The sequence below is a fragment of the Hydractinia symbiolongicarpus genome, chromosome 6, assembly GCF_029227915.1.
Source record: "Hydractinia symbiolongicarpus strain clone_291-10 chromosome 6, HSymV2.1, whole genome shotgun sequence".
NCBI classification, from domain to species: Eukaryota; Metazoa; Cnidaria; class Hydrozoa; order Anthoathecata; family Hydractiniidae; genus Hydractinia; species Hydractinia symbiolongicarpus.
Genome location: NC_079880.1, coordinates 30,980,272 through 31,124,265, shown reverse-complemented (window position 1 = coordinate 31,124,265; position 143,994 = coordinate 30,980,272). Strand labels below are relative to the sequence as shown.

At 36.2% G+C, this 143,994-nt stretch overlaps 9 protein-coding genes and 2 long non-coding RNA genes across 13 annotated transcripts in view; 6 read left to right on the top strand and 5 right to left on the bottom strand.

Moving 5' to 3' along the window:
- Positions 1-17,608: 17,608 nt before the first annotated feature.
- On the bottom strand, positions 17,609-18,175 carry LOC130648268 (uncharacterized). The gene has a single exon (XM_057454309.1). The coding sequence runs from the start codon at positions 18,173-18,175 to the stop codon at positions 17,609-17,611; it is 567 nt and encodes a 188-aa protein (XP_057310292.1).
- Positions 18,176-29,081: 10,906 nt separating this feature from the next.
- Positions 29,082-30,057, top strand: LOC130648267 (uncharacterized). The gene is made up of 2 exons (XM_057454308.1): positions 29,082-29,948; positions 30,019-30,057. Exons 1-2 carry the CDS (start codon positions 29,082-29,084, stop codon positions 30,055-30,057), a joined length of 906 nt encoding a protein of 301 aa, XP_057310291.1.
- A 5-nt stretch (positions 30,058-30,062) lies between these two features.
- On the top strand, positions 30,063-31,706 carry LOC130648266 (uncharacterized). Its single transcript, XM_057454307.1, has one exon. It carries the CDS (start codon positions 30,063-30,065, stop codon positions 31,704-31,706), a length of 1,644 nt encoding a protein of 547 aa, XP_057310290.1.
- A 1,451-nt stretch (positions 31,707-33,157) lies between these two features.
- On the bottom strand, positions 33,158-35,390 carry LOC130647368 (paxillin-like). Of its 2 annotated transcripts, none has more exons than XM_057453203.1 (3): positions 34,971-35,390; positions 34,670-34,765; positions 33,158-33,632 (listed from the first exon to the last, which is right to left on the bottom strand). In XM_057453203.1, the coding sequence occupies exons 1-3, from the start codon at positions 35,346-35,348 to the stop codon at positions 33,360-33,362; spliced, it is 747 nt and encodes a 248-aa protein (XP_057309186.1). In that variant the 5' UTR covers positions 35,349-35,390; the 3' UTR covers positions 33,158-33,359. The 2 variants fall into 2 exon arrangements, with proteins under 2 accessions (XP_057309186.1, XP_057309184.1); XM_057453201.1 differs by having other exon boundaries at positions 33,160-33,632; positions 34,541-34,765.
- Positions 35,391-46,398: 11,008 nt separating this feature from the next.
- Positions 46,399-70,365, top strand: LOC130648300 (anosmin-1-like). The gene is made up of 12 exons (XM_057454338.1): positions 46,399-46,622; positions 60,105-60,191; positions 60,811-60,873; positions 61,759-61,834; positions 63,051-63,212; positions 63,547-63,722; positions 63,929-64,163; positions 64,799-65,032; positions 66,316-66,465; positions 67,827-67,978; positions 68,750-68,807; positions 69,148-70,365. The coding sequence occupies exons 1-12, from the start codon at positions 46,500-46,502 to the stop codon at positions 69,318-69,320; spliced, it is 1,689 nt and encodes a 562-aa protein (XP_057310321.1). The 5' UTR covers positions 46,399-46,499; the 3' UTR covers positions 69,321-70,365.
- An 11,366-nt stretch (positions 70,366-81,731) lies between these two features.
- Positions 81,732-86,786, bottom strand: LOC130648295 (uncharacterized). The gene is made up of 3 exons (XM_057454334.1): positions 85,513-86,786; positions 83,995-84,686; positions 81,732-82,046 (listed from the first exon to the last, which is right to left on the bottom strand). The coding sequence occupies exons 1-3, from the start codon at positions 86,432-86,434 to the stop codon at positions 81,864-81,866; spliced, it is 1,797 nt and encodes a 598-aa protein (XP_057310317.1). The 5' UTR covers positions 86,435-86,786; the 3' UTR covers positions 81,732-81,863.
- A 7,441-nt stretch (positions 86,787-94,227) lies between these two features.
- LOC130648265 (uncharacterized protein K02A2.6-like) lies at positions 94,228-94,590 on the top strand. Its single transcript, XM_057454306.1, has one exon. The coding sequence runs from the start codon at positions 94,228-94,230 to the stop codon at positions 94,588-94,590; it is 363 nt and encodes a 120-aa protein (XP_057310289.1).
- An 18,679-nt stretch (positions 94,591-113,269) lies between these two features.
- LOC130648225 (uncharacterized) lies at positions 113,270-114,317 on the bottom strand. The gene has a single exon (XM_057454262.1). It carries the CDS (start codon positions 113,964-113,966, stop codon positions 113,271-113,273), a length of 696 nt encoding a protein of 231 aa, XP_057310245.1. The 5' UTR covers positions 113,967-114,317; the 3' UTR covers position 113,270.
- A 153-nt stretch (positions 114,318-114,470) lies between these two features.
- Positions 114,471-117,479, top strand: LOC130648219 (uncharacterized). The gene is made up of 2 exons (XR_008982924.1): positions 114,471-114,886; positions 116,527-117,479. It is a non-coding gene; the product is annotated as an uncharacterized LOC130648219 (long non-coding RNA).
- A 10,033-nt stretch (positions 117,480-127,512) lies between these two features.
- LOC130648198 (uncharacterized) lies at positions 127,513-130,314 on the top strand. The gene is made up of 2 exons (XR_008982922.1): positions 127,513-127,968; positions 129,557-130,314. It is a non-coding gene; the product is annotated as an uncharacterized LOC130648198 (long non-coding RNA).
- Positions 130,315-142,142: 11,828 nt separating this feature from the next.
- LOC130648185 (uncharacterized) overlaps positions 142,143-143,994 on the bottom strand; it is an 8,256-nt gene continuing 6,404 nt past the window's right edge. For both annotated transcript variants that reach the window (XM_057454222.1, XM_057454223.1), the window contains 2 exons: positions 143,378-143,994; positions 142,143-143,247 (listed from right to left, as the gene is read on the bottom strand). The exon at positions 143,378-143,994 is cut by the window's right edge and continues 1,342 nt beyond it. In XM_057454222.1, coding sequence (XP_057310205.1) covers positions 143,133-143,247; positions 143,378-143,994 — 732 coding nt within the window. In that variant the 3' untranslated portion in view covers positions 142,143-143,132. The remainder of the gene's footprint in view (positions 143,248-143,377) is intronic.

The following is a 143,994-nucleotide window of genomic DNA, read 5'->3' as shown; positions in this document are numbered from 1 at the left end:
ATGAATGACCACGCTCGTATTTGTTCCTCCTGGGGCAAACACGAGTTAACATGGAAGAGGTTAAGAAATGTTCAAAGTGCGGGCGCTCTTTACCACTGGACAACTTCAGGATCAGCAAATGTAACGGACAACTGACGAAATGGTGCATCAGATGCCTCGATAAAAAGAAGGCGTCACGGGAACGTAGCAAATGCCCGCATAAAAAACATAGAAGCGGATGCCTCATATGCGATCACCCTACTTATCAGTATAACCTCATTCTAAGTAGGATTCGCGATGCTCTAAGGTATGACACGGAGCTTAGCTCTACCGAGTACTAGGATGCGATATTTTCACCTTCATGAAGCACATCCAGGCCCAATTCAGGGATGGGATGAACTGGGGAAACCGGGGGCAGTGGCAGTTTGACCACAAGGTGCCACTTAAGTATAGGGAGAATGGAGAATATCCCAGCGCGGAAGTACAATTAGCAAGACTGCTCTACACAAATATGCAGCCTCTGTGCATTGATGCTAATCAAACTAAGGGCCATCGATTCATCTCGGAATAAGCGCGCGAGGTTCTATCTGCTACCGGCAGACAGAATAAATATGACCCTAGACATTGTCAAAGAGCCCTGCACTAGTATTTTCACCGGACTAACGAGCTGCGGTAAAACCCAGCGTGTACGGGACCTCCTGGAGAACGAATACAGGGGACACTTTCACAACATAGTGATCCTCTGCCCAACGATCCGCTGGAACAAGACTTATCAAGAGAGAGCCTCGCTTTGGCAGGACGACTACGTGTTCATGATTGATCTCAAATATCAGTTGTTTGAGTGGATAGGCAAACTATCGGGGCTTCTAGCCGGCGAGAAAACGTTGTTCATCGTTGACGATATGATAAGCGACGATAGTCTCGACAAAAAGCGTCAATCCTTACTTGAGCTTGCCATCAGTGGTAGGCATAGAAACCACAGTCTCTGGCTGTTAACACAGTCGTACACCGCCCTACCCAAGAACCTAAGAAGGCAGAAGAAGCAGCTGCTTGTCTGGTACCCCCACGAAAGGAGCGACATGAAGCTTATCGACGAAGAAACAAACATAATCAACAAATGGGAGGGGATCAGGACCGATCTGAGCGAGTCTGAACACGCTTGCTTGTACATTAGGTTGAAGCACCCTAAGGCCTGAAAAATGTTGGCTTGAGCGACCAGCCAACACGACCCCCAAAACCCAAAACTGCGAGATAAAATGTCTTGTGTTGAAAAATTACAAAAGGAGCTTGGGGAGCAGCGCAAGTTAATCAAGGAAAAGGACGCTACCATCGCGCTGCAGGAGGGTGAGCTCGAAGATATGACCAATATATTATAGCACAGTCCCGTGAAATTGAGACGCTTCGAGGAGGGTTCGTGCCGCGCGCGCAGGATCCGAGGAAAGACAATGTGAAAGTAATTTATCGCAAGCATACCACACAGGATGATGACGAGTACCATCAACTTCCGTACTATTGCGCACGTGTTCAAAGACGTGATATCCCCAGCATAAGGGGTTGGTTCAAGAATAACTTTCCAAAGTCGAAAGAGATTTTCGTCATTGACAATCCCAACGGTGTACACACCTTCCACAGATTCTAAGAGGAAGGACATGTGGAGCGGTGGAGGTGTCATTTCAAGCTTGTTGACCTTGGACGAGATCATCTCTACGGCCTAGGTGTCCCGGCGCAACAAGACTAAGTCGCAGTTTTTGTAGCTCGATCGAGCCACGTGCTGAGATGCTGCATCAAGGCAGGGTCTACCACCGGTTATTGTTCACAGTGTTTGGAAAACTTTAGATTTAGAAATGGGCCATACCACGATGGGTTTGAATATCCGTATGATGACGAGCTTTTAGACGGAGTAGCTTTGAGTGAAAAGCCGTGGGCAACAATTCCATGTGAGGAGGAAGATGAGGAGCTTGAGAATGATATTGAACACCTGGGTCTGCATATTGTTTCCGCTGAGATGAACAAGTGGGGTATGCTCTGCTACGAGGTTATCAAGGATCCCGAGCTAAAGCTCTCCGATTTGGCCAATATTGCAAAAATTGGCGACATACTCAGCCTTCCGATAGCAGATAGACGTTTGGTTGATATTGAGTTGTAGAATGAGCCCAATGTCATCAAGGGCATCGTCTACGGGTACCGTTCTACACCCTGCATCCTTTAGACTATGTAAGGTATCTGCATCAAGAGGATGCTGCTTAGGCTGAACTAGAGGAGCTCATGAAAGCATTTTACAATTCCTTGCTGGCACCTGAGGGCTTATCAACATAGCACTGGAGGATTAAGTCGCGTAGTTTTTTGTATTAATGTGAGCCTGTGGCTCACATTAATCATCCCCCACAATGGCAATGAGTAGTTCAACCGCTGCGGGAGAACCGGTGAAATGGCTTTTGACTCGAAAAATTTACCATTGTTTGACATGCTCCGGAGGTACTTCAATATCCTCTGGTATTAGCATTAACTTCTCTGACACAAAGCTTTGCTCGGGCCCACTGTCGAGATAGTACAACAACCTACTGCCTGTCACGATACGATCGAGTCTATACGTTTCCTTGCTCCACCAGGCGTCGGTTGCGCGTCTTTTGTGATCTCCATGCTCGTCGCCAGGCCGCAGTAGGTAAAGGTAGAGGCCGTGGTCGGGTAACGGCTTTTCCTCGGGATATTCTTCGCTTTGCGCAAGTGGGACTTCCACGAGTTTTATTGCTTTCGAGGGCTTTATAACGATCATCGCGGTCTTGGTGTTGTCCATTAGTGTGGCATTTTTCATCTACTAAATCTTTGTTAAAAGTTGAAAGAACACAAAAAAGGGCTTTGCGTTTTTTTTTGACGACTCTGATAGTACATACGAGAAACTGCTTTTAAAATCAGGAAGGAATTTCATGAGTGTTTACAGGCTTAAAACGCTATGTACAGAAATTTACAAATCTTTGCATAGCCTTAACCCTTCATACATTCATGACATTTTTGATTTCCAACAAAGTGAAAGATCTGTCAGATCACAAAATGTCAATAAAGGTTCCAAGAAAAAATACCAGAAGTTTCGGAACTAAAAGTTTAACTTCCTTAGGTCCAAATATATGGAATAAATTACCCAATCATATGAAAACAGCAGAATCTTTGAATATTTTTAAGAAAATGATAAAATTTTGGAATGGCCAGCATTGTTCTTGTGATGTCTGTTCACAATAACATAAATATGTTATTTGTTTTTCTTTTGATTTCACTTACTTTATTTTTATAGTATTTATATTTCTGTCTATATGTCGGTTTGAATTAGCACTTTAATCAGAGCTATTGTATTGTTTGTACATATTTTAACCGACAATAAATAAATTAACAACAACAACAACAACAATCATGCTTTTCACGATATTGTACAAGTGTTTTGACCAAGTGGTACTTTGTTCGTCAGAAACCAACTCTTGAGCATCCTGAGGATTGAAGTGTCTTTCCGCGAGCACGTTGTTGTAGCTCTCGACAAAAGCCGTGAAAGTATGGTGGTACTTGGTAGTTGCGCGCTTTATCTCGACACCCTTGCCCTCTAGCAGCTCTCTCACGGCAGACTTGAACTCGGAGCCGTTGTCGCACTGGAAGGTCTTCGGGTAACGGAGAGGTCCGGCTTTGTATATATCCTTCAGCATGTCCGCGACTTCGCTGGATTTTTTCGTTCTCAATAGTCTAGCTACCTTGTACCTCGAGGCTACATCGATGCCCATGAGTATATACTTGTACGTGTTTCCATACAACTTGTCGTGGGGCATATACAGCAAGTCACATTGGTGCATTTCGTTCGGTTTCGTGATTGTGAAAGGAGGGTATTGAATGCGTTTCGGGCCCTTGCTGTGTCGGAGTCAGAGCAGTTGACGAGTCAGCCAGTGGGTTACTTTCTTCTTGGAGAGACCGCTCTGCTCAGAGAGCAATTTGATTGCCTTGCGTCCAGTCCATAGATGTTCCGGGGTGTAGTAAATTTTGCTTAGCTTTTCCGCTTCTCCAACCGTAACGATATGTGCTTTTGACATTTATTAGATGTCAAAAACGTTCCTTACATATACTTGCATACCGCGAAACCAAGGAGGGCCAAGGATCCTACGATGAACGTCAATTCGCCGTCAGCTTGTTGCTTGGAGGGTACGTAGAAGTCGGAGAGTTTCGGAGCCTCTTCGTTCGTGACGGTATAGTACTCCTTCATACCTTCATCAAGCTCTTTCAAGCTTTCCCCAGCTTGGCGCCTAAGCTCTCGCTGCTGATTGTACCAGTCGATCTTCGCTTTCCTGTCTCGAACCCATTGCCCCTGAGCAGCTTGAAGTTTTTCGACCGCTTTATCGTGCGTCTTATGTTCTGCCTCGCCATGCCCACCAAGTTTGCTGAAAAGGAAATTTGAACCGCTGAATGCCAGTGCGTTAATTGCCGCAGCAGCCACGAGTACGCCCATGGTTGACATGTCTATTTCAATACTCCACAGAGTGGAAGCGCCCATCCAAGATGTACAACTGCGCATCCTGGAGCAAGTATACATAACAGCGTATATCCCCAGTTCCGTCGGCTTTCTTGCCTATGTGCAGCGTGATACCGTCTGACAAGCGTTGCAGAGGCCTACCACTACCGTGGAGGCTGTGATCTTGTTCTGAAGTCGATAAACAGGGCGTATCTTTCTGTGAAGAACTACGCAATGGTGACCTCCGAGTCATGGCTACCGAAGAGTTCAACGACTTGCTCTAGATGGTCCTTGGGAAGCATGGCAAGCAAGTAGAGTTCATTAGGCTCACCCTCGACAGTGACCGTGATTTTCTTGATCTTGGGGTTGTAGAACACCTCATTGGCACCAGCATAATCCTTAACCTTTGATGGGTCTACGAACAATAGGAGTATACCCTTCAGGCTCTTCGCTGGGGTATCGATTTGGAGGTTGTAGAAGGTGTCGGCTTTCTTTATGGTAACAACCTTGCTGCGGAGTACACGCTCATAGAGCTGGGCGAGTCTCGAGTATCGTGACATCATAGCGCGACATCATAACCCTCGTTCTTCACTTTGTCAAACTCTAGTGCGATGTTGGTGATCTTGTACGCGGCATCAGCTGGTTTAGCTGCAATAGAGCCTGAGGCTACCGTGCCTCCATCTTTGATCACGTCGCTGTGCTGTGCGAAGTGCAGTACGAACTGTAACCTGTCTTATAGCCCTGCTTGATGGAAAGGCAAGTCTCTGGTGAGTTCGAACAACTTGCCGAGGGGGATAGCAAAAGTATTGCCATACGCTGCCACGATCGCCTTTTCTTGGTCATTTCCTACATGGTCTTGACTTGGAGAGCCCTGATGGTGCCGTCATTGGGATTGATCCCCTCTAGAATTAGGTTGTTCTCGTGATCAAACTTTGGCAGCCACAGGTAGACTGCCAGGGTGTTGTAATCGCTGATGTTTTGTACCTCGTGACCATTTAACGAAATTCGAAGATTCTGTACCCGGGCCTTGCCGATGTTGCTGACGATGGTGCGCTTGGTGTTCGTGCTAGTAAGCTCCAGGTCAAAGAGGAGTTGGAGTGCGCCGGGAAAAATGACATCTTCTTTGCCCAGGTTGGGGATGTCCACATACAAGTCTTTGTTCTGATTAATTGTTGATGGTACGTGGGAGACTTTGACACGCTGTTTCTTGCCTTTCATTGCCAGCATAGTCTTGATCTCCTTGTGCGGATCTAGCTTAGTTCCAAAACTCATGTTTATTTGTAGGGACTTGCGGGTTCAATAAATGCCGATTGATCCAATATACGAAGAAGACTTTACATCAGAGCAAGATATTCAAGACGAGCCTGAGGAGTTCAGTAGCGAGATCGAGATCCTTTGACCCAGGGACATTCAGCCTGATACCAGCCTAACGCCAGGATAACAGCAGGGAGGTGCGCGCAGGCGATTGGATGTTGGGCTAGATGAACAGGATTTAGAGGAAACCGTCGACGATCTTTATGCTAAAGTTAGCGAGCATTTAGAATTCACGCCGAAGGATAAAAAAGTATTATTATTTTAGGGCCGATGAGGGTAAAAAGCTTGTTTTTATGGAGGTATCGCTGAGGGGTAGAACCTATAAGGAAATAGTGCTTACGACTAAGACTGGTGAGTTAAAAGCTATTACAGCTATAGAGACGGACGTGGGACTTACGCGTCTGAAGGCCTTAGGTTTTGTCGACTATGTTACACCCAACAAGGGTAGCAGGGCGGAGGCCCAGAACCTCGCGAATAAGGTTGATATTCTTGTATTGAATAGGGGTGAAGAGAAGGCCCCGGGTATAGAGGAGGGGGTGAGATTATTCAGATTGAAACAATAGAGGGTATTCAAAATTTTGCATATGATGCAGAAGGTTTTGTCGATACTTCGTTTGCTTGCATCGACGACGACGTCGAGGACATTAATATAGGGGGATAAAAATCCGAAATGGAAACCTTACAGAATAATATCAAGGAAGTGAAGGATAATATTATTAAATATGGTGGTGAAATCAATAAAAAGGAGGGCAATCTGAAAGAACTCAAAAAGCAGAAAGCCGGGGTACGAAGGATTCAGGACATCGCCAATCTTGAGAAGGATATTGATAAATTGCAGGATAGGAATGTTGTACTGGATAGGCACGGTCTATTTTTCTTAAAGATGTTTAAGCATCTGGAAAATATCAAGGCCGAGTTGATGAAAATCGCAGGGGATGATATGCCTTTGCTGGAGAAGCTTAAAATCCTCTTCAGGGAACTGGGTCTGACCATAGCAAGTATCGTCTCGGCTATTGGACGTTTGGTTTCCACCATTGTACTATCCGTTACGGGAGGAAGTACAGGTGCCGTAGCAGGAGGCAGTGCTGGAGGAGGCAAGGGTTTTGTACAGAAACAGTTTGAAAGACTCGGGAGATTTTTAAAGTATCTTGCGGCTAAGGCAGGTGCAGCTCTTCCTGGTATCATTGGCAGTGCAGTTTCGTTCTTTTTCTGGGTAGCTGCTAAGGTTGTAGAGTACGCGGCTCAGCATCTGTACCTGGCTGGTGCTGGTGCTGTGGGTATTATTGCGGCTTATATGGGGCACAGGAGCAAGAGGGGTGGTAAGAATCTGGCGACTCTGTGGCTGTGTCCCGCGTTGCTGCAAGGGGGTGTGGCAGACCCTGCGCTATTGGTACTTGATGTTTGGAGCCCTGTGGTCTGGCAGTGTTAATCTGCGGGTTAACACCGATGCTGAAATAGTCCTTGCTGATCAGTATCTTGTTCGTGAAATTTACAACGCTTACATTTACAATGCAGTATGAAGGCTCATGTGACTGGGAATCATAGAGACGCCATGAGCAACGCTGAAATCGACCTTGGACCGCGCGTACTTGAGCACATCTTGGAACTCGCCAATTTCCTTACCCGTGTAGTTAGGTCTGATGATTCAGCTCTTCAAAGATCGTCAGGTACAAGCGTTGAGCGTCGATAGCGCTGCCTTGGTTGCTGAGCATGCCGGACCTCGCGTTTGCGTGACTCTCCAGTATCAAGTAAGCGTAGAAACGCACACTCTGGGAGTGCCGCTCGAGACCTATACGAGTGAGACCCTGGGATTTTTCTAGGATGCTCGTCTTGATAACTAGGGCATGCGCCAGGGTAGTCCGAGCGATGAAGTTGCCAGCTACTGAAGAGAGTCTCGTTCCTCCACTCTTGCTCGCTTTCGCTTACCACAAATTCACGAGCTAGTTGCCGGAACTTTTGCTTCTTGAAGGGGTTGTTGATACGACGAAACCTATCGGAGCCCGGTAGAGAGATGTCAATCTCCGCTAGAATTTTGCGTATCTGGAAGTAGACGTGGAACCGGTAAACAGCACGCACCAGAGGCAAAGAGGCGGTCAAATGCTGCATGTACCTGAGTGGAAAGCGTAGTCGACGAAGATGTCTGCAAATTTCACCATGAACGAGAACCCCTTTGCGTCAATAACGATGTCCTGCGTTGAAAGGTCATCTCCCTTGAACCTCTCCAGATATCTGCCGTGGTTGGGCGCGTACTTTGCCTTCGGGTTGTACGAGTAAATGCTCATGTTTTTTTAAAGAAACATAAGAAAACTCTACGTCACGGAAATAGAGAACCCCACGATATTCAACCCTCGTCTAGAGCAGGGCAGGAGGATCGCTCTGAAGTCGATCAGCATACGACCCACGTGGCTGAACCTCTTCACTGAGAGCGGGATCAACAACTATAAGGCGGGGTCCAAGCCGACGGAAGTCGGGACGTCGGAAGTCACCGTCTCGATCGCGGGGGGGGGGGGTTGTATCGAATCGAGGATCTCGCGGCCATAATCAACAGTCAAGCAGGGGATAGGATCAAGCTCTTTGTACTCAGGAACGGAATCTGTAGGCTTAGGGTTAGCGAGGGGTACGATGTGATAATCGATCAACCACTGCAGGACATTATGAGATGGGCCTTCGATAATAAGGTAAAGTTTATTAAGGGCGACTATGACAGGTTCTACAAGACCGACGTTTACCAGCGTCTGAGACTCGTTTGTAAGCAGCTGGATGAAATTAATTGCCTGCTTAACGGGGAGAAATCCAACATCCTCGCCGTGCTTCCGGTGAAGGAGTTAACTGCTTGGGGAGACTTGCTTACGTGGAGTTTCGACACTCCTGTTTACCTTCCCTTAACGGGTTCAATAGACAGGCTGGATTTCATGCTGACGGACGAGTATCACCACAAAAAGAACGTTTAGTTTGTGGGAATAACGATGCACCTGCTCATAGAATAAATGAGTGATATTACTAAGCTATACCCGAGCTTACCTTCTGCACCTCCAGAGGGTACAGAGGATACTTCACAAGTCTACAGACTCGGCTAAATCGAGGAGGTGGAACAATACTTGCGAGCTGAGATTAAAGAGCGGGACAAGCTCGCTAAAAAGATTAAGATGCATGGTACGTGGGTGAGGTTTTGCGACCACGGCTTATTAAGCATCAGCATCATCACATCTGGTGTTGGAATAGGGGCGTTGGCTTCGGGCCTGGGAGCTTCCCTCTGCATAGCCATGGGTGGGATCACTATCGCCGTAGGGTTAGGCCAAGCGGGTCTACGGAACGCAGGGAAGAGACTGGGTGCAAAATCCAAGAAACCCGAAGGGATAAGACTATTGGCGGAGACCAAGCTCAACTCTATCGTTGACTTGATCTTGAGAGCCGTGTAGAATGGAGTCATTATCGACTACGAGTTCAGCCTAATCATGCAGGAGAAGCAAAAAAACCTGGTGCTGAAGGAGCAAGCCCAACAAAGGACGCACAAAATCGTGGACTGTATTAACGAACGGGAGCAACAGCAGCTTGTCGCGCAAGGTCAAGAGAAGGCTAAGGATGAACTGCTCAAAAAACTTCAATCTGCAAAGTATGTCAGCGGTACTTAGAGTCTCCGCCCGCATATTCATAGGGTCTACTGTGTTGAACAACACACTGGACGATTTCGAGTATTTCTCCAGTATCATAGTCAATGATAACACCACAGTCATGTACGACACGTCGCTGCTTTTTAGCGAGCTGTCTTGAGTATTCTTCGAGATTTTGTCCCAGCTAAGCTTGGTACAAGGTTCGCAATAGGGACTGTCTGTTTGTGTCGAGACGTCCTTGTACTTGGCTTTGCGGATCGCCTCGAAAAGAGGGCCCCTATTCATAGTTGTGTAGCGAAGAACGCGTAGTGCTTTCCCTTTTTTTTATCAGTGCGAGAACGTTCATGTTTGTTTCTATGGCTGAAGACAACCATAGAACCTTGATAAGCCACTTACAATACAGTGAAGCCCTCTTCATCATTAGAGTCACTAAAGTAACAAGTGCCGTATCCCTCAACCTCTTTATACTTGCAATCTTCGACGTAGGTCTGTGCGTAGTAGTTGCGCCCTTGATTTTAGATACTCGCCAGCTTGAGACAACCTTACACTCACAGCTTTTTTGCGGTATCTTTTTCTTGTGAAAGTTTGTTCTGATCTCTCCATCCCACTCCTTCAGTTTGGTGCTAAGGTACCGCCCTTTTTTCACACTGGTGTTGCTGAAACAAAACCCCTCCAACTGACTCACTTTGGTCAGGATCTCCTCGTATTTAGCCAACCACTCGGGATAGCTGGCTAGATCGAACGACATAGTAAGCGCGGAACCCTCGGTATATTGAGAGACACCCTTGGAACGGATCTTTTCAGCGGTCAGTATCAGCCACTCAGCACAAGGTTTTCGACTTGCACTTCTTCGATGTTTAATACTTTCGAGTTGGTGTAAAAGTCTTCGGATTTAACAGTTTTGTCTCCAAATTTTATCAACATCCTCTTTATTGTAGAGATAAAACCTCAACCAGGGTTTTTTTCTCTGTCGTTGCGCAATGACAACTTCCGCAATTGTACGTGATGTACTGCTGGTAAGAGGACCAGCAGAGCATCTTAGCTTTTATGAAGAATCTTCGTCCGCAGGAGCATCTGTCTTACCCATCGGGTACGCGTTCACATTCATCGCAGTGTTCCTTCATCGTTTATTTAGCTACTCCACAACAGCTCGAGGTCTGCCTTTTCATCCTCCGAGAAGCACCAGTCCACGACTCTGTCAGGATGCCAGGTTATCGGGGCTAGCTCCTCCTTAATTCTCGCCTTCTCCGCTTTCCGCTGACGATAGGCTTCGAGTATTCGAGGATCAGTGCTGCTACTATACATGTCCCGGGTCACGAGCCAACCTGGAGCACGTAGGATCATCTTGAACTACTATAGTGCACATTTCCCGGGTCTTGAAATGGTCTGAAACATAATTGAGCATCCAGGGGTCCCCCTTAACTGCCACAGTGCACATTTCTTGCGTCTTAAAATCCTCCGGAACTTTTCAAAGCACCCAGGGTTTCTCTTCAACCACCCTAGTGCACATTTCCTGTGTCATGAAAGCGTCAGGAACACGCTTGAGTACCACAGGTTCCTCTTGAACCGTCCTATTGCACATTTCTCGAGTCTTGAAACGATCTGGAACATCCCTGAGCAGAGAGGGTATCCGTTCAACCCCCCAGTGTACATTTCCTGAGTCTTGCAGTGGTCTGGAACATATTTGAGCATCCGGGGTTCTTCTTGAGCCGCCCTATTGCACATTTTTGAGTCTTGAAAGCGTCTGGAACATCCCCGAGCACTGAGGGCATCCGTTCAACCGCCCCAATGCCCATTTCCTGAGTCTTGCAGTGGTCTAAAACATACTTGAGCATCCAGGGTGTCTCTTGAACCGCCATAGTACACATTTCCTGTGTTATGAAACGGTCTTCTGGCGTTGATACAGTTTTGCATAGTCTGTTTATTGCGTTCTTGAACCAACTCATCCTCTTTATTATAAGTTGAGTTCAACTTCAAAACACTGATCCTGGAGTATGAAAATTTCCCCTACTCGATTGCGCATGCGCTAGACTTATCGGTTTCTGTCGACTGGGTCACGTGTTACTGCGCATGCGCTCGAATTGTCGGATTTCTCGGAATTTCCGAGAGGGGTGATTTCCGGAAATTCGGGATTTGGGGGTTGGGGGAAATTCCCTTTTTGAGGGGGGCGTTGGAGGAGCGTTTTTTAATGGGGTTTGATGATCTAAAGGTGTCAAAGGAGCGAAATCCTACTTTAATTCATTCCCTACTACTATTGTAGCACTGGAGATACGGCCAAGTTGAAGGGGAATTCATTCTATGGAAAGATGATTGAGGATGTAGTAAGGCATGGGAATACAACGTTTACCAGAGACGAAAGGAAGGTCGATCAAGCGATGAGATCTCCCTATTTCGAAGACTTGGAACCGATAGGTGATGCGTACGAGATCAGAGAAGGCAAACACAAGTGCAGCATTAATAGAGCCTATCAATGTGGTATCGCGGTGTACCAATTAGCCAAACTTTGTATGTTGGAATTTTACTACAATTTTTTGGATAAGTACGTGGATCGTCAAAATTTTGAATATATTTACATGGATACAGATAGCGCGTATTTTGCTATCTCTGGTGAAAATCTTCGTGATGTTGTGCATCGTGAGCTGCTCGAGGAGTACGACAAAGATGTGGAAAACTGGTTGGAGAGGAGGTCTGTTTAAGCCTGAGTTTATAGGTTTTAGAATGATCGCATTGACAACCAAGTGCTATTTCGTCAAAGGGAAAGAGGGCACCAAGTTTTCGTCCAAAGGGATGTCAAAGAAGCAGAATGCCATGACTTGGTCTAGGTACATGAGCACCAGGGCATGACCACTTATAAGCAAAGTAAGCTAGGGCTCTCAGCGTTCTCTGGGGATCTCATACACACAGTGCCTTTAGCTTTCCAGCGCGGTTGATCATACAAACTTCCAATAAATAGAAGTTTGTTTATGTATTGCAATAATTCTACCATATATAATAGTACTACTATTTTTTCTAAAATTTTGATATACAATAAACAGAATGACTGAACTTGCAAATATATTTGATGAAGTAGATACCCCCGCAGAAGCGACGACAAATAAGGAAAAACCTCTCGACAAACGCCAAGTTTTGAAAGATGCTATACGTAAAGGCAAGGGCATCTATTACCAAAAAAATGTACGGAAGGCTTCGTAGACAAGGCGCCAAACGATATGATCGAAAAGGTATATGCTTAATATATTCAACGTGCAATTCATGAGAAAGGAGAAAAGACAACCAAGGCACTGTCTTCACATGCAATTAGCACGTACGCCAATTTTGTAGGGAACGTTGTACAGCTTGATAGTGTTGAAAATTTAAAGCAAGATATTGAGGAGGACGCCATTATTAAGGATTAGATGGCCGATTTAGGGATATTCGTGTACTCTGCATTCAGTAAATTTCTAGCACCTCTTCTTGTTGTTGCGCATACCGTGAATCATGTTGAAGTTTTGTAAAAAAAAACAAAAATGAAAACGAACAAAATCGAGAAAAAATATATGAGTGAGAACAAGCAAGTTATTACTAAGAAAAATGAAGGTCGTGTTGCTGCTGGCAAGAGACTTGCCGAATGGAATAGAAAGAACAAGAAGAATTTGCATAAAGGATGAAAGTAGGCAAGTACCTGAGGCAAGTAGTGCATCAAGTAGTTCACCAAGTACATCAAGTTCTACCGCAGATCTAAGAGGAACAGCAGCGGTTATTATTGTGATAAGGGGAGGGTTTGCCGCCTGTTATTTTAAACAACACGGAATACAGCAGCCTGATATATCAGAGCAGCCACCACTTCCTGTTGAAATCGCAGACCGCGCTAAAAAAAAGGCATGATAAAGCAATCGAACAACTGCAAGCTGCTCAGGCCCAATGGGTGCGTGACAGACAAGCGAAAATCGACTGGTATAATAGACAACGGGAGTTGAAAAGACAGGCAGGGGGGATATCAAAGAACTGGATGAAGGTATGAGGGAATACTATATTGCTACTATCGATAAAGCCCCAAAATTGTCTGATTTTTACACACTTTCCAAACAACAACAAGACGACGAGCTTACATTCATTGTTGGATCCTTGGCCTTTCTGGGGGGAGGGGACTGTGTATAAATATTTATAAAAAAAATACACGTTTTTGATATGTAATAAACATGTCAAAAGCAAAACAACAAATTCTACAGAGAAGAAAGCCGAAATATTAAGCAGTATTTACTACAACCCAGAACATCTTTAGGTTGGACAAAAAGCCATTAAATTACTCTCCTCAGAGAGTGGACTACCCAAAAAGAAAGTCGTACACTGGCTGTCTCGGCAACTCTTATGGCTTAGACATGAACGGGGTCCAAAAAAGATAGGATTACCCCCATTTTAACATAACAAACCCGAACGAAATACACCAGTTTATATGCCTCATGACAAGCTGTATGGAAATACTACAAATATATTCTAACAGGGATCGATGTAGCCTCGAGTTATAAGGTGGCGAGACTATTGCGTACGAAAAAGGCCAGCGAGGTTGAAGACATGATTAAGGATATTTATAAAGCAGGACCTTTTCGGTATCCTACGATTTTTCAATGTGATAACGGGTCAGAATTTAAATCGGATGTGACAAAGCTGTTAGAAGGCAAAGGGGTGGAGATTAAGCGTGCAACAACCAAATGTCATCATACCTTTACAGCGTTTGTAGAAGCCTATAACGAAGTACTTGCGGAGAGATTATTCAAGCCTCAGGATGCACAAGAGTTGGTCATTGAGGAGACTAGTAGTACATGGGTTAAACACTTGTACTCCATAGTGAAAAATTTAAATAACACCAAGACTGCCATGATCGGCATGAAGCCCTCGAAGGCTATAAAGTTGGATGATGTACCACTTGCAAAAGCGAAGAATATCCCGATGAAGTCCCTTTGCCTGAGGATGGGTTGTACCTCTATCTGCTACAGCCTGGAGAAGAACATGGAGACCAGAAAAGACGCGCAACTGATGCTTTTTGGAGTAAGAAAGCATATAGACTTGATCGCATTGTAGCAGAACCAAATAGTCGCGTGCTGTATTATTTGAAAGACGGGCCTGATCGAAGTTTCGTCGCGGAGGAATTAATGCAAATCCCAGAGGATGTCGAAGTACTTCCTGAATATGTGATGGAGTGGTAAATTTCTTGCATCAAGGGGTAGTTGACGACTACCATCGATTTTTATGAATTTTTTAGGACTCGTAAGAGTCACATAATTATCGCCCCACATTTGCCCTAGTCTTCCAGTGCCGGAAAACCTAAATTTTACAAGTCATCTCGAGTAAGATCGATCAGTCTGAAGTCACATTGATATCGCTCCACATGCCCATCCTCTTCAAATCTATTGAAGGCGTGCATACCATTAGGATTTTCTATAACAACAATTTCCTCAGATTTTGGAAAGTTGTTACGGAACCATCGTCGTTTTTTGGGGATAGCACCTCCCTGCACAATACGTGCACAATAGTATGGTAGATGATGAAAGTTGTCGTCTTGTGTGGTATGCTTCCGATAAACCATTATCACATTATCTTTTACAGGATCTTGCGCACGTGGCACATGCCGTTCTCGAAGCCTTGCATTTTCTTGGCTCTGAACCGTAAGTTGCCGGTCCTTATCCTCAAGTCTTCGTCCTCCAGCACCATAAGTTGCTTATCTCTGTCGTCTAGATCATCCACGAGGAGCGCCAGAGACGTATCTTTTTCTTCGATTAGCTTGCGCTGCTCCCTGACCTCATCTTGGAATTTTTCAACACCTTTTTTGGCAAGCCACTTTGTCAAAGCTACTGCCTTGGGTTTACTCGAACGTCTTGTGATTTCTATGACACCATCCAGAGTCATAAAGGTATCATGAGGATTTTGCCCGCCTCCGTACATACCAGACCGGGGTAAGGTGGTGCCCTGCCCTGAGATTTTTTGCCTTTTTGTAGTTTCTTCAACCAAATATCGAAAATTGCTCGCTATATCGCAGATGCCCAAAAATTTCCCAAGATCAGCACGCTTGAAATGAGGTTGCGAGTGCTCATCGAATAGCTCCGCTGTACCTGCTGGAGCCATCGAATGGCTCCAGCAGGTACAGCGCTAAACAGGGTAATTTGAGAAGACATCTTTTATCTTGTAATTTTTGAAAACCAAAGATTTTTTCTTGGATAGCCAAGAAAAAAATAATCGCGCATACAATTTTTTGTGAATCGTCAAAGACTCGCAAAATTTCTGTAAAAAGCGGCACAGAGCCCTTCAGCGAAGGCATGGATTTTTTTTCTACATGTCAGACAGGGTAGGACCTCCCGATCTGGTATATAACAAAATGGATGCAAAAATACCAAAACTACCATGGATGAGCACAGACGATCACGCGGGAACTTGTCAACATGTTGAGTTTTCAAACGACTATAATAAAAATTATAAGGACCACCCCCTCATAAAAGATTTTGCAAGTGACAGCATGGTAAGATTTTCATATGGGAGCAACTCGCAAGAGGGTACGCTTCCGAAAAATCAACACGTCGACACGTACATTATGGTGCGGGATTACTTTTAAAAATGTGACATATTCAGTACTGCGGACGAAAAGTGGGACGCTGATGGTAGATTTAGCAATCAGGAAAGAAATAAAATTTTTCGCCACTTCAATGCGAAACAAAGTTTAATGGAGGAGACCGTTTTGACGCTGGATAATGTAAACGCGTTCATTCGATTTTAATTGAGAACTCTATTGACGCTAATAACAAACCCATTGTTAACGGTGAATGTAGAACGACTGCTTGCTATTCTGCAGGTACTTGGATAGCTTATCCTCCACTTCAGTGCATAAAGCGAGGCTTGGAGGCGATTTTGAATGAATTTAACACTCAAGTCTCAACGTGCTCCGCCTGATCTAAGATACACTCAGCGACAAAGCTTTTTTATGATTTTGTCTCGCTCCACCCGTTTCAAGACGGAAATGGAAGAGTCGCGAAAATACTGCTATCTTATAGCTTAGAACGCATGGGTACCCCATTTCCGGTTACCTTGTCGACGGGTCACTCTAAATCGAAAACCCACATCATCAAAGCCATGAGAAAAAAGGATGTTCATCACTACCATGACGGACTTTATGGAATTTTTGCTTCTAGTTTAGCCAAACAGTGGCAGCAGTTTTTTAACTATATTAGGTTTCAGTGAACTCAGCTCGCCGTGGCAGCACCAGCCTTACAAACGTTCCTAGATTCCTATGTCGAAAGCCGTCTCAAACAAGTCTCATCCCAGTGTATTGCGTGAGAGTCGAAATGGTCGTCAGCCCTATAAATGAAGTGCAAAAAGTGCCCTGCCCTGAGATTTCTTGTCACTCCAAAATTTTATAGCTTCTAGGGTGATCCAATCTTACGTATAGACACGAATGTTTTGATTTTTTCAGTTGACCTTGATATCCTCCCAATTACTGATCATATTCGTCTCTTTGTCGATCAATTTCATATCTGACTGTTCATGGGGGTACCAGAGGAAAAGCTGTTTCTTTTGCCTTCTCAATTTTTCGGTAAAGCGGTATAAGACTGTGTAAGGAGCCATAGACTATGCTTCCTGTGCCTACCTGAAATCGCTAAATCAAGCAAAGATTGTCGTTTTTTCGAGAGATTCGTTCGCTATAAAGTCACCGATAAGGAACAAAGCATCTTCGCCAGCCAGTAGTGATGATAATTTTTCAACCCATTCAAAAAGTTGATCCTTGGGATTAATCAGAAAAACGTAATCATCTTTCCAAAGTAAGGATCTCTCAAGGTAAGTGCTGTTCCATTGTAGAGTTGGGCAATGGATAATAATGTTGTGAAAATGTTTCTTGTATTCATTTTTGAGAATGTCCAGAACGCGCTGTGTTTTCCCACAACTTGTCGGCCCTGAGAATATAGCCGTATGGGGCTCTTTCACTATAAGAGCCATTTATTTTGAAACTTCCTGCGCCTTTAAAGTCACGGTTATTCTGTAATATATCCATTGTCTTTGACATATTTTTGCTTCCCCACATAGGCTGAGTATTGGTGTAATGTAATCTCCTGGCGACTTCAGCAAGCAATGGAGCATCGCCATTTTCTCGGTATTTGAGTGTGATCTTATAGTCTATATACCACTCGCCATAATTTTCCCAAGACATACCGTTGGTGAATTGTGTTTCAATATGGGCACGCAGTGTAGCCATATCGCACCCTTAATAATCTTGGGAACTGAGCTCCTTGTTTACCTGTAGGGCCTGGCTAGTTCGAACCCGAAAAATATGAGCGAGATGCTCAGGAGGATAGCATATTAGACATGTACTCTTTCGTTTATTATGCTTACATATGCTTCCACCTCCGCATTCCTTCCAATGAGATCTTTGTTTCTGATGGTCACAGATATTTGAACCTTTGCATTCTTTACACTGTGATTTCTGTTTTTGATGCAGGCATATTTGACTTCCTCCGTATTTCTTGCAATAAGATCTTTGTTTTTGATGCTCACAAATATTTAAACCTTTGCATTTTTTACACTGTGTTTTCTGTTTTTGATGCTTGCAAATACCACCACCTCCGCATTCCTTGCACGTTGATTTCTGTTTTTGATGTGCACAAATACTTACACCTCCGCAATCCTTGCACGCTGATCTCCGTTTTTGATGCGGGCACTTGGTACGTGACGCCTTCGTTATATCGAGACACCTAATGCATTGTTTTGTAAGTTGTCCATTTCCATGACTTTGAAAATTTCTAAAGATAAAGAGTGTCCACAGCGCGTGCATTTCCTATTCTCTTCCATGTTGTTTTGTGTTTGCCTACATGGCATACACAAATTTTGCTGGACACTAATAATCCACGCCGTGGAAACGACCATTTAAAATATTCAACTGCGCATCACTTAGTAAATAGACGTAGCATTTAATGCTTCCTTTTCCATCCATAGGTAGCATCTGCCACTTTGGCTGCAGTAGACGTTGAAGCTGCTGTACCCCCATCTTTGATAACATCTCCATACGGTGCAAAATGGAGAATCAATTGCAATCTGTCGTGTAGGCCAGGCTGATAGAAGGGTAGGTCTCTTACTAGTTCAAACATTTTTCCGAGGGGAATACAAAAGGTATTACCATAAGCTGCGGCGATCGCTTTTTCTTCAATATTACCCGCTGATCAGTAGCTTTTACCTATAGGGCGCGGATCGTACCATCATTTGGATTGATCCCTTCCTAGATCAGGGTGTTTTCACGTTCAAATTTTGTTAGCCAGAGATCGCGATAGACGGCAAGCACTCTATAGTCGTCAATGCTTTGAATTTCATGACCATTGGGTACAATTTTCAGGTTCTGTACCAGACGTTTGCTGATATTGTTTACGATAGTACGTTTTGTATTGGTGCCAGTTAGTTCCAGATCAAATAATAGTCGAAGACTTTCGGGGAATATCACATCATTCATTGTCGATGGAATGTGACTCATCCTCACAGTTTGTTGTTTGCCCTTCATGACAAACATTGTTTTGGTTTCAGCGTATGGATCTAGTGTTTATCCAAATATGTTACTCATAGCTAGATTATTATTAGATGATGATGTGTTCGAATTTTTGTTGAAGAGATTGAACTAAGTGGCTGAGAATCCAATATACGATCTTCTGTAGTGATAATAAGTAAGTTGAGCACAAATCGCTTGCGAGCCATGGGGTTTACCGACTATACTACACCCAACAAAGGCAGCAAGACTCAGAGGCTCCTGAATGATATAAATTCTGGTTTGAATCTTGTCAATAACGCGAATGATATGGAAATGCTGCCATTACTCGAGAATATTGTTGATGAAACGACAAGCCTTCTCGAAACTTCCTTTGGTGATGAAGAAGAATTTTTTACCGAACACGAATAAGGGGGCTCGATCGTTAACTTCGAACCATAAAGGGGAACTTGAAATCATTAACAAATAAAATAATTTGGTATGATAGTGAAATAGAGTGCAATGTGAAGAGTATTGAAGCGAAGAAAGCACTACCTGGGATGTCTGAGGAACAATAAAAAATTTGGAACAAGGATATTGCGAAGGCCAAGAAAGAGATTCAAAGCCTGCAGGATAAAAAAGCAGCCACATTGAAGGCCCATGGTGTACTGTCATCCACGATTCAAAGCCAACTGAAGGCAATTAAAGATACAAAAATGAAAATCGCGGGAGACGGTACATCGCTCGCTGAAAAACTTAAAATCTTATTCAAGGAGCAGGGGATTACTATAGCGAGCATCGCTTCCGACGTAGGCTTGCTCCATTATTGTGTTTGCAGTTACAGGTGGAGGAGAAGCGGGTGCTGCAGTGGCAAGAAGCGCTGGAGGAAAAGGCTTTATACAAAAACAGCTGGAAAGACTTGTAAAATTTTTAGCAGGGAAAGCAGGTGCAGTACTGCCTGGTATCATTGGTACAGTAGTTTCATTCTTTTTCAGAGTGGCGCAAAAGTTGTCGAATATGTAGCCAAGCACCTATACATGGCGATCGCTGCTGCCGTTGCTCTTGTTGTGGCATATGTTGGGAAGAGAGGCAAACGATCGTAAATATATTAGTTTAAATTGTTGTTGAAACACAATAAACCTTTTTTATTTCTTCAACCAAATGTACAGTAAAATAACGCCCACTCCGGTCGTAATGAATGTGGCCTTGGTGTCATCGTGTTGCTCTGCTTCCCTGTGTTTAGGGAACACGTGGCTTACCTGTGGTGGACGATGTATAGGGATCACGTGGCTCGCCTGAGGAGGACGGCGCTTAATATCAACAATGTCAGCCTGCTTTGCGTTAATCTTGGGATTAATACCGATAGAAAATAATCCTTACTAATTAAACCTTTATTTGTAAAATTCACAATATTTCCAATGTGCAAATTCATATCGCTGGGGATCATATAGACGCCATGGGAAACACTAAAATCCAACTTGGACCGCATAATTCAACACATTTTAGAATTGACCAATTTCCTTACCCGTATCGCTATCCTTGACGAATTTCGTTGTTTACATTTTCAGTAGTAAGCTCTTTCGGCTTCAGCATTTGCGTGGCAGGGAAAAGGATTGGAGTGCTAGGTAAAGCAAAGTAACTATCCGTTCATTTCCTCAAACAAAGGCATTCTTATAACTTTTAATGAATTCAAATAAATCAGAAGGCATCAACCTACACTCGATAATAGTTTATAACACCAACGATGTTCCCGTTAGAAGAAATAGACCTTTCTTCACCAAATCCTAGCATCTTTTTTCCTGCTACGCAAAAGCCAGAGCCAAGGAGCTTACAGCTAAAAAGCAAACAAATGACGTCACGCTGGAATTTATCTATAATTTCTTTCACATTACCTGTGCACTTTACAAGGGGGACCACATGCAATATGATAAGTGGAATAAATTTTATAGAATTTAAAGTGTGTGTGTTAAGCTATTTGTTATTGTTTTGTTTATGATTTTGTAATCTAATGGGCGATGACTATATGGACTGAAATGACTGATTTTTCTAGATTTTGATGTGTTTCATAACCTTTTTGTGGAAGATTGATGGGTAATGGCAATATACATGCTTAATGCAATTATTTTTGTTGATTTAGATGTGTTTCTCAAAAACCAATCTGTTTTACATTTTGTGTAAACTTTTTTTTACGAACCGTATGTTTCCATAATAATGATCTTTTTTAATTCAAGTTTATTCTTTGCTTATTGATTTTTTTACATTTTTCGTACGGATCATCATACTTAAAAAGAAAAATATTTTTGTGTTCTTAACTGGTTGATTTTTACATTTTGTGTAAATTTTTGTGGGAGAGAATGGTATGCAACTGAAATGACTAATTTTTGTAGATTTACATTCAATGTTTTCTAAACTATGGCTTTTTCATATTTTTGTATAAGCTTTTAAGGGAAAGACAATATTTAAAATGTGTAAGGAACTTATTTTTGTTGATTTGTGCTAACTCTTGCAGGCCAACTTTTTCACATTTCAGAATAAAATGCTGAGGGTTTTCACCATAATCACTTATAAGATGTACATATTTGAGATGCGTTATTTCTGACATTGTTATTATCCGTGTTGTGACTGTTGGTGTTCTTACTGTCGGTTTTGTGAGTTTAGTGCTGTGAGTGTAATTGTTGTAACTTTTTATCAATTAGATTTTGCACCTTGCAAGCTGTTCTTTTTTTAATTTGTGTAAGATTTGACATTTGACATTTTGTGTAAGGTTTGAAGAACATTTTGTTTTGTATATGCACTGCTGACGTCAGCAAAAAAACTAAAGCAATCTATTTTTTCATTGTTCTTTTTGCCTTAGTGGATTTTTCCACGGGCTTTATCGACTAGTCTATATAATAATACGCCAGTTCTGTCTGTCTGTCACTTTTGTAAAGTGGATAAAAATTCTCTGATAAAGTCTATAAAACATTGCCTATAAATTTGTTCTGTAAATTACCAAACTTTGACGTTAAAGCAATATTGACGTCAAAGGAAAGTAGATTAAGATTAGTGAAGCCATTACATTGAACTTTTAAATTTAAGGCTAACTTGGAAACGGGTGGAAATAACTGACGTCATCTCCTGCGTGGGTAACTAGGGGCTGCGTGGGACCAATTTGGGTAAGTCTTTTAAGTATGGGTCACCAAATCCGTTTCGGAACGGACGGGTTAATGACGTCACCAAAAACCTTTAAACCCTTATATCTCTGCAAACGTTTGTCAAAAGTTTATGATCCTATATATATTCTTGATCAGCATTTGAAGATCTATACGATCAAGGCAACAGGTACATAAATTAAAAAAAAATTGTGTCTTCACGGGCCATTGCTGACGTCAGCAAATTCTTAAACCCTTATAACTCATTAATTAACAGCTCATCAAAAGCACATAATCATATACATTTTCTGGATCAGCATTTTAAGCTCTACACAATAGGACGCAACGGATAAACTGATAAATTTCGTCAATTTCTTTTTGCATATGCACTGCTGTTATCAGCAAAAAGTCTAAAATAACCAATTTTTACGTTGTCCCCCTGCCTCAGTGGACCTTTTTCCACGCGCTCTATCGACTAGTCTATATAATAATACACTAGTTTTGTCTGTCTGTGACTTTTACAAAGTGGATAAAAATTCTTTGATAAAGTCTATTAAACATCGCCTATAAAATTGCTCCGTAATTTACCAAACTTTAACGTTAAAAAAAAAAACGTTAACGTTAAGTTAATTAAGATTAGTGAAGCCATTACAGTGCACCTAAAATTTTGAGGCCAAATAACTTGGAAACGAGGTGGTGATGTCAATGATTTTTCACCGCGTGGGTAACTAGGGACCACCTAGAACCAATTTGGGTAAGTTCTCCAAACCTGGGTCCCCAAATCCGTTTTGGAATGCGCGGGTTTATCACGTCATCAAAAAACCTTTAAACCTCAATATCTCTGCAACCGTTTGTCAAAGGTATATACATTTTCTTGATCAAGATCTATACGATGAAGGCAACAGGTTTACCAATTTCATAAAAAAAATTTTTTTTCATTTTTAAGACATTATATCTTCCTTAACCAATCATTAAAAGTACGTGATTTACATACATTTTCTTGATCAGCGCTTTAAGTTCTACACAATAGAGGCCACGTAAACACAAGATTCCAATTTTTTCGTGGAGGGTTGCTGACGTCTTCAAAACATCTAAAAGCAACCTATTTTACATTGTCCGTCTGACTAAGTGGATTTCTCCACGGGCCTTATCGACTAGTCTCTAATAATGATATGGAGTGTGTGTCTGTGTGTCTGTAACAGGCAAAGTGGATGTGTTCATTTTCCTTTGATGTAGCCGAAAAAGTTATGTCTCATCTGTTAAATTTTCTGACTTTACGGCGCGACGTCAATATCACTACTTTTACGTCAATATCTTAATATAAATTAATGAATGAAGCCATTACAATGCACTTAACTCTTTGAGGCCAAACAACTTGCTGACGTAAGTCATTTTTTACCGCGTGGGTAACTAGGGACCACCTGGGACCAAATAAGAAAAGTTTCATAAACCGAAGTACCCGAATCCGTTTCGGAAGGGACGGGTTGGTGACGTTATCAAAAAAACCTTTAAACCCCGTAATATCCCCGTAATACATTATCCTATACATTTTCCTGATCAGCGTTATAAGATTTTTTGTACTTTGGCAAGTCCTTGCTGACGTCAACAAAACTTTTAAACCTTAATACCTCTTTAACCTTTCGTCGAAAATACATGATTCTATACATTATTTTGATCAATGTTTCAAGCTTTACACATCGGAAGCAACGTGTAAACAATTTTTTTGTGTGTCTATTTGACGGGTTCAGGCAGACGTCATCACTAACACTCGTCTGGATAAGCACCGCTGCCCCTTTGCTTATTTTGGTTGTAATGTGTCACGCTTTTATAAGAATCTGGTTTGTTTGCTGCTTAGGTCAAAAAATAAGACGATTGTTTAGAAAAATAAAGATAAAGGAAAAACAATAGAGAAATAAAATAATGACCAGGCCTGGTTTGTCGACCCATTTAGCTGCTTTGAATGTGCGCAAACTTAGCGACAACATCTAACATCTTAAGTTCTGTTCAAAAATGTTCTTTTAGCAACTTACCAGGGTCATTAAAGAGGCTTCAAAACCTAGAATGGTTTGTGGTCACAGACCAATAGCATAAAAACTTCACATGTAAATTAAACAACAGAAATGGGTGTCTCTATTGTGAATGTATTTTAGTTGCACCTTTTTAATAGCGAGTTTATGCAGATTCTGCAAAGTTAGTAAAATAATTTTAAATCAACGCCTTAAGGCCGAGATACATTTGAAATTTTTATTTCAAAACTGTCTGAAACTTTATTTCAGAAATATTTCGAAATATTTTGAAACATTTCGAAAGTGTTTCGAATTGCTCTGATATTTATTTCGAGACATGCTGCAAAACTTTCACAGGTATTTCAGAGCAAGAAAATTCTGCAAATCGAGTTGTATAATTTTCTACATTTCGAAATACGTTCAAAAGCTGCCGACAACAGGTGCGCATTTTTCTGACGTTTATGAGAAGCTTTTGTGCATTTTCTTTGCGATAAACAGAAGAAAACATAAGAATGAGTGAATACGAAGCAGACACGATGAAGTTTGATCCTGCTTGATCCTTTTTTGATCCTTTCGATTCATGTTTAAAATAATGCTGAAAGACTTTATGTTAATTTCGAAACAATGGAAAACGTATTTTGAAATATTTTTGAAATAAAAATTTCAGACAGTTTCGAAATAAAAATTTCAAATGTATCTCGGCCTTTACAATCTTCATTTTAGCTGTGCTCACAACTCATTGCTAAATGATTTTAAGAAAGTTTGAATACAAAATAAAATGGGATTGCTTAAGGAATTATATTTATCCGTGGGCAAAAAAATAGCATAGATTACAATTCGCATTTTTCATCAACCGAAGACTAAACAAAGTGTGCTATTTTTTGCATACTTTCAAATATTGTGGACTGTTGACTGTTTCAAATTTGGTATTGCAGTATAAAAAGTCAGTAAAAAAACACTTTTAGGTTATACGAATTGATATATTCTATTGTTTACCGTTTGGATTATGCAAGCGGGCAATACGGGATTTCAGACATTCTGATTGGCTTAGCGCTCTTGGCAACAGGCCGATATGGATCGGTATTGCCCGTCTTCAAGAAAAATGGTAGTTTAAAATGCCAAAAAGCGCGACAAAAGAAGTTTCAAGAAGCATTGGAAATAAATTCATATCAAATTCCTACAATACATTAAATATAAAAAAAATATTTCAGAGAATAGAACAACAACAATGTCAAGTTTTACTGTTAATGTATTCAGATTCAGCTACTTAGCTACATTGTCTATATCCAGTTTTATCGAAAATACTAAATACACGACGATGAATTTGTAACACCAATTACGCCTCTCTCCATTTTCCGCTCGGTCCTTCAGTTTTCGGCTAGTCAGTCAATATAATATAGTCAAACCTTATGTCATTCTTAACTTGCTCGTCGAAATGTTTATCTGGGAGCTAATGGGTGTGAAAATCGTTTTACATTACATACTTAGTAAGGAAATAAAAGCCACTTAACAATGATCACAAGAATGCCATATATTATTATTTTTTACTGGAATTCACACATCAATCAATCTGTTAAATTATCAACTCTAAAATATTCTTAAAAACAACCAATCTTTCTTTTATACAAGGGCGCCATGTTTCTTCTCGAAATTAGCACGCGATGACAAACAAAATAATTATTCAGGGCGCGTATATAGTTCTTTCGAGTCTTTTCTGAAATGGACAGAACTTTGAGTAGGGAATTTCCACTACTTAACTTGCGCATGATGCCTTCGTCACACTCTGTCAAATACTATTGAAGGTTTTGCGCATGCGAAGATATTTAGTATTTCCGTACATAGTTTACATGGAGTCGTGCATTTTTACGGGGGGTGGCGGGGGAGAGGAAGGGAAGCGGAGGTTTTACGCCTGAAACCTAAAACCATGTAACGAACCCATCCCTACTTCTACTCTCTTAACGACGAAAGTACACAAAATAAACGGCGAAAGTTTTTAGAAGTCACAGCATTTTTTGAACTTTTTAATGACGAATGCATCAAAAATTGCACCATGTGACTATCTATCGCTTGATAAAACTTGGTATGCTATGCGAAATCTAATGTGCTTCAAGCAGTTCAACTTAAACAGGAATTCGTACGTCGTCCAAACATCAAGTGGTAAGAAGAATGTACTACTACAACCCTGAAACCAATTATGGTCACCACCTTTAATGACAGCAATAAGAAACCAACCGTACACAAGTCGTTCGATTTTACTAAAGGGGGTACTAACATAATTGATCAGCAAATTGGAACGTATTCTTGCAAACCAACATTAAGACGGTGGCCCATCGTTGTCTTTTCATACATCATCAACACAGCTCGAGTCAATGCATCAACTCTATTCGCATTAAACAATAAAAATGTCCACTAAAGCAAGATTCTTTTGTGTTTTGCATGCTTTAGCTTGCTAACTTAAAAACAAAGAAACAAAGTGGCTACTATGATGGGATCATTGCCAGCTTGTATAGATGAACCAGGTGAGTTAAGCCCATCGACAGGTCAAGATGCCATACTTGTGTCTCAAAATTTGTAGCAGAAAAAGACGGTCGGAAAGGTCACATAAAAAATTGTCCACGTTGAAGTCGTTGTGTCAGTTTTGTGGAAAGCATGCATGCAAATCCCATTGTGTTATAAAATGCTTGTCATGTTGTTCTGAGTCGAAATAACATGTCGATGTAGTGTTATATATATTTATTATTCTGCATACTACTTTAAAACAAAAAATCAAAAGATATCTTTTTATTTCGTAAGCAAGAGGCAATCATTAGAAAATAACCGTGCGAAATGAGAATAAGAAGAATAAGAATATCTTTTTCCTCCAACAATGCATCAAGGTCAAAAAATCTAACTCTACATTTGTGTCGTGGCATTTTACAGTAATTGTTTGGAAAAATGCAGATAACAATTCTTTTTGTCAGACACTCAGGTGTTGTGATTTGATTGTAAATGAAACCGTTGAATTTTTAAATAATGTTTGAAATTTTTTAATTTTATTGTGTTTATTTAGACTTACCTTATATTCTCTTTTGTACATGTCTTTACATATCTCTTGCTGATATTTCCCAACATAAAAGACTTTTATTTTTCTGTCAATTTTGTGTCGGCCCCATTTTTTTCTATTTCGCGACACCTACTATACTGAATTCTGTGTTTAGAGCTAACTATTGAATATTTGATTTTTGTTTGCCTCCACATTTTTCAATTTATTTCAAGTACTAGAATGTACTATCCTATCAGCTCCGCTTTCTGTAGCAAATTATACGTATATAACTTTCTTTTGATAGAGGACTCAGCACTATTTTAAACAAATGTCCGATATTGACAAAAATTTATGTCGAGTATCTAACTATCTAGTCAAAGAAGAGGTTGGTTTAATTACATTCCCAGTGTTATTGCATCTTTAGATGTGACAGTAGCAGCTGAGCAGGCGTTTTAGTGGTCCGAAAATGACAGCGCTGTTCTCGTGTGACTGCTCTGTTGAAACTAACTGTTGCATTGCATTTTATCTTTATATTTTTTTTCGCTTTGGTGTACAGGTAAAGATTATTTTGAAATTCTTTCTTCGATCACTCGTTCCAGCCATAATTACAGGGTTGGTCATTTTTTTCTACTTTTTTGATCTCTTGAGTTGGATGCAAACAAGGATATGCAAAGTTAGGAGAGTTGTCTAAATCAATTGTGGATTGCTCACTTGACATTTTTATTGGGTTGGTTGTAGAGTTATCCAGCAATTGCAATTGCGTATGTATGTATGCATCGTAAAAGCTACAATACACCTCAAAAATTATTTACACGGCAGTACTTGTCCAGTCATTCGACGAAATGGACAAAAAGCGTTAAATCGCGAATATTTCGTACTACTTATAATAGAAATATTCTATTGAATTACTTGTGGCGTTGAACTTAAAAAATTCACACCCTTGTCTCACTATATTTTATGGATGGTTGTAGCTAAAATACTTTACTAAAACGTTATATCATATAAGAGTGTGAAAATCAGCTTATGTGTATATATCTTTATCTAGCTATAGCATACAAAGGCTTTTAACTTCGAACAGGCGCGTTATCTTGTTTAATAGACTCTTAAAATCGTCGTTCAGTCTCTTTATTGTAACTTTTATCACGTACCTCAAGTGGATTATTAAATTTTTTGCAGTTCTTGCGGTTTTTGTAAAATTCTCAAAATTAGTCCCCGCCAAAATTTGAAGCAGTCAAAATTAAATCCGTTATTGAGGTGTCATTTATCCGCGAAATTGAATCCATGTGACATTTGTCCGCAAATTTAAAGAATATTGTAAATCAACCCTGGTCGTCATCTTTCTCTGTTTTGATTAGTGAATCGAAAATATGTTGGATACAGCTTGAAATCTGATTCCGAAAAACTAATGACAACAAAATGATCCTAATGACAACCATCGCGACGATGGCGACTCTTTCGAATCCGAATATGAACTAGATGTCGTAGATGACAAAGCGTTTGACAATTTCTTGTATTGAAAACTTTTGTAACCTTTTCTACTACTTCCACGTGTTAGCCAAATTTTATATACATACATACATACATACATACATACATACATACATACATACATACATACATACATACATACATACATACATACATACATACATACATACATACATACATACATACATACATACATACATACATACATACATACATACATACATACATACATACATACATACATACATACATACATACATACATACATACATACATACATACATACATACATACATACATACATACATACATACATACATACATACATACATACATACATACATACATACATACATACATACATACATACATACATACACACATACATACATACATACATACATACATACATACATACTTACATACATACATGTATGTAAGAGAAGATTAACTCCATCAGACGAAAGCTATCGCATGTCCACCTCGTAATACAATGCCAACAAAACGGAACGCTAACAAATCATCAGCGCAAGATAAAAAAAATACTACAAAAGAGATACGGAAATGTCGGCATAAGGAACATGAACTATCAAAAAACTATGCTTCAACAAGAGCTAAAAGCAACGAGCGAACGGTTGAAATATCAAAAACGACTTTCGGAACGAAGAACATTAAACAAACATTTTGCAAAAAACCCTAAGTTAGTGTACAGGCAAATGAAGGGAGATTACAACTCTGCGAAAGACATACCTCCGAAAGAAGATGTCGAATCTTACTGGAAAGAGTTATGGTCAAAGCAAGTCATGCATAACGATAAAGCAGCATGGCTTGAAACATTGAGACAAGACTACTGCACCAATGTCCGGCAAAATCAGTACACCATTGACGGACAGATACTTAGCAAAGTCGTAAGCAAGATGCAAAATGGGAAAGCTCCAGGTAATGATCTAATTGTAGGATACTGGTATAAACACTTAATGTTTTATAGAAAAGCGTTAATCTATTTGTTTGACAATACGTATAATGGACGACAACAATTACCAAGTTGGTTAACCAGAGCACGTACCCAGCTTATTCCCAAGTCAGCAGAAACACATCTTGCTAAGAACTATCGACCAATCGCTTGTCAAAATTTAATGTTTAAAATGTATACAGGCTGTATCAATGTTTTTCTACAAGACCACTGTGAGGTTAATAACATTATAACCACCGAACAAGCTGGAGGGAAGCGTGATGTCTGGGGTTGCGTTGAACAGTTGTTAATCAACAAGACGGTGCTAAGCGAGGTTAAAAACAATCGTCGCAACCTAGTCACTATTTGGCTCGATTATCAAAAAGCCTTTGACTCTGTACCGCATTCATGGATAATTGAGTCTTTGCGTCTTGCTAAGGTTCCCAGGATTATGATTGATGCCATCGATTCACTAACAAAAACATGGACGACAAAGGTATGCATTAATGGCGAAAATGAATCGTACGAATCAGACACTATCGAATACATAAAAGGCATATTTCAAGGGGACAGTTTGTCAGTTCTCTTGTTTATTTTGTCATTAAATCCCATGTCATTCCTTCTAAAGAAACTTAAAGGATATTCCATTGGTAACAACGGGAACCGAAACCAGGACATAACACATTTATTCTTTGTTGACGATTTGAAGTTATTTGCTACAAATATGAACAGTGCAAAAGCTCAACTCGATTTAGTAACAACGTTTTCACGGGATATCGGAATGAAATTCGGAGAGTCTAAATGTGCTTATTTGATTATAGAACGTGGGAAACAAAAATGCACAGACGAAATACTTGAAATGAACAGTACCAAGATACAACCGATAGCAGAAGATATGACGTACAAGTACTTAGGTGTTGATGAGAATGTTTCGTACAAAGGCTCACTCAACAAGAACAGAATTCAAAGTGAGTACTTTAAGAGAGTTCGAAAGATATGGTGTAGTGAACTTAGCGGATATAACAAATACATCGCTCACAACTCATTTGCTTTACCTGTCCTGACACCAACATTCGGCATTTTAAACTGGACTAAAGACGAAATCAAGGCGATTGATATAAAAACTAGAAAAGTATTGAATATGACCGGTAACTTTCATCGTAACTCTGACGTTGATCGATTATATGCACCACGAAAAGAAGGAGGCCGGGGTCTCAAGATGGTCAAGGAGGCATATGAAAGCCGCATAATATCAATTAACCAACACCTACACCAAAGCACACAACGTAATCCCTATCTCAAAAAGGTTGTGGAAGGAGAAAGCGAATGTATCGTACGACAAGCTAGAGAGTTTTTATCAACTGCGAACATCGATGTTGAAGAAAACTGTACGCCACAGAAACTATCACAGAAGTACTTACAGTACTGTAAAAAACAGAGATTACAACGATTTGAAGAAAAAGCTATGCACAGCTATATCTGGAGAAAGATATCATCACAAGAAAGTGTAAATCTCGCCAAAACAACATCTTGGTCGGCGAACAAGTATATGACTTCGCATTTTGAAGGTTATGCACATGCACTGTACGAACAAGAAATCAATACGAAAGACCTTCAATACCGCCGCGATAAAAAAGCCGGTTTGCAGCCTAAACACAACAACCGATGCCGACTCTGCAAAGTGCACGTCGAAGACATCACACACGTCGTCTCGTCATGTCCGAATATGTCAGCTAGATATTATCTCCCATTGCGACATGACCCGATTGCAGCAACGGTCTATACGGCATTACGGAAGAAGGAAGACCCTCATGCGAACGTCAAATGCAGCGAAAACGAGTTTGTGTACAAGGAAGGGTGTAAGGAGTATTGGTGGAACGTACCGGTGAAGACAGCGACAAAGGTTAAACACAACAAACCCGATATCATCCAGTGGGATTTACAAAGTAAAACATGCAAGATTATCGAAATTAGCTGCCCTGCTGATGTAAACGTTACATCGAAGATATGCGAAAAAGAGAACATTTACGGACCTTTAATACGCAATATGCAGTTAATGTACAAAGACTATACCTTCTCGTTTGTGCCTGTTATTGTCGGTGCACTTGGAACTGTTCCTAAACGCTTGGAAAGCAGTTTGAACGATCTCGGTTTTACGCAAAAGGAAAACTCTAGCTTAATACGAACAATACAGATGCGCGCAATTAGCGGCACAATAAAAGTTTGCAAAACGTTTTTGAGATTCTCTGTGTAATTGTTCTTAGTCTCGACTGTCTTGATCCCACATTAAACTGAATATGTCACATCTATTGCGCACACCGCATATGCTTTTCCGTAGGCCGGACGAATGTGTCTGCAGTGTGCACAATAGGCAACTACTAAGTTTTAATTAGGAAGTTTTTTAAAAAAAAGATTTTTTATTGTTAGTATTTTCTGCTTTTCTGGTATTTACTGTATATACATGTATTTTTAACGAACGCCTTGTTACTTTGTTAGTGACCGGCTAATTGTAAATTATGTCATTATAGAAATAAATATTAATCGACCATACATACATACATAGATATGAATCCTGTCTACAAATTCACGTCACAATTTAAGAAAAGATTAGTAGTATCGATAAAAATGCATAAACAACATTATTTTTTACAGAGACGGTTGAAACTATGGAAAATTCGGTGACTAATATGTCCCTACAATATACAAGTTTTTACTGGCCAATCCACCTTTCCTGAATTTTATAAATTATAATAATTATGAAGTCATCCAAAATTCAATAATGGTTTTATACTCCTTAAAAAAGGATATTCAGATAGAATATCACATTATCATGACCAAACTAAAGTTTGTAGAGTAATATAATATTCTGGTGGGATTATATTTTAATTAAAAAAGAATAATTATTTTGAAGATTCTTAGAAAGCTCGTCTAAATAAAGGGTTTGACCGTAAATTTCAGCCCCCAGTTAAGGCACAGAAGTTTTTACGAAATTTGGTAATTTGTTCTACCTTTGGAGAAGGAACTTAGGGATCAGAATCATTTTAGTATGGACCTCTTTAATTAAGTTTGGCGTAATTAGGAAATTCGGGAAAGGTCTATTAGAAGATACGAGAATTTCAGTTTACTTTTTGAGTTAAAAGTCTTATACAAAAATGGAACATTTCTTTGTATTATGGGAGAAAGTCCACTTAGGCTGAAGAACAATGGTTCTCACATTTATATTTTAATAAAGTGAGCAATGGCCCTCCGATAAACAAATTTTTTTTTTGATTTACTTGCTCCCTTTATTGCATAAAGCTTGAAACGCCGATGAAGAAAATGTGTAGGATTGCACGCTTTCGACGAACGGTTACATAGATATTGAGGTTTAAATGAGGTCATCAACCTCTCGGTTCCAAAACGTGTGGATTGACCCAGCTTATGAGATTGTTCCAAATTTTATCCCAGAAGGTCCTTAGTAACCTAGGCAGGAGACGTCGTCCACCTGCTTCCAAGTTATTAGACCTTAAACTAAAAACTGCAATGCAATAGCTTCACTGATCTTATTAAAAGCATTGATGTCAGTGTAGACTTTTTCCGCTACATCAAAGGAAAATAAACGTGTTTACTTTTCTGTAAATAAATACTCTTTAAAAGTTGTTAAGCTAGCAATGAATCGTCTAGTCAACCCGCTTTTTGAGTATCTTGCCAACATGAGTAAAATGTAATTTGTATTAAGCTCTACCGTCGAGAATAAAAATCAAAGGCGAAAAAAATTTACCGAATAACGTATACGAATATTAACCGGACATAAAATGGTGATCGAAATCATTACATATAGCTACACTAAAACTCTGTAAATGACTATCAACCAAATCCATGTTTTAAATGACGGTTTCAGCAGACGATAATCAAACTTGCCATCACGTTAATGACGTCCAAATGTTTTTAAATAACATCTCTTGCAATACGCTTTTCCATTCTTTTCTTTAAACGTACCATGATTTAACTCTTGCTTACAGAACGAACATGTGAAGTGCTCTGGATGGTATTTTTCACCCAATGCTGTCATACATTGATGTAAAATCGGTTGGTTGCATGCTTTGCAAACTGAACTACGTCTTGCACGGTAATGTGTTTCGCAATATTGTTTTCCATCTTTTTCGAAAAAATTGCGGCCTTCCAGTGATATGCCGCATTCCTGGAATATTGAAGAAAAGATTAACAATTGAAAAGAAAGTTTTGAATTTTGCTTAAGCTAACCTTTTGCAAGAAAAAGGGGAGCTCATATGAAAGACCTTTGAAAGTTATCTCTAGGAATCTTCATTGGTTCTCCAAATATTTGTCTTGAAAGTAGCGCTAATTATGCCACATTATGACGTCAAGAAACAGGTCTATAACATGTGTTTACTATTATTGAGCATAATTATAGTAACTAAACACTCTCGCAGAGCTAGTTCATGACGTCACGCATAATTAGTGAAAATTCTTAGTCAAAATCGTTAAGAACCAATCTAGAATTTTGAAAAAAAACAAATTATAGCCAACTTTTCAATGTCTATCATATGAAATTAACTTGATTTTTCACGGAAGGTAAGCTTTAAACTATTTAGCCACCGAAAAGGTTGATTGAAGATCTTATTACCGGCTGGTAGTCTTGTGTAGAGCGTTTACTTCCAGTGCAGGAGGTCTTGGGTTAAAACCCCGTCCGAGTCGTGCCAGAGACTACAAAAGTATGAATCTATTCTTTCTAATTAGCGCTTAGCATGAGAATAGCATTGATATCTTAGGCGGTTGTCCAGTTGAGCGATTGCTGTGCTCGCACAACTTTTGTTCGCACAACTTAACTAGGACCCCAGTAGAAAAATAAAGACGCTATACATACAAAACAAATAATTCAACGAAGCGATGATGTCTTACGAAAGTCCTCAGTTTAAGTTAAACGAAACTAGAATCCCCTTCATCAGTAACTTTGCCTGTGTTAAAAGTTTGGATTTTTTATTTTAAAAATTTCATACCAATTTTCCTTTTAATTTAAAAGATATATTATGTGAGGTTAACGATCGGTATTACGAATAGTTTTTGTACTAAATATACATAACAACCTACCGAGCAGTTAAAACACTCTGGATGCCAGCAACTGTTCGCAACCATGCCCATGACGTAATCGTTACATCCAGGACATTTTGGTGCAAATAGGTTCTTGTAATCCTTCTCACAGTAAAATTGTTTGCCTACCTCATGAAAGCCGCTTTCTTCGTTCAATTGTTTTCCACATTCCACGCAAACAAAATGTTCTGGATGCCACGTTCGGCTGTCAGAGGTCACACACAACTAAAGACAAGGTAAATTTAAGAGAAAAATGAGTTAGGTTTGAACAACGACAAATCTTTGAAAGAGGCAGCTCTTTCTGCTTCTTTTTTAAAAAAGAAAAATAGTGGTCAATTAATAATTCGATATATCTCAGAATTTATCATAAAATTTAAATATTGTACATGGGTAAGGTCTATATAAATAACTGTATAAAACCAAGACTTACAAAAATTACAGGTTCACCACAGGCGAAACATTTAGGAGCGTATTGATTCTGGTAGTCTTTTTCACAATACGCACGTCCTTCGCGCTCATAAAATGTTTTATTGTAGAGTTCCACTTGACAAACCGAACAAACAAAGTGGTCGGGGTGAAAAGATTTCCCTAAAGCGTGACAAACTTTATTGTGTATTGGTTTTTCACAGGAAGCACATATGCCCTTATATGTAGTCGCTACACCATCTTTGTTCAATCTCTCTTCTAATGTTACCAACATAGAATCAAGGTTATTATCTTTGTATTCATTCTCCGATTTGAGTTTATCTTCAAGTGTGTCCAACATTGTGTCCAAATTTTCAACAACAACTAAGAGCTTAGTCGACATTTTAAATTAACTGTTTATTGTTTATCGACAACTTACGGAATCCTAAAAAACGTCACAAGGTTTTAAACAAAAATGCATTTGATATCTCGTTCTACAACATAATTTGTCAAGCCATTCGTTTTTCTCTTTACATGCTCAACATTTTTTTACTCTGACAATTTTTTTGAATATTTGAGGTAATTTGAAAAATAATAAAACGAAAAATAATCTTGTAAGGTGACATCATTACAATATTTTCTCGTTTAAATTTAAATCAAGTATTTAAGATTACTGTGTCCTCTATTTTTATTTCACGAAATGATAAATAAGAAAAAAATGAAAAAAGTTTAATACGAAAAGAGTGTTTTCTACAGTATTTCATTGATTGGTCTTCATTGGTTATATATAATACCCCAATAAACGTTTGTTACATTAAAAAATTAAAGCTACCTCCCGCGAATAAAGTAATTGAGACCTTCGAAAATTAATTAGCAAATATTTCTTGGGTTTAAGGCAATAAATAACAAATTAAATTTGATAAATTTTCTCCCTGATCTTTGTCAGAGCATCTTCAGATCACAACTAAAAACGTCTTTCAACATGCATGTACAAAATGTTAAAAATTCTCTTGATAAAAATAAAATGTATAAAAATCGTTTATTAACAATAAAAGTCGTTAAAAATTATAATATGTTTTCCCAAATTTCAGATAATCGTCTTATTTCATCTTTTTTGTTCAATAAATCCGATTTGTGTTGTTTAATCGCTAATGCCTCTTTAAATTTTCTTTTAATAAAATTGTTTTTCCTATAGAGAATTTCTATTTTCTCAAAGTTCATTTCGTGTTTTGTTTCTTTAATGTGTTTGGAATGAATGAATTTCTTTAATGTGTTTGGAATGTCCAAACACATTAAAGAAACAAAACAATTTGTGGAAAATGTTCTAAAAGCTAAACTCAATGACCACAAAACATTCAACTCTTGGCAAAACTGTTAAACACAACACCTCACTCAAAGCTAGTTCATGACGTCATACATAATTAGTAGAAATTCTAACTCCACGATCTTAATAACCAATCAAGATTTTTTAAAATAATATAAAATTTCTTAGACTTTCCAAGCTCTTTCATATAATATTAAACTTTTTTCGCGAGAGTTAAGCATCAATATAAGCCGTTGCAGAAATTTTTCAGACGATATAAATAAGATGTAAAATGTATAAAATAACCCATAGAAGCAATGTTGGTAACACCACCAATAACAACTGCAACAATAACTTAAGACAGTGAGAACTCTGATTCTCTATTTATGTCTTATTTACAAGTAGTTCTCATATTCTGTCATTGTCACTCACATTATATAATTTTTCTCGCTCTATCACGTCGTGTTTATAAAAGTCAGTTTAAAAAACGGCCGAAGTAGAATAATAATATTTCTGTTAAGGTTTGTATAAATATCATACGCTGTAGGGAGAGAAAAGAAAGTTGAACTGTAAAAGAAATAATGAACTAGAATGTTTATATAGGAACGTGTGGTGCACTCAATGTCAATATTTGCTTTCCCAGTGAGTTTTATTTTCATGGTTTATATGGAAAATATTATTAGTTCGGCTCGTGACGGTATGTGATCAATTGTAATTCTACTTTCTTATTTTTCCTTCTTAAAAAGTCATAATTGATCATATTAAAGTATTATTAAAGCAACTAGTCGTTGCCCGTGGAAAAAATCCAACAAAGTGGATAAAAATATATCGTATTTGATATTCGTGTTTCCGTAACATCATTTTCTAACTCAGCGGGGGGTCCGCAAAGAGACAGACAGACGAAATACGGCTATTATTAAGAGACTAGCCGGGAAACCCGGCGTCGAAACGCCGGGTTAAGCCACATGTAAAGGTGTGATCCGGCATTGAACACTCTGTGGAGCGCTTAATAAGAGCCGTAAACTGTCCCACACGATCAGGTGGAGCGCTTTAGTACAGGTATACAGTATGTCGTTAATCATTTGAAGCGCATACACCATTATAGTGTGCGACTGTAACATATTTTTCAAAAAATAACTTTCCCGCAACGATAACTGATATAAAAACAGAGTTTACAAAGTGTTGTTACTCCATCATAGCAAAAACAATCGTCAATTTTATTTCATTTTGCGGAATAACTTTTTGCGCAAGTTAAAAAATTAATCGTGACACTGAGCTGAACGCTTAGTACAGTTAAACCGTGTTGCGCAGGCGTAAATCAAGTTAAGCGCATACACCATTATAGTGTGCGACTGTAACATATTTTTCAAAAAATAACTTTCCCGCAACGATAACTGATATAAAAACAGAGTTTACAAAGTGTTGTTACTCCATCATAGCAAAAACAATCGTCAATTTTATTTCATTTTGCGGAATAACTTTTTGCGCAAATTAAAAAATTAATCGTGACACTGAGCTGAACTCTTAGTACAGTTAAACCGTGTTGCGCAGGCGTAAATCAAGTTAAGCGCATACACCATTATAGTGTGCGACTGTAACATATTTTTTTTAAATTACTTTCCCGCAACAATAGCTGATATGAAAACAGAGTTTACAAACCGTTGTTACCCTGTCATAGCAAAAACAATCGGTCAATATTATTTTATTTTGTGGGATAAGTCTTTTTAAAAGTTAAAAAATTAATCGTGACACTGGGCTGAGCGCTTAGTACAGTTAAACCGTGTTATACAGCGTATAGGAATAATACCCTTTTGAAAAAAACTTTCTCGCAGACACAGGGCTGAGCGGTTAGTCCAGGCATGATTCCCAAGAAAGTTTAAAAATTAATTGTCACAGTGGTGGGCTGACCTTAGTATATACAGGTAAACGGTGTTGCACATGCCCATAGGCGTAACAGCCTTTTCCAAAAAACAGTCTGTTTTTAACACTAGGCTAACCGCTTAGTACAGTTAAACACAGTTGAACAGGCGCATAAGGCGTATTACCCTTTTCCAAAAATGTTCATTGCAACTTTAAATAAAAACACAGGGAACAGCCTGTCGTTACTCGTCCAGCCAAAACAATCGCTCAGCCATTTCATTTGCAGAAAAAGTTTGCAGAAAAATAATAAAATATGTAGCTATACCTAGCTAGCTAACTGCATTTAGCATAAAAATTATATATTGCTTAAGAATATTGTTGTAGCCAAACTGCATTTTTATACTTTTACTTTTTAAGGAGCTAGCTAAATAGCCACAGCCTCAACATAAAAATAAATGTTGGCTAGGATAAAAAGCTCTTATACCAAACAGAATAGCAATAAGTGAGGCTCTAGCTAGCTAGTAGCTATAGCTAGCTAATCTTCGTTCCTAGCCAAACATCCTAAAACTGGTGCGTTTAAGATCTGTACGTGGCTAAAAAACGTGACAATATATTTATCCTAACATTGAAAACAAACAGAAAACAAATATTACAAATATATGAGGCTTTTAGAAGATAAAAAAGTCAAACAGGCCTACAAACCTCACACACTGACCACAAACACGACCATTATCAAAATGGCCTTCGTTCCGCGAAGATCTTGGATTCTTTCTGGTCGCGAAAATCTTGTTTTTTTTTTAAAGAATCAGGCGTTGTGAATGGTATTCCACGCGCGAGCGGTCAAAACAAAGTCGGTAAAAATATATCGCATTTGGTATCGGCGCGTAATTTACAAAATTTCGTGTTTCCGTTACGGGACGCGGCTTTCGCGGACACACAGACAGACAGACAGAAAGAATACGGCTATTATTAAAGAGATATACCACAAATAATGAACATTTTTTGCTCTCAATGGGGGGGGGTTTCACACTAGAATTTTAAAAGCATGCTATCAATTTAAAGCACGATTTAAAGCGTGCTTAATAATGTGAACGCATTTTTGCTTTATTAAAATGCCTTTCAAATTATGTTTACTTGCTTTAAACAAAGCAAAAATAAAGAGTGCTTCGAGGCACTTTTTATTTTTGCAAATAAGTGCATAAAACAATAGAAAAAAAATTATGTACAAATATTGGAGTATTAAAGTGAGGATTTTCAGCGGGTATTATGAAAGTGAAAGTTTATACGTATGTGAGAATAACGCATTAAATTTTGTTTACAACTCTCCCTTTGATGTTACCTGCAACTTGCTTTAGGCAAAGCATGCTTTATTTTTATACTAAGCATGCTTCATTCTAGTGTGCCCCCCACCCCCCCTATAACTATAAACCATACATCATTTTGTTACGGTAGCAGCAAAGCGGCTAACGTATTAGTTTTGCCGTGGTACGACGACGACTCCTCCGAGAGATCGACAATTTTGTCATAATTCTTCGGCGTCCTAACCCAGCATTGTTTAGTTGAGATAGAAGCATAGAGTTAGGAGTGTTTCCAAGTGTAGTATCATAAATCAAGCAAAAGTCATGAGTCCAAGTTTCCTTCACTTTAATAAAAGGCCTTTTTCCTGATCTTTTCGTATTTTGCTAACTCCCAGGCCTTTTTCCAACTCCTCTACAACTTGGAAATGCTTTCCTATAAAAGAAGGCAGTGAATTTTAGCTTTTCTTACTAAAAGTTACCTAAATAAATTTTTTTGGCTAACAAGACTTTTTATAAAAACATATGAATTTAAAAAATAATTCACAAATGTGTAAATTTCATGCATATTTTTATATATAAAAAACACTTACATAAAATTACATTCAATTTGCAAACCTCGTTGCTGTTGTGGGCTGTTGAACATTGACCAATTGCTGAAAAAAGGTGTTGTGCATATTAAAAACATGTCAAAAAAACACAAAGTAGCTAAATCAAAATTGGTTAAACATGGGTTTAGTGTCCATACCTTGTAGTAGAGCTGCTACCAGGCAAGGTATCATCTAACTTCAGACCAACGGTGCTTGGATGTGTGTTTGCAACAGGATCTTCAGAGTTATGTGTATTTTCAACATTATCGCAGTTTCTATAAGTCAAACAAACCTTATTTTATTGCAGTAAAAAATAAAAATTAAGGTCTGGTTGATGGCAGGTATATACAAAACTTGCATGAATTATTCACTATATATATATATATAGTATGTATAGTATATATATATATATATACACAACACATAATAGCTACTTCTTCATAATCACAAATGTAAAACTAACTTGAAAATAGAATATAATTTTTAGCACTAAACTAAAACAGGTTTAGTTTATTTTACCGCACTTTATTCATGTGACTTGGATTTCTTGTAAGCGCTACACGAATTAAGTAATTTCGTGTTAAAAAAGCATAAAAATTTGTCGCTACGAAGTAAAATACGCCACGAAGTGAAATACGCCACAAAGTGAAATACGCCACGAAGTGAAATACGCCACGAAGTGAAATACGCCACGAAGTGAAATACGCCACGAAGTGAAATACGCCGCGACGAACGCAAATACGACTCGACGAAACGTAAAACCACCCCACAAAGAAAGATACGAGTCGAAGAAAACCACGCCACGAAGAAAGATACGCGGAGCTACCCACATTTTTTATAAACCAAATTAAAAATTCTCAAAAAACCGGCTGTATTTGTCTCGTAGTTTTTGTTAGCTAGGGGTCACACTGGGTCACTCATATATATCGTAGCCTTATTCATACAGTAATCAGATAAATAGGTGGGCAAGTATCCAGATGCTAAAAATAGGATCATAAAAACTCATTTCTAATATCACTCAACTTCAAAAAACATCAAACAGTGCAGTTCGAACACCAATTTAGCTTTAAAAATTGCTACGCCTCAATTTTGCATTGAAATAATTTTAATCTGTAAAGTACAAGTATCGACCGCTGCGAAATATAAATTAAAATAATATACTGTGGTTAAAATAAACAAATTTAATGGAAAATAACCTTTTAAACAAATTTAGTGACTTTAACTGTTTTCGTCAAATATTTTCGCCAGTCAGTCATTATATCATTGAAGTGTGTATTTTATTTTCAATCGATTTCATCTGTGCTCTTCTTTATATAACCAGTTAGCTATATTTTGGAAATAAATCCTTTATTAAATGCTCTTCCACGTTAATCCATGTCAAACTTGCAGATCCATATATAGCTAGCTATAGCTTACTGTAAAAAAACTTCCTTAAGTCTGTCTATAGCTAGCTGTATTTTTTATTTCTTTTTGCCAACTGCACTGATAATGATAGAATAGTGTTCCGTTTTAACCATTACTTTATTTCTCACAACACAAAGTGTATGGTATATGTAGCTAGCTGGCAACAGGAAGCTAACCCCTAAAACCAACATAAACATTATGTCTTCTCTTGCCTCTCTATAAAAGTCAGTAATTTAAGTTTTCTTTGATTCCAACATCTTACCCATGTCAATATACCACAAAGATGGTTAGCAACACCATTTAAATGTGTTATTAAAAAGCAAAACGTCAGTTAAATTAAAAAATTGAAGAAACATCAGGCAGGATTTTGCATTTCTGCCTCTTTTCGCAGCACTAACCAGAATAGTTGTGGAAAACTGTCCATGAAAATTATTTGGGCGATCGAGACAAATGAAAACAAGCCAAAAATTTGTCCCTACAAAGCGCTTCGCTAGCTCCCAGACCTGCGCGGTATGAAACTCCGTAATTGAAGGTTTCCGGTCTGTATATTTATTCAAATTTGGCGCCATCTCATGATAACAAACTTTATCGTTCGAAGTTGGTAGTATGTTGTGGAAAAGGGACTCAAAACATGAAAAAAATATTGTTGTTGGTTATGACAGATATTTCTTGTTCAAAGAAGTTTAAACGAACCTGTTGTTACTACTATAGTACGTAAAATATTCTTGATTATCTCAAGTTAAAGATGTTATTTTTGATGTTTACTAAAAAGTACATTTAAAACCTACTTATTTTCACGCCATACAGCAATGGAATTTCTGTAAAAATGTTGTTAGAAAGATATATAGGTAGTTAGTCGTGAAATATAGTTTTTATTTGGCATTATAGTAGTTATCTTAGCAGATTTTAGGATTTAGAAATCTATATTTATTTTTCTCTCGCTTAAAATTTATTTTCTGGCTGCCACAAAATAGTTTCTTGTTCGCCTCTCCTTTAACGATTTTGTAGGGTTTTTTCGATGAGTGATGCTTCAAGCGTCTTTTTCTAATCTCTATGCTTGTAGAAGCATTGTTGTTTCTTTTTTTTAATAATTTTGGTAACAAACAAAGTAATTTAGAAGTTAAAGAACTTTCCAAACAATCCAGTGGGTTCGGTGGGTTTAGAGACTAAAACTTCTTAACATAGTTTATTAACATAGTTGCTAGGGAGTTGCGCCACTTGACATAAAAGAAAGTAAGATTCAGAAGGATCAGAGAAGTAAACATCTACGCGCAGTTTCTATGTTTGTAACGTGAAATCCATAATTATCAGGAAAAAGTGGGGGAAACGGGGGTTATTTAAACCATAAGTCGGTCATGTCATAAATGGTAACCCCCGTTTATCTTTAGGTACAAAATTGTGTCTCGTAAGCGGTTTATCTGAAAATATCGCCAAAGTTTCGCGTTGCGCGTGAATAAGCTAATTGGAAAACTGCGATATATATTCTATTTAATGAACGGGTCTAAAACTGTTTTAGGTGTCCTTGTTGATATTACTTTTGCGAGGGGAACGGTTGCAAGGAATCGGAACGATGGCGGATGCCGAGGAGTTTATCTTATATGTTGTTGGATATTTGATAGAATTCTGATTTTTGGTTTTGAATTATTTACTCTTTTTACTTTGTATTTTTTTTATTATCACATTAGCCAATTATAGTTGACTGCAAAAAAGGTTTTCAAATATTATTTATTTTTTGCATTTGTTAAATTCAGCTACCTAGCTACATGTTTTACAGTCATATAAACTTGCTCAATAAAGTTTATTGATTCAATGGGAGGCATTCCTCTACATTTTGTAACGACAAACAGTAGTCTGTGTCTTTACTGACGATAAATTCTGACGAAAACTTATTACTCAAAATAACATTGCTAGCTGTGCTAGTTAAAGAGGGTAACGACAGGCTGCAACTTGTGTTTTTATTTCAACTGAAATCATGCGATCAATTTTGCGAATACCATGGAATCCTATTCCGAAAAAAAAATTGCTGGGTGACAGTATTACTTGGACGGGGCACATTGAAGTTGTGAGAAAGTTATTACACCTGAAAGAGCCCTCTCCACTTTTGCTATTTCGTTGTTTTTCGCGCACAAGCAACAAAATATGACTTATTATAATAGGGACTAGCCAGGGGATCCAGAGTCAAAACTCCGGATTAAGCCATAAGTAACTGTGTAAGTCGGCGTTAAATGCCAAGCTGAGCGCTTATAAAAGCCGTATACTGTGCTGCACATTCAGGTGAAGCGCTTAAGTACAAGTATACAGTATGTTCGGGTGTAAAATGTTTTTTTTTCAAAAATAACTTTACCTGAAAGAAAAACACCGTTTTACAACATGTTGTTACCCCATCATAGCAAAATCAAGCGGACAACATTATTTCGCAAAAGTTCAAGAATTAATCCGGAGTAACACGAACATAAGGCATCAGTGTGGAGTGCGTAAGAGTTTGTTACAACTTCAGTTGAAAGAAAAAACACAGTCACACACACGTTATACTGGTAAAATATTTTTTTGAACATGAGTTCTTTTTTCATGTTATTTCGAAAAGTTTCCAATATGAAGTAAAGTGAAATAATGTAAAATACCCTTTTTGGTAAACAATAAGTGCATCTTTGAAGTTTTATTGTTAGGATAGAAGAAAAAAGCTTTAGGTGAAGATAAAAGCAACTAAACTAAATTGTGAGAACACTATCGAAGCAATTAAAGATTAAATTTCGTGGCAGGGAAAATATGATTAAGAAATCAACGCTTTAAAACTGCTTTAAAATTGATCTATTCAACCCCACGCGAAAAAAATGTCGCTTGGGAGTACGTATTTCAAAATGTCACCAAAATGACTTAATCACTAAAAAAATATCTAGTGAGCTAATGATCTTATCTTTTTTATCGAAATTTTTAACATTCAATTTATTGCACAGACACTTAGCGCTTTGGCTTCGAGAATAAATATGTTCTCGTATTTGATAAAATAGTGTGAACTGAATTATCAACCAAATTGATGTTCGGCTCACTTTATTTCATGAAGTCCTCCTTATCACACAGCGTCGAATGCAATATAGCGTATATTTTTCGAGTTTTCGAGTTCTTCAACTATTACAGAAAATTATTTTACGAACCTCCAGGCGAGTAAGATAATTTTCTGCAATAGTTAAAGAACTCGAAAAATATACGACGTTTAAACAAGGTATGCCTGTACTGTGTAAATTTAGTCGAACTAACCAATGCATATTTTATAATATTATTTTTAAAATTACTTAAAGACTGCCTTAAGACAAGTATTGTTATTGCAGCATGCCATTTCGTCATCTTATCATCAATGCAAAATGGCGAGCAATGATTTTTTTGTTTTTGTTCACACAAAATTAATATTTGATATGTCTGGACTTTAATTTTCTCTCTTTTCTCTTTTAATTTTAATCCCATAGGCATCGTAAGTTACAACGGTTAAGTTTGATATGAAATCTTTTATTGCATTGAGTGAGGATATTATTACTTCTGCCGATCATTAAGACAGCTCTCACTCACATGTACTCAACAAAACAAAATGTTGTTCCCGCTGGGTTTTTTCTAGCCATTCAAGCTTTCACAAATGACGTCTTTGTTGCTTCATAGATCATAAACTTTAATGTCTACAAGGTTTTTTTCAACAAACTCCATAAGAATATTAGGCTGTCTGTCAAAAATTGCAGCTAATCATTCAGCTTGTTGATATCTATACCCATTTTTTATTATATTTATAGACTTCAATGGCTTTATCAAAAGTCACTTTTCTTATAAAAAAACGTGTGCAATTAAACATTTCTTTATTATATGAGAGATTCGGACAGCACAAATATATCACACTTCTTTTTCAATTCCATTTTCTTGCTCTCGACACTTAACTTAGTAAAATATTTGACTGAAAAATGTCGTATTTCTGCATTATCACCCCAAAAGCTATTTGAGATAACACTCAAAAGTACTTTGTAGTTCTACTCAAAATATATTTTCGAACGGGAATGTTTTTCCATACCTATCACGCATCGTAGTGGATAGATGTTTTCTATTATCGCGCATCGTAGTAGATAGATGTTTTCTATTATCACGCATCGTAGTAGATGGATGTTTTCTATTATCACGCATCGTAGTAGATGGATGTTTTCTATTATCACGCATCGTAGTAGATGGATGTTTTCTATTATCACGCATCGTAGTAGATAGGTGTTTTCTATTATCACGCATCGTAGTAGATGGATGTTTTCTATTATCACGCATCGTAGTAGATGGATGTTTTCTATTATCACGCATCGTAGTAATTGGATGTTTTCTATTATCACGCATCGTAGTAGATAGATGTTTTCTATTATCACGCATCGTAGTAGATAGGTGTTTTCTATTATCACGCATCGTAGTAGATGGAAGTTTACTATTATCATGCATCGTAGTAATTGGATGTTTTCTATTATCACGCATCGTAGTAGATAGATGTTTTCTATTATCACGCATCGTAGTAGATAGATGTTTTCTATTATCACGCATCGAAAAATACCTAGTAAACGGCTTTTATTTATTTAAATTATTTACAGTATCACATATCGGTTTTCATTTTGTTCCACTTTCATACATACTTTCTACTATCGATGCGCATTAAAACGCCGACTTGCCATAATTCAACAGCGAGACCGAAAAGGTAGCGAGACAAAAATATTTTAATGTCAATTAAAATGGGAAGGTATAACATTTTGATTTATGACGATTCGTCAATACAATATTAATAAACATACAACCGTATTTTTTAGTACAAAAAACAAAACGTAATTTTGAACGTCTTTAAGGTACATTTTTTCTCCTACGGTTTTTTCTGTGCACAACAAGTACTTCAAAAATCAACAACGGAGGAGGCTTAATTCCTTAATCGAATAAAATTAGAAAGCGTATTTCACGGATAATGATTCCATGGTCAGATCTTTTATATTCAGTCTCAGATCTAGGCACAAATTAGTCTAATTTCTCTCGCAGGAAGGATATGAGAAGCAAACATAAAAACTTTGGCACAATCCATAAACTATAGTTCTATATATCTCAGGATGGTTGACTGTTGGTTTGTTTTTATGTTAGCAATTTTGTCGGTACATGCTTCGTTTAGCACACCAACGGTAAACAGTTTCGTATTTGCAAGCGCAAGATGTAAAGCAAGATGCTTGACAAAGGTAAAGCTTAATATATTCGAAGAAAATTTTATCTGCCACGTTTATTTATCTGAAATTTTTACAATACTTAGCCACGTGTTTCCAAGCGCCTAGCGTAACTTTTAATGTTTCTCGTAAGTTGTTTAATTGGGTAAGAACGTGCGAGTGTATGAATGACCATAGGTTTTCATTAAGTTAATTAAAAAGGATTATCCTAGACATCAATATAATATACAGGTTAAAGTGTCCGCTATATAAATCAAATAATTTTTTTTATTTTCTTGCCGCTGACACGTGTTCTGCAAAATACCTTTTTCAACACAGAGCTATTACTTGAGTTTTTTGTAAACAAATCCACGTGTGGTAGCTGTGGGTTTAAATTGTTACCCACAATCGTTTTTTCTTTAGACTTTACAAAAGTTTATTTCTTCTTTTATCTTCATGCGCTATCCACACTGTTGTGAGATTTGTTCAAGTTCAAGTTCCTACAATTTGATAAATTTTTGTCGTCATATAGCTAAGTTTGGTTGTTAAGTTTCAACATAAATCTGGGAGAGAAGCCACACGTTGTTGTTGTTAATATAAACCAGCTCGTTAATGTAATTACGTTATGGTGAAATAATCAGGGAAGATTACAATTCTATTGATTTTATTAGCGATAGTTATAGATATGACAACTTTTATTAAATTCCCTGCGCCGAAAATCACCATGAAGATAAATCTCAATGAAAACACACACATGACATCATGCAGTACTCCGTACATGACAATACTTTTTACACACGCCACTTTCATATTGACGCTTTGTGCATGCAGTATCTTTTGTGGTCACAGAAGGATTTTATCATGTGATTGTGACAAAGGTTTTGGTGTTGCAATTGCACGAGAGAATCCTTAGCACGAAAAAGAAAGCTACAAAATAAATTAATTCAACCAGTCAGTTAACGCAAGAGTGTATTAGTTTTAATCGCTTTTCTCATGTTGTTGTTTTTCCTCGAATGAAATTTTTTGTCCATATATGTTTCCTTCAAGGAAAAGTTATAAATTTTTTTCTCTGTTAACCATTATGTTTTTGGTCCAAAGCACTTTTAGATTTGCTTTTCCTCAATATAAAGTCGTGTCTTTATGCACGCCAAAAGCTGGTTTGATTTAAGCTAGTTTTTAATTAACTGGTTTTCATTAAAAGTCGTGTACCATTCCAACCTAAAGTTCAAAACCCAGCAAACACGAAATTATAACTACGTTTATCAAAACTGGCTTCACTAAAAACATTGCATGTATATGTAAAACAGGGAATTTTTTGCTAAGTAATAATTTTTGCCAATAAGTGTCTCTATAACTGCATAAAAAATAGCTGTCTTGCGTGTTTTAGGGCTCTAAATATGTGTTGATTTCCATCTTGGGGGCTAAAGCGCTCCCTGGAACTCAGCTATTTCGGCAACTCGCTTCGCTTGTTGATTGTCACTAAAATCTCAAAATCTACCACTATAACTAAGCCCCTCCCCCGTCCCTGTAAAACATGGTTTTGTAAAAACCACAGGTGTAAATGGGGTATAAGGCCTTATATAATTCAGATGTCGTATAATTATCGCCTTCGTTTTAGCAATAAATAGTTCAAAGCCGCTATCGCTTACTTGTTGGCTAAACAAGACCGTGGTACAGTCTACCGCTTTTTATAATCAGAATATGAATAATTATTGATTTGTCTCGCTGTTACAGTTTCTACGGCTAGTAAAAGTAGCTTGATCGAATCTCCCTTCTTCACATGTCCAAGACGGTGTATTTTTGTTTTTGATGTTTTTTAACGCGTGATCTTAGAAAGATTTATTATAAACCAGGTTATTATTTATTCATCTGAAACAGTATTTTATAGCGATAAAGTCTTTTAAAAGCATTATTAATGAACAAAATGGGGTAGCGTGTGATTAGATAGAGCTGATTTTGTTGGAATGTGCTGATACAAGACAACCTATAGCTTAATTTACTGTCTAGTTTTTATATTTTACAAGTCGAGTACCTCCTTGGGAAAAAAATGTAAGTCTTAGGCATCTAGCTAGTTATATAGTCAATAAAAAACAAAACTAAAGCTGGCTTAGATAGTTGGAAAGCTGAGTAGAAAATATGTTTCCAATATAATAAGCAACCCAGTTGATAATACAGATTTTTATTTGGGTCAAAATTAGCATATTTCTTAGCAACCTTTAGTCCTTATATCTACACTACGCTGCGATCACTTCATTTCCCTTCCCTCAGCTAGCAACTTTCCCAGTTGGATTTATGTCAAAAGTTTTCTTGGAAGCAATATATCCTGCGTTTAAAAGCAATATAATGCGCTTTAGCATGATAGATTCACTACTGATAAACATGATCCGAAGGGTCGAGGTCTGGTTCTAATTTTCCGAACTGCGTTGGTAAAATAAAAGTGCTAGGTGCTAAAAAATAACCAGCTAAGAAACTTGTGATCAAGAAAGGCTTCTTAGCAATGTAACTGCTTGACCCAAGAGGAGAGACTATTCCACTTTTTATCACTTAAATGTGTTATATATTGTATAGATAGGGACCGTTCAATAATTACGTAACACTCCTTGTCTGCTAGCAAAACTTTGAACTTGTTGTTAAGTAGTCATATCGGTTATTTTAAATACATTAGCTGGTCTGGCTAAAACTACACTTTTGGAAGAGCACCTGTTTATTAAGTGGAATTATAAATAAAAATAAGACTTAATTTTATTTAGTAATGGCTTATTACGCCTGTCTATGTACATACATTAGCAAGATAGATGTCTTATTTTCTCATCCAGCCAAAAATTGCCAAAAGTCATGTTTTTACAAAGCTTTAAAAAGAACCCTAATTTTTATTCAAAATGTCAATGAAAATCTGCCAAAATAAAATCTTTCATAAAAATATTTACTGTTTAGCTCACCGCTTTTTAGTTAATCTTTTTGTGAACATTTCTCATAATCTTTTAATGTTTTTGTAATAAAATCTGCCATCTTTATAGTAATTTCTTTATAGTATTTCGCGCGAATAAATCATCAATGTAATGTGTAAACCAATCGCATTACAGAGCTCACCCGCCTGCACCACGGTTATTTTCGCTCCTGGCCTCAATGTCAAAAAGCAAAAGGCCCTGGGGACGAGGTTGAGTTCGGTACACAGATTGTTTTCTGTTCCAATGAGGATTATGAATATTACATTTATCTCTATATTAATAATAACCGTATTCTGTCTGTGCTCGGGTAATAATGTCGTACCATAAACAGAAAGTGCAAAATATTTTTATCCACTTTGTTTTGAAGAATAAATTCCCGTGGAATTTTAATGGTCCGGCGAACCGGTAGAATTTTTCACATGTTAACGACTAGATAGAAACATGTCTAAATAGCTGCAGCATATTAAAGTAAACCAATAATGAGAGCGTTTAATTCCGTTTCCAGAAAACATACCTACTAAAAGCTATTCTTAATAACGCTGTTCAAATAATTATCTATCCAATCAAATATGTGGTTTCTTCCACGTGTTTTCATCCTCATTGCAAGGAGCATTTGTAACACTTCAAAATTGATGAAGGTTGCTTACTAGCAAAATAGACCAGTGATTCTTTGCATCAGTAAAATTAGACAAGTTAGTTCCTGATTCCTACTGGAAATAGCTAATATTTAAATGCTCAAATGTCAAATTGTAGTACCAGAACTGGCTCGGAATTTTAATAAAATTTCAGCAGCATTTCTTTGTTTTTATGTATTATGACAAGGCGATAATCTACTGACAATTCCAATTACATTATGCGCATTAAATAAAGAGGGTTATTTTTAAGGGTAAAGATAAATGAATAGTTTATAAACAAGAAAAATGGCAATGAGAACCTTGACAAACTGAAACAGGGCCGAATTAAAGTTTTCTACTATTTTCTTAAAAAAACTCATCTTGAATTATTCTAGAACGTGTGTGAGTATGTAAATACTCTCGTGTATTCAATTACTCACCGTTTTATCTTGTAAAGGTTGATTGACTCTGTCAGCTGTCCACTTTTAAAGTAAGTTTTTTTCAGATTTTTTTTTGTGCGAAAAGTTTGGTCGCTTTATATTGTGGTTCATTAGGGGCAAAGGTTTTTGATTTAAACTTTAAACAAAGTCTGAGTGACACATATAGAAACTCAGCGCTTCGATTTCCTTCTTTCGATCAGTTAAGAGTGTAAGCAATTTCAAGTAACGTACTTTCATATTAATATGTTGAGCTTTTTTTAACAACAATAAAAAGCGCATGATGTTGCTTACACAGTTGAACTTCCTAAAAGAAGCTTCCTTACACTTTTTCCACGACAAGTTAAAATAACCATCTAACTCCCATAACAAAATATCCATGTAACAAGAACATTATAGCAGACATCTCTCCATGTAGGACATCATTTTAAGATTCCAATGTACATCAACTGTTAGAATTAACGTTTCCTCATACCATACAAGCTCAACAATCGGTGAAATCAAACAATTAATCTTCAGAAGTTTCCATATTTCGCTTAAGGCAACATTTGTCTTTGCTATGACAAAGAAGAATCGTAATTTTTTTTTTATTTTACTTATTCCGAATGAAAGATGGTATAATCTCTATATTAATAAGCCAGTTCCGTGTGTCTGTAACAGGCAAAGTTGATATCGTCATTTTCCTTTGATGTCGCCGAAAAAAATCTTTGATGTTGCCGAAAAAAATATGTCTTCTTTGTCGAGAAAAGCCGCGAGTTTTGTGTGGTTTGTTAAATGAAGTTCTAGCACAAAGTAACGGAAATTGTGTTTGCAAAAAAGATGGCTGTCCTTTTTAAGCATTTGTCTTCTCTTGCCTTCAAAATAAATCTTTACAAAAGCATTTAAAAAGGGGCATGGTATATAAATGAAGTATAGAAAGGTTTCTGTAAGGTTTGTTTATGTTTTTTAAAGTTTTGATGATATTATTGATGCGAGACATGTTTGTTAGCTAGCATCAACCACACCAACAAATATGTAGCCATGTTCTTTATACCTAGCTAAGTCTCCAGTTTATATTTAAGTGACCAGCTATTAGCTGCTGTAGCTACATAACATGTACATAACATGTAGTAATTCTGGTACCTTAAGTGTAGTGATTTTTGTTGTTCTAGATGTTCTGACTAAAATGTTTTTGTTTATGGCATTTTGTCTCAATTAAGAAAAGTTTCAACTTTTTTGAGGGAGTACAACACCGAAAAAACTTGCGTTTTTTTATATTTTGTATAAATTCTTACCGGGCAGGACTCTGTACAACATACCGAAATGACTGATCCCTCTCTATTTATAAATTTGATGCGTTCCAAATCACAGTTTTTTGAAATTTTGGGTAATATTTAATGAGTACAAGATGCAAATACTGATTTTTGTTGAATCAGAAGTATTTCCTACAACCATTCTTTTTTTACACTTTTGTGGAGAAAAAGTGTATGCAATAACTGATTTTGTTGCAAACTGTTTTTCTTTTTCACATTTGGGATTGAAATATTGTTATAAAGGGCATATATCAATAGACATATATATACCAAAATAATTAAATTCTGCAAACTTTGATTTTGTCGTTCACCTCTCATCTTTTATATTTTGATTAAACTTTTGAGGAAAACCATAGGAATTATTTAGAATTTGTATTTTGTGTTGCAAATTTAGTGCAAAAATTTAACTGTTGTGAGGGAGGACCATATGCAATTATATATACTAAAAATAATAATTTGATATTCTACAAGTTGTATTTTTGTATGCACTTAAATGACTGCTTTTTCTGAGTTGAATTTGATGGGTTTCATATCAATTTTGTGGAAGATTTTATGGCTGAAGACAATATGGAACATGCCAATTGAACTGATTTTTGTTCATATTTTGATTTGCTCCTCATAAACCTTTGTGTTCTACATTTATTGTATATAAACTTTTGTGAGGAAGGACCATATATATATATACAATGTTTTCAAAATAATGATTTTTGTTGATTTGAAATTTACTCCTTGCTCATTGCTTTTTCGACATTTCAGGTTAAAATGTTTGGTAAAGTCAGTACGGATCATGAGACAAAAAATTGTTTTGTTAACCGGTTAATTTTTACATTTTGTGCATATTTTTGCGGGAGAGGATGGTATGCAACCGAATAAATGATTTTTCAAAGTTTAACTTTTTGTTTTTAGGTGTTTTGTGTTTGTTTAAGTTTGGCTTTTTGATATTGTTCAGGTTGTATTGTTGTATAAGCATTTAGGGAAAAGACAATGTTTAAAATGGGTAAAGAACTTATTTCATAGATCTGTGCTTACTGTTGCAAGCCTTTCTTTTCGACACTTCAGATTAAAATATTGAAGGTTTTCAACATAATCACATAATAAGATGTATACATATTTGAGATATGTGTTATTTCTGACATTATTATTATTGTTGTCGTAACTGTCTGGGTTGTGACTGTCAATGTTGTAACTTTCTACTAACTAGATTTTACACCTTGCACGCCGTTGTTTTTCATATTTTGTCTGAAGTTTTGTTGGGAGGATTTCATGCGATTTGACATTTGATATTTTGTGTTAGATTTTAAGAACTTTTTTGTTAAATTATGACTTATATACTTTCTTTTATGCATTTTCAGATTATTTTTTTTAGTAAAAGGCATATTCAATATACTGAAATATTTGCTGATGTCATCAAAATTCAAATGACAGAACTTTTCAATTGTTTTTCTGCCTAAGTGGATTTTTCCACGGGCCTAATCGACTAGTCTCTATAATAATACGCCAGTTCCGTGTCTCTGTGACAGGCAAAATGGATGTTTTCATTTTCCTGTGATGTTGCCGAAAAATGCATGTCTAATATGGTAAATATTCTGTCGTTACGGCGCAACGTCAATAACACTATTTTAACGTCAATATCCTATATTAAATTAATGAAGCCATTACAGTGCACCTAAAACTTTGAGGGCAAATAACTTGGAAACGAGGTGGTGACGTCAATGTTTTTACAACGCGTGGGTAACTAGGGACCACCTAGGACCAATTTGGGTAATTTTCCCAAACCTGGGTCTCCAAATCCGGTTCGGAATGAACGGGTTGATGACGTCATCAAAAAACCTTCAAACCACAATATCTCTGCAACCGTTTGTCAAAAGTTCATGTTCCTATACATTTTATTGATCAGCATTTCAAGATCCATGCGATGAATGCAACAGGTATACAAATTTGTGTTCTGACATGTCTCTGCTGACGTCATCAAAATTTAAATGACGGTTGTTTTTCTCTGTTGTCTTGCCTAAGTGGATTTTTTCACGGGCTTTATCGACTAGTCTCTTATAATATACGCTAAGTGTGTCTGTCTGTCACTTTTGCAAAGTGGATTACATTCTTCAAAATTTTCTTTAACAAATTCTATAAAACATCGCCTATAAAATTGTTCTGTAATTTACCAAACTTTACCGATAAAATAGTATTGACGTCAAAGGAAAGTTAATTAAGATTAGTGAAGCCATTACAATGCACTTAAAACTTTGAGGCCAAATAACTTGGAAACGAGGTGGTGACGTCAATGTTTTTTCACCGCGTGGGTAACTAGGGACCACCTGGGACCAATTTGGGTAAGTTTCCCAAACCTGGGTCCCCGAAATTGTTTCGGAATGGACGGGTTGATGACGTCATCAAAAAACCTTCAAACCCTAATATCTCTGCAACCGTTTGTCAAAAATACACGATCCTATACATTTTCTTGATCAGCGTTTCAAGATCTATACGATGAAGGTAACAGGCATACACATTTCTGAAAAAAAAAGTTTTGTGTTCTGACATGTCTCTGCTGACGTCATCAAAATTTAAATGACGGTTATTTTTCTCTGTTATCCTGCCTAAGTGGATTTTTCCACGGGCCTTATCGACTAGTCTCTTATAATAATACGCTAAGTGTGTCTGTCTGTCACTTTTGCAAACACGATATTTTTTACCACCCGAATGCGCGAGTTTTTTTGTTTTGTTTACATTTGTCTCGCAGCCGTTAGAAACCACGTGATAGAAAATAAGCAGTATGATTCGTTCAAATACGTACTTTCGAACGGGACGGCATTCGAATAAAAAGTTCCGTTAGCGTAAAAACAAACAAACATAAAAATTTCTCCACAAAGTTCTCGACATAAAAGGCGAACTGAAGAAGCGGTTAAAAAATGTCTTATTTTCGACGATCCCTTAGTCACAAAAAAGTGCAGATATTAAAAGCAAGAAAAGTAAAAGTGGAGAAGTAGAAGTACAAAAGTAAAGTTAGAAGCCACGAGAAGTTACTTCGAAAGTGAAGATTGCAGCTAGAAGTAGTAAAGAAAAATTAGAAGTAGAAAATAAAAGCTTGGGTTTAAAGTCGATTTGGATTCACCTATAGTAAGAAGTTTGATATTTTTAGACGTTATGTTTTTATGTCGCTAGAGTTACGTGTCAGGCAGACTCGCATTTGCCAGGAAAAAGTCACTTAAAAGCTTCAAATTCTTTAAGTTTTATGTTTTACCGCGTTTTTTATAAAAAAGCTAGCATTTACTGTTTTTTGCATAATTAATGTATCCCCCGGTGCGTAACTAATGTATTTGTCCTAAAATTCAAAATGCTGCATAAAGCTGTTAGCTGGCTACCAAACAAATGTGCCAGCGAAATAGAAAGTTTTGGTTTGTTGAACTAACTGCAAATGTCATAATTTTTACATTGCTATTGTTTTCCTTTATATATGTTTTACTAAGCATAAACAGCTAGCTATGGACTTAGCTAAGTCTCCCCAGCTTAAGTATATTTAACTGGGTGTCTTAGGTACTGTTTTGTTAGCTGGCTAGCTAATGTTAGCTTCAAGGCTCCATCCCATAGCTAGCTTTAATCTATGAGTTTTGTCGTTATTCCTCTTTTTTTAGGTATTTATAGCTACCTTAGTACTCAAACTTCTCTTCTTTTTTGAACACGAATTATGATGTAACAACAAGCTATAGCTACAAAATCTTTCTTGAACTTTTAGGATACTGTGACACATTTTTATGCCCATAGAGAATAATTTTTTCACATTTCCTGTAAACTTTACAAGGGGACCACAATATGACAAGTGGAACAAATTTTATAGAATTTAAAGTGTGTGTATTAAGTTATTTTTTATTGTTTTGTTTCCTCATCCTGTTAAACTTTTGTCAGCCTACATGTAAAATGCCAGGTTTTTTTACAAGGGTTTTTGACATTTGATTGGAAATTTATATATACGTGGGTTTATGACTTTGGGTTAAAAACATTTTTGAGAGGATGGTATGGTTGTCAGTTTATATTGTTCGTGTTGCAAAATGCTGTTTTTTTGAAATTTTGTGTAAACTTTTGTGGAAATAGACCACATGCAATATATATACTGAAAGAACAAATCTTTGTAGAATCAGACTTCACTGTAAGCTGTTGTAAAGCTGATGTCTTTATCGGTAAAAATAACAGCCATATTTTACTAATTAAGAAAAAATAAAACGAGTTTGAAAGTTAAAAAGTATTTATTTGTTAAGCTTTTCGTACACTAAGTACATCTTCAGACTATATAAACAACTTTGTCTTTATATTTCGTATTATAAATTATTGTTTGGGAGAACTAACTGTATGTGATGTAATTTTTGCTGGAAGAAAATTCCATGGTTTCACGTTTTTGTTTTTCTTGAGAATTTTACAAAATTTTGTAGGGATAAATGTTTGCTGATAATAAAAAATTATATACTTAATGTTCTGACTGAAACTGTTTTTGTTTTTTATATTTTGTAATCTAAACGCGAGGACTGTATGCACTGAAATCACTGATTTTTTTAAATTTTGATGTGTTTCATAACCTTTTTGTAGAAGATTAATGGGTAATGGCAATATACGATGCTGAATGAACTTATTTTTGTTGATTTAGATGTGTTTCTCAAAAACTGATCTGTTTTACATTTTGTGTAAACTTTTGTTTACGAACCATATACAATGTTTCCAAAATAATGATCTTTGTTGATTCAAGTTTATTCTTTGCTCATTGATTTTTTGACATTTAGGTTTAAAATTGTTGGTAAAGGGCAGTACGGAACTAAAAAGGAAAATTTTTGTGTTCTTAACTGGTTGATCTTTACATTTTGTGTAAATTTTTGTGGGAGAGGATGGTATCCAACCGTAATGACTGATTTTTCTAGATTTAAATTTGATGTTTTCGAAACTATGGCTTTTTCATATTTTTGTATAATCTTTTAAGGGAAAGACAATATTTAAAATGTGTAAAATAACTTATATATTTGTTGATTTGCGCTAACTCTTGCAGGCCTCCTTTTTGACATTTCAGAATAAAATACTGAGGGTTTTCAACGTAATCACTTAAGATGTACATATTTGAGATGCGTTATTTCTGAGATTATTATTATCTAACTGTCGGTGTTCTTATTGTCGGTTTTGTGAGTATTGGTGTTGTGAGTGTCGATGTTGTGAGTGTCGTTGTTGTAACTTTTTATCAACTATATTTTACACCTTGCAAACTGTTCTTTTTTACTTTGTGTAAGATTTGTGTGGAGGATTTAATGCGATTTGACATTTGATGTAAGATTTTAAGAACATTTTTTTTTGTATATGCACTACTGACGTCAGCAACACATCTAAAGCAACCTATTTTTCATTGGCCTTTTGCCTAAGTGGATTTTTCCACGGGCCTTATCGACTAGTCTCTATAATAATACGCCAGTTCCGTGTGTCTGTCTGTCACTTTTGCAAAGTGGATTACATTCTTCAAAATTTTCTTTAACAAATTCTATAAAACATCGCCTATAAAATTGTTCTGTAATTTACCAAACTTTACCGATAAAATAGTATTGACGTCAAAGGAAAGTTAATTAAGATTAGTGAAGCCATTACAATGCACTTAAAACTTTAAGGCCAAATAACTTGGAAACGAGGTGGTGACGTCAATGTTTTTTCACCGCGTGGGTAACTAGGGACAACCTGGGACCACTTTGGGTAAGTTTTCCAAACCTGGGTCTCCGAATCCGTTTCGGAATGGACGGGTTAATTACGTCATCAAAAATCTTCAAACCCTAATATCTCTGCAACCGTTTACCAAAAGTACATGATCCTATACATTTTCTTAATCAGTGCTTCAAGATCTATACGATGAAGGCAACAGGTATACGAACTTAAAATTTTGGGTTTTGACGGTTCATTGCTGACGTCAGCAAAATTTTTAAAACCTTATATCTCCTTAGGCGTTTGTCGAATTCGTCAATAGCACATGATAATGAACATTTTTCTCATCAGCGTTTCAGTCTATGCACAGTACAGGCAACGAATAAACTAAACTTCGCCAATTTTTTTTGTACCTGCACTGCTGACGTCAGCAAAAAATCTTAAAAAACCTATTTTCCATTGTCCCTCTGCCTAAGTGGATTACCCCACGGGCCTTATCGACTAGTCTATATAATAATACGCCAGTTCCGTGTGTCTGTCTGTCACTTTTGCAAAGTGGATTACATTCTTCAAAATTTTCTTTAACAAATTCTATAAAACATCGCCTATAAAATTGTTCTGTAATTTACCAAACTTTACCGATAAAATAGTATTGACGTCAAAGGAAAGTTAATTAAGATTAGTGAAGCCATTACAATGCACTTAAACTTTGAGGCCAAATAACTTGGAAACGAGGTGGTGACGTCAATGTTTTTTCACCACGTGGGTAACTAGGGACAACCTGGGACCAATTTGGGTAAGTTTTCCAAACCTGGGTCCCCAAATCCGTTTCGGAATGGACGGTTTAATGACGTCATCAAAAAACCTTTAAACCTTTATCTCTGCAACCGTTTGTCAAAGATACATGATCATATACATTTTCTTGATCAGCATTTCAAGATCTATACGATGAAGGCAACAGGCATACAAATTTCTAAAAAAAAATTTTATTTATGTTCTGACAGGTCTGTGCTGACGTCAGCAAACTTTAAATGACGGTTGTTTTTCTCTGTTATCCTGCCTGAGTGGATTTTTCCACGGGCCTTATCGACTAGTCTCTATAATAATACGCCAGTTCTGTCTGTCTGTCTGTGACTTTTGCAAAGTGGATTATATTCTTCACTATTTTCTTTGATAAATTCTGTAAACATAGCCCATAATATTGTTCTGTAATTTACCAAACTTTAACGTTAAAATAATATTAACGTCAAAGGAAAGTATATTAAATTAATAAAGCCATTACAGTGCGCCTAAAACTTTGAGGCCAAATAACTTGGAAACGAGGTGGTAACATCAATGATTTTTCACCGCGTGGGTAACTAGGGACCACCTAGGACCAATTTGGGTAATTTTCCCAAACCTGGGTCACCAAATCCGTTTCAAAATGGGCGGGTTGATGACGTCATTAAAAAACCTTTAAACCTTAATATCTCTGCAACCGTTTGTGAAAAGTACATGATCCTATACATTTTCTTGGTCAGTGTTTCAAGATCTATACGATGAAGGCAACAGGTATACAAATTTCTAAAAAAAAATTTTGGGTTTTGACGGGTCGTCAGCAAAATTTTTAAACCCTTATATTTCACTAACCGCTCATCAAAACCACACGATCATATACATGTTCTTGATCAGCAGTGTAAGCTCTACACAATGGAGGAAACATGAAAACAAGTTTCTCGATTAAGTTATTTTGAATTTGCTGTGCTGACGTCAGCAAAAAAATCTAAAACTATCTATTTTTATATTGTCCTTCTGCCTAAGTGAATTACTCCACGGGCTTTATCGACTAGTCTATATAATAATACGCCAGTTCTGTCTTTCTGTCACTTTTGCAAAATGGATTATATTCTTTACAATGTTCTTTAACAAATTCTATAAAACACAGCCTATAAAATTGTTCTGTAATGTACCAAACTTTAAAATTGACGTTAAATGAAAGTTAATTAAGATTAGCGAAGCCATTACAGTGCACTTAAAACTTTGAGGCCAAATAACTTATAAACGAGGTGGTGACGTCAATTATTTTTTATCGCGTGGGTAACTAGGGACCACCTGGGACCAATTTGGGTAAGTTTCCCAAACCTAGGTCCCCAAATCCGTTTCGGAATGGACGGGTTGATGACGTCATCCAAAAAACCTTCAAACCCCAATATCTATGCAACCCTTTGTCAAAAGTACATGATCCTATACATTTTCTTGATCAGCGTTTCAAGATCTATACGATGAAGGCAACAGGCATACAAATTCATAAAAAAAATTTTTTTTGTGTTCTGACACGTCTCGGCGGACGTCAGCTAAATTTAAATGACGGTTGTTTTCTGTTATCCTGCCTGAGTGGATTTTTCCACGGGCCTTATCGACTAGTAATATTATACTGTTATTTGGCAAGGCCCTTTATTTGGCAGACATCTCTCTAAAGTTGACAGTTTTTAAAGATCCCGTTGGTGTTTGGTATAGATTGATTTTATTGTATGCATTGAAGCATTAAAGAATGCAAATTCACAGCTGTCGTTTTGATGTTGTAATTTAGTACTTGATCGATAGTTCCAGTCGTGAACGTGGAAAGTGGAAATGGAGGCCATTAAAGTGCACACACAAAGATCATATGTGTAAAGAGGTATGATGAAACATAACCCAGAAATATCGCAGACGCGGTGATAATATCTAATAGAATGATTTATTTGGGTCCGCACGAAAGTCGAAAAATAATTTGCCGCAATTCTGGAAATTAACCAATAAATTTTTAAAAATTATGCCCTGAATAGGATATCTGGTCAGGAAAATACACAAAAACAACGTACTGGTCTACGTCAAAAACGTAAATGGAGAGTTGGAAACCTAAGTAAGTTTTCACTGGTAATGATGTTAAAATGCGAAAACTATATCTGTTTGCAAACACTTGAAATAAAAAGAGATGGAAGTCTCCATGTATGTTGTTTTTCTGCTCATGTATTTTTTTTGCTAAATGTCCTATTTGAGGTAAAAATAACTTTGCAGGTATTTTGTAGAATTGCGTTAAATTGCTTTTGTTGTTTCGTAATTTTGAATTGCGTGAAATATTTTTCAGTTCAGTTTTTCATGGAAAAATACTTTTCAGCAATGATTACGTAACTGTAAGAACAATTATTTATTTACTTAGTATTTTTATTTGTGTATAAGTATTGGGTTACACCTTTTTTCTTATTTCAAAGATTGCATGTTCCGACAAAATAAATTATTGTACTCTCTTTTTTTAGTGTCAAAGAGTTTGTTTTAACCAGTTGATACTTACAGCAAGATTTGACTGTAGCCAGCTCTGTGTAAGTAATTGTCCAGTTAGGGTTTCGTAACGTGTAATAATGCAATTAGATTCCGTAGTAAATGGGAATAATAACATCATTTCTCATCACTTGTGATTGAATACAATATAAGGATTTCTAATGAAGAGATACAAATTGAACAAAAGCGTCCATTCTGTTTTCTGTACCAAATTAGTTTTCTTTCAGGTGCTGCAGCTTTTTTCCACTTCTATAAAAAAATTAATAAAACGACATTACTTTCCTCTCTAACAAGAGGTACAATGAAGTACCAAACAATGCGTTATTTTCTCTACTTTCACCAATAGTTAAAAATAACAACATGCAGCTTGAAAAATTTAAATAAGGCGAAAAATGAGGACATTGACTCTAATTGAATTTAAAATCACGCAAGATTAGATACTTCATAAACTAATTGTGCAAAAGTAAAACGCTTATAAGCATATACGTGCTTAGATAGGGACATTTTTCTAGGCATATTGCTTAATCTTGTAAATCGTTCTAGTGTATTTTCTTTTAAATTTATAAAAATAGAAGTTACTCTAATAAGCATGTCGTAAGCCTATTCATGGTTTGATTTCTTTTGGGAACCCTACAAGAATCGTTACTTAGGCTTGATTAAAGATTTCTACTTGCTCATAAAAACATGTGAAATTAAAGTTTGCGGCAGTTGTCATTAACTTTTGCTGCCAAACTGAAATAAACTTTTTATTCGCATCGATTTCTATCTATCTATATAATAATACCCGTATACGTCTGTCCGGGTGTCACGCAAAATGGAATCTTTTACGGTATAAAAAAGACGGGCGAACCCGTGGATTTTTCCACGGGCTAACGACTAGTTCTTTCAATTTTTCTATGTTTTTATTTCCAATATTTTTTTCTTAGGAATCGCGCCATGTTTACCCATTCATCAGTACATGTCATGATTCATGCGCGTTTCTTAAAAACGTCATTACTGCAGGTAACAGGAAGTTTAAAAATAGATATTAAAAAAAACGTATAATTTTCCTTTCGTTTTTATGTAACTATGCAGAAATCCGTCTTCTTCGGTATGTAGCAAAAACTTTAGACGTACTTTGAGGTGTGGCATACCATAATAAGTTCCAACGCATTATTATTGCCACTTTAAGCAACCCCGTCAACATGATCTTGTTGCATTACATATTTTTTTGGAAGACAACCATAAGATTTAACAAGAAACATGGGCAGTTAGCAGTCTGGCAGCATGCATAGAAACAATGTACATGGAGACATGAAATGCAAGTGCCGGGTGTTTAAATAAGCACAACTAGAAAGCAGTAAAATTAAAAGTATCTTGATTCATGTCACACATAAAATAATTTGATGTAAATGTATATAGTACACAATCTAAATATTTTTCTTTTGCTGTTGAGCAGCGATTGCCTCTCTAGCTGAATTAGGCTGGTGACATTCAGCTCAATCCGTTAATCACACTTTTTCTCTGTTTGTATTTTGCTGAAACTCTGTATGCGTATGCAAGTGGGTTTTCACTTCTTGTGACCATTAAGTAACTTTCGACAACAAGATCGTTAATTAGAAAAAAATCTGAGAAGCATGACGAAAATAGTTTTTGCGTATAATTTAAAAACCGAATGTTCACCTTGCCACGTAAATGTCATTAAAGTCACCTAAATACCAAGGGAACAGGAAGTGCACCATGAAATGAACTCGTTGAGTTGTGTCACCTCTTAAAATTTAAAAAAAAAATGCCAACTGGGTAGCTAAAAAATAACTTGTTACGTTTTTATACATCTCACTGTCCTCCAAAATTAACTTAATTACAATTAATTAAATTAATTGTGCTCCAAAACGACCTTAGTTCAACACAGCTATTTAAAAAGCAGAACTGACAAGCCAGGAGAACTTTCGTTTTCTCGCTGCCAGCGCCAGATAAGTTGAGCAGATAGCATGCGTGACAATTTCGTGCCCATGATTTCTATTGATATGTTTTCAAGGTAAAATAAAAGAGGACAATTACAAAATCCTATGTTAAAACAAGATTTGTTTTTGAATTTGTTGCATTCAAGAACAAAATAGAACACAGTCAGAAAAGGACTAGAAAAGTAACAACATCAGTCCTCGGTTATGTTTAACTAGAAGACGATCCCAAACCCCTAAACTAAAGCTTTGGTGTCTAGTGGTGTTCTTCTTTACAGGAAGGAAGTCTGGAAGTTGTCCAGCAGCTGTTAATGTCCCTAAGTATTTGATGTTCGATCTATGTTTTCACGATTGGGAATGTCCAGTAGATGAGAAGTGTTGCGTAACAGAACACAAAAAAACAGTGTGTGTACCGCCAACATTTAAAGAAAACAGAGATGGTAAGTTTTTTCTGCTACCTACTGGCATGATATTTATAATACAAATGACGAAGGAAATTTCCTTAAAGCTATTGCGCATGTTCACAAAGGTATAGTGCATGTGAACTACATGTAAGCACGAAAAAATTATTGCAATTTCGGCTCATTTTGGTTACCTGTAAGGACTAGCTATATATTGACGAACCTGCGACTTCATAGATAATGATATATACAAACCTGTGCTTCATACTGTGGATAATCATTTATACGAACCCGCGCTTCATTCTATAGATAGGCATACGAACCTGTGCTTCATACTATAGATTGTCATACATGCGGTCTCTTCCTTTTTCAGTACCTGTTGATCTTCGTGTTGATCATGTCGACTCTGAAACATGCATGCTGACTTGGCGTATGATAAAAAGGCGAAGCTCATTTAAACGGTTCGGAATACAGTTTGTAATAGAGAGTAGATACTCTATGAAGTCTTACAAAGAAACTTATTTCTCATTTTGGGAGCCTGCTGGTCAGGTAACATTTGGTTTATGTTATAACTTGGATTAGGTTGAGCAGCTTGGCCTTTTTATACCAAGATGCTTTTCTATTTTTACCGATTGAAACTGATCTCTGCAGTATTGTCAATACTTTTTAAAGAGAGAGCAGCTTACAATTAGCGAAAAACAAGCGTGGGATTAGTAACTTTACCCTATTGACACAGAAGGATCTTCAAATTTTAGACTCCAAAGCTGCATCGCCAGCTGAAAGAATTACATGCTGGTGCGTGGTATCAATTTCGTGTTGCAGCTGTGTCTGAGGATGGTTACACAGGATATAGTGAGCCGAGTCAGGTCATTAAGCTACCGCTGCCATTTGAAAGACCAAGCAGACCGCAGAATCTTCATATAAACATTTCTGAACTCGACAATGGTAAAAGACGAACGCTCTTAACATGGAGTTTGCCCGCTAAAATAGGTAAATGGTTCTTCTTGAGCTAATATTCGTTAAAAGCAAATTTATCGTTTTTGTTTTTGTTTTCTTTTACGAAAGTTTGACATTCTATTTAATTTGCATTTTTTAAGGGTAACACTTGAAAATTACTCACTAACGTCAAAATCACGTCCAGCGGGAAAGTGACGTTTAAAATTCAATCAACATAGAAAATGCATACCAACGTTTTTCAGATGCCGTTTTGACATTAAAAAGAATAATCGGCTATTTGATCTATAAGTTGATAAAGTACTCCTGGGGAGAAGTCAACTAACTCAGTCAACTACCTGATCAGAGAAAAACGTTGTCCAACTAAAGTGATCACATTTAGTAGTTGGCTGGTTTCACTTTTCTTTTTTTCTAAAGAAAAATAATGGTTTCGTATTCTTCTTTTTTTTCATTATGCTTAACATATCATTTTAAATTGGAATTATTCCTCTTTAAGTGATGGTCCATTCCTACTATTTTTTCTAATGAAATCTTGCGTCTAAAAAAAGTTCGTAAGCTGTTCTCCGGTAAACTTGTGTATTTTAAAATCATTCTTTCAAATTGTTTTTCAATTTTGAGAAAGTTAGCGACTTAATTAGCCATAATAAACCTTTTGATTTATTTTTTTTTAGATGGCGTACTCCAAAAATATCGTGTTGTCTACTTCAAGACAATACCTTCCAAATCATTCTCATCAGTGTCACTGAATTATGCAATCAACGTTCCAGCTGATAGAACATTCGCCGTCCTGAATGAGGTGGAGGCGAACACAACGTATCAAATCAAGGTTTTTGCTGTTTCACGTGCCCACAAGTTACTTTTAAGGGGACAAAGAGCGAAGCTTATACTTACAACGAAGCCATTATGTAAGTTATTAATGTTTTCTTCAAGTATACAACTTAACAAATGATTCAATGACGTATTTACTTAACCTGCGTGATTTCTATGACTTTCTAACAATATTTTTACATTAAGGCCATAGTGCATGCAACCGGTAGCTCAATCTTAATTAAAAAATGTGCAGATAGGACAGCAAATTTCGAAGTTCGAACCATAAGTAATTGCATAGGCTATTTTTATATCAGATTCACGCGGCTTGCAAATGTTTCAGAGAGAGGCCAAATTTTTGAATTGTGCTTACTGTTACTGATGCGTCATGGCCATTTTTCACAAATGTGCCGAACTCAACTTGAATTTTTGTTGTCCTATTTAAAAAATGTCGGAAAAATTTCCTTTGTGTATTTTAGCTGCATCCATTATGTCAAATCAGGTAGATGTTCATAGAAAACTTTTTAGAATTCGTGGTGTTGTTTAATCATTCTAAATTTCAAACAGTCCTCCTTCATACCCTGTGCTGCTATAGGCCCTATTGTTCAGATAATATGACGTAATGGATATCCCTGTAAAAAAGGATTTTTAAATACAAAAGCTTTTCTTTATGATTTTTTTATATCTTGCATATCTTGTATAAGAACAACATAGAACGCATGTAGATTTTTTTATTTTATATTTACATGACACTTAGATAAAAAAAAATATAAAAATTGTTTCAATAGAAATCAATATAGAAAGTGTTGCGGAGCGTGGGACTTAGTCCCCTAGGTTCGCAAGCGAAAAATTTTAGACGCCACTTTCGGTTAAATTGTATAATGAATCATATAAAAAACAAAGTTCCCACGTGCTCCATGGCAGTCGATCAAACGATTTCATTTTCGCCTTGATCAAACATTTGCTGGGGTTTCTGCATTGGCAGTACCGCAGTATGTTACGGACGCAATTTTGCATGGGCCAGTGACATATTTTATTTAAAGCGGAACAAGAATGGTGTCCAACGAAAATAATTCTTTATCGGGAAATTATTTCCAGGTTCTTAGAAATTAATCGATCACCTTCATTTTTTGGAAACGATTATATACATGTTTGTTTTTACCTTAGGCTCAGAAAGACCAAATTTTTAGAAATCTTCAACATTAAGAAACTTTTATACATATAGCTAATGTACAATAGAAAATATATATATCAAAACCATAGTCCAAACGCTTGAAGCTCTACTTATCAAATTTTTCTCTGAGTCACGTACTTTTATAATGTAAATTTTATCATGTATTTTTGATTCGTTCTTTAATAATCCAATAACTCTTTGTTCCAGTGTCGAAACTGAATTTACCAGTTGGTCAAAAAAGTGTACACATTGTGAAAAGACTTTCCAATAAGAATACTCGGAACCTCGTGGCACGTCTCCATGATCTGGCATTACACAATCATCAAGCCGCAGTTACCATAAAGTGGAATATACCAGGTGAGGTATAAATATTGTCAACGCAATGTCTCTATATTCCAAGCAAGAAGTCATGGTCTTATTAATTACTGTCAATGCTTAAATCTAAAATCTGATATAACTTTTCAGGATTCAAACCAATTTTTTGAAAGTTACGAAAGTCGCACCCTCCCTATACGACTAATTCGCAATGCATAATGGTAGTTGTATTCCGCAAAAAGATAAACAAACCATTCGCAGTAACAAAGATGGCGGAACAAGTACACTTCATCCTTAATTCTACTCAAAGCCAGAGCCATATACAAAATTATAATCAAGACAACAGTTTTTTTCAAAACTTGGACTCTCCTGCAAGCATTGGCTCAAACTTTTCATCAAGTTCAAGCTTTTTATCGCAAGCTAAAAGTAAAGGTGGAGGGATAACTTGCTGTGTACCTCTCTGTCAAATCAACTCAAAAAAGAATCCAGACTTATGTCATTCCCAAACACTCAGAGCTTTGACAGAAATGGCTTTTTATGATCAGTAGAAAGCATTTTGTACCTTTTACATCGCATAGAGTTTTCTCTGCTCATTTTACTGGTGGAAAAAAGACATATATGATCAATATTCCCACAATAGCCCCAAAAACTATCAAACCAACCAGCCAGCAAACCAAGAACCAAGTTTATTTTTCAGCCTTAACATTACTTTTAACTATCACTTTTTCACGTTGCTTTCTTTGAATAGTTGGTATCCAAGAATTTTATGCTTTGTAGCACCCTTCGGCTTGCTATCACAGCTATTTCCAAGAATTAAATATTGGTGAATTTTCTTCTGGGTGATCGCAGACATAGCTGCAAGATCAGTCGACCATTGACTGATATCTTCGTGTGTTCTTTCCTCCACTTCTTCCCTCTCGACATTTGTTAATTCTTTTAAAACAGGTCCTAGTACCACACAAGAGCTTTGAGAAAAGTTAGGCCCAAGGTCTGAAGAGCTTAAAATTATATCTAAATCTGTATCATTATTTATTACCTCCATTCAACTGCTTTCACTTCTAAAACCTCACTAACTAACAATTTTTAAATGCTTACATCAATAACACGTGTTTCGGATAAGGGAGATAATGATTTTCTTGAGGAGATTTGAAAATTAACACAAACAATAATGGCTTTTGTTATTATCGCCACAATAAAAAGGATGCCGTTATTTATTTACAAACCTTCGCTTCTGGGAGAGAAAACTGTAGAATATAACTACCATAATGCATTGCGAATTACCCGTAAAGTCATTTTGTTTAAAAACATTCTATACGCAATGCGCACTGGATAATTGTCACTCAATTTTATTGCTGTATCAACACCTCGAACCCTTTAAATCTTGAAACGGTGATCATGTTTAGATTTAACCGTGCATGCTATTGGAATCACGTGGTTTAATGTGAATTGCAGTAACGCGAAGAGAACGACATTCGTATGGAGGCGTATTGTGCCAGCAAATTTAAAGAGCTTTCGGTTGAAGTATTTGCACCTTTTTTGTCAATATAAAATAGAGGTGAGCTTATTTAGTCTTTGCAGAGACTTCGGAACTGTCCAGCTCGTGAACAGAGGGCATGTAAGGAATTTTCTAAACAAAAATCGCTTCTCGCCAACCGCTTACGTTCAAACAGGCTTTCAATCAGGCGCGCTGTAACCAGAGGGAGGCTTTTTCCCCTTTAGGTGGTAGCGCAAAAACTGCCCATTATGCACGAAAGAGTTAATACCTATGTTTCTTCCTCCTCTTCTTTACATATTGCAAAACACTTATGGCACACTGTTCTCAAATCTGCAGAAATTAATGTTCTCGTTAGCCGTTTGATGTTCCGCAAAACCCAATGGATAAGCCGAAAGAAAAATTCTGACAACTTGTGCCTGTACTTCAGCAAATCTCTAAGGACTGCAAAATTAAATTTGACCAAAAAGTGCGTTGGGTAACTGTTAAATATTCATTAATTTGTAAATACAGTATCTTGCACGCATTGGTCGGAAAGGAATAAGATGGCGTAAAATGAATTTCCAAAGATTGTTTTCGATGTAATAAGCTAGCACGTGTACCTTTTTCTTCTTCTTTGTCAAATCATCTATAACTTGATTATTTCTGGCTACACTTTAGATGCCCTATTTTACTACAAAATATATCAGCGGTTTAAAGAGGACATTTATACTCCCTCAAAAGAAGCAAAATTTTCAGGGGAAAATGTAATTGGCTTTTAACTATACCGAATATTCTAAACAAGAAAATAAAATAAAATAAACATGACTTATATAACATGTTTTTGCTATTCAGGTTTTGCCATATTTCCATGGAAATGAAGGCGAGAAAGTAGTGCTGCATATTGATACAGGTATTCAATTTGTTACGGAATAAAATCTAGAATGACTTTAGAACAGAATATGTTGTCATTAAATTTTCAAAACTAAAGAAGGAATAGAACGGCGGAAAAAAGAATTTGTTTTTCTTTCCTTTTTGTGCTTTAACTAAGGTTAAGCGTGCACACATTCTTCTGCTATGACGAGTCGGAAGGTGCCTACCATGTACAGATGACAATTATAAAGTTAACGATATTACACAGCTTGTCAAACACGTCCATTCATGTTCATATGTTTATTACATGCCATACCTGCAACACGCTACACACAGGGCTGTACTTACTCGTCATCCCTTTTATTTTATCTTTCCTATAGGTGATTTAGTGCGAAACGAAACCAAACTAAGTACATCCACGCCGGTGGAAGAACGAAAGTTTGTTGTTGTTAAAATCCCTAAGCAACTGCCTAGTTTGTCTACAGCTGTAAGTACGCACACGTGGTCGATGATTTGGTACTGGTTTCCACTGGCGTATTTAATATGTTCATGACACAAAATATTTTTTTATATAACGTATATATATTTATATAACGTATTCTTTGTTTATTTCATTTTTAATATTTTTTGTAATTTTATAAAAAAGAGTTATTTAAAGAGATCTTTAGCAGCTAATTCCACTTTTGTGTGATTTTGAGGTATTTTTATATATATTTTACAAGTATATCTCAAGGCTTTAGTCTTTATCTAACTGAAATTGCAATGTTTTTACATTGTTAATAAGAACTTGTCGCGTTTTTCGCTCAAGAATGTACAAAGTCCAATAATCAACAGGCGTGCTAATCAGCAGCTTCGTCTAAATGATTATTCTGATGGTCCGACAGTATAAATACAATACAACAATATACTAGTTGGTGGAATTTTCCTTTATTTTTCGCATGTCAATCCGTGCGACGTTGTCAATCTGTTTGACGAATTGATGTGCAAATTGGAAAAATTATATCGACAGAATAAAATTTTCATCAATATAAACAATTGATGACGTCTTTCTAATGATAATTTCTTTGCTTTGATTTTTTAAAGTGGAACGATAAAACATAACAGGTCGATCTAGGGAAGGTCGTAGTTGATAATATCTATCTACCATGTAATTAAATTATCTTCGATTTTCTATCTATTTTAACGTTTTAACATTCTGTTTGTAAAACTGTCTAAACTGATGATCGAAGGTTTTTTGTCAAATGATCGACTCATTGTTAAGACCTGTTATTCATGTTTCGTATTAATCATCTCCGACACACTGTTTGTCTTAGACATATCTTAATACGGCTCCGTTTTTTATAGTCCATTTAAGACTCATTTTGTTATCTGTTTCACTTTATTAAAACCACGGCATCTATTAAAAGAAAAGAAAAGAACGAAAAAGTAGCCATTTTGTTTTTTTACATCTGTCGCGTTTTGTTGTTCAAGGTCGAATCTAAGGAACATGTTTTTAAAGTAGTCAAATATATGGTTAACGATTTAGAGTTTATTAATGTGTGTTTGATTTCTGGAGTTTTTTTAGTTTATGTAAAAAAAAAATAGTTAAAAACCGTTCAAAGATTATTCATTCGTACTTGTGATGTATTGAATATCACCAAAGCGACACTGAATAATTTCGATGTCCGATATCACTAAATTGAGTATCTGTTTATGATCTACCTTAAGATAGAACACTTTAACACACTATGTATATAAAAAATTTAACATGAAAATTATAACACAAATTTATAGCTAGAAAACTCTATAAGCATGCGCATTGTTGTGCCTCAAACTGTAATAATTGTCCCAATTTGTAATGCCTGGGCCAATTTGTAATAAACTTTGCCTCAATTTGTAATACCTGCCTCAATTTGTAATAACTCAAAGTTGCTCCAATTTGTAATAACATGAAAAATACTATACCTACTTTTCCGCAGTTTTAGCTAGCCGAATTGACAGGACACACTATCTGCGCGGAATCCACCCCCCTCCTCCTCCGGACCGAATAGGGTTAAGGCTTGCAACGCCAACGCGGCTTGATCAATCTACCTGTTCTACATTTCCGTGGCCAGTTAGGGTCGCTCGACAGAATTTGTTTTAAATGCAGTGAAATACCACTGTATCTACCACCACTGATGATCAAATTTTCCGATTTGACCGTCATTGAAGGTGGTACTTGATTTTAAACCATCTCCAAATAAATTTTTGGAGGCTTTTCGTAATCATCTTCATCAACCAATCTATTTTCATCGGACACCTCTTTGCTAGCATCTCCATCATCAACCAATCCATTTTCATCAAACAGCTTTCCACCGCTATCAACTTCCTCCCCTAATATTTCATTCCATAAGGTGACCCTCGTGGGTTGGGATTCGTTGGGCTAATTACGGCGAATGCGTCTCTGCCTAATGTTGAAGTAACTCTTATATTGACATTTATACATATCTGCACAAGCACGAAGTGTTAGGTGTTAGTTCGTCACCATATACGCCATTTAAAGCCATGTTTTGAATGTATTCGGACCAAGGAACTTCTACGTAAAGTTCTAATGGCCAGCCGTCTACGTCAACGTTGTTAATCCGGAGAAAATAAATGCCATATTCTTGTAGTGCATAGGATATAGCTGAAATCTGACAATTTCCATCACCCGGTGGATTATAAGCAACGTAAAAGCCTTGGTCGGATAGGCTTTGTAATCTATCTTCCTGCGTAAGAGGAATGAGAAAAGTTTTACGAGGCTGGTGCTTAGATGTGCTTTTTTCTTTTTCTTTAACATTTTCATAATGCCATACTTATCAATTCTACTATGCTTTTTCAAAACTTTTTTTTAGAAATAACATGTTGCCGTTTCGGTACCTTGTTATTTTTCTTGCTTCACGTAGGAAAATCTATCGCCAACGTTGTTTTTCTTGTGGACATTTTTTCGAGCACGAGTCCTGAGCATTTGGTTAGTTTTTCTCTTGTTACATTCACGTGCGGTTTCACGAAGATGTTTGATTTTATTATTTCTTCTATTGATATATTTTGCAGATGGTGGATTAGAACGCCCTATTGATATTGTTTGGTCCTTCATGGAAACATCAGCCTTGACAAGTTCGTTAGATTGTCTTCTAAAGTATACTTCAAAGGCACTTCTCCATCCCAATTCCTCACGATTTTCATTATTTAAACACATTTTTTACCCAGTTAATACCATTTCGATTTTGACTCAACAAATCGTACTTAATTTTGCTTCGTAGTACTCGATGAGACCTTTCAACTTTTCCCTGTGATCGTCGGTGGCACGGCCGCGATCTTATCATTGTTATTTTTTTCACGACAACATCTTGCAACTTCTTTCTTAAACTCGCCTCCATTGTCACTCTGAAGACGACTTGGTTCGCCATGGATAGAGTAGATATTTTGGATCTCCCTTTTTACATGTCGTGATAGTTTTCGTTCCAGTGAATCTAGCCAATGAAATCTTGAAAATACGTCCATTAGTGAAAGCATCTAGCGATAGGTTTTCCCGTTATGGTCAATTTTCATTTTGTTCAGATCAACTTAAATCAATCTGGTGTTGTTCGTGTACGTCTTTCACACAACCAGGTCGAGGTCTCAGTTTGTTCGTGAACCGAACACTAAACTGGGTACACTTTTCATCATTTCCAGTTACCTTTAATATTTCCTTGTTGCTCAGTCCAGCATAGCCATCAGCCGCTCGAGTCCACAGTTTTTTGTATCCACCTGATTTACTATTAAAAATAATCAACAGGACTCAAAATTCCATCGCCCACAAACATTGCGTTGTTACTACGTTGATAAATACTTTCTAAGACTATTATAGGAGAATACAGAGCTTGTGAAAGAGATATTACTGATTTTTTATTTATTTACGCGTGTTTTTGCAAAAAGATGATGAGAACCAGGTTACCAGAAAAAAATACTAGACATCATTCATTCATTTTCTTCAAAAAAACACTGTTTTATAAAAACGAATAAAAAACGAAAAAAGTGTGCAACAACAAAAAACACGTCCAAACAACTTTTTTGTACAAATGATGCACGTAAACTAACTGAATATCTTTGACAACAAAAATTGTTCATATTATCATAAGAACAACTTTGGTTTTGAGCTGAAGGTCTTTCAACCTGTTTCGTTTTATTTCTAATGCTATTCGTGTTTTATACAAATTTATTCATAATAAATAATGATTCCATACCTTCCTATTGTCGTATAACAAAATATGTCCACTTTCATCTACCGTGAATATTCCTTCGATCTCCAAAATTTCACAACAGCGCTTTTTCTCAATCCTTGATCTATCTTTTACAGGCGTGTTAAATCTACCACTTGTAAGTTTGACAATCGCCGCTTATTCTTCGTCACCAAGCAGGTGTATGTCTTATTTCGATAATGTTAAAGATATCAAGATAGGAAAGAATAAAAGTAACTTCATCGTTAATGTTGTTGTTTACGCCAATGTCACTATACCCTGTCTGAAATTCATTAAATCACACATTGAACATTGCGACGCAACCTGGTTTTTATGCATTACGATTTTATTTATTTCTATTAATATCAGTCGGTGCAAAAGATGAAAAGAATAAACTAAAGTTTTTTTTTGCGACTGGTCCTGTACCAGGTTTTCTTAACAATAAAAAAGGCAAGTTTTTTCCCTCCCGAAGTTTTACAATGGATTTTCCAAGTAAATATTTTCGAGAAAGGAAATATTACAACTTGGGGCAGTTTTGACTTATTACAAATTGAGGCAAGCGTTATTACAAATTGGAGGAACTCTATTATTACAAATTGGGGCAAAGCGTTATTACAAATTGGAGGAACTCTATTATTACAAATTGGGGCAAAGCGTTATTACAAATTGGAGGAACTCTATTATTACAAATTGGGGCAAAGCGTTATTACAAATTGGGGCAAGGCGTTATTACAAAGTGGAGCAGGAATTACAAATTGGGGCAAAATTTATTACAAAGTGGAGCAGGTATTACAAGTTGGGGCAAAATTTATTACAAAGTGGAGCAGGTATTACAAGTTGGGGCAATTATTACAAATTGGGGCACAACACGCATTAGTAATGTCTAATTTTTGTTTCGAAATTTTTCTTTTTGTTCCAGAGTACATAGAAATATTTCAATTTGTATCCGAAATCGCGAAAAAAGGAAAACACTTTTGCCCATTTAGACGGAGTAGAAAATGCTGAAGAGTAAAAACAAATCTTAGAAGATGGCGTCCGCTCCATATTACGAAATGTCTTGTCAAAAGCTTTGAAAGTAAAATAACTTAAATAAAAATTTATTTAAACAAACCGTAAAATTCAATGTCATTCTTGCCAAAAAGTTTTTTGTTTATTTTATGCCACCGGGAACAAATAATATCAATTTGTTAATTTCACTTAAAGAGCGCGAAGAAAATAGACAACTGTAAAAAATAAACAGATAGATTTTCAGTATCTCTGATTCCATCGTTATTTTTTTCGACAACGACAGATCAGAAAAATTAAATCATCTACCAAAATTTGACTGTCTGTTTTTGTTTTTACTTAGAAATGTCTTGCTTTGATGATATTCGACTCAATATCAGATGCGCTTCTACTTCATCCAATATCTATTTATTATTCCACAACGTGATTAATTTGCGTACATGTGAATGACAAAATCAGATAAAAGCAATATTTCACTTGAAATATCACGTTGCATTGAGTGGATGGATCTTGATATTTAAAGAACGGTCCTCGGAATCAGAATATTTTATTCAGTTAATCGATGGGCGTTTTGAAGCTACCTAGGATATAATAACGCCCTGATTTGACACAAGATTTCAAAACCATACAAAAATAGAGTTTGATATGGACTCTTGTTAATATTTTGTAGAGTTTTTCTGTCTGGTTTTCCTGTCGTATTCTTTAAAAGTCAATAAAATTTTTAAAAAAACATATCCTATTGCGTTTTGTAGATAGAATTTTATTTTCCATGTTTAAAATATTTGTTCTGCTTAAATATATATTTTTGGCCCGATCGAAGTATTTAATTTGTAGACGTTATTTAGAAAATAAGGAAATTGAATGTCGGTTTTAGTCGCGCCCAAACTTATCTTCCATCACGTTATTTGAATTTGCTTCCTTCATCTAATACCTTTCCGCAAACCTTTTATGACAAAGGATAAGATAATATACCCGATAATAAAGAAAAAATTGTAAATGCTGCCATTGAATGGCGTAGTAACTGGGGAGAAGGCACTTGTTTTTCCGGATGCTGATATCGAACTATCCCACATAAACAATGTTCGTTATATCTTTAACAGGGGTACCCAGTTTCTTGTTTCGATGCGTTTTGTTTTGAAACGCTGCTCGCGAGCTTTTTCCCAATCATTTTAGCGTCCAACACACTTGCTATCACTCATGCCGTTGTTACGAAGTTGTCATGGTTATTCTTTTCATTTTTTTGAGTAAGTTTTAGCAATGACGGCGTGCTTGGTGGACGATCTAATGTAATGGTGGCCATTTTGAAAGTTTGTAGGTCGTTTCTTGACCTTTTCTTTTCTAGAATCTTTGCATTGTGCTTTTTATATGTTTTGCATGTTAGGATAAAAAGTTTGTCACGCATTCTAGCCATGTTTAAATCTTAAACAGATTTCAAGATTTTGGCTACAAACGTAGATTTGGAGGGAACATGCTTATATCCAGCTCTAGCTAGCTAGCTATTATTATTCGTTGCTATTATTTTCAAGTTTTTATTCAGTTTGGTATAAGAGCTTTTTATCCTGGACAAAATTATTAATTTTTATGTTTGAGTTTGTGGCTATCTAACTAGCTATTAAACTGCTTATTACATCTTGGCTAAAAAGTAAAAGTAGATAATTTGACTACACCAAAATTCCCAATCATTATTTCTTACGCTAAATGCAGTAAGGTAGCTGCACCTCTTATTACAGTCGTAAAAATTATTCTGCAAAATGAAATTGCAGAGAGATTGTTTAGCTGGGCGGGGTAACAACGCCCTATTTCCTGTGTTTTTCTTTAACTAAAGTTGTAATAAAGTATAATGTGACACATCCATCGGATTTTTGACATTACCGGTATCAAGCGCGTTTACCCGGGAGTAAAATTCACTTTTGTACTTTTGCCGGGAACATATTTCTAAAAAGGGAAAAAGGATGGTCGACTGCCTTCGTTAAGACAGGATAACAACGAGTTGTAAACAGTGTTTTTATTTCAGCTAAAGTAGCAGGAAAGTTATTATTTGAAAAATACCTGAAACACTATAACAGTGTGCGCGCTTCACTTGGTTTACGACATACTGTATACCTGTACTAAAGAGCTTCACCTGGATGTGTGGCACTACAGTTTTATTAAGCGTTCAATACCAGGTCACACAGTTACTTGTGGCTTAAACTGGCGCTTTGAAGACTAGTTTTTTGATTGTTTAATCAGATGAATAGATTGGATAGCTAAATACTAACGCACTGCGACCTAATTTATCAACATCGTAGCTCTCTTAGCTAAATCATTTTGAAACATTGTGTGCTGTTCTGCTGTTTTTTTGTGTGTGTTTGTTTGTGTTGAGGTAATAATTCTTTTTCATGCAATGGTGGAGAATTAAGATGATCTAAAGCATGTTTTTGAGAAGGGTGATTCATTGACAATAGCGATGTTCGATCTAAAGAACTTAAAACTAAATCAAGTTGCTATCTTGACTTTATCAGGGAAGCACAATATGCAGACGATATAGCTATTTTTTAGCAATTCATCCTTTGATTTGCAGTCCCTTTGATAGCTTACAACGAAATGTCAAGAAAAGGATGGGTCTTTCAATTAACATCAGTAAGACTGAAACCATGGGCATTGGAAAAGAGTGTAAATTCTTTATTGATGGTATAGAACTTATTAACATCAAGCGTTTCAAGTACCTTGGCAGTTTTGTATCCAGAAACTGCTTGATGAAAGATGAACTGAGTGTTTGTATTCAGGCGGTCTCATCTGCATATGGTCGTTTGCGAAATGAAGTTTTTGATTCGCATGATCTTACTATCTCTACAAAAATCAATGTTTATTGCCTTTGCTTCTCTATGGCAATGAGACTTAGACACTGTATCGCAAAAACATCAATTAATTGCGTACTGTACAACAGCGTCACCTAAGAAGAATACTGAAAATCAAATGGCATGATTATGTTAGCAATGAGGATGTTCTACTTCGTACATCCTCATACGAAACGGATCTGTCTTAGATGAACGCAGAGTGACTGTCATAATGGTACGATCCAAAGAGATAGTGATGTTGTGCACCATCAAGTCAGTGGACGCATCAAACTGGTGACGAGATGAACATGTATACTCAGAGCAGCGTAGTAAACCGAAATAAACCAAAGCGGTTCCTGACGTGAGCAAAAGACGATCCTTGGGTAAAAACTGCAAAAATTCAATTCTGAAATGGATTAAACACAGGTGATTACAATTAAGAGGTAAGCGACGTGGTCGGGAGAATGAAGCACCTTGCACTCATTTAATACCCCGTAACGTGTAAAACAGTCGACTCATGACCCTAATGTGTTCACTGAAACCATGCATAAGTGAATGGAACTGTAGGTTAGCTAAATAAGCCAAAATAGTGCTGTGAGACGCCGTATGGGCTAAAAGAACATCTTCTGACAGAGGCCACAAAGCTTGCGACCAGTGGTAGCAAAACCGTTCATAGGAACGAAGACCAACACCATATGACGACCTAGTAGCTGGACCCAAGGCTTGTGATTAAAAATGCGTAGCCACTAGGGAAAGATTGTCCGAACCCCTTGATTGATTTGAGTGGGTGGAGGATCTGCCAACGGGAACAGTTGTTTGAAGCGTTGAACCTGTAATCGAGAAAGGAGATCAGCGGCTACATTAATGTGACCAGGAATATATTGCAGCAAGATATTAACATTTTGTTGAGCAGTGAAGAAGAACATATATCTAATCAGGGTCATTATTTCCCTGTCTCTGGAAGTGCCAGTTTTCCACACTTGGACTATAGATGCATTGTCGGTATAGAATATTACTTGTTGGTTACGCCATTCAGAACCCCAGGTCGTGACAGCTGCTACAATGCCAAAAAGTTCCTGAACGTTTATGTGAAAATGACAAAGTGACTTCGTCCAGGATGATGAAAACCTACGGTGCTTATACACTGCTCCAAAACCTATACCTGAGGCATCTGTATATAGGCAGAAAGCGGCTGCTGTAACCGGCTGTTTTTGAATGAGCCTTACCCCATTCCATTCGGGAAGAAACTCCAACCACCATCTAATGTCTGCCTGAGCTTCGGCATTTAGGAAAATGTGGTGGTTCAAGCAAGAGACTGAAGTGGACAAATCAATCAACCGACGCAAAAACATTCTGCCCGGTTTAACAACCCAATTAAAGAGAGGAGCTCGCGTTTGGTGCAATTTTTCTTGTTGTGCCAGCTTAGCATATTATCCTGTAACTCTGTATACTTCTCTGTGGGTAACCGAATAATTTGTTGCAATGTATCAATCTCAATTCCCAAATATGTAAGTGACTTTCCGGGACCCACTGTTTTGTCGTCGGCCAAAGGCACTTCTAGTGTCTCAACCTCTTCTCTTGATTTCCCACAGACTAAAAAATCATCAAGATAGTGAAAGACAAAGGGAATCCCTAAGACCACGATAAATATCCAACATAACAAGTCTGCGACCGTGTTGAAAAAGAAAGGGATGAACGGCTACCAAAAGGAAGACGTGTATCAATAAAATAACATCTCTGCTAACAGTGACCCAATAAACCCCATTGATTCTGTCTAACAGGACAAAGCCTAAACGCATGATTGATGTCTACTTTATTCAGAAAGGCATCAGTGCCCTAGGAGGACACAAACTTGACGGCATCATCAAAACTGGAATACCTTACCGAAAATTCGTCTTTGCAGATTCCTTCGTTTACTGAGACACCTCTAGGGGACGACAGGTCAAGTAGATTCTAAAGCTGCCGTCTGTTTTGCGTACAGCACCAAGTGGAGAACAATGAAATGGGTGTATTGGTGGTACGAGAAATGGACCAGACGTATGACCACGTGTAAGTTCTTTGCTAACTGCCTAGCGGATATGGGTGGCCCTTGGTACCATATATCGAAACCTGAAGAAAGCTTTGAGACCACAAAAGAAACTAACGATTGACATGGATGGGTCCTCAAAAGCGACTCAAAATAAGCAACATTGATGGGGCATTGAGAGACGGCAGTGGATTTGGTTTAATTTTTACGCTGGAACATTGTAAAACTGAATGGGCCTCTCCACACAAATTACGCTGATGGGCAAAACGGCACTGGCGGTTGGTGCAGTGACCAACTGAGTTAAAGTATCTGCAGGTGGCTGTATTGTGTTCAACTGAACCTTGTGAAATCTGTATGAACTCTGGGGGGGGGGGGGGGGGCACGAAAGGGCTGCGAGCCAAATGAATTTGAAATCTGGGGGGGACACGAAAGGGCTGCACACCTGGAGCGATAGCAGAGCACTTGCAGTGGAGCGTTCCGCAAATGGCGGTTGTATAAATCGTCATCGAGCCGATTCCAAGAAAAGTTAGAATTAAAGGCCATCTGATACCTAAACATCCGATCGTATGTGGACCAGCCGGAAAATGTGTGTTGGGAAGCAAAGTCGCACATGAATGCCTGATATTGTTAAAGTTCGGATACCCGGTGAGGAAAAAAGAAACAAAAGGCCTGAATAAAATTATTCCAGGCAACCATCCATTAGGAGAAATCACTAACCTTAGGACGATTGTTTTGTTGTGGCACCAAGGTGACAGAGGGATTAGACCTACCAGAGACCTTCAGGGTAAATTCATCACCAAATGGAACCGTGAAAGGAAGCAATTGGTCAAAATTGACATACTCACCCTTTTCGAATGCGATCGATAACTGCTTGTGGCAAAGCGGGCAGGGACGTCGCGCGTGCTGGAGTTGCCTGTGAAAGACTTTGTCGAAACGCGCGGGAAATACCTCCAGTCCGATCTACATTATCTATAGAAATATTTTCGTTATAAAAATTAGCTGTGGTGTTAAAGTTAGTATTAAAATCACCTGAATCAAAGCTGCAGGGCGAATCGCACTAAGTTCTTGAGGCACAGAATGTGCCGTTGTTTTCACAAGTCCAGATACGTTATTCTCCAGGCGACTTGGTTCAGGAGTTATTACGGCTACTGCTGCCGTGACCACTGTTGGTGGAACAGTTGTGTGACACACCGCCCCCATGTTAGCAGCAGTAAAGGAAATTACTGGCGGTTGTCCGTGGAGTGGAGAAGCTTGTGACGAGGTCACTACTACCGCAGCATTAGAAGAGGTCACATGGTCGAAAGCTGAAGGATGGTAGAAGGCATGTAGTCGTCTGGCCAGTATATTAGGCGAGCCACTCTCCACCAAGTTTAAGGCATGACATACGAGCCTTAGCGTTTGCGCAGGCAATGCATTCCACTCATCCAGTGATCTTGACTCCACGTTTTCGATGGGTGCTGCTGATCGGGAACCTTGACGGCGAACGCCATCCACCCAACAAAATAAAAACAAAAACGGTAACAATGAACTAAACCTGTGCATGCTGAAGTGTTTAACACAACCTTTCTTCATCCAACGTAAGATATTTGAAGATAAAAACTCTCTACAATAAAATTTCCAGCACCACTAGCATCAAAACAAACAAGACGGCATGTAGCGATTTAGGTGTATGACTAAAAGTGCTAAGAAGCAAAAGCGACAAAAGCAACGCGAAATCAAAATGACAACCCAAGCTGAGTTAAGTGGTCTTAACTTGCATTAAACACCTGGAATGTAACTGTATAAATGTATAAAAACTGCATAAATTTTTAATTCCAACTCCAAGTCGCTCCTCCGCGCTTTTATTGTTCCTCGATGTTTCCTTGACCGTACGGTAATAGCTTATCTATGGAACACTTTTCTGCGACACAAGGTACTGCCAACGATAACAGAAAGTAGAATTGTAACGAAGGCTTAGGTAATGCGCATGCTCCGCAGTTTTCAGATTTGGGAAAATTCGTACGGAAAATTCTACCAAAGTTCATTTGACCTTTATACATGGATAGGCCCACCAACGCGTCTAAAAACTCAGAAAGATCATGAGCTTGTAAGTGGTTGAGCTTATTTGCAGAAGAATTGGGTATTTTTTTTAGATCTATAGTGAAGTTGAAATGGGTCGATGTAAGAAATTTACACATACATTTAGCCTATAACTATTACCTCCCTTATCCCCCCCTGTTCCTGTTTTTTTTAAAAACAAATTCTAGTCTAATGACATTAAGCCTTAATTACTAAGTTATTGGGGCGATCATAGGATATAAGAAGCAATAATGTCAATTGTTTAATCATTTTCAACTTACAACTATAGTGAATAAAAACACTAATATAACAATAAATCAGTATGAGATAGTGCCCTTAGAAATGCGTTTTTTCTGCAAATATGTTTACACATTTTTTGCCATCTTTTTATTCTAAGATAATAGTAAGCAGAAGTTTCAGTGGCGTTCGGTTACTCTGTTATTAACAAAATTATTTCAAACACAGTATCTTAGCCCTCCCCTCTGTATTAAAGTTGCATTGTTCTTAGTAATAACAAAATGAGTTGCCATATACAGTTTCTTGACACCTGGTCGATGTTTTTAGATGAATGTTTATTTAATCTAAATGGCACAATGTTCTTTGTTTATTATTCGAACGTTTAACGTTTTAATTTTATATGAAGATGGCGGGGAATAAACACACACACAATTCTGCGTGTGTTAGTAATATCTCTGAAGGGTGATCTGGAGCACTCCGTACTACTTCTGATCATTTAAGGTATATTTATTGAGGCGTTTAGGCACTTAGTTTTAAATCTTTATCCCACAGACACAACAATTTCTTTCTTTCTTACGTTTTCTTCAACATCAAAAAGTGACTCCTAGGTGAGTAAATATATATTATAAACAATTCTCACACCTTGAATACAATTCCTACCACATCTCAATTCTTCTTTTCAAAATAGTTTTTCTAATAAGTTAATTATTATTTTGACATAACTAAAAGACTTCCTTTTACAAACTGTTTAATACGAAAGATTCAAAAGCTGCAGCCGCGCTCTCAAAAACGTGACCGACATAATGGACCCCATCAAGTGTTCCAGGTATATATGATGCAGCCATATAGTACACGTCCAAGATGGGAATGTTAGCATTACACAGTACTTCTCTTGAATAAGCGTTCCACATAATGCTTCTCTAAATGAGCAAACAGAAGAGCTATATTGTTACCTGTTTCAATTACAATCATGCATTAGGGTACTCGCTCAGGGTATCAGTGTTGAGATCTGAAAATGTTATCATAGCGTAACACTCAAACCGCAATGTATTTTTATGAATTTTTATTTGTTCTTTACGCATACGCTGCTCGTTAGAACCTCTTGCTTGTCGTCAAGTTTCAGAGTCTAGTCTGCCCAAAAGAAGGAATTTTGATTAGAGATGCATACTTTTACGGCCAACTTTCTTGCCTGAAGAAATGCGCATACAGTAGAAAATATCAGCCAGTGTACCTATCGTAGGTCTAAGATTGAAACGTTTGCATTCTTTTAAACACTGACAAGTGATAATCTCTTTAATAGTAGCCATCGTATGTCTGCGTGTCCCCGAAAGGCGAGTCCTGTTACGAAACACGAAATTTTAAAATATGCACCAATACCAAATGCGATACATTTTTACCGACTTTGTTTTTACCGCTCGCGCGTAATATACCAAGTATTCCATTCAATCCTGGCCTGTTCGACTTTTTTGTCTTCTGAAAACTTCATATATTTGTATTATTTGTTTTCTGTTAGTTTTCAATGCTAAGATAAATATATTGATACGTTTTTTAGCCATGTACAAATCTCGCACCAGTTTTAGGATTTTTGGCTAGAAACGAAGATTTTAAAGGCTAGCTAGCTAACTACAGCCTTACTTATTTCTATTCTGTATGGTATAAAAGCTTTTTATCCTAACTACCATTTATTTTTTATGTTGAGGCTGTGGCTATTTAGCTAGGTCCTTAGCTATTCTTTGGCTAAAAAGTGAAAGTATAAAAATGCAGTTTGGGTATAACAATATTCTTAAATAATAATTCTTATGCTTAATGCAGTTAGCTAGGTAGTTACGGCTTTTATTATTTTCCTGAAAACTTTTTGTCCAAATAAATGCCTGAGCGATTGTTTTAGCTTGATGGGTAACAACATGCTGTTCCCTGTGTTTTTATTTAAACCAAAGTTGCAAAGAAGTTTTTATGGAAAAAGATAGTACGCCTATACGCCTGTTTAACTTTGTTTAACTACTAAGCGCTTAGTGTTAACAACAGACTGTTTTTTTTTTGGAAAAGGCTGTTACGCCTATACGCATGTGCGACGTGGTTTACCTGTACTAAGTGGTCAGCCAACTGTGACAATTAACTCTTAACTTTTTCGGGAATCACACGTGTACAAATGTGCAGCACTGTTCACCTGGACTAACCGCTCAGTCCTGTCTTAGCAATGGACTGTTTCTTGTATTTTTATTTAAACAAAGTCGATGAGAAAATTGTTTTCAAAAGGGTATTATCCCTATACGTCTATGTAACACGCTTTAACTGCACTAAACGCTTAGTCCAGTGTCACGATTAATTTTTCAACTTTCAGAAAACCTTATTCCGCAAAATAAAATAATATTGCCGATTGTTCTTGCTATAATGGAGTAACAACAGTTTGTAAACTCTGTTTTTATTTCAGCTATTAAAAATATGTTACAGTCGCAACACTTTAATAGTATATGCTCTCCACTTCATTCCCGACATACTGTTACCTGTACTAAAGCGCCCACCGTGTGACACAGTTTACGGCTCTTATTAGGCGCTCCACGGAGTGTTTAACGTTAGGTCACGCCTTTACTTGTGGCTTAACCCGCGTTTCGACGTCAGGTCTCCCGGCTAGTGAGGATATAATAATCAAAAAAGCTTGTAGTTAAACTTAAAATTTCAACTTTAATCCGTGACAAAATAAAGCGGCAAACAGTCTCTTTTTCATTTTTAGCCCCCTCTTCCTTATCATCTTGCCTCTGAAAACATGGATAATAAGGGAAAGATTTTCCCCTTGTCATCAACCATCTCCACCTATTTCTTACACGCTAAAATGTTTTTAAAATGTTTATAAAAATACTAACTCCCTACCTGTTTCGTCAAAAACCTCCTATGATCTTCATTATACTTGTATCTTTCTCTTTCAAAAGGAGCCGTAGTGCTTTTCCAAACAATTCTTGGGAAATTTGCACTATGTTTTGTCTTTAAACTTTGAACGAGTCGGACGAAATCTTCCAACACATCTACCGCTTCATCAAAACTAATATCCATCATTAAATGCAGACCGAAATTTATCAAAACAACGCTGGATTTCTCCAACACATCAGGATGAAGGAGGACTTTCCGAATTGATTCTAAAATTATTGTTTTGTTAAAGTCTTTGTCATCGTAGATGTGTTTCGACGGAGGATTTGGGTATACCCATGTATAAGTCAGATTACAATGATACAGTTCCTTGCAAATTGGTCGACTAAGAAAAAAATCATGCAATCTAAACTGTAACGAGTCACCATGAAAGTATATAGTTGAGCGACTTGGTAATTTCTTATTCTTTGGTATTTCGGGTTTAATTTGCCTCCCGGAGGTGACGAATTCTTGGTCGTTTCTCCAATAACCACAGTGTGAATTGATTGGTTGGCATTGATTGGGACCAGAAATATCCCGTGCATAAATGTCGTCTTGGTTTTTACCTTGAAGTATTGTAAAAAGGAATGACTTTTTTTGTCCAATATATGTGTCCACACCTAATGATCCACGCTTTTGATATTTGCCTTGATCGTCACCTAAATTAGAATACCTGAAATTTTAACACACTAAAAATAAGCATTTGTGCAGAATTATTCGAACTCTCTAACTACTCACACGTTATTCTATGAACAAATTCAGGGAAATATTTTTGAAATTATTTATAGTTGCATTTATAAGGAAATTGTATTGAACGGCTTACAAACTGGCAAGCAAGTTTAACCACTATGTTCTGCTTTAAAACTTTTTTTTTGTCAAATTTTTTGTCTAAAAATTGGGCACGTACTTCGATAAAACGTTTGTGTTGCTATTTGGTCAGAAAAGTATCAACAATCGATTTAAACTAACAGATTGAAATTAGCTTGCTAACGATATGTATCTCTTTAATAATACCCGTATTCCGTCTGCCTGTTTGTGCGCGGAAAAACGTCGTGTTACGGAAACACGAAAAGCTATCTATAAAGGACGAGCGACCACGTGGGTTTTCCACGGGTAACGACTAGTCCCTTTAATAATAGCCGTCGTCTGTCTGTCTGTTTGTCCGCGAAAGCCGTGTCCCGTAACGGAAACACGAAATTTTTAAAATGCGCATCAATACCAAATGCGATGTATTTCTGTCCACTTTGTTGCAACGGGTTAATATAAAGGACGGGCGACTCCGTGGATTTTTCCACGGGCTAACGACTAGTCTATATTATAATACTCTGTCTGTCTGTCTGTCACGCAAAATGGTAACAGCAGTGACGAGACACACAAAATGCGGAAATTAAAGGATGGGCAAACCCGAAGATTTATCCACGGCCCACTGACTAGTATCTTATAAGTAAAATAAATATTTTAGGCTACAGCATACATATACCTTACCACTTTTGAACCACCACGAAGGAGGGTTTCTTAAACCATCACATAAACTCCAGATCAACTCAACCGTGACAGTATAATTACCAGGTTCTACAAAACTAAAATAACTTTCGTACGTTCCATCATTGTTGTCCTTCAAATCAACATGAAATGATGATGGACCAATCACATTCATCCACCAGAAGTCTCCACCAATGAATTTCTTTTTACCGTTACTGTAGTACGTGATGATTTTTATGTAACTTTTAATTTTGGATGGTTTGGCGTTGAGTAGAAATTTACTCTTTTGCACGCTTGTATGTTCGGATTTGTTATCAGATTTTAATTCCCATTTGATGTTATTGTTACATGAAACTATAATGTCCCTCCAATGCAATGTGGAGCATTTAAAAGGTGGCGTATAATCGTGGTAGTTGTTTCTTCTTAAATCAAGATTTTTGAAACCTCGAATTTTCTGTATTTTATTATCTTCTTTATTCAGAGTATCTGTTTTATCTTTTATGTTTTCTAAAATTGTTGTCTTTTCAAGGTCAGTTCCAGATTTTGTGAATTGAATTTTCTCTTTTTCCGTTCCAGTATCTTGTTTCGGCAATTCTTTTTCTATCTTTAAATCTTGTTTTGGTGGTTCGATCTTCTTTTTTTCTGCATTAGTATCATGTTTTGGTAATTCAACTTTTTCCTTCTCATTTTGTAACTGTTTATCAGGCGAAACAATTTTAAACTTGTCGTTAAAAAAATCCCTTGATTCTGCAACTCTCTTTTCGTTTTTAACAATTCTATTTTGTTCCTCTATGTATTTTTTAGCATACTTTAGTAATACCTTCTTATATCCAGTGATATCATTTCCAGTCATAACATGATAGATGGTATAAATCGATATAAGAAGGTAAAAAACAAAAACGCAATACTTAAGAAATGTTTTCATATTCGCCACACAACCCAAATTTCAAATAAAATAAAATTTTATACTAAGGTTCCCGAACTTTCTGCCACTTTGTTTCTGTTAAATTGCAATCATTTTGTTTTGCTAAATGTGTTTGTTTCAACTAAAACCTAAGACACGTGTTTTTTTTTTGTTTAAAGTTATTTTATGTTCAAGTTAACACCATTTTTTAGGACGTTGCATTTCTAACAAACACTAAACTCATTGCTTGGTTACGTATTGTTGCTTAAAATGATATCTTGATGAACCAAAAAATAATAGACCTACCATCCAAATGTCGCTGAATCTGGAGAAACAAAAGTCATTATAACTAAAAATTTGTACACGTTTGCAAAAAGAGGCACAAAATTCTTCGCTATTGTTTTTAAAACTGGCTACAACATCTTTAATAAAATCAAAGGTGTATCTAGCATCATCTAGTGTCGGCTTTTAAAACATCAAAAAACACTTTCTCGTTTCTTCACTATAGCACTCATCTAGGGCTAGCTTGGAAGCACATTCTCCGATGTATTTCTTCAAGTATAGAGGATGTAATTTATTTTCAGGCACTTGGTGATGAGGTTCCGCCACAGAAGTAGGGCCATGCTTGCTATTTTTATTTCTGGTTAAACCTCTTGATGTCTTGAATATTTTTTCGCACTGATAACATTTAAAAACCCTCTTCTATGGAATCAGCAACAACCTAATCAACAATATCTGTTACAGAAACAGATAATTCTTTATCTTCCTCTAAAAGGTTGTCTTCGATAGCTGCAAGAATAGCATCGAAGTCATCACCATAAAAAAAGCGTCTGCTTCAGCCATCTTGTTCAAAATACGTCCCTGGTTGCTCCAGCCACCCCAATAATCTCATCATTGCGCCGTAAAACAAAACAAACGTAAATACACGGACCGGGTACCCAGACTATCTCTTTCTATGACTATGATTTCTACAAGATGGGAGAAATACAAGAAAAGATTTATTAATTTGTGTGTAGCACCTAATATTACAGACGATAAGCAAAAACTTGCTCTGCTACTTAATTATATCGGAGAAGAAGCGTACGACATTTATGACAATTTGCTAGTGCGAGATAGCGACGAGACATTGAATAACGCCATAGATATCTTTGATAAACATTTTAACCCAAAAAGAAAACGTCGAATACGAAGTATATTTATTCAGAAACCTGTAGCTAATTGAAGGAGAAACCATCCACCAATTTTACGTTAGGATGAAACAACAAGCTAACAGATGTGACCTTAACACAAGAATAGAACAAGAAATTAAACAACAATTAATTTCATCGACATGTAATAACAACTACAAAAATACGCCTTAAGAACACAGAGTTAACTTTGCAAGACTTCTTAACGTATGCGAACTCTGTAGAAGATGCTGAACACAGATGACGTTGACAATACAAACAAGCATGAAGAAGAAGTTAATGAATTGAGAAGAAACTTATAATAATCTAGCTTCGGTAAGAGTAAAACGAGTAGAAGAGGAAGTAGTAGCCATACGTATAATAAAACATGTTTTCGGTGGGGTGGTACGTTCCCACATACAAAGCCCTGTCCAGCTGAAGGCAAAACACGTCTTAACTGCAACACAATCGGATGCTTTGCGAGATATTGTAGAAGTTCTGGGGTTAAACGACGACAGGGGAAAGGTTCGGTTAACAATATGGCTACTTCCGAATCTTCCGACTCAAATTCGGAATGTGATAATACACACCATCTTTTTTCACTAACTCGTGAACACGTTTAAGTAATTAAGTAATTCATCGCTTAAAGAGAAATTGTCAACATGTAGTGAAGATGCAAACAGTAGTAAACTCGATTAGTCAGCTTAACATTAAAGTTAACATAAAGGGAGTTACCGTCAGGGCCTTAATAGACACGGGCTCGTCATTTAATTAAGGGGCGGATACAGGTTTAAAAAGTCCTTAGTCAAAATTTTTCGTGAAGCCAAATATTTTTTGTCGCAAATGCCCCAATTATCATTTTTAATGTATAATAAATCAGACACCTATTTCATAAGAATAAATTGAAAGAAAAAACAACAGAAATCTAGCTACTTTTTCATAGCAGCTGGTATTCCAAAATAATGTTTTTCGAAAACTTGAAGGGTTACATTAATAACCCATAAAAATCTTCTTTCTCCCTTCTTGCGCATCACCTAATGTAGAAAACCATGGACAAACTGAATCTAACATGAAATGGGTCAAATTAAGCCAATTGTCAAAACCGGCCAATGGAATAATGAATGAATCTATCAAAACTGACATCTAAACATCAGTATACCGGGTTGACATGATAACAAAGAATTATATAAAAACAAATTTAAAAAAATGAATGTGCAAGAACTATTTCAGTAAAATATATATAAAAAAACAAAGCATATAAAAAACAAGGCTCACAAAGTAAATTTATAAACTGAAATGACTCTTGCTGAAAAGTCAGCATTAAGATATAAATCAGGGGTTGTGCTCAAAGCATCGTAATAAATGTATGTTATAAAATAGGAGTTAGGACTTCAGAAAATCCAAAGATTAGAAACTTTTAGGGTGAACCTAAGATGCTAAGTGTATAATTACCAACTTAAAAGTAAGACTTATCAAAAGATGAGTAAGTAAAAGTAAGTATGGGTAAGTAAGGATAAAGTAAATTGTTTAAATATGTATTAAGTTTTAGCACAGTTTAATAGTAAATTAAAATTAACTGTAATCTTCTAGGATCTCGGTCAAAAATATTAAGTACATCATCTACCTTTGGAATAATTTCTTGATGAATGTACATTAAAGAAAGGCCATTAAGACGATCTTCTGTCATGGTACTACGGCAATAATCTTTTAATCGTCTCAATGATGAAAAACTTCTTTCACATTCACATGAAGTGATAGGGATGGTAGCAAGAATGCGAATAACAACACTGATATTAGTAAAAAGAGACAGGTTTATTGACTTTAAAGTTTGAGCAATTTTTCAGGTCTTGTACCCTGATAATCCAAAGCAAACTTTTCCCACAGCTCTAACTAGACTCTAGAGCAAGAGGATTTGGCATGTCAGATTTGTAAAAATCTACAAACCTTTTGAATTTACTCTTCCAATCTTTGTTGGAGTAAACCATTGAAACTACTTTGGCTGGTACAATGCACAATCCATTATACACTACATAGTTTTCAAAATCAAACGTCGAGTTAAGTTCACTGTTTAAATGGTCCAAGATTGGTATGGTTAAGGCTTTTTTATAATAATCCTTTGGATTGATAGCAGGTTGGTTGTCTCTTAATGTTTGCCTTCTGATTACCCCGTTTCATTTTCTCCTCAACTCCTACACTTTCCGCAACATCTATTACCTCCTTGTAACACGAGTTGTAAAAAAAAACTACATTGTTCCTGCAACTCATAGTTATTAATTTTGTCCTTGTTCAAAAATAGAGTAAAGAAAAGGATGCGTAGAATAAAATTCAGCATGAATAAACAACTCTAAAGAAGTAAGTAACCTTAAATCATGGCACAATGAATTGTCACCTGACAACATTAATGATACCGAGCTGTATAAGCAGTTACCACTTGTTTCAGAGCTAAAATAAGAAAAACAAAGCCAATCTGAGTCTTGTGCCTAGCTAGTAATACATTCACAAACATAACAAGACAACTAAGCTACCATTTATATATTTGGTTAGGACACGTTTTGTAAAATAAAATTATTCTGAGAATAAAACAAAAGAATGTTTAATAAAAACAATTAAGGTCAGGCATATTAAATCTTTGACTTTTGTTTCAGTTTATGACTGAATTATTGCATTGTTATAGCTGAACAAAAACTAAATTGTAAACTTCACAGTCTATTAACAAAAAACAAAGCTTTAGGGATCAGAAAAAAGTTTAAACAAACCTACCTCAAAGCGATGAGTGTTTCCGAGTTGTTTCAAACAAACTTTGTAGGAAAGTCCAAAGGAGCTAACCTATATTTTAATACACTTCCATTCTCCAGCAGCTGCGGAAAATTTATTGTAGGCAATTTTGACAAATCACCAATGCGGGAATTTCTTTCACTACATCGACATTTCTACTTAAAAAAGCACTAGTCACCTTGTCAGACATGGTTTTTGAAGCAATGTTTAACAAGAAAGAACCTTTTTTTCACAAGGGTAATCGTATCCAGCGGACTGCTAAGTCACTAGACTGGTAATTCGAGTTATATCGTTAAGGGCGGCTATCTTTTTTTTCACTCAAATGTCGTGCCGCACATACTATATATGTCACTAGTCTATGTTACAGGTTTGCTCAACTCTGTAGATTTGTATGACTTTTACCGCCGTAAGAAACACTACCGGTTAACGGACCACAGACTATATTCGTCAAAATAATCACGCACCATGCAAATTAAAACAGATACAACGCACAGACGTGGCTCTGCGGCACCCTGAACCGTTGGTCCCCTATTTCATATCAACTCCCGCTCTTCGGCGCACGTTGTTTACATAAATAAAGAACCTTACGCACTACTATGCCCCTCTCGATTGACATCGTCCGTTATACAGGTAGATAATTTACCTTAGTCACTTGACGTCTTTGACGTGGTATGTATCCGCCCCTGTCATTAAATATTCTAAACAAACAAACTTTCGATCAAAAAAAAATATCTCCGGGGGAGCGTTAAAGCTAAAAAATCATGCATCAAAGTTAAAACATATGGCGCAAGTGAGCAATCATTAAAAATTAAGGGCACTGTTAGTCGAAAACAAAAGAAGAATTTTTTTAACAACTGACTTTTACCTTTTACGTAATAGACACCATCCATAGGATACGATGGCCCCTATGGCTCACCTCTCTTCCAAATCAAAATCACTTCTCCTCTATATAACGAAACACTTCTCTTCTGTATTTCGACACTTCTCTTCAGTATTTTGACACTTCTCTTCTGCACTTAACACTTCTGTGCATGTGGCTCTTTACAACTTGAATTCTAAAATCTTGTCCGCAATTTTACATCATTGGTCCGTAGTTTTCATCTTTTGTGAGGTTTATTACACGGGACCAGTCCCCTCGCCATGTGACATATTTTTTCAACAAGAATAAGGTCTGATGATGGTACTGAAAACTGTATTTTGGAAGCTGTTGAGATTGCATTAAGATCTCAGCATAATGACGAATATGCTGGCACTGGCAGTTTTATTGTTGGTACATCAACAGCTAATCAAAGAATCGAATCTTTTTGGTCACAATTTTCAAAAGACAGACCAAGTTGGTGGAGGTTATTTTTTAGAGAACTTGCAGACTTAGGATTTTTAGATGCTGGTGATACACTCATTGCTGAATGTGTACGCTACTGCTTTATGGATTTGATCAGAAAGAACCTTAATGAATTTGCGATTCGTTGGAATCAACATTTGTTAGCACCAAGCAAAGGTGCTACTGCTCCCCGTGGAAGGCCTGATGCATTGTACTTTGTTCCAGAATTATATGGTTGCGAGTCTTTTATAAAAACTTTAGATATTAATGAGCTAGAAGAATTTAGCCAACTATCTGTACCAGATCACGATAATGAGCCTGAATTTATTGAATTCGCGGAAACAGTTCTTTCAATGGAGGGTTTCTCCAAACTTAAGCTAGATACAGCTCATGAAGCTATTGATTATTATATCGCTTTGATTTGTGCAGTCAAAAGATATATGTAATACAACACCTGTAACAATGTAAAATGCTTGGATTTTAGAAATATATATCTTGTTTTTTGAAAACCACGAGTTCTTTCCCGGCAAACATCACAATGTTTATTGCTGCAAAAAAAAATATCTTGGTTTTTGTAAACCACGAGTTCTGTTCCTAACAGACATCACAATCAATGTTTATTCCCGGATAAAGTAGGGTCAATTCTAAGATCTGGATAAATTCATATATTAAGGACCAGATTCAGTCTGGGAAATTTTCGAGCTTATGGAAGAGTAGTGTTTCGCACTTGGAGAGAAGTGTTTCGCACTTGGAAGAGAAGTGTTTCGAACGGAAGAGAACTTTGGATATCAAAGTAGAGAAGTTTTTTATACAGAAGAGAAGTGTTTTTATACAGAAGAGAAGTGTTGTTATACAGAAGAGAAGTGTTTTGACTAAGAAAAGAAATGTTTTTATTGAGAAGAGAAGTGAGCCATAGGGGCCATCGTAATAGAAACTTATTGAATGGCGCAACAGCAATAGCTTTTAACTTAATAACAATGCCCAAAAAGAAAACACCAACAATAGCCACGTGCCTACCAACTTTGAAAGAAAAGGTTGGGAAAATTGGAAAGTTTACCGACTTAAGAATAAAATTACATATTAATGAGAAAATTTCCCCAGTAGCCCAGCCGGAACGACGCATACCGTTCGCTCTCAGAGAGAAAGTACAGAAAGAAATAGAAAGATTAGAGGATTTAGATATAATAGAAGACGTATAAGGTCAACAAACGCCTTGATTAAATCCTCTTGTCGTTCTACCAAAAGGAAAAAATGATTTGCGCATTTGCTTAGATATGCGTAGCGCCAACAAGGCTATAACTAGGACACGGTACCTCACTCCAACCGTCGAAGATCTGTTAGTAAAATTGAAAGGAGCGAAAAAGTTTTCGAAATTAGATCTAAATGCTGCATTCCATCAACTCGAGTTAGACGAATCATGTAGATATATTACAGCGTTCAGAACAGAAAACAATATATACGCTTAATATTCGGGGCTAGAAGTGCGGCAGAAGAGTTGCAACACACATTGGGAACACTGCTTTCCGACATACCATGTGCTCTCAACATTGCTGATGACATCTTGATTTTCGTAAAAAACACGAAGAATAACGATAAAATTCTGACTACCGTGTTTAAACGCCTCGCTGAGAAATGGCTGATATTAAACTTACCAAAATGTATTTTCGATAAGCCTACAAATGAATTCTACGAATACGAATTTTTTAGCGAAGGGATGAAGCAACATCTGAAAATCTGCTTATCCGCTAAATCATGTATTGAGTATTTCGACGAAAAGAAAGAGCTCGTACTTTTTTTCGATGCCAGCCCTGTTTGCATCTCATCGATCTTACTGCAAAAAACGAAAGGGAAAAACGACGTTAGTGTGATAACCTATTCATCAAGAGCGTTGAGCGAAACGGAAATGAGGTACTCACAAATAGAGCGGGAGTGCCTTAGTGCAACATATGCATGTGAACGAAACCGACTATACTTATTTGGACGACCTTTCACAATTATCAATGACAACAAATCATTAGTGACCATCTTAAACAACCCCAAAGCGAACCCACCTGCACGAATTGAACGAATGGTCTTACGACTACAAGAATACACCTTCAACGCCGATTACGTTACTTCACAGGACAATATATCTGACTATTTAAGTAGACACCCGGGACGTATGTCAATCAACGAACGACTTAACAAACTACATCGAAGAACACGTTAACTTTATTCCCACAAACGCTAGCCCAATCGCAATTACATTGGAAGAAATCAAAATCGCCACAAGAGCCAACCCTATCTTACAGAAAGTCATACATCATATCAATGCTCGCTCCTAGTATAAATTAGACCAAATGTTGGATACTGAAGAAGTACGATCGCTGAAACAATACAGAAAAATCAAAGATACACTGACTGTGAACTCAGAGCAGAGCTTAATCCTTAAAGACAATCGCATAGTGTTACCAAGATGTTAACAGAACCTTGCCATTAAACTTTCACATCAAGGTCACCAGGGCTTATCAAAGACCAAAGTCCTACTGCGTAGCAAAATATTTTTCTTTGGCATGGACAGCCCAGTAGCCCAGGAAATAGATTGTTGTATACCTTGTCAAGCAGTCTCCAAGAAAACACGTTATGTGCCTTTACAGTCAACACAGATTCCACCAAAAGTTTGGCAAACCATAAACATGGACTACCTAGGACCATTTCCGGACGGAAAGTATGCACTAGCAATGATCGATCAACGTTCGAGATACCCGCTTGTATCAATCACACCAAGTACATCTGCAAAAAATCTCATCTCAATTCTAAACACAGCCTTTACAAAGTTTGGTTATCCAGAAACAATAATTACTGACAATGGACCACTTTTTTGGTCGAATGAAATCAAACAATACATGAAAATAAATAAAAGGGATCAAACATAGAAGGGTGACCCCGTTATGGCCACAAGCTAACGGTGAAATTGAACGATTTATGCTACCTCAACGAAAATTATATGTACGGCACACGTCCAACATAAACCGTATATAGAAGAGGTTGAAGCGTTTCTCATGGCTTACCGAGTAACTCCTCACGTTGCTACAAACATACCTCCGGCAGACATGATGTTCAACCGAAAAATAGGATATTCAATTCCTGACGCTTTATGGATGAAAAACTTACTTACAACGATCAACAATCAAAAGAACGCTCGAAAATGTATCGAGACAATTGCAATCAAGCGAGACACAGAGAGTTACAAGTGGTAGATCGCGTACTCGTTAAACAAAAGAGGAAAAATAAACTTACACCGCCATATAACCCAATTCTATACCGAATTACACAAGAGGTACGATGATCAGCGCCCAGAATCAAAGGACAAAGTGCCAACTTTCCCGAAATATATCGCATTTTAGGAAAATCCTGGAGGAAGCCAAGGAACGACCGACTGATATTGACTTTGAAGAGGAGGAAGAAGATGAAGGAAGCTATGGCGGCGACCGCACTGACCTTGAAGTCGAACAACCCCAAACGATTCCACCATTACAACAACAAGAACATACGACGACCAAGAAAGTTTCTCGGAAAACGTATCCGCGACGTATCAGGCGACCGCCAAGCAAATGGAGAAAGTAGTAGACTACACATAGAACCAGAGACATGTAAATAGACAGACTAACTCTTACAAAATTTGTTTCTGTTTCTGTTTTTGGTTTTGTTACTGGGAGATATCCCAGTTTTGAAATGAGCGGCGCTAACGCTATAACTCGGGAATATCCTACTCGTTTGCGATCATGCCATGCGTTCGCTTCAATCACGCAGCTTTGAAATCATTTTTAACTACTTTCACACATACCCAGATACCACTTCAAACAAGCGTACTCAATTTTAACATTGGAGGTTCGGCCAAGTAATTTTTAAAGATGCTATCATTTTTTTTGCATATTCGGCAAAATTTGCAGATTTCTTTCGTCGGATATTAGCTTGTCTGTTGGCCATGGGTTGGAATGATATGGTAACTACTTTAAAACCGCATGCTCCATCGTCCAGAACTCCCGGCTGGAAATCAGTTCAAGAAGGCGACAAGTAAACAACCAGGAAACGTATGTTCATATTTATAATTCTGTTGTTCGTACATATTTTCTATTTTGTTTATTTTGCGGAGATTAGAAGAATGGGTGCTAATGCATACCGATCTATCTCTGCCCTCTCAGCAATATCAAACATTACTTAAAATATACTCAACTCGAACTTTCAAAACCTTGAACTTTCGTGAACTTTCAAAATGCAAACACAGGGTAGCTCTCCGGTGAACAGCTCTCACGCTTTCATTCACTCCGTACGTGCTTCTTTTTACCAAGGTCATACTAAATTTGGAATCACTCGAGGAATTCAGTGTTCATGTATATCCCTATTCGCAATTTGTTTTTCCAAGTTCAAGCGTATCAACATCTGGAATTCAAATGACTTGGAATACGTCATTGAACAGGGTGATGCACTTTACAAGTCCATGAATGCTTCATCATTTTCATCAACCCCGGACCTTCCCAGGACTGTCTGCATCCACAATGCTGTAGTAGAACTTGATTTCAACTATGACAGGTTTGGAACACTGACCAGGACTAATGATACATTGAATGACTTGATAACACTTTTATGTTCAGACCAAGATCACGATGGTAAAATATTCATTTGTGAAGGTTACTGTATATCATTATTTAATGCACGTTGTAATCCATTCAGGGCTATTTTAGTTGATTCTCATAGCCGTGATAGTAAAGGACAACCAACTCCTGATGGAACGTCAATCATCTTACATTTTTCTAGTTTGCAAGATCTGGCATCCTACTTAAAGCATGTTTACTTAATATTACCCAACAAGGTTCTAGTTCCATATGAAATTCAGTTTGTCAAAGTTTCATCAGAAGTCACTGAGCCTGTTCGTCTTTTTGTACTGAATCGTCGTAAATCACAGAATCAGCAGCAAAAACGAAAAACACAACAACGGCAGCGGTTTTCTCATTTCAGTGCCAAAAAATTGAAAGTACAAACTACTGTACATAACAAATCATATAACAATCATTCGTCAAGTGATCTTGAGAAAGCTGTTCTCAAATTCAGATCAAAAATATGTGAAGGACCTATTCATATTTGTTGCATATGTAACAGGTGTTTATACAGAAAATCTGTAATAATTTACGATATTCAAAAGTATGAAGCTACTTTTGCTAATTTAATAGATACAAATATTCCCAGTTCTGATGGTAAGAAATATATATGCTACACATGTTCAGCTAAGTTGAAGAAAAGTGAACTGCCATGTCAAGCTGTACACAACTCTCTCCATTTAAATGACATAATCTGAAATGCCTAAACAGGCTTGAAACAGCGCTTATTTCAAAACGTCTTCTGTTTAAAAAAGTTGTCATCATGTCTAAAGGTCAGTTTCCCAAGATGAAAGGAGCAATCTGCAACATTCCAATAGATACTGTTGATATATCCAATGTTTTACCACGTCATTCAAGTGCAAATGGTCTCATTCTTGTCAAATTAAAAAAGAAACTGCAATTTAAGGGTCATGTATATTTTCAAACAGTCTCCCCCGAAAAAGTCCAGTCAGCTCTATTATATCTGAAATTGAATAACCCTTTGTACAACGACATTGATATTGATGTCAGCCAAATTCAACAGGACTTGATTAACTTTGATGAAGATGAAGAAATTTCAATTAAAGTTGAGACTGATCAGGACAATCTAGAGGAAACTGCAGAATGCCCTTATTCAGAGCACAGCCAATCAGCTACTGAAAGTTTCACCCTTCCTTTGCATACCCAAGAAGATGTATTTGAACTTGCACCTGGTGAAGGTAAATCACCGACTAGCATACTCAATGATCAAACTTGCGAAGAGCTTGCATTTCCTCAGCTTTTCAGCGATGGAAAATTTGGGTATACGTATAAAAGAGAAGTCAAATTAAGTCCATCGAAATATTTCAACGAAAGATTGTTGAATTTCAAGCAAATGTTCTCTTCTGTTACAGATTATATATTCTTTGCCCAGTTTTTATTACAGCAGTTGAGCTTGACATCTCAAATCAACATTGCTATGAAAAAAGTAAATGGCAACACAATCACTGTTGGAATGCTTGGCAATTATAAGGAAGCCTTGAAATCTTTCGTATCAACTGACCAAGGGTACACATTCATGAATTATATCAAAGGTACTCCAGCTTATTGGAAACGATTCCAACTTGAAGTGTTAGCTATGATCCGGCAGCTTGGGTGTCCAACTTTCTTTTTGACTTTGTCTTGTGCGGATTTGCATTGGAAAGAATTGATCTCAATAATTTCTGAACTCAATGATTTGAATCTCACGGAAGAATTTATATCTAATTTAAGTTATTTTGAAAGAAGTAAAATTCTAAACAGCAACCCTGTGCTTTTAGCTCGACACTTTCAGTACAGAATTGAAGTATTGTTTGCAGAAATCATAATGATTCCAACTGGTCCACTTGGCAAAGTCTTATACTATGCGCTGAGAGTCGAATTCCAGTTCAGGGGTTCTCCGCACATACATTCTTTTTCATGGATTTTAAATCCACCAAAATTAGATCCAAATAATATTACTGAATATATTGAATTTTTGGATGCTGTGATCCAAGCTTATATCCCTGACGAAGAACATTTTCCAGAATTGAATTGTCTAGTAAGGAAATACCAGATTCATCAGCATTCAAAATCCTGCCGAAAATATAAAAACATTCCGTGTCGTTATTCTTTTGGAAAGTATTTTTCAGAAAAACTATTGTTGCGAAACCGTTGCCAGAGGATATGGAAATGATTCAAAAAACTGAAATACTAAAAAGAAGAAATTCTATCCTTACGAAAGTGAAAAATTTTATAGATGAGTACTTGAATCCGAACAAGTCTGAATTTATAAATAATGCAACTATTTCTGATATACTTGAAAGGATTGGTGTAAATGAGGAGCAATATTATGAAGCTTTGAACATTTCATCAACAGATGACTATGAAATTCACATGAAAAGGCCACCACATTCCTGTTTCGTTAATAACTATAATCCCACCATTCTTAAAGCGTGGCAAGCAAATATGGACTTACAACCTGTGCACAATTACTATAAAGCAGTATCATATATGTGTGCGTATTTCTCTAAAAGTGAATCTGAATCTTCCAGTGCATTGAAACAAGCTTCTCAAGAAATTAAAGATCAGAAGCTTGGTGTCAAGCAAGCAATGTACAGAATTGCATCTGCTTTTTCATGTTCTCGACAAGTATCTGTTCAAGAAGCAGTTTACCTCTGTTTACCTGAGTTATGGCTTCGGAAATGTTTCCCTAAAACAACTTATGTTAATTCAGGTTTGCCTTCAGACCGTATCAGAATATATAAATCAGAGGAAGAAATAAAAGAGCTTAGTTCCGATAGTACTGATGTATTTAAGCGAAGTTTGTGTGATAGATACATTGACAGGCCAAATACCACTTTTTGCAAAGGGAGATATGCACAAGTTGATTCCATGTGTCTTGCATTGTTTGCAGCATACTACTATGTTGATTACAAAATTGATGAAAATGATTCACAACCAGACATCCTTACTGAGGATGCTAGTCAACTTAACCATGACTGTCATGTACAACTTCCACCTAAAATCACACTCATGTCATCAAAAGACACAATAAAATGTCGTAAAATTAGACAAGTTTTGAGATACCATATTCCAAATGAAAAGTTATTCCCTGAAAAGTATGCACATCACCTGCTATATATGTTTTACCCTTTTAGAAGTGAAAATGATTTAATGCTGGATAATAGCTATTGTAGCAAGTTAGCCTCTCCGGGTATTCTCGCTATTTTTGAACAAAGTAGACTGACTTTTGAACCAGATAAAGAAAAAATCGACTCTGCAATGTACAAGGTTATATCAGAAATGAATGACTTGCAAAGTACCCAGATGACATTCCTGACAATTCTACCTGTCAAAATGATGAGGAAGACATGCCGTTGTCTGTGAATCAACTTTTTGATATTAGTTTAATAACCTCTCAAGCTGCCAATGTCAGTGATGAACACTTGTATTTCATGATTCATTCCCTGAACTCATTGCAACACAAGGTTTTCCTGGAAAGTTATTCGTGGGCTAAACAATTTGTGAAAAATAAATTAGCCATGAAAAATGTTAAAATTGAACCAGTTCGATTGTTCATCACAGGTAGAGATGGTACAGGAAAGTCACATTTGGTCCGCACAATTCATCAAGCATGGGAAAAACTCTTTAACATAGTCTCTAATGATATTGAGAAGATCAAAGTTTTACTCATAGCTCCAACAGGTGTTGCAGCAATTAATATCAATGGCACAACAATAAATTCTGCCTTAGGCATTCCCCCATGCCAGTCAATTACATTACCGAAACTATCTGCTCTTAAAAAATCCACCCTACGTAACAAATATTCACAATTATTTGCTGTAATAATTGATGAAATTTCAATGGTGTCCAATATACGACTGCTACAAATTCATCACCGTCTTTGTGAGATATTTGCATGTCCTGTTCATATCCCATTTGCGAACCTTAGTGTAATTGTTGTCGGTGACCTGCTCCAACTGCCACCAATTCGTCAACCTTTTGTTTTTATGCCATTTAAAAATGAGTTCTTGAATTTGTGTCATCCATGGAAACAATTTTCTTGTTGCGAGTTGAATGAATGCATGAGACAGCAAGGTGATACAAAACTTATTGATTTGCTCAACAGTATACGCATTGGTTCAACCGATGATGATCACATTGAGTTACTTAAATCACGGTCAGTAGAAAACCTAGCAATACCGGACGATGCAGTGTATTTATTTGCTGAAAATGCACCGAAAGATGAAGTCAATCAACAAAAGTTGGATCTTCTCCCATCTTTAGAAATAACAATAATAGCACATGACAAACTTCCTAACCATGTTTCTGAAGATAAGATTGACAGAGCACTCAATTGTTCCACAAGCGAAGCTGGTGGGTTGTCAAGGTATTTGAAGGTGAAAAGTCATGCCAGAGTAATGTTAACAACTAACATTGATATAGAAGATCGTCTTATCAACGGTCAAATTGGAATGATTGTTGATTTCAAATACTCTACCGCCAATAACGTTGACATAATATTTGTTAAATTTGATGATCCTTTAGCAGGACTGAAAAAAAGACGCAAAAATGTTTTGCTCTACAGAATGGTTTAGTACCCATTATTAGAACTGAAGCAAAAATTCCAATTAATAAAAACTTTTCAAGTTGTATACTCCGCTCTCAGTCGCGTCCGCAAGCTGGACAATATTTTCCTAACCGGAACAATTTCACAAAATGCAATCAAGACTGATCTCACCACATTAGCAGAATATGAACGTCTTCGCCCGGACGCCAACTTTTTTACAAAATGTGTCTTCACCAATAAATTATATAATATACAAATCTCCGTTCTTAATGTTGGATCATTGCGAAAACATTCTAAAGATATTGCCCAGGATCCCTGTCTTTCATCATCTGATGTCATTTGCTTGACAGAGACACAACTTACTTCTGATGACTCTCTTTGTCCAATCCAACAAACGTTTCCTCAATACTCTCTCACAGTTTGCAATTCTGAACACAAATATTCCAGTCTAGCGATGCTTTTCAAGTCAGATACAATCAAAATGACCTCTGAATTTAAGTTAGATGGTTTTCATTTTACAGAAATTAACAAACCCGCCTTGAATTTGTCACTGACAATACTTTTAGTGTATAAAAAAGTCTCCCAGCCTATCAATGGTTTTCTGAGAGCTATTACTTATTTGATTCAGTCTCGTAAACCAGATATAATCAGTGGAGACTTCAATACTAATATTCTTGAGGATGGAAACAGTTATTTCCTTGAACAGTTGGCCAATCTTGGATATACTCAGCAAATAACAAATCCAACACACATTTGTGGGTCATTGCTTGACCATCTCTATATCAAAAAACAATTTCTTGATGAAAGAATGATTGATTCACATATTTATAGTCTGTACTTTTCTGATCATGATGCTATTGTTTTACAATTTTCATGAAAACTTTTTTTATAGCACACTGAGCAATGGATAATCCAGGACCATCAACGCCAAGTAAGTAAATTTATGCTCAACTTATCCTTATAAATGAGTATGTTCAATTGATGCAAAAGAAAACGTTATCTTTGTCCTTTCGTTATTTTTATACTCAAAATAAATATTGTATTTCACAATGATAGTTGCTTCAAGTCTGTTTCAATGTACACGTGTGCACATAAAAAAGAACATTTTGGATTCTGGAGAACAAATTCTCCACAAACAAAAACATTTTCACCAGCGTATTGCTGGACTAACACTTCTAGGGTGTCCACGTGTCCTTCGAATCAGTGCTTGGAAAGAAATTATTTCTGAAAAATATAAAATTTGTTGTATAATATGTATTTAATTTATATTCCATGTTTTGGTTATTGTAGAGAAGTTTAAACAACATCAACCTAATGAAGGTTAGTTTGTTTGTTTTGTTTGTTTTTTGTGAAAGTAGCAGAATGCACAAAAAAAATTATGGACATGTAATAGCAAACTTCGTCATCAATTTGTACGCTTCATGTAATTTGTCTAAAAAGCTGCAAAATCCATTACATTATATCTGTTGGAATAATTATTTTTTAGACACATCCTTGAATGCATTTATGGTGTCATTATCGCCGTTAAAAGAATAAAAAAAAACATGTCCCATACTTTGACATGGAGCTGCAGTCTGATGCTGGTCTGAGCGTGCTGTGTGTTTTACAAAAGCAAGATATGATTTATTCAAACGTTTAAACAAATCAGATAATGAAGGTGTTTCCCTGAAACGATTCAAAAAGTCGAATAACGATATTCTGATAACAGACTACAGTCAAGTGAAAAAGATCGCAATGAACAGACAAAGACCTGAAGAATCAATACAGATATCTGAAATTGCAACATCATTAGCAGAATGTGCATTATTTCAACGTATTAACATAAAAGGAATAATTACAGCAATTTCTGAAGTTAAAACTAGTCAAAAAGATGATGGCAATGCTATACAATTCAAAACAGCTATCGTATCCGATAGCTCTGGACATGCTAATATTACAATATTCGGAGATTTAGTGAACCAGGTCAAAAATGATAAAGCTGTCTTGCTAACGCATATACAAATTGCCCGGTTCAAGAAGGACAGACTGCTTAAGACGACAGATATAACGAAACTGAAAAAAGTGACAATTGAAGAAAATATCGACACTACAATAACTAATCCATGCCAGTCGTTCCAATGTAAATTTGTTACAATGAATATGTCATCCTTGGATACAAAAACAATCTGTCCGTCCTGTTCCACAGAAATACAATCATATGAAGAAATTGTGTTATGCAACAATTGTTCTAACATGTCCTCTATTGACGAATGTCAAAAAAAGAGTTCTAATGTTTTAACAGTGTTGAAAAATACATCTACTGGCGCAAAATATAATGTTTCGATCCCATTGGATATGCTCAAGATAATAGATGTTCCTGTAAGTAACAAAGTTATGTTTGTTAAGAAGCTTCTGTCTGAAACCTTAACAATAACGTTGAATATGGACAACATGACACCACAGGACTTGGAACTGTTCACCGAAAACTTGGAAGCCAGTGATACAAAAGATGAATAGGTTGACTTCCCATGACAATCTTCATGTATATATTTTTGAATAGTTTATGAACTGTCTGAAGCTATCACTAGTTTTGTTCATTTTGATCATTTAGTTCACAATTTTGTTATTTTTCACGATTAGATAGATATATTTTATCATACGTCCAACATCGTTATACTACTGAAAGTTTCACAAACTTCAAAATCCACGTTGCTTCGTTATTTTCACACAAGCTGGTCCAGAGTTGAAAAGTTATTTCTTATCCTTTCTAGCACGTAGCCAATTTTTGGCAGCTATTGTATATATAATTCCTGTGTTCGTTCAGCTTTTGTAAATAAGACAGCTGGCCTGTCACTCTTCTATTACATTATATGTTTGCATCACAACTGACTTTCTTTCCTCTGAGTCAATTCTTCATTCAAACGATAGCTATTACCCTATTTCCGTTTAAATTTGTTACACAAAAGATCACGGGACAAATCAATTTTGACCGCTAAGCAGCCATTTTTGTTTGAGTGGAAGAATACCAGCTCGTATAACAGTCTTGTGCATGTGTAGTGTTTATTTGCTGACGAAAAACGTCAGCGACTCTGCCGTGTAGCAGTATCGCACCAAGAAATGACGTAATGTGGCTAAATCTACGGCAACGAATCAGCTAAATACACATTCCTTAACCAACTCTCCTTGCAAATTTGAACGTAGCCTATTTCATCGACCCCGAACCTGGTTGTATTCTCTTTCGTCGAATTTTCTGAGATCTCGCAAAGCTTACAGCTGCTTAGCATGCGCTTTAGTAAAGCCTTGGTCTGAATGACCCAGCGTTGGTTGTTGTTCCCTGTGTCAGCCCCGGTCCGCGCTACCCTTTACTACCAAAGTTGATAGACCATGAGACCGCAAAGAAATTGTCTATGTAAAGACTAGGCTAACTACGCTTGAGACTGATGAAAATTGAGGGCTTTGACCAGCGTTTCCCGCTTCGCGTCAGGTTTGAGGCTTCTTCCACTACTCCGCCCCGACCGTTTTGAAAAGTAACTTCGTAATATCTCCCAGTCTGATGCCGAGCGGCTTCTTGTTCTTTTTAGGCAGAGGGGAAGATGTGATGTTGTGGACTCTACGATGGAGAGTTACTTTTAAATAGAATATGTTACGGAACCTATTTTTGTTAGAATATATCTCATAAGAAACAAAACAGACGTGTTTACAGTGACCCAGCTGATAAAGTGATTTCAATTACCACTTGTTAGAGTAGCAGATTTAGGGTAATGAAAATTCTATAACTTATGGGGTGTAATCATCCGTAGTCAGGCGCCAGACTATTAGCTATATAATGTGTTATTTTTTGCCTCATACTTTTTTGTTTCCCCTATCACCCTTTCCTATTATATGAGTGTATAATTTACAGCCGTGTTAATTTGCTTAAAGTTTTGTCACGCTTTTAAAAAAGTGATACATTGTTACAAAAGTTTTTATTAATTCTTTGATTATGATTCACTAGATTCTACTACTATAGCAAGATGAAATATTTTGATATGTTATTTTCTTTATGATTTGGTTCCCTTTTTTGCTCATGGCTGCTGATTCCAGTTGTGGTATATGAAAAAAGAAGAACTTGTGGATATAAAAACTTCAAGTTTAGAAAAAACATTACTTGGCTTTAAGGTTACTAAATTAACCTGACTCATAAATAAAAAATGCTGTTTTCTATGCTTGTTTGTTTGAAAGAGTCCAATATACTGTCCTAATTATTGCTTGTAGAAATTTCGTATGTTTTTTCATAGTCACAAGAAAAAAAGATAGTCTAGTTGCGTGGACCGTCGGCATTGTTTACGCGAACTATCCTCAATCAGCCTGGGACGGCCCGCTCATCCTGCACAGAAGTTCAAAATGGCGGCGCATGCAGGAGGAGACTACCTTGCAGGCGAAGATCTTGATGATTTATTTGAGTTACTTGAAGGCGGTTTTCTTGATGAAGATGTGGATTTTAATGTGGAATTAGATGCTGTGATAACGGAAGTGGAAGCTTACGAAGAAGTTGGGTATCCTTGTCAGGATTGTGATAAAATTTGTAAATCACAACGTGGCCTGACTAGACATCGCAATGTCAAACACACTACTGAAGTTACTCCTGAAATATCGACGAATGCTGGTCCTTCATTACCAAAACTTACTAAAGAAGAACAAATTTTGAAAAAGCTACACCCTTTGAAGTTGAAAGTACTTATCACGAAGAGTGCTGAGGTATGCCTTGGTGATCAATGTTTACCCAAATCAACCAGTGTTTCGTGATTTCAAAGTTTCTAATGATGATGCGGTCAAACTTTGGGAAAAACTGAAGCCAATCATTGGAAAGTATAACGGGGATGCAGAAGATTTTTATGCAAACTTTTATGGTCTATTGAAAGATAACTTGCTTCCATCAAAATTTGAGGACACTACTTTGAGCAATATTATTCTAACAGAACTTGCAAATCATGTTTTAATTCATCTTTCGGGTAATGATAAAGTTGTCGATTCTGTAACTGAAGCTGTAACACCTATCTCGGAGAATGAACAAAAAAGCCTGCAATATGTGGCTGGATTTATCCTTCACAAGCTTTATACAAAATTCCGTTTTTCGAAAAAGTCTCAACAAAGTGAATTCAACAAACAGGCTGTATCAATCCTACAAGCATGCAAAGTTGACTGTGATGATTCACAGACATTGATCAATATACGCGACCGTGGTGGCTTGTGGAGAGTGAACAAACAAATACAAGAACTTTTTCGAGAATGTGAAAAAATGTTTCGGTTGAAAACTTCAAATTTCAGCACAACACTAAATTGTCAAGACCTTGTTAAAAATATGCTCAAAAACTGTTCTGTACTTTCCAATTTCAAAAGTGTCTGTTATACCATTGATCCACAAGTCAGTAAAGAAGTCAGTATGAATCTTCTGGAACACATGCTTACTATGTTTACAAGAGTTCGCAGCTTTTCCTATGCTAGAGACATACGTGAAAAACATAAGGCTGCTAAAAAACTTGCAAAGAAAAGATCATTGAGAACTGAAATTAAAAAAGCCAGTAGCAGCAAAGACATGGATCACTGATTCATCTAGTTCCGGGCATGAACTATAAAATCTGCCACAATGGCTATTTTTATAGCCACACATGTGATAAAAAAACAATACACATGGCTAAAAATCACAATAAAAATTCATTCCTTTTTTTTTTTTTTTTCTGGTTGAACTTCAGACAAAAATCAGGATCCCTCACAGTACGATTTAGAGGTGCCGTGTGAGAAATCCTGTTACTTCATTTACGGTCAATTTAAGATATCAGGATTTCTCTGATTTTCCTGTAAATATATGCGTGAGTAATTCTGACGCGTTTTGAAAAAGTGACAACATTGCAATTTTTCCATAGCTAATAGCTTTCACAAAATAATAGATAGATGGGACATAGAAAAAATAAAGATACATACTCATCCAATAACCATCTCCTAAAGTGATCCAATGATAGAACAAAGCATCTCCAGTCCCACAATATAAAGAGAACTAGATAAAATTGCCAATTAGTAACATTTTTTCAAATGTGTGGCTATAAAAATAGCCGTTTTGTTGTGTGCTTCATTGAAAGTGTAGACTTTTTTCTTTTTGGTAATGGGGTGTCATCTATCATGTTGAATTTGCTACCACATCCTTGTACATTCCCAGCAATTGGTCTTACAGAAAATTGTGCTTTTATGGTATTATCATTATATCCAACGTCTCTCACCGATGGGTTGTCACGTCGCGATCCAATGGCACGCTGCCTACCAAAATAATTTTCCAGATCGTCTTGACAAAACCGTTCAGAAAGAATGTACGGTACACCATGTTGTAAGAGGAATTTCACTACTTTTTTGAGAGAGTTAACTGTAATATTAAACCCTTCATGTGTTTGCCAGGAAATAAACATATTTGATTTGGCATTTTTTGTAAAAAAATCACCACGCTCTTCAATTGGCTCTTTCCATAAGGTGAAATAGGAGAGAAAACCGTCCAACCATGCAAAGCGTTCATCATCAACTGACTGATAAGGTTTTAGAAATGGTTTTCTCTTCAACTCATGTTCGACAGTGTTTTTCACATTCAAGCAGTCAAAAAAACTATCCATCATTAGACAAAATTGTGCAGTACCAGCTGCTTCAGGTGGACCAAACTGATTGAGAACTTTGCCAACAGTTTCACTGAGAACTTGAGCTGCAAGACGAACTTTCATTACTGAAAATGGTGTTAGCTGTATATGATCATTTGTTAATTTATTGACCAACTTCAAACCACTCTCGGGATCATTGTGATAGAGTTGTGTGATATGACTCCAAAGAACATAAAATCCACTATTCCACATATAACGGGTAGCTCGACCAGAACCAGAATTAAACAGACAATTGCGTGATGTTTTGATGAGATGTGGAGCATCAGCAAAAAAATAGATAAATCGACCATCATTAGCATGAATATTCTTAGTACGATAAACTACATCACTGTCATGGACACCATCTAAATGCCTATGCATTCTGAAAAAGCGTCTATTTGGAGAAGCACCATCAGCTGTTGCAGCGATAACTTTCAAATTTATTTTTTCAAGGTAAAGAACAGCTTTCCAAAATATAGGCATGATTTGATAGGAAGTTATTCCAGTTGTAGCAAATGTTGCAAAACTATATGAAAGAGGATTAACAACACTTTTGGCAAGAAACACGAGAACATGAGTAGCAATTTCTTTGACAGATTTGAGTGTGGCAAAATTTGTATGAATATCACCAAGGTCAACAAAACCAATGAGTTCACCAGTATACTTGTCCCAAACTAAATCCTCCTGTATTTTCATCTCATCAAACAGAATTATGGTATATCTCTCAATGTCTGAAAATGCAGCAGTTTTTTTTGCTAGATCATTGATGATTTCATGATTAAATCCTCTTGTTGGTCGTATGTAGTTTCTACAATCACGAAGTGTTCGCAGGCTAGGAAGAACCAACATACCACAGCCAGTTTTAGGGTCATATCTGAGATCTGAATAAGCAGAAGAAGACTTTGCAGCAAGATTAAGACAGAACTTTATGATCATTGGATGATATCTGACACTGGTTGGTGATGAAGATTGGAGATATTTTTGCTGCTCCTCCCAGAACAATTTCATAAAAGGTGGTACATTTTTTTTATCACATCCACTGAATAAGGTTACAAAATCAGAGCTCATTTCAGAAGTAACATTACCACCATGTGCTTGAATAGCAGCTTTCATTTCAGACAGTTGGCTTGCCAGTTGTTTACATTCCAAACGCTGACTCTGAAGGGTTAATTTGACACGGTCCGGTGATGTGAACTTGATTGGTGCTTTCAACTTTGCAGGTTCAAGCATCTTCCTTTCTTTACGGACAGTAGCTGATTTGAATGAAATGTTATGCGATGTACACTTTCCACAAGGATTAGGTTTGGGTGATAGAATTAACATACGACACATATTTGAACGAAAATACTGGTCTTGATGGAGATTTGACTGAAAGGACTTTTGTTGATAGTCTAGATAGTTGAATTTTTTAGGAATGACATGCTTTTGGAAGTTTGTCTCTCTATTATTATTGCAATCTGGAGCGGTGATACCAATACATAATTCATAACTATTGAGTTCTTTTATGAAATTGGAGAGTGTTGTATTAAGAAAGGATTTTTTGTATAAGATATGCAAATCATGGTCATCTGGTAACATCCATCCAAATATTCTTAAAGAAAATGAAAGGGATCGATCAATGAATATTTCAAATTTTGGGATGATGTGGTCTGGTGATAAACAAGTAACAACAACAAGTGAGTCTTGAGTGTCAATATGCCAACATCTACCCAACGAGAGCTTTGAAACACGTTGACTGAAGTCAACAAAATTTCTATATATGGTGGTTGGAGAAGGTGGTGGTGAAAAATCTTGTAAAATTTGGAAATCTTCACGTTTTTGTATCGAAGTGTTCGATCGAGGTGGAGAGGCTAAGGTCGAAATATTGCCAGATTTTTGTGGAAGATTCAGATGTGGTAGTTCTCCTTCTTTCAAACTTTTTCGAGTTGGGTAAACCCATATTTGATCCTCCGAGAAATGACGTTCACAAATAAACAATTTGAACGTGGAAATGCGACGTCTCAGCTCGTCATCTACCTCCCTATATTTCGTGATGATATTGATGAGCTCCTTTCCCCATTTTTTGTTTACTTCATTATTTGGCAACGGAACTTTGAAAATACTGTTGTCTTTATTTCTCCTCGATACAGAGCATCCATATATAGCACAATTTTCACCAGGCATAGTAAAATCTTGTACGAAAAACACCCAAAGTCGAAATAAAAACACCAAACTAAGTACACACAACACCCAAAAAATGCGCCATTTTGAACTTCTGTGCAGGATCGGAGGTTTGGGAGCCACTATAGTTCAGCCGTAAAAACATAAAACAATGGCCTATTGTTTGTTGCTAGACTATCTTTTTTTCTTGTGACTATGTTTTTTTGCGAAACTTGTTAATTTTCATGGAATGCCCCCAGCAGAGTTACCTACTATTAAAAAATTCACCAAATTAAACAAGCACAGTGCAGTTTGATTAGAATTATTTTCCCCTATAGGTTCCCCACCCTGGCAAGAGTTCATGTGAGATCGGCCCGGCCCCCCGAATATCCTACTTCCAAGCATGGTATTTAACCGTATATCATAAAACACCACCATAGGGAGGGTGTGGTGGGCACATGAACTCTTGCCAGGGTGGGGAACCTATAGGGGAAAATAATTCTAATCAAACTGCACTGTGCTTGTTTAATTTGGTGAATTATTTTCCCCACTCGGTTCCGGCACCCTGGCAAGAATCCATATGAGACTTCAAAGCTAGGTTAAATACCAGTAAAGGGTATATTAAAACAACAATATACAAGACTCACTAAATGGTGAAATCATAACACAAAATATATGTACACCACAAAAAATTAAACCACCACTCTATATCATACACATAAATAAAGTTTAATCAAATGTTGGATTCCATCAAAATATGCTGTCCAAAATTGGTCGTAACAGGCTTATTGTAAAACCTTGCAAAAGTGCTACCATTGGACCAACCCGCCGCTTTTCCAATATCTAAAAGAGACAAACCAGTTTGTTTTGATTTTGATGTAGAAGCAGCACGAGTTGAGTGTGCCTTAAAAACATTTGTGTCCAGCCCTGCAGCTTGCAACATTTTACAGGTCCACCTAGCAATAGTTGCAGATGTTACAGCTTTGTGGGGTGAAACATAACTTATGAAAAGCCTTTTCTCATTGTTGCGTAGACTATTAGTTCTAGCAAGGTATTCTGTAAGGTTTTGCACAACACAGACTTTCCTGTTAGTGGGATATGCAAGAAATTCCAATGGTTTCTGGTGATTTTTCGGTCTACTTTGTTTAAGTAAACTGTGAATAAAGAAGACACATTTTTCATTTTCCTGATGCAAACTATCTAAAGATAAAACACTGAGTGTCTGTGATCGTTGACCACTAAGAACACACATCAAGACAGCTAAACGTTGCGTTAATAATTGTAAAGATAACTCTTCTGGTGGTGGCAAAGAGTCAAGGTACCTCAACACGACATCCACATCAAAAGTGATTGTATATCGAGGAAGAGTTGGTCGTTCCTTGAAAATGCCACGCAATAAACGTTTGATTATAGGTTGGTTGCCAAACGTTATCCCATGGTCAGGTTTGAGTATAGATGATAGAGCAGATCTGGCTGTATTCAAAGCAGAGTATTCTAACTTGGTGGAGTAAAATAACTCAGCTAAAAATTCTGCACCTGCAACTGTAGGAGCTGAGGTTGGATCAAGGTTTTTGGTGCTGCAATATTCAAGCCATTTCTTGATATAAGGTGCATATTGCTTCCTTGTTCCGGAAGTCCATGATTTAATAAGCAAAGACTTTACCTTGTCAGAAACATCAAATTGCACAATCAGGTTCGAATCAGCACTGCAAGAAGCTCCAGGCTCTTGTGTAGTGGATGAAGTAACGACGGTTGATTTGGAAGAAATAGCTGCTCCCTAGAAGGTAAAATTACATAAGGATTTTTAACAGCAACCTGGAGAAGTAATGGATACCATAATTGGTTTGGCCAATTTGGCACAAAAATCAAGCCTTCAATTTTGTCCTGAATTGCTTTTTGAACAACTGCACCTACACAGGCGAAAGGCGGAAAGCAATAGACTTTTTGACCATGCCAATTAATAGTGAAAGCATTTACATGTGTAGTACAAGGGTCTGGTCTATATGAAACAAATGTAGCCAGTTGAGTATTGATTCTACTGGCAAATAAATCAATATCAGGGAAAAATTGAAAGTGTGAAACAATGTCCAGAAAGATCTTTTCACTCAATTTCCATTCTGTTTTAATTTCATGCTTCCTAGATTCTGCATCAGCTTCTACATTAAGAAGCCCTGGAATGTGTGAGATAGTAAGGCAGTTGTCATGTCTAATGGCCCAATCCCAAATATGCTTGACAGCAATGTCACAAGGGATAGAACGACAACTACCCATGTTGGTTATGCAATGTACAGCTGTTGTATTATCACACAATACTTTGATGTGGGTGTTGAAAACTGAGTCACATAATGACCTCAGTCCAAAAAGAATAGCTTTCAGCTCTAATACATTTATATGCTGCTCAGACTCAACTTCTGAGAATAAGCCACCAGTTTGTGAGTTAGAACATACTGCACCCCACCCAAGCTTAGAAGCATCAGTGGAAATAGTCATAGTGGGGTTACCAAATGAGATAGGACTGTATGATGAGGTAATATTGTCACACCACCACTGTATATCTGCTATTGCATTAGCAGACAAAGTAGTGTATGAATCAAAATTGCCATAGTTGTTTCTTAATGAGTCTATCTTCAGACGTTCTAAATCTCTATAATGAAGTTTTCCAAATAACACAGCATGAAAGCTAGAGCTGAAGATACCAAGAAGTTGGGCAATTTCCCTTAGACTAACTTTGTGAGTAGCAGATAGAAGTTTTTGACAATATTCCTTGGTTCTTTTCTTTTTTGAGTCAGTTAAATACACTCTCATATTGACTGAGTCGATGATTGAACCGAGGTATTCTAAGGTTTGAGTGGGGAGAAAATGTGATTTATCAGGATGTACAGAAAATCCCAATTCTCCTAATAAAGATACAATACTCTTTATGTTTACAAAGCAGCCGTTGTCAGATTTGTGCATGGTAATAAGGTCATCAATATAACCTGAAACCAAGCACTGGGATGATCTTAAGACAGCAAGAGGTGGTTTAAGAAGCTTCGTAAATTTTCGTGGTCCAGAACACAAACCGTTAGGAAGACAAGTGAACTGGTATAACACACCATCATAATAAAACTTTAAGAATTTTTGATATTCGTCATCTATATGAACAGAGTAGTAAGCATCTTTAATATCAATTTTTGCCATAAAGCAGTTTTTTGTAACTAATTTCAAAACTGAAGAAATCGTGTCCATTTTAAAATGTATATATGGCATATAACTATTAAGCTTTTTTAAATTCAAAATAAGTCTGAATGAACCACCAGGCTTTGGAGTGAGAAAAATAGGAGATATAAACTCTCCAGCTACATGATAACTTTGTTTGATTACTCCTTTTTTAAGTAACCTGGTGATCTCTGATTTGATAAATACGTTTTCATCAGCAGAGAAAGAACAGTTCACGCTTTCAGCATTACCAGGTTCAGGTGGTTCCTCAAATTCTATTTTTAGACCAGAAACGGTTGACAACACCTCATGGTCTGATGTCAATTCTTTCCATGCAGGCAAACATCTAGAAATAGCACCTGCCTGAGAATTTTTAACATTTTTAGCTAACTTAGTTTTAAGGTTTGATATATATGTACTTACATTGAGGGCAGCAGTTATTTCCTGCTTCTGTTGAAGGGCTTCCGATGACTTTGTTGTGGTTTCTTGCCCTTCTCTAAAAAATTCTGGTTATCTTTCCTGAATGTTGTCGTTGAGCTAGGGATTTTACTAAACCTTCCAACATAAGGATATGATTGATATTTCCTGCTATTGTTGTGGCTATATGTACTGGATGAGGACAAGGCAAGCTTTGAGGCTTCCTGGGCTTCTCTCATACCCTTTTGTAAATCATCCCCAAGCAGAAATTCATTGCATGGTCTACTGGGGTTACATAGATCCCGGTATTGAGGGTTCAAAGAGGTGCGAACATTTTGTTTTCTTTTATTATTTAGGTCTGCATTGACTGACCCGAGTAATGTTATTGCATCAAGACAATTCATGACAACATCCTTCGAATTCAAGGGCTTTTTCCCTTCATCAGACTGTAAAACCTTTTCAACCACCTCTATAATGGCTGATGTTGCACTCAACAGTGTTTGCTGTGTGTTGTACAAATTTCTCTCATTACGTTTTTGAAATTCTGAAAAACTTTTGAGATTAAAAATGCATTTGTTCATCTTTGGCACAGCTATTTTAGTACAGTTTTCAGGCAGCAAGTGCCTTTTCCCTATCTTCTTTTTTACCTCTGGAATAAGACATTTTTCCAGGAAATGAGATGTAACTCTAGTGGCAACATTTCCTCTTTTGTCCATGCAGTAAAGGAGAGAACTCTTTTCTTATTGCACTGAGTACATCTGCAATAATTGCTTGTCTCATATCGTTGTCTGTGCCTTCGACATTTGTTGTATTAGGAGAAGTAACTGTAGTATCATTTGCATTTGAATTTTCAGCCATGCTTTCAGCTGTATACAGGGACTAAAAACTGTTAAAACTTTCAAAATACAATCAGTTGCAAATAAATGATGATATCAGAAATCTACAAAAAATAAACCACAGTGAACTGTGGAGCAGAAATCCAAGTCAATATAAATCCAAGTCAATATAAAACTTATCTTATCTGTTTTTCTTTTTTCGCGTGCTGCTTGTTTATCGTAGGATTTCGGAAGAACAAGTCAGAGGATATTCGGGGGGCCGGGCCGATCTCATATGGATTCTTGCCAGGGTGCCGGAACCGAGTGGGGAAAATAATTGGACTAGCTTGGACTCCTGTATAAACATTCATAATAATAATAATAATAATAATAATAATAATAATAATAATAATAATAATAATAATAATAATAATAATAATAATAATAATAATAATAATAATAATAATAATAATAATAATAATAATAATAAAGTTGACGGACTCCTTTCCTACACGAAACGGACTCCTTTCCAACTCGGCCGGACTCCTTTCCAACGCTCGGACTCCTTTCCAACACGATCGGACTCCTTTCCAACATGATCGGACTCCTTTCCAACGCAAACGGACTCCTTTCCTACCCAATCTAAAAATCGGCTGTCCGTAAAATTTGCCGGTTAAAGTTTACAAATTCAGAGGCGAGGAAGGAGACGAAGGAAGAAATAATACACGTTTTTTTACTTTATTTAGAATGTAAAAGTGGTTAAGGGGAGAAAATGGTTACTTTATTTCAAAGCAAAGACTTGTTGCTTGGGGATAAACGCTGTGAGTACGTTGCTATTTGTGTATAAGGTTATAGCTAGCTAGCTTTAAAGATTTCTTGGGGTGATGTGAGAAGTAAAAGAAGGTGATAGCTATATATTTAACAAAAATGATCTATCTTTGTTTTTATACTAAAGACTACCTAGCTAGTGGCTATTTAACACAAAAAAGAGAAATGGCATTAGCTAGCTATAGCTATAGCAAGTTAGGGATATCTCTTAATTCAGGCATTAGATCCCCTGATCTGGGCATCTGCTTCTTCTGTAAATATTTTAATTTTTGGTTTTATCGGCTCACCAACTTTCCAATCTAAAAAATCTTTTCTTTAGTTTGGATAAAAGTATCTTTCTCTTATAGCTATATATATAGACATAGCAAATTGCATGTTTTATGGTCAGCAGATTGGCTAAAACTGCAACCACCTCAGTCAACATGTATAGACCTTTTTGAATGTTTACATTTTCCGCAGTAAGCTCTTCTGGCTCTAACAACTGTGTGGCAGGCAGAAAGATGCGGAAGCTTGCTGAAGAAAGGTCTTTTTCAGCCCATTTCTTTCTATGGAAACATTTTTCAGGCTTTAAACTATTATCGAGTGTAGATGGATAATTTCTGATTGACATATATTCATATAAAGTCGTAATGATACCGTCGTGCGAAGAAACAGACTAAAAAGGACCTCACTTTATCTAGCGCCCGCATCTTTTTGCCTGCCACGCAATTGTTAAAGCCGAAAGGGCTTACTGAGGAAAATGTAAACATTCAAAAAGGTCTGCTTGAGATAGTAGCTAAACATAGGCAGTTATATATTTATTGTAATCAATGATAGTTATGAGGGTGCCGACTCACCAGAAACGCCGCAAAAACCACAGGCTGTCGGCCCGGAGAAACCTGAATCAACCCGAAACAACATTTTTTTTAAACATTTATTACCATGATGTATAATTTATTCTTTCAATGTCGAGCAGTGGTAGTGGATGTTAGACGTAAATCTCTGGTTATGACGGAGGCTTAGTAAACGCAATAAAAACGCGTATATCTATATTGACATAAATGTTTGTCTTCTGGGTATTAACGAAGTCCATAGATACTTTAAAGTACAGCTACCGCGCCATTATAGCGCATTTGCATATCGGCACATAACGGCATGGTTAAGGTACCCAATACCAACATAATGGTAGACTAATAGTCACTCCTCAACAGTGGAAGTTTTTTTATTCGATAAATATAGCTGTAATAAAATCCCACACATAATAAACTAAGAGTAAACGACAAAATAGCACCTTCCTTCTTTGAGACAAAATTTAAATGAGACCAATGAGCCTTGCACGCATAGCATGTCAGGCGCAATTCGGGCGATTTTGGACGGACCCAGGCTTTTCCGGATGGTTACATAACATATACAGCGTTTTCGGCGAGTCAGCACCCTCATTGGTAGCTGTGCACTTCAATGCAGAAAATATAACACATTGGTTTGAACCAGTATATTTTGTCACGATAACTATAGTTTTTAGGTTGTTATGCTTATCTTTTATACTCTGTTAAGGTTTTCGGCATACATACTTTCTTAGCAGTGATTTTTAAAACTTAGTGTCTTTGGTGACTACAAACTACCATCAATCTCAAACACTTACTCATTATTTTAGACTTCATTACCTAGACACAGAGTGCTTGTACTACAGACATGTGATGATCATCAAATAAACAAAGTACAACACATTTCTCACAGAATGAAAGTCAGTATAGATACATTGCAAAATCTACACTCTGCTCAAGTGATGGGTGATGTTTTGTTGTTTTTTCTCACTTTTTAAAGAGCGTTATTTATTTTTCTTTAAGTCAAATTTCCTGGGAACCAGATTGCACATTTTCTAAAAAATTTTGAGTAATCGAGCACAAGTAAATATTAAAAAATAAAAAAATAACAAGAGCTTTAGTCAGCTAGCTGAGTTTGGAAAAGGAAGTTTGTCGTGTTGATATACTGTATTGATATAATCTATAATGCTCTGTTTCTCCACCTCCTGCAAGAGACAGTCAGATGGGCAATAATATTTTTTTAAACTAAGCAGTCTTATATTTATCAAATAAATTGTATATATATATATGTATATTTTTATATTGAGGATTTTCCAAGACCATATTTTAAATTTTGCTTCTATTATTCAAATTTTTGTACTGTTACCGTTAGTAATAAAATAAACATGGCAAGGAGTAAAACAAATCGTTTTTTGAATCATTTTGAAGCATAAAATTATTCAGGAAAGTTTTATTGCTCATGTCCCACCCAAACTTTTATGAATCTAACTTCAAAAAATTGCTAGGTGTATGCTTAGTGTACTCCATCATCATTTAATATACTTTGTGTTGTGTTTCCGGCTGCTTTTATAAATTCAGTATAGATGATACTCTGTAAAACACTTGACACATGTTGTCAGAATAGTGCAACTTCATGAGTAAATGCTCATTAACTTTTGAAAAATGTTGAGTGGCAAAAGTGGCAAACCTCTGATTTTAAGTTAAGCAAGAAATGAGTATTATGAGTATTGAATGTAATTGTATATAATAAAATATCACAAAAGAACTAAATTAATTTATTGTACGACCCATTGCATTTTGTGTATTATCATGAACGATCTTTAAAATGGGCAATATAAAGGTTTCTTTTATTCCAAACTGCAAATCCCATTGTTACCATTATCATGTATACCCAACAGAGCCACAGGTCTTTTTGTGAAAAAGTTATTTAATAATGTATCTAGTGTAATAATTATTTTTACTATAACTTTTACTATAAGATGTTTTAGGAAAGCATGAAAGAAATTTGATAAAGATAAATTTCTATTTTGTCATTTTAGTAAATTTTACGACTAGCTTTTATGTATGGTATATTTTGACTGATGATGACAATGAAACAATCCGTATTTTATCTTAAAAATTTTTACTCCACTTGTGCTGTTACAATCACTTGAAATTACTGTATTTTTTGTATGACTCTTGAGTTTACTTTTGAAAACAATAAATTAGTTACATATTTACCAATTCTACTTTCAGTTGAAAAGTCTTGTATAGAATATAAACAGGATATATATAGTATGTATTGAAAACAAAACAATGTAGGAAAAACAGATTTATTGATGTTTTTTCAGTTGGGAAACTGGATAGGAATTAAGATTAAAAACTTTTTTGGTTGAGATTGAAACACATTAAGAAATTTACTTTAGAACCTTCTATCTGTGACAATTATAAAAAAATAGGTAAAGCGTATATTTACAAAAATTGCATTTTAGATGTTGTCGTCTCTGCTACTATTTTGATTTGATAGGTAAAAATATTTGGCTTACAGTTTTGATTATATATTCAGAAAGTTGAAAATAATTTATAAACATTGGGTAAGTTATACAGTTAAAGTCAAAAATTGAAGTGAAGGATTGTTTAGTTTATTATTCTTTTATTTATTGTTGTTATGGCCACTTGTATTTTAAAATAATCTGTGGAAGTCAATGCTCAAGTGTAAAATTCAATAGACTTTTTTAAAAATTATGGAAGTTCAGTATTATAGTTGTGACAGATTTGGTAAAACATATTACAGATATTTACAGATAATCAGTTGTTAACTAACTTCTTTTTAATAAGGTGGTAATGCAACAGGTTATACATTTATACTACATAAATCCTGAAAACAATTTTGCAGTAGACACAATGTTCGTATAAATGCTAACCAGTATTAATTAATATTATTCAAATTTTTAAATCAGTATTAGATTAAAGAAAACTTACATATATAGTACATAAATTATAAAGCACAGTTTTAGCAAAATGAACACAAGAAAATTGGTCAGATTTATTTTTTTGCTCATAGTTATTATAAGTTCCCCTTTTTAATAATTTCAGATAATTGCTAGTAAAAATTTAAAGTGGTGATGTAGATTCATTTTGTAATTCTATGTCCTATCGTGTCAATTTAAAATATTTGATATTTGTTAGTTTCAGTAGTAAGTTCAGGAACAAATAATTTTTGACAAAATATTTTGAGGAGTAGTTTTTTTTAAAAAAGTTTATTTTAATATTGTTTCATGGATTATATTTAGTCTTGCTTATATTGCAATTTCGGACAATACGTATTATTATTTATTTATTTTTTTTGTCACAGTTTTGATTTTAAGCTTATTTTATATTCCTTTTTACGACGTTTTTACTACCTTTTCTACAAGAAAAATTTAGGAAAATGCACAAGTAGTAAAAAAGTGCCAGAGTTAATTGTAACTTCACAAAAACTTTTCGTTACAAAAAGGATTTTCAAGTTTGTAACAAAAAATAGACATTTCTTTTGTTTGTTTTTATTATAACTAGATACGAATTCAACTTAAAATATGGTTTATAAGTAGCATAGTGGGAGTAGGTAGTTGAAATTCACCCTGTGACTTGTTTTATTACCTAACATTTTTTCAGTTTTTTTTCCCGGTTGTTAACTTTACTAATGACTTCTCAGACTACTATTCGCTTTGTACCCAGATCTTTTTTTAAAACGTCGTATCGGACTCCTTTCCAACTTCGTTCCCAAGTTTGGTATTTTGTGTAAAATATTAAGAAACGTTATCGGACTCTTTTCCAACCTTGTACCCAAAATTATTAAGAATTTCATAACGGACTCCTTTCCAACTTTGTACCCAGGGCCTTTATTATTTTGCATGAACACATGAAGAGACGTCGGGTCGGACTCCTTTCCAACTTTATTCCCAGGGTGTTTTGATATTTTGCATAAAATTATTCAACATCGTATCGGACTCCTTTTTATATTTGTACCCAGGGCCCGATTCCTTTCAACTCTGTACCCAGGGCTTTTATTATTTTGTATGACGGTATGAAGAGAGGTCGTATCGGACTCTTTTCGAACTCTGTACCCAGGATCCTTTATTATCTTGTGATTTCCGGGTAATTCATATAATTTTTTCATGCATGTAAAATAGGAAAATATGTTAAATATCTTTTATTAATTCTCAGAAACATCGAACAGAATGCGAAAATTTGATCTAGAAATAAAGTAGTTCATTTTTAAGCAGATCCTGGTATTTTAACAAATTTCAAGCTTTAATTGACATGACAGGAAAAGTGCTAACACAGCCAAAAGACTATGTTTGAAAACCCCCGGACCAAATAGATATAGACAATATGGCATTCAGGTGTTTATTTGAGTCTAGCATAGTAATATGTGAAGTAATTTATGGAGGTGTTGCTAAATTCATGTGTAGGTTCAAATCCTGTCACAGACATTCTCTAGCTCGTATGCAGCTATATAACATGGACAACGGGCACATCGTCTGTGAGCCCGGCATGATTTAGCACTTTCGTTAAGTTATATTAATAAAGTTTTATTGTTTTTTCATTTTTTTTGCAATCCAATCAAAATTTGCTCTGATAGATTACTTCACATATTCTTTTTTTCTTTAATGTAAGCACCAATGTTTTCACTGTCTTAACGATCATAATTACCCTCATCTGTGGAGCAACGCTGCTTTTGAGCTGACCGATTTCCTTTGAATTAGAGTATTTCAGGTTTCAAGAAAACAGTGCCAATAGGGCCAGTATTATTTCGCAGTTAGTTTATGTTAGAAAAGAAAATAATTCAAACAAAAAAATCCCAGCAGTTTAACAAAGAACAGCATGAGTTGCTTTTGTTTTTCGCAATATTCGCAATCAGGTTGCTCTTATTTTGTTTTAAAACAATTGTTTTTAGTTTTTATTAAGCGTGCATCTCGACTCAAAATGTTTTTCTTCGCACATAATGCGTCAATAAAGCCACTTATACCGTCAATGATGGAGTAAGAGCTCGGGGCGCTTATTTAAAATATTTATGTTTTTTTGGGGGAGAGCTTTTTCGGCAGGGGCGCATATTTAAGCAGGGGCGCATATTAACTCTACTAAAATAAAAACAAATGAAATGTGTCATTTCATTTCTTTCTTTTCACTTTTAACGAACAACATCTAAACAAAAATTAATCTATCTCAATGTTTTCATCTTCGTCTTCGTCTTAGTGGTCTGAATCGACTGTGAGAAACTCGCGTGTTGCTGTGACAACATTTTCATCTATTTTCATCAGTATCTTTCTCAGTTAAGATGGAAGCTGCCTTTCTAAGATGTCCAGTGAATACGATCGTTTTCTGATCCGTCTGTGGCAAGGTTCAGTGCACATTATTTAAAAGAGGTTTTTATATTTTCTGGAATATTTTTTTCCCAAGCCTCCAGGATCAATTTTATGATTGTACGTCGGGGTGGAGGTTTTAAAGTTTCCCCCAGTTGCGAGCTTGCTAATTCCTTTTTCCTTTAGCCAATCATCGTATTTTTCTGTTGCATGAGCTTTGAAGGGTTCGTTCCAGCTTGCGTCCGGAGTTCGAATATATTGTGTACAGCTGCCTGGTACATTAAATACGTCAATCTTTTTGGAGTGTAGAGAACATTTTACACTGTCCTCGATGTGACATTCATAAGAATCCCAAACAAGATAGCGACGGGTAAATTAGAAAGCTCCGAGAACTTTATTAAGCATATATTGGTTAGTTCAGTGTTCATTCAGCCGTTTGGGGATAATACTATATAGCAACTTTTTAACTCTTTGTCCATTGCGGCTGACTCACGCTTTACACCTTTAAAAACAATAAAAATTGTTTTTACCGTCACTGTATTTTCCCTAAGCCGTCCACTGTTGTAGAAGAAACCATACCTATGACATTAGCAGCCTTGTATGGATGTTTCATAGACAAGCGGCGGACATTTAAAACAAATGCTACCAAATTATCAAAAAGTTGATCTGGAACTTTTTGTTGTTTTTTATGCCTTATTCCAAATAAGCGCCCCCTCCTGATAGCCGTGTAATAAAATAAGCGCCCCACTGGCTATAGAAAGGTGGCGGTTATTCAAGCAGCGGCGCTTAGTGAAAAAATGTCTCTTAGGGGGTAGTGTCATTTACGGTAATCATATAGTATAATGCTACGTGCGTTGAGTCAATATCAGTAAGTAATATGTGCAAGAACCATCAGAATAAGTAAATTCTGAAGACTTTTTGGTTTACTACAGTCTGACGTACTTCCTTTTTTTTCTTTGTCTAGCTAACTTACTCTCTGGTACTATTGACGAAAAATAATGTCGTTGCTTGTTGAGATGTTTGGTCTTGGATTTCTTTACTGTGACCGAGCAAAGTAACTAAGCCTGTTCGGTCTGGGGTATTTCAAACATAATATTATGACTGGGAGGATCTTTGTCTAATAATTTGTCTAATATACCACTACACTATCTGCTTTAAAGTTCAATTCTTATATTCTAGAGTCTAGACCAAATTTTCAGATTTTGTTTAAGGTTTCTGATAACCAAATAAAAGTTATTTAACATATTTTCCGTTTTTTGCATAGTCCGTATGAATAAAAGCCAAAATTGCCCTAAAATCCGTTTTTTCCAGATTTTTGTTTAAAATATGAAAAAATCGGGTAATCGGTTTTATCACTTAACCAAAATTTTCAGAAAGATTCCCTTAGGATTCTCCTAAGGATAATCCTAACAAGAGTTATTGTATTTTCCCCATTATAAGGGTTTCATAGAAGGCAGTTTTGAGTAATAGCCAATATCTACAGCTTTGAGAGATATGGGACCTAAATATTTCTCATACAGGGGTCTATTAGATAGATGAAAACGTTCCCAAAGCATGGAGTCCGTCAAGTGGATAAAACAAAAAATGTGAGCAATCTTCAGGCTGTTGGAAAAGATTTTTAGAACACAATGAATTTTTAGGGAAAAAAAATGTTTTTAAGATTTTGTAATCTCGACTTCCAAACTAAACTTTCCGTATTATAAAATCTGTCCCCTTTAAGGCGGTTCTCCTAGAAAAAAAACTATATCGCAGAGAATTGTCTTTTCTGAAGATACTTGATGAGATAAAAATTTAATTGATTGGTTGCCATGGTTACCCGTTGCTATGGGCAAAATATGACATTTTGCTGCTCGACGCCTTAACCAAATAACTGAATAACATGTACTATTTCAAACGTTTTTGGCCGCGTAGGTTCCTCAAGGGTCACGTGTATGGATTAAGTGAAACGCATTTTCGTAAGGCTGACTCGTCTGAGAACTGATGCGGTATTTTTTAGACGAAAGAAAAGCTAACACAGGACGGAACAGGCAATACCTCGACAACAGAACTGAAAGGCAAAACGTGAATTGAAAATCGGTTTCATTTAAACACTAAGTGGTACTAAGGCCTGCAATGACAGAAGAAATTGTAAAGTGTGTGTGCTTCGATCTTGAGAATTCTTGTTTCGCGTGGATTTCAAACTTAAACGGCAAAAAACTTGTTTAAAGATTATTTTATGAACATTCTTGACTTGTGGATCGACAAAAGCACTATAAGTCTTAGGTCTAATTGATGACGAGTTCACTTTGGTGGGTACACTGTTAATGAAGCTTTGTGACTGCTTGTGCAACAATACGTTTGACTTTTTGGAACTGTAATTTATTATCTTCAGAGGCTCGAAAGTGGAATCTAGCAATTTTCAGGCGTTAAACACGGAACAAGATGCAGAAAGCTTCCTGAAATGACAAAAATGGTCGCTATTGGCGTTGCTATGCAGTTTTTTTGCGCTTTGTTGCGAAAAGTACCGGATTGCACAATATAAACCGAAATTTATAACTAGCGCTACTTACCACCGTATTCTAAGATGAATTTGTCGTCTGAAAACAGGTAAGAGACAATTCTTGAAATTTAGACATTTTATCTAGGGGAACCAAAGGATGTGGCTTTGTATCCGAGATCAATATTAGCATCTGTTTGAAACATATCAATTTATGAAAGCACTGGATGTGAGTTTTCGCAAATTTGAATAACATACGACAGACTTTTCAAAATTAATTTAAACTTAGCTTGGTGGTGTGTCATGAAAGAAACATACCCGTAATGTCTGCTAGTTCTAGAACTTTTTTTACATTTTGGTTGACATTCCCGATAATTTCGTTATATACAAAGTTTATTATTTCCGTTTTTGAACTATTTTATATGATTGTAAATTTGAATAAAATTGCGAGTGTTTTACGTGCCCCAACTTTTTAATAAGTTTTCCCTCAATAAAATAAATTCTGTTGTAAATTTTAGGACTTTACTGGCATAAAATTTAGGTAGTAATTTCAAGTAATATCCAACATCTGACAACCAAATAAAAGTTATTTAACATATATTCCGGTTTTTACATAGTTCGCACGAATAAACGCCAAAAATCTGGTAAAATCTGGTAAGCGGATTCATCACGTGACCAAAATTTTACAGAAAGATTCCAATAGATACATTTATAAAGTCAGTAAGTAATATAACTATGCAGCATAGCAAAAAATACATATTAAAGAAAACGGCAGGGTGGAGGGGAGGGGAAGGGCGGTCCTCCCCTCAATAAGATCTAATAGGATGAAAATTGACGGAGCTCTTCAAAATTATGTAATACTACATATACATTGTTAGAACCATTCATCTCCCATCATTACGACCAGTCACTTTTTTATTTAAGCCCCTTAACCCTATTCGGTCCGGGGTTTTTCGAACATACTATGACCGGGGGGGGGGGGGGGGCGGATTCCGCCCCCCCTCAATAACTTTTCATAGGTTTGTTCAAATTGAATCAAACTTGGCACACTTATATTACGTCATAAAATGAACAAAATGGCGCCAATAAACTTTTGCTTGCGTCAGCACATTTTCTGTGACGTCATCAGAAGCTTGAAAATTGTTAAAAATGCCACTATCTGCTTGAAATATAATTACTTTTGTTCTAGAGCAAATTTTTACATTCTGTTTGAAGTTTCTGAAAGCTAATTAAAGTTATTTAACATATCTTCCGGTTTTTACATGGATCGGATAAAAAATTGCCAAAAACTGCCCGAAAATCCGTTTTTTCCGATTTTCGGGTAAAATCCGACGAAATCGGGAAATCGGACTAGTCACGTGTTCAAATTATTCTAAATGATTCTTCTTGATGAAACAAAGTTGTGTTGCAAGTTTCAAGTTCTAAGGATATTCCTAACAGGAGTTATTATATTTTCCCCCTTATAAGGATTTCATAGAGATTATTAGGGGTAGTTTCGAGTAATGGTCAATATCAAAGCCTTTGAAAGGTATGGGACCTAAAAAATTAGCAAGCAGGTGTCTAATAGATAAATGTTGAAACTCAGTAAGTATCATAGCCATATAACAAAGCAATCAGGAGTTATTAAAAAAAAACCGTCAGGGGGGGGGGGGCGGAATCCGCCCCCCCCCCCGGACCGAATAGGGTTAACGGGGTGAAACAACCCATCCCATACAGCATTGTATAATTATTAAACGTTCTTAAAACATGGAGCCGTCAAGTGGATAAAAACAAAAAAAAAGAAAGCGATATTCACACTGTTGTAAAAAATCTTTAGAACCAAATACATTTTTAAGGTGAAAAATTGTGGTATTTGTTTTAAAGATTTTGTACCTTATTGAGAAAATTAAGTTATGTAAAATGACACATTTGGTCCCAGGCACAAAATAACTTTGCAACTTTCTTTTTCGTTAATAAAACAATTGAATTGCAAAAATTCTTTTTTATGAAAACTTTATTAAAATAAATGCATTTTCTGCGATCTGCGTTTTCTTTTTTGTTATCATTTTCTATGAAAGATATATTAAATTCATATTTTTAAATGAAAAAAGGTCCAATCACAAAAGATCTCTTCGAACATTTTAAAGTGTACGCTCCGTGGATGAGCATGCTTGAAAGCCCAGTGAGAGTTCTCATAAAAACAATTTCAAACAATGCCAAACTAAACTGTCCGTATTATCAAATTTGTCCACTTTATCCGATCCGAGATCAATATCAGCATCTGTTTGAAATATCTCAATTTATGAAAGCACTGGAAGTGAGTTTTCGCAAGTTTGAATAACTTGTGACAACTTGTGACTGTCCAAAATGAATTTGAGAAACTTTACCTGTAACGTCAGGCTTGTTAATTGCGTGCAAACAGAATGTGAAAAAAGTTTTGGAACTTTTTCCACATTGTGTTTGACATTCCCAATAATTTAACAAAGAATCTTATTTTTCGGTTTTTAACTATTTTATATGATTGGTAAATTGGATAAAAATGCGGGAAAAAACGAATATCGGGTGTTTCACGTGTCTCAATTTTTTACATATATTCTCTTAATAAAATAAATTCTGATGTCATATTTTAAATTTTACAGATATAAAGTTTTTAGAGAAATTTAGGGAGTAATTTCTAGTAATAGCCAATATCTAACAATTTTGGAAAGATGAGACATAAAAATTTAGCAGCTTTCACCTTAAGACATTGACGTTAAGTTAATGTTATTGACGTCGCGACGTTAAATGTGTCGATCAACATTTGAGACAACTTTTCCAATCACGTCACAGGAAAATTGCGGCCATACGAATACACTCATCGTATTTTATATTATAGACGATACCTTATCGGGGAAAAAAAGTCGTGGAAAAGTGACTAAATTGGCAAGTGACCTAATTTTTCTTCGAACAAAACTTCCCCCAATTTTTTTCCCCGACTAGCACCTGACTAAGAATTTACCTTAACTTTTTTTCTTTTAACGTAAACTATTTTTCTCATTGTTACCACCTTAATAAATTGCAAGGAAGATAAAAAAGTATCGCCGCCATAAAAAACATAATGGAGACAAAAAGGGATTCTTCTCGTAGTTGTTTTGTATGAAAAACATACATGGACAAATAAAAAAATTGATTCAAATTCCCTTGGGAGGCTATCTACAGGAATCTCTATAATAATAACCGTATTTTGTCTGTTCAAAAGGGTTACCGATATTCCTCTGATCTTACCGCGAATTTTTAGAAACTAGGGGTTGTTTAATTGGAAATCTTATGATTTATCAAAATAAATTACAAAAATTAATTTATTTCCTTACATAATTTAATTAATTTAATTGATAAACCTCTAATTTGAAAAAAAAATTAAGTGATTAAAATGAATTCATTATTTAAATGCGCCATTTTTAATAATAATTTACCCCCGTGACCTTAATCGCCGATTCCGCCCAGGAGCCACAGAAAACAAATAGGATGGTTTTACTGACAGTTTAACTGACTTTGTTTTGACCGCTCGCACGTGTATACCAATCAAAACGTCTGATTCTTTGAAAAACGAATCAAGACTTTCGCGGCCTAGACATGCCAACGAAGAAACATGATGGCCATTTTAGTTTTTAAAAAGTAATGGTGGTCAGTGTTGTTTCTAAGTCTGTTTCACCTTTTTGTCTTCTATAAGCTTTTTATTTTCGTAACATTGATTTTTTGTATGTTCTAAAATGTTAGGATAAATATATTGTCACGTTTTTTTTAGCTACGTACAGATCTTAAACGCACCAGTTTTAGGAGTTTTGGCTAGGAACGAATATTCTATTAGCTAATAGCCTTACTTTTTACTAATTTTGTTTGGTATAGGAGGTTTTTCTCCAACCCAACATTAATTTTTATGTCGAGGATGTAGCCACTTAGCTAGCTCATATATTAACCTAAAAAGTGAGTGTTAAAATTCAGTTTGGCTATTAATATGGCAATATTCTCAGCAATAAATCTTATGCCAAATGCACGGTCATTTACGGCAGGAAAAAAAGTGTGCGCATGCGCCATTATTTGTTATCAAATTTTCTGCCGCAAGCGATTCATAATGGCCACCATCGCACGTGCTTTAAATTTCCCTTAAAAACAAATGTTTTTCGAGCCTCTGCGGTAGAGATCATCTCTTAAAAAGATTTTATTTTAGTAGAGCAGGCCTTGGACTATACAAAAACTCTGGATTCCACTACCCGATCACTTTCACTTTTGTTGGGAGGAGACAGAAAGAATAGCAATGTTTTGATCATAAAATTTTATATGTTGGTGGAAAATGAAGATATTTGCCTTCCAACGCAAAGTCATGCTTTAAGACATGTGTTTCCTGAAAGCTGATAGCCTATTTTATCAAATAAAACCAGTGGTTTGTGGCTGCCACTTTTTTTCTGAAAGAAATTGGTCCTTGGAAATGACCTTTTACAAGACTTCATAAATCGGTAAATATCATTATTTTAAATGGGAATTGTGCACTCAATAAGATAAATATAAGCAATAAACCAGTGTTAGATGTGAAAAATGTTGCTTGTGGCTACCCCCTAACCTTTCACAGTCAGGGTAAACACTTAATTAGGCGACGGTAGGCTAATTAGGGCATACCACCTATTTAGACGACTCATTGTACCCTAGTTAGACCATATGTAACCTAGTTAAGACATTACAATATTTAATGGCTTCTCACACATTCCTAAAAAAAATCGCAAAAACACTTTGTTCAGAATGAATAGTCTACGCAACCATGATTCCAAAATTGTCACTCGTGCCTCGATATGCTCGCGCAAGTAAGAATTATGTTAAAATGAAATATTACATGTCGCCTATTTAGGTGACGATAGTAAAATCCGCAATAATTTAATGAAGATATTCTTTCACAAAAAACGCAAAAAAAAAGTATTTTTTTTAAGATGGATGTGGTAACAATTTGTTTTGTAACGTTTCTTTTTTATTCACATCCTGTTTTAACATCGTTAAAATCTTAGTCAAACAATACCACGTTTTCGTCCGCCATATTTTTTTTCCTGTGGCGTCGATGGCTGAAATCCATTATTTAAAACAACAAATATTGCCACACAAGGTTTGGGCCATAAGTTGCCAATGTGCGATGCAAATAAGACGATAATTGGTCAAAATTGTCTGCATTCACATAAAAATTGTAGTGCGAAACGCAATGATTTCGACGTATTTACAACAGAAAGTTTTCGTTCGCCTAGTTAGACTACGGGTAGCGTAATTAAACTACATCTTGTCGCCTAACTAAATGACTCACCTAATTAGGTCATGTTGTCTAATTAGGTGTTTACCCTGACTGTTTCACAGTTCCCCAAAAGGGGTTAGGGGTTAGTTAGGGGTTTATTAATAGTTCTGCTAAAAATAATTTTTCGCAGTGAAGGTTTGTTTGTTAATGAAAAACCTCATACAAAAAGAAATCAATAATATTTTTCTCTAATATGTATATAATTAACAAAACAACAAGTAACACTAAACCAGAGATGCTCCTGTGCATTTATTTGGACAGCATATCTGTTCGTACCCTGGAAAAAGTTTTTGACTTTATAATTGAGGCTTATGCCGAGTTTGTGGTGTCTGATAAATCATGAAAAATTTATGTTTATCTCGCCAAAAAAAATAGTTTCATCAGAAAAAAGTCAGGGATTTCACAGGAATATGTTAAACATTAACTCACATGTCTGTACATTTTTATGCACACTTTGCTATCATTTTACATGCTTTTTTATGAGAGCCTCAGGTTTTTTTAAAAGATAAGAGCTTTTTGTAGGCCCTGCCGTCTGCTTAATCATTGTTTTCCAAACCAAAAATAACCTAGCCTGCGGTTGTGGTAAACACTGGAACTATCCAGAATCACCCAGAACCGGGAAGTGGGCTGTACGAGGTTTGTACCCGGGGTCCATTGAATGTGACGGCTGGTCTGTTAAATTATTGAATTATAAAAGATTGAAAACAATTGCCACACATTGCACACGTGATTCTGGTAGCTTATATTGTACTTTCTGTTTGTTCACATTTTAGGGCACCAGTCCCAAATTGTTCTATGATACAAAACATGTTGGCACGATTTCATTGAAGTAATTTTGACCCAACAATTCACAATTTCAAGCGTCATTCAAACGTGATTTGCATGTGAAGATTTGTTGACAGAAGCGGTTAAAAAAAAAGATGGAACAATGATGAAACAGAGGAGCTTGCCGATTTGTTCGATTACCACTTTTTGTTGGATGCGTTTGAAATAAGAATATATTCGTTAAATACAGATTATGAATTGAAATAAAAAATACTTGTAATAGCCTAATTTGTAAACTATTTTTATATAATTCAGATTGACTTTCGTGGTGAAAAATCTCACGATTAAGGAATGGTCTAGGCTTAAATGTCTAAAAATGTGTGTGCTTTCGTTTAACACATATATAACTGTACAATTTTTTTCATTTGCAATCAGTTGCTAGTCTAACAACAACAACAATAATGATAAACATTTAAAATGTTTCTAGCCCAGAAAATCACAAAAACCTATTGTTAGTGGATTATTTCCATTGGGGTCCACTGAGTCTGAGTGAAGCTAGCTTTCTCACATTTACGTTTAGTTTTAGCAGGCTTCTAGAAAACTAATCAAGACCAACCTTAGAGCTAGCTAAGGTTACAGATCAGATGAATTATTTTTTTTCCTTATAAATTTAATTTTAGAAGTATAATAATTTACATTTCTAATAGTTGTCAACCATTTTTTTGTGAAAACGAAAGTGAAATGTATGGTGTAGAAAAGCTCAAAATTTTAGTAGTAAAAAAAGTGGCAGCTACTACCTAATACGATAGAACGCTCGATAAGGGATACATACAAACAGGAAAAGTAATTTTTAGGCAAAACCTTGCGTCAGAATGTTGTACAAGAGTGCTCCTGTACTGGTAAATTGTGAACTAGCCATCTGGGCTTTTGTGGACCTTGCCGTCTGTTTAGGCTGCCCTGGGTCGCAACCAAAGGGGAAATAGTAGTCTATGGTCATCCTTCTTTAGTTTTAAAAGAAAAAAATGTTAAATTTTCTTTTATTGGGCAACTAAAACAAGATAATAGAGAGTGAGGTCAATATCGATGACGTCATAATCTTATACCGTAGGCGCTTTTTTTAAAAAAATTTTTGGCGCATGCGCACACTTTATTTCCTTAAAATCGCGGTTTTGAACGACCGTGAATGCAGGTTAACTAGCTACATCTTTAATTATTTTCCTTAAAACTTTTTTTGCAAATAAAATAGCTGAGAAATTGCTTTAGCTGGAGGGGTAACGACAGGCTGTTTCCTGTGTTGTCATTTTAACCGAAGTTGATAATTTTTATTTTTTTTGAGAAGGGTACTGTTCAAGTCTGTTTAACTGTACTAAGCGGTTAGGTCTGTGTTAACAATAGCCTGTTTTTGGAAAAGCCAGTTACGCCTATGCGGGTCATCCCACTGTAACATTTAATTTTTAAACTTTCTTGGGAATCACGCCTGTACGAATGTGCAACAATGTTTACCTGGACTAACCGCTTAGCCCTGTGCAAGAAGTGAAGGACTGTTTCTTGTGTTTTCATTTAAATAGAGTCTGCAAGAAAGTTTTTTTCAAAAGGGTATTATCCCTATACACCTGTGTAACACCGTTTAACTGTACTAAGCGTTCAGTCCGGTGTCACGATTAATTTTTTAACTTTTACAAAAACTTATTCCGCAAAATAAAATAATATTGACCAATTGTTTTTGCTATGGCGGATTCACAACGGTTGTAAACTGTGTTTTTATTTTAGCCTTTGTTGCGGAAAAGTTATTTTTTGAAAATATGTTACAGTTGCAACATTATAATGGTGTATGCGCTTCACTTGATTTACGACATACTACATACCTGTACTAAAGCGCTCCACCTGACTGTTTCGCACAGTTTGCAGTTCTTTTTAAGCGGTCTTTAGGGCGTTCAACAACAGTTACTTGTGGTTCATCCCGGCGATTCGACACCGGGTGTCCCGGCTAGTATCAAATATTAGTCGGGAAAAAGTGACTTATTTGTAAAATTAGTCGGGGAAAAGTGACTTATTTTTCAAAAGTGACTTAATTTTTCCCCGACTTAATTTTATCTGACAAAATCTCCCCCCGACTTTTTTTCCCCGATAAGGTATAACATAGTCGATAAGGACCGTGAAAAACCCCTCAGGCTGAATAGAAATGAAAAAGAATCGTCAATTTTGATGATGTCAGCAAGAAACTGTCAACAGACATATCTTTTTAAAATTTATTTACCCGTGGCCTCTATTCTGGACATCTAGAAACGCTAATAAAAATAATGTGTAGGATCATGTGCTTTCTATTGTTCAACCCTTTGTTGTTATTATAAAGATCTTGAAACACTGATCAAAAAAGGTATAGGAACATAAACTTTTGAAGGACGGTTGGTTGGATGACTTTGTTAACCCGTTCGTCAAAACGGATTCGGGGACCCAGGTTGGGAGAGCGCACCCAATTCAAGATTGGGTGCGCGATTTTGTATTAACTAATTAGATTGAGTTTAAAGGTATTTTGATGACGCATCAATCTGTTTGTTCTGAAACAGGTAAGTTGATTTATCTTTACGAATTTGGTCCTAATTTGGTCTCAGGTAGTCCCCCCACGCTCGAAATGGCGATAGTTACCTCCACTTGTTTCCAAGTTATTTATCCCTAAACTTTAAAAGTGAATAAAAAGCCATAGAAGTTATTACTTGTGTTGCGTAGAGTTTTAAAATAGGATCGAAATAAGGTATAAAATCGTACTGTTTTAATCAGCTGTTAAGGGTTGTAATGGACTCAAAAACTATTCTTAGAATTTTGTTATCCTGCGGCAACTATTGTAAAGAGCTTGAAACTTTGATTGAAACAATGTACATTTAACATACATTTGAAGAGACATATTTTTCGTTTATAAGTTTTGCTAAAGTCAGCAAGGACCCACTAATATCCGAAAAAAAATTTTTTTAGAAATTTATATACATGTTGCCTTCCTCGTATAGATGTTGAAACACTGAACAAGATCAGAAAGGATCATGTACTTTTGACAAACACGGTTACAGAGATATTAAGGTTTAAATGTTCTTTGATGGCGTCATCAACCGTCTGTTTCGACACGGTTGAGTTATCTTAGCTATAGGAACTTCAACCTAAAAAAGTAAAATAAGTTGTCAAAAGGCTTCGGGGCCGAATGGCACTGTCTCATCGACCCTCGTTACACCGGTCATTTCTACAACGACCGAGACAAAGTGTAGTTTTGCATTTTAGTTCAAAGCTCTTTCAACACATCTATAACGTCAGGTAGTATAAACACCAGACATTAGGCTGAATCTTAATCGTTAATTAAAAGCGTCAAACACGTTACGAGAGAAGTCAGCATCATCTTTCATTTCCAGAGATCGCTTAAAATTTCGCGGATCGAGCAATTTTTCAAAAATTTTGCGGGGACAAATTTTCGCGGATGGCCTGTTTCCAAATTTTTGAAGGGACATATTTTCGCGGATTTTAATCCCCGCGAAAATTTATCCCATTAAAGTATTTTGGCTACATCAAAGGAACATAAGCACATCCATTTTGTTTGCCACACACTCTCTCTATTATTATGTAGACCAGTCGATAAGGTCCGCCGAGGAAAAATCCACCAAGACGAAAAAAACTTTCTTCTTTCCGTGTCCTTTATTGTGCAGAACTTGAAACGCTGACCAAAAAAAAGATATACACTCGCGCGGTTCTGATCAGCGGTTAAGGAGATAAAAGAGTTAGAAAATACTGCTGATGTTCGGAAAGACTCCCCAAAATACAAAAAATAACCCGTTGCCTTTATTACGTTTAAAAGATTTTCAATTCATCTACTCCGAAACGGATTCGGGTATCCAGGTTCGGGAAACTTAGTTTAACCAAGTTAATCCCAGGTTTCCCTAATTACCTACGCGGGGAAAAGGCTGACTTCACCAGTCCGTTCCCAGGATATTTGGCCTCAAAGTGCATTGTAATGGCTTCAATAATTTCATATATTGACGTTGAATCAGTCTTATTGCCTTCTGACGTTGAATTTGTCGATTAGGAATACTATGAGACATAACTTTTCCGGCTAAATCATAGGAAAATGAACACATCCACTTTGCCTGTTACGAATAGACAGACAGACAGACAAAAATTTCGAAGCATTTGCACATGCACCTGTCTCATCACTAAAAATAAAAATGCTAAGCACATAAAGATTCATTTACAAAAACCTAGAAGCACAACATTTTATTCTGACGATCATAATTTATTGACACGACTTTTGACATTGGGTATAGGTCTAACGTATTTCACGGGAATTAAGTAAGAGAAAAGCAAGAAAACGATGTTTTCTGGTGTAAGCAGATGTTTCTTTTTAGAATCTGCACTGCATTTTGTTGCATAATTTATGTTTATTTGTTGTTTGAAACGCCACGTTCTCGTGCAAGAAGCTGCAATTACTTTAAATGAAGAAAATTGAGAAGAAAATTCAGTACACAACGTATAGTAAAGACTCTCGTAAAGAAAGACATCGAGGAAGATTCTATATTGTAATCTGTTATAGCCGCCTTATTTCCTTATTAGGGCCCTAACTCAAAAACACCCCTCAAAAAAAAAATAAAAAAAATGGTTGGAGAGGAAACGCCTATACCTCAGCTCCCAAGGCAACTACGGCTCTGTGAATATACTACGGCCCTGTGAATATTTTTTTGTTAAATCAGTTGTGCTTGTCGCACTGGCGCTTAGATAGTGGTTATTTTGTGAAACTACACCGCAAATTTTCATCCCCATATATCATTGTGCAAAGTTTCAAAATGTGACAAATTTAATTTTCCTTTTTTTAGTGGGATTTTACCGAAAAAAGGTTTGTGAGGGATTAAAAAAATCAGAAACATTTTCGGTAATATTTGTTGTAATTGGATTAACGTCCCCAGCGCCTTTATTGCTTGCGTAAAAGTATTTAAAAAAACAAAACAAAAAAATACAAAGAAGCACAAGGTCATATTACAGCTATAATAGGTGGGACCTTCGAATGTGCGTTCGGTGTCTATTTGAAGTAGGAACTACTTTGCGTATCAAATATGGCATGCTGCCAGGCAATGTGTTAACGTTGCACAAAGTAGGTTCTCTCAACTTAAATGTTAAAAGGTCGTTGATAACTGGATTTACAGTTTGTACAAAAAGCCTTATTAAATTAAGATTAAATATGTTGTTGGCCTGACCTTTTTTTCACTTCGAATCCCGGGACTTTTTGCTAATTTCTTACATACTAAGTTGCCGGCTTAACATAAAGATAATATTTAGTGATTTTTAAAAAAGAAAAACAAATGAAGAGATAAATGTAGCTTACGTAGAGTTGTGCGAATATTATGTAGAGGATATAACGTTAGACGCAATAATATTATAGGGGTTAAAACAAAAAGCTGTAATAATACTTCTTATTCTCCCATTAGGTATTCACAGATCTGACTCGTAAGATTCGACAGGTTTCCATTCAAACTTAACTTTGTCATAGATGTCTAAAAGTATTAATTCAAAGTATTGGGTTGAACAAGATATATGACAGATAATTTTGTAAATCAACTTTTTTTAGGGAACGAGATATGTCAAGATATGTCTGGAACATTGAGAACGTCAGGAGCTATTGTTCTCTACTTTTTAAACTGTTGCATTTCGGTTATCTTGTTTTCTTTTTAGCGTTACTGGTAACTGGTAATTGATCACGCGATCACCCGAGTTAGAAGTGATTTTCCTACAACAATAAGGCTACGAGTTAGAAGTACAAGATAGTATACTAAAAAAATTTAAAGCGACCAAAAAAACTTTGCAGTAGCTTTTTTCTTGTTCCCTTTCTTCGCATTGGAATTTTAACTCTACGGCATAAAAAAATTTACCGACATTTTACCATGTTAACTGTGCTATTGCAAATAAGGGTAAGGGTTTAGAGTCAAAATTTAATTTCATGAGTATAATTTTTGGAATGAATTTAGGGAGATAGAAGCGTGGCTTACTATCAACAAATTGAAAAAGAAAAATATACCTTATAATCCACACAATGCAGCACGGCTTTGAAGAAAAAATGGCCGTACAAAAGAACGTTTATCAAACTCAGACAATTCTAAGAGATAGACTTGTTGTCATGATACCAGGTTATGGGCCATAGGAACCTGAGACGCTACTTTTCTGCAACATATGCCTATACATCTATGGCGACATTTAAAGTTATACACGATTGGAGATGCTAATGTTTTTTCGTATTTTAAGCTCTTTTAGAAAGACCAAAAGCAATGAATTTTTGGGAGCTAAAAGAGTGCCAAAAATCGGTGATCAGAAATCGATCCAAAACGGAATAAATCGGTGGTAATATGAGGGTGGTAATATTAGCGTGGTTAAATAATAATAATTGTGGTAAGAAAAAGATTACGGTGGTAAGAAACAAATGAAGTGGTAAGCCAAAATAAGTTGTGGTAACAGAATAAAGCTAGATAAGTATCAAGGGAATATACCTAAAGGATAAAAAATACAAAATGTGTGACATACCGCACAAGGAGGCAGCGGCAAAATGCAAAATAAAAAATAGGACTCCTTTGTTACACACACTTCGAGAAAATCACCTCGGCATGATTATTATTTGGAAAATTTTAATAAAATTATTTAAAGAAAGTAAATAAACACGTTTGAACTAAGAATGACAAAAAACCGCACAAATATAAACTAATGACAGCCGATTGAAGTCAATCAGGAGATGTTGGAAAGGAGTCCGATTATCAACATTCTAATAATAATAATAATAATAATAATAATAATAATAATAATAATAATAATAATAATAATAATAATAATAATAATAATAATAATAATAATAATAATAATAATAATAATAATAATAATAATAATAATAATAATAATAATAATAATAATAATAATAATAATAATAATAATAATAATAATAATAATAATAATAATAATAATAATAATAATAATAATAATAATAATAATAATAATAATAATAATAATAATAATAATAATAATAATAATAATAATAATAATAATAATAATAATAATAATAATAATAATAATAATAATAATAATAATAATAATAATAATAATAATAATAATAATAATAATAATAATAATAATAATAATAATAATAATAATAATAATAATAATAATAATAATAATAATAATAATAATAATAATAATAATAATAATAATAATAATAATAATAATAATAATAATAATAATAATAATAATAATAATAATAATAATAATAATAATAATAATAATAATTAATAGTTAATAAATAATAAAAAGTGGCTAGCCCAGAAAATCACAAAAACCGATAGATAGTGGATTGTTTTCACTGGGGGCCACTAGAACAAAAAAGAAACAAAAAATGATAAACCTTAGACTGCCTCAGCTCAATCAAACATAGTAACATTTATAATCTGTGAAAATTGAAAAGAAAAAGAATAAAAAACAAAAATTAAAAAGTTAAAAATTAGAATTTGCCAAATACATTAGAGATGGAAGTCTTAAACGAAAGCAGACTTCCGTCACAGGTCACTTGGTCTGGAAGATTATTCCACACTTTTGCAGCTCTAAATGAGAAGGCTTTCTTGCCAAATTCCGTGCTGACCAAGGAAAGTGTGAACCTGTTTTTTGAAGCTCCTCTTGTTTGATGATTATGAAAGTTTTTTGTCAAAAGGAATTTTGAGCGCATGTAATCAGGAGCAATGTGATTCATGGCTTTGAAAACTAATATGGCATCGTTTTTGATGAGTAAATTTTTCATTGAATATTTCCTCTCTTTCCAAGAAAGGTACAGACACATTTTAATCGATTTTCTAGTTTTCCCACTCTACCTTGGGTGGCACAAGCCAATGCCGAGGAGCAGTAGTTGAAATATGGCATGACAAGTGCATTAATTAAAAGGTTTTTTGTGTGAGGTGTTAAACAGGATGGAATGGTTCCAATTTTAGAATATTTAATATATGTGCTTTTCCCATTGCATTTTTTGATATTTTCGCTCCTCTTCAAAGGATTACCCATATAGTTGATAGTTTTGTTCTCAACTTTTTTTAACTGGCTGTGGTTGCCGAAAAAGATTGTTTCAGTTTTGTCCGTATTAATAGTCATTTTGTTATTATTCAGCCAGAGGTCGACTTGCGAAAGTTCTAACTCGACCTGGGAGACAAGGGCATCCAAGTTTTTTATGAGACGAAATAATTATTGTATCATCTGCATATAGATGGTGGTAGTTTGAATTGATGACAGATTTTAAGTCATCAATATACAAAAGAAAGAGCATGGGCCCTAACACAGATCCCTGCGGCATCCCAAAAGCGTCTTCATGAAACAGATCTGATCCTGTGTCGTTTACAAGAGTCAGCTGCATTCGGCCCGTTAAGTAGGATTCGAACCAGTCAAAGGCAGCATGCCAAAACACCATAGTTTTTTTAACAAAATTTTATGATCAACAGTGTCAAAAGCTTTTTTAAGGTCAATGAGCACAGCACAAACAAAGTTATGTTTGTCGAGCTCAGTAAGAATAAAATCAGAGACATCGACTACTGCAGTTTCTGTGGAAAAGAGTTTTTGAAATCCGGACTGTCTGTCATTCAGGAAGTTGTGCTCAGAAATAAAATGAGACATTTGCTCATGCACTAACTTTTCAAAAATTTTCATAGGAATTGGCAAAATGGAGATAGGCCGATAATTAGTAGGATCTGTTTTATTGCCACTTTTAAAAATAGGCGAGACCCTTTTAGTCTTCCAACATTTAGGTACATAACCAGTAAATAAAGATTTGTTGAAAAGATATAATAAATAAATGCTTAAAACTGACGAACCTGCTTTTAACAGTCGTGAACCAAGCCTGTAGCTTTATTAAGTTTTAGTGAACTAATTATTTTTTCGACACTTTTGGTCTCAATACGAGCCCACCGAAAATCGTGTCCGCTAACAGGTGGATTAACATTAGTAGTGTCAGAATAAAATTTAGAGGCTAGTTTGGCACCAACACTGACAAAAAATGAATTGAATGTATTGCAAATTTCTTTTTGGGTGAGAAGTTTCTGTACCATCGTTTTGGACTACTCGTTTTATCGAGGTAGTATTGCCTGACTTATCAGGAACCAGTTTTTATAGGGTTTTCCAAAGTTGTATTGGCCGTTTTTGAAAGTCCTGCAAAACGTCATTATAGTACTCGTTTTTGAGTCGATTTTTGAGACCTATCACCTGTTTCCTTTTTTGTTTGAAAGCTTCCTAGTCTATGATGGATTTTGTTTTTGATGCTTTATGTTTAAAGAAGTCTCTTTCTTTGGTGGCTATTATTAATTCATCAGTGACCCATGCCTTAACACGGCTAAAAAATCTATGTGTTTTGAAAGGGGCATGTTTGTCAGCCACTGTTTTAACATTTTTATTCAGTTTCTCACATGGTTCATCAAGGTCATTATAATTATTATAATATGACCAAATGTCTAAATTCCTGAGGTCCTTCAGAAAAGTCTCTTCACTGAAGTTCTTGTAGCTACGAACCTTGCATGTTTTAGGTTCTAATTTTGGCCTTTTGAATTTTCTGATCACATAAACTAAATTGTGATAACTGATGCCCAAATCCATGACACCAGTTTGAGAAATACAAGAACTGTTAGAAAGTATCAAGTCTATAAGAGTGCTACTATTTTCAGTAACACGAGTTGGCTCCGTAATATGTTGTTTTAGGAAAAGAGCGGAGCATAATTCCTTAATTTTGGAGGAAAGAGCATTTTTGAAAGAATGTTACAGTTAAAATCTCCCAAGATAAAAACTTCTTTGTCTTTTGGGAGCTTGTTAAAACACTGTTTAAAATGAGTACACAGGTTTTCGGTACTCTGCAAATCACTACCTCCAGGTGGCCTGTAAACCCCACACACGTAAATAGGTTTAGTTTTTTTCAGGCACACTTTCACCCATAGTGATTCAATATTTTCGAAGTAAAGGTGTTTCAAAAGGTGGCTATCCAAGTTTTCTTTAACAAAAATCAGAACACTCCCACCTCGTCTATTCCGATCATTCCTATAACAAACATAGCCATCAATTTTAACGTCATTGTCAGTGATGGTGTCATCAATTTTGGTTTCACAGATGGAGAATACATCAAGTTTTGTTTGATGTAGCAGAAGTTTAACATAGTCTAGTTTGGATGACAGACCAATAATATTGAGATGGGCCATTTTTAAGCCCTTTCCATTTCTGATTGCCTCAAAATCAAAGTTTTCATCAATAGTAATATTGATGTTGTCCGGAATTTCGTCACCAAATGACTCCTCATTAGCAAAGGGCAAATTACGAGAAAGACAGGGACTGCACACGAAAAACAGTTTATCTTCAGGAGTCTTCATAAATTGTTGATATTTTCTATAAGAAATACGCTCACATTTTTTATGAGCCCATAATCCACACTCGTCACAAGAAAGAGCTTTGTGTGTTTTTGCCACAGGTTTTAAGCATGAAGCACAGGGATACTTAACAGGACCTGGGTTGAGGCAGATGTCCCCTCACAAGAGGATTAAAAAATAGAAATACTTGTGCCTGCCTGGCTTAAGTTTTGATAAAGCCATTAATTTTAATTGGAGAGTGAGCTGGCTTTCAGAAACTCTATTGCAGGCATCAAGTGAAGAGATAGAAAAGAAACTGTTGGGTAAGTTATTTTTGAACGAAGGTTGTGTATTGCTCAAAATACAACGAACACAAAAATCAGTTTTAGCGTAAATGTGGGGTTTCCTACCTGAGTAAAGTTATTTTTAAGTCGTAGGGAGATCATTCTACGGTTATGTGCTCTTCCAAAACTATGTTTGAAGGATCTGAGGCAAGCCCATTTCCTTACGATGTTACACAGAAGCAGCAGCAGGAACCCACGATACAGCAAAGCTACCAAATTAGATGATAGATGGATAAAAAAAAAACTGACTGACTGGGATAAAAACAATTTATTAACAAAAGCAATAATTTAAAAACTAACAAAACAACAAATTAAAGAAATGAAAAGATATAAATGAAGTAAAGACGGCAGTACAAAATGTAAAAATCAAAAACGACTTAGCCGTCAACGCAGGAGCTCTTCAAGCTTTAGTCTTCTTTCTTCTTTCTTCGACTTAGCCCGCCAAGACCGGAGCGTTTTAGATACGTCCGACCTCAACGAGAGCTGAGCACGAATGAATGATAAGAACAGAAGTCATGGGTTAGAGCTAGCCATATGGGATGGGAAGCTGGACTTGGAGGCTAACATTAGCTAGCTAACAGTAGCTAAGACACTTAAACTGGGAACACTTACCTTAAACTAAAGCTATTTATGCTTAGTAAAACACATATAAAGAGAAGCAATAGTAATGTAAAACTAATAACACTATGGTTCAACAAACCAAAGTTTTCCGTTTTTTAGTCAGCAAACAGCTTTATGTAGCATTTTGAATTTTAGGACAATACATTAGTTACGCGCCAGGGCACATAAATTATGCAACAAAACGTAAACAAATATGGCTACATACGCGGTAAAACATAAAACTGTGACTTTTCCTTGGAAATGCGAGTCTGCTTTCTCCACCGACATAAAAAACCAAACGTCTAAAAATATCAAAGTTCTTACTATTTGTGATTTCAAATCCACTTTAAACTCTAGCCTTTGTTTCCCACTTCCAACTTTACTTTACATTTAGCTCCACTTCTCACTTCACTTTTCTACTTCTTCACTTGGTCTCTTTTCCTTTTAAATATATAGCTATGCTTTTTTAAACCACTTTTTTCCTTTCTTTCAAGGTAAAGGGATCGTTCTTCTGTGCTTTTTTTGGTGGCCTTTAATTTCTACTTCTAATTTACTTTACTTCTAGCTCGAGGTAGCTCCACTTTCACTTCCAACTTCACTTTTCTACTTCTTCACTTGGACCTGTGTCTTTTTAAATATGCTTTTTGAACCACTTATTTTACTTTTTTCAAGATCATTCTTTTGTTTGTTTTTTTGGTGGCGAGAGGACACCATTTTTCGAAAGTTAGCCGTTAAATTTATTTCAGCAAATCAAAATGAGTCGTTTTCATCACGTGATGTAAACAAAGTAAACCCGCTAGCAAAATGGACATAATTTTTTCGGCGACTTCAAAGAGAATTTCGGCATCATCAAAGGAAAATGACGATATCAACTTTGCCTGTCACAGACAGACGGACACACTTTGCGTATTATTATATAGACTACTCGATAAGGCCCGTGGAGAAATACACTGAGGCAGAATAAAAATTTTGATAACGTCAGCAACCCATCCACAAAAAAAAATTAGAACCTTGTTTTCACGTTGCCTCTATTGTGGAGAGCTTAAAGCGCTGACCAAGAAAATGTATATCATTATGTGCTTTTGATGGGCGGTTAATGAGATATAAGGGTTTAAAAATTTTGATGACGTCAGCAATGGCCTGCCAAAACCTAAAATTTTTTTTTTAAAAAAGTTTGTATACCTGTTACCTTTATCGTATACATCTTGAAACGCTGATCAAGAAAATGTATAGGATGATGCACTTTTGACAAACGGTTGCAGAGATATTGGGGTTTAAAAGCTTTTTGATGACATCATCAACCTGTTCATTCCGAAACGGATTCGGGAACCCAGGTTTGGGAAACTTACCCAAATTGGTCCCAGGTGGTCCCTAGTTATCTACACGGTGAAAAATCATTGACGTCACCACCTTGTTTCCAAGTTATTTGGCCTCAAAGTTTTAAGTGCACTGTAACGGCTTCATTAATTTAATATAGGATATTGACGTTAAAGTAGTGTTATTGACGTCGCACCGTAACGTCAGAAAATTTAACATATTAGACATGCATTTTTCGGTTACTTTAAAGAAAATTTCGGTAAGATCAAAGGAAAATGGACATATCCACTTTGCCTGTTACAGAGACACAGAACTGGCGTATTATTATATAGACTAGTCGATAAGACCCGTGGAAAAATCCACTGAGGCAGGATAAAAATTTTGATGACGTCAGCAACCTACCATTAATAATTTAGAATTTTTGTTTTCACATTGGATCTATTGTGTAGAGATTAAAGCGCTGATCAAGAAAATGTGTATGATCTTGTTCTTTTGATATGAGCGGTTAATGCGATATAAGGAGAGGTTTAAAAATTTTGCTGACGTCAGCAATGGCCTCATCAAGATCGAAAAATATTTTTATAAATTTGTATACCTATTTCCTTCATCGTATAGCTCTTGAAACGCTGATGAAGAAAATGTATAGAATGATGTTAAGGATGTATTTATATAATTGCAGAGGATCGAAATTCATAAAAAGTAACCAATCAGAAACGAGCTGATAATTACAGTTAATTACGGTAATTAACATTTTCGGACCTAGATAGGTAACTACTTCTTCTGTAGGGCTGGTAACCAAATCTCAGGAAGTTGATACGAGATGCTGCTTATGTGTTTGTTTGTTACGTGCTACACTGTTGATGGTTTCTTTAATCTTCCTGGCCGTTGTTCTGGATTCTCTGTCAATGATTTTCTTCTCATTCCAATTAAACTGATGACTTCTGCTCCAGCTGTGGTCAGCAATTTCGTTTTTCTTCACATCTCCGTTTCTCACTGCGCGCATATGTTCTTACTCGTTGCTTAAACTTTCTTTTTGTTTCGCCTATGTACACTGCATCACAATCTAGCTGCCTATTTTGATAAAAATAAATTCACAAAAAGTTGCAAAGTATCAAATTTTTGTAAATCTTGAAGACTTTTTTCCATCAAAAATTTCTCTCAATGTACGCAAAAAATATCCAATCTGTATTCACATACATACCTGATTCCGTGTTGTAGTAAAAACTTCACTACTTCAATCAGTGAATTCACTGTTATCCGTAGACCTTCATATGTTTGCCATGAGATGAACATATTAGATTTGGCTTGATCCGAAAAATTACCAGGTCTGGTCTCGATAGATTCCTTCCATTGCTCGAAGTACGACAAAAAACTCTCCACCCAAGCAAATCTCTCATCATCTACCGATTCATATGGTCGTAAAAATGGTTTCCGTTTCAATGCATGCTCTGTTGTATTTTTAACATTTAAACAATCAAAGAACTTATCCATTTTCAAACAAAATTCTGCAGTGCCAGAGGCTTCAGCTGGACCAAATTGGTTCAAAACATTTCCAACAGTTTCACTCAATACTTGGGCTGCAAGTCGGACTCTCATGACAGAATATGGTGTAAGATTGACATGATCACCTTTCAATTTTGGCACCAACTTCAAACCACTTTCCAAATCTTCATAATACAAATTTGAAATGTGTGACCAAAGAATAAAACATCCATTATTCCACATGAATCTTGTTGCTCTACCTGAACCAGAATTTGAAAGACAGTTTCTAGTTGTTTTGATAAGATGTGGTGTGTCTGCAAAAAAGTAAATGAAACA

Bases quoted from the DNA above. Each gene is read 5' to 3' on its own strand.
- LOC130648268 (XM_057454309.1), bottom strand. From the start codon at position 18,175: ATGCACGCGCTGTGGACACTCTTTATCTTTAGAAATTTTCAAAGTCAT.
- LOC130648267 (XM_057454308.1), top strand. From the start codon at position 29,082: ATGAACTATCAAAAAACTATGCTTCAACAAGAGCTAAAAGCAACGAGC. The intron at 29,949-30,018 runs GTATGCATTAAT...GCATATTTCAAG, and splicing joins CAAAAACATGGACGACAAAG to GGGACAGTTTGTCAGTTCTC.
- LOC130648266 (XM_057454307.1), top strand. From the start codon at position 30,063: ATGTCATTCCTTCTAAAGAAACTTAAAGGATATTCCATTGGTAACAAC.
- LOC130647368 (XM_057453201.1), bottom strand. From the start codon at position 35,348: ATGTCGACTAAGCTCTTAGTTGTTGTTGAAAATTTGGACACAATGTTG. The intron at 34,766-34,970 runs GTAAGTCTTGGT...CCTTGTCTTTAG, and splicing joins GTGGTGAACCTGTAATTTTT to TTGTGTGTGACCTCTGACAG. The intron at 33,633-34,540 runs GTAGGTTGTTAT...TCAATATTCCAG, and splicing joins CAGAGTGTTTTAACTGCTCG to GAATGCGGCATATCACTGGA.
- LOC130648300 (XM_057454338.1), top strand. From the start codon at position 46,500: ATGGTTGACTGTTGGTTTGTTTTTATGTTAGCAATTTTGTCGGTACAT. The intron at 63,213-63,546 runs GTAAGTTTTTTC...TTCCTTTTTCAG, and splicing joins ATTTAAAGAAAACAGAGATG to TACCTGTTGATCTTCGTGTT. The intron at 67,979-68,749 runs GTGAGCTTATTT...TTTGCTATTCAG, and splicing joins TTTGTCAATATAAAATAGAG to GTTTTGCCATATTTCCATGG.
- LOC130648295 (XM_057454334.1), bottom strand. From the start codon at position 86,434: ATGAAAACATTTCTTAAGTATTGCGTTTTTGTTTTTTACCTTCTTATA. The intron at 84,687-85,512 runs GTAAGGTATATG...ATTCTAATTTAG, and splicing joins TTCGTGGTGGTTCAAAAGTG to GTGACGATCAAGGCAAATAT. The intron at 82,047-83,994 runs GTAGGGAGTTAG...TTGCTCATTTAG, and splicing joins GGAGGTTTTTGACGAAACAG to AGAAGCATTATGTGGAACGC.
- LOC130648265 (XM_057454306.1), top strand. From the start codon at position 94,228: ATGGACAGCCCAGTAGCCCAGGAAATAGATTGTTGTATACCTTGTCAA.
- LOC130648225 (XM_057454262.1), bottom strand. From the start codon at position 113,966: ATGGACAAAAGAGGAAATGTTGCCACTAGAGTTACATCTCATTTCCTG.